This window comes from Rhinatrema bivittatum, chromosome 1, assembly GCF_901001135.1.
Source record: "Rhinatrema bivittatum chromosome 1, aRhiBiv1.1, whole genome shotgun sequence".
NCBI lineage: Eukaryota > Metazoa > Chordata > Amphibia > Gymnophiona > Rhinatrematidae > Rhinatrema > Rhinatrema bivittatum.
In genome coordinates this window covers 739,617,241-739,739,136 of record NC_042615.1, presented here as the reverse complement: position 1 = coordinate 739,739,136, position 121,896 = coordinate 739,617,241, and the positions used below count along the sequence as shown (strand labels likewise).

Sequence of the window (121,896 nt, the reverse complement as noted above, 5' to 3'; positions counted from 1 at the left end):
AAGAACTTATGTTATGTTTGATACCTGTTTCTCTAATTAAAGCTGTCTGTGACTTGAGCCTGTTTTGTCCATGCCCTGATATAACCCATTGGTTTATTAACCAATGATTTTGCAACATAAAATAATTCAAAGCTGATTCAATGGTTTTATTATTGTTTCAGTATAATGTTTTCTTAGCCACTTCTACCTTTTCCTCTAAATGTACCCAGTGCTGCCTTATAAGCTATCAAGTGCTCATCCTTTTTTCACTTTTGCCATCTTCATTCTTCTCCTAAAAATATTCTCTCTTTTTCTTTACTCTTCAGAGAGCCATTCGGGTAGATTTTATAAATTTGCGCACATGCGTACTTTTGTTCGCGTCCGGGGTTGGTCCGGAGGCCGCGGCCACTCCCCCGGAATGCCCCGATGATGCGCCGGCCGTGACACGCCCCCAACACCCCCCCCCCCCCCCGATGACATGCTGGTCGCGACACGCCGCCCGGAATGCCCCCCCCAGGAAAGCCCCAGGACTTGCGCGCGCCGCCGAGCCTACTCAACATAGGCTCGGCGCGCGCAGGGGGAGTTTCGGCCAGGTTTTCGGGGAGTACGCGCATATCTTATGCGCGTACCCCTTTGAAAATCTGGCCCATGGTGTTTTCAGTACTGATCATCTCTTTTTTAAACTCACTTAACTGGTGCTTCCTTATCATATACTTCCTTCAAGGAAGCAAATTACCCCTTTGTTAAAGGAGAGTAAAACAGACAGAGATAACTCATTAAGGGGTACATTTTAAAAGACAGCGCGCGAGCGTACTTTTGTTCACGCATCAGGCGCAAACAAAAGTACACTGGATTTTATAAGATACGCGCGTAGCCTCGCGTATCTTATAAAATCCGGGGTCGGCGCACGCAAGGGGGTGCACATTTGTGCAACTTGCGCGCGCCGAGCCCAGCGCGCGCTGCCCGTTCCCTTCCACCCCCCCCCCCCCCCCGCACCTTCCCCTTCCTTCCCTTACCTAACCCACCCCCCCGGCCCTATCTAGACCCCCCCCTACCTTTATCCGAAAAGTTACTATTGCCTCCAGGCAGTAGTAACTTATGCGCGCCGGCGCGGCAGGCCCCGACACAGGCCGCTGTGTCGGGGCACTCGGCCACTCCCCCGGACCGCCCACATGCCCCCGAACATGCCCCCGATCCGACACCACGCCCCCTGGCCATGCCCCCGACTGCCCCTTTTTGCAAGCCCCGGGGCTTGCACGCGCAGGGGGGGTTTAAAAGGGTTATGCGCGTACCTTATGCGTGTAACCCTTTTAAAATCTGGCCCTAAGTGCATCCCAAACTCCTTGCCTCTTATCACGATCCATCCTAGGACGAATCTCCCATTCCTGGTCTACCTTAATACTGCCATGTACACGATTTGTCAAAGTAAACAGAATCAAGAAATGATCAGTCCAACCTACTGGAAATTCTTGTGATATAGGTAAAGAATTCTCATCTTCTTGACAAAAGTAGCAAAACTAGTATATGTCCTAATTTATGGATTGGACCATAAATCACTTGCTTCAAATCAAACGCGGTCATGAATGAAATAAAAGATTGCTGATCTAGTCCAAAAATAGGAGAAATGACATTAGAATACAATTAAGTAACTCCTACTTGGACAGTCCTTAAATGTGTAACCTCTCTACATTTATACACAATGGGACTGATGAAATATTGGGCACTCAGTGCACCACTAAATACTCAATGCAATATCAGGATTAGCCCATCCAAAACGTGCATCCATACCGGCATGTAGCTAATAGTGCTCATCACATGCAAATGCCATATTGATGAGGCTATTAGCTAGTACTCCAATGTAAAAAAAAAGTGCTCCCAATGCCCACATTTTAACCCTCAAAAATTAACGCCAGCCCAGAGCTGGTGATTTGAGGCACCCCAAGTCATACCAGGAAAAGCAAAAAAATACACCTTTTCTGTGGTTACTCCTACTTAATATCGTTGCGATCCTAAACAGGAGAAACCACAGAAAGCTGCAACATGAAAAAAAAATCTTGACAGGGAAGCTCAATTTACCAGCGGCCATTTTCCTAACCCATGGCTTAGAAAATTGTCTGTTTCCTTACCTGTGCACAGCCATTTCTCCTGGGCGCTTGATGCATGGATGTGAAATTCATCCATTGCGCATCCTTTTTAGCGCACCAGCTCATTTGAATATTACATTTAAGTACCCAAGAGGGGGATGTACACGCGTTCAAAAAATGTGCATCCAGGTTGGACGTACTTTTGTGCGCATGATAGTGCATCAGCCCCAATATTATGCCCTGATCAACATACTCAAATATATATTGAAAGGATTGTCGTATTAGGGGCTTGCTGTATTGCAAATCGCTCACAATGCTCCCCAATATTCATTATTACAAACTGGCGTGTGCCCTATGGGCTATGGAGGATTAGCTGTTAGGAAAAGAGTCATTTGCAGATATTTGCATGAAAGCTGCTCCTGTCCATCCGTATAGCTTAAGTTTTTTGCTCCATGCTGGTGCTGACGTTGTGCCTGATTCCATTGCTAGTAATATGTTTATTCAATATATTATGCAATATGGTTGGCATACACTGCGTAAGATGCTGTCTCTGCCCTGGAAGGCTTTTCCTTGGTTGTCAATCTGTGGCAACCCGCGGTTCCCCGTCAGCGATTGCAATTCCTTTTTTACAAGTCTATCATGGGCCGGTTGGGATAATTTTCATGCCTTCACTGATTGTCGGACTAAGCAAGCATATTGCCCAGATCATTTTCATGCAAAAGATTTTTTTGAAATTACTTACAGCTTCATAGTTTTATATTCGTAATGCTTAAGCTGGATTCTTTGTCCCCTACTGTGGGCCCTTTTCAGAGGTTACTTGGCCTTTATCATGGAGGAACACATTCTTTAGCAGTGCTGTACGAGTACTAAATATCGTGTGTTGACCACACCAGCTTTGGTTTGGAATCAGGATCTGGAGGCAGACTTAGAGGACGATGACCTCTACAATAGCTTGGTTCTGCTAACCAATAATGTACTTTCCACCCTGATTAGAAAACATCTGCGAATTCTCCACAGAATTATTATATCTCCCAGAGAGCATTTAGGCTGAAGCTCATAGAGTTGTCAAAGTGCTCAGAACGCACTGCCACATTACAACCTAGCTCTTTGGGACTGTGCCCCCATACAGCAGTTTTGGGCACAGGTTTGGATGTTTTTTCCTGTTAAAGTGCAGTTAAGTATTCCAACCCGTGTCCCTCTGTATTTTGGGAGTAGTTCCAGATGAGGCACTGATTGCAAGATGATGTTGTTGATGAAAGGACTCTGCATAGCAAGGAGATGTAGCCTAGCTAGACGGGTCATGGGAGATGCTCCTACTTTTTCTTTTTGGCATGCAGAAATGCTAGAATCTATTATTATTAGATTTTAAAACATGGTGCATGGCAGTGGTGGTGGTAAGGGGACCAAAATATTTCCTAGCATATGGGGATCTTTCATTGCTCAGCTGAATCCATCCCTTCAGGCTAAGCTCCCCCTACCTGACAGGCCAACATCTATGTGAGCTTTTCTATAGTTTAGCTTCCAATATATATATCTTAAGAGTTGTGCCTGTTATCCCCCTCCCAGTTCGCTTCCCCTGTTAACATGTATTTTCAAGCCTTTTTTGTTCAAATGTAAACCGGTATGATGTCCCCACTAATACCGGTATATAAAAGTTTCTAAATAAGAGAGGGCAACTCTAGTTATTCTCTCTCATAGATGTTTGTGTGAATTGTCTCATCTATCTGGGATGGGGACAGGGATGTTAAGGCATATTGAATTGTTACGATTAGAATGTATTTTGCTTGTGTGTGCTGTTATTCATGTTTTAAACCAAACATCATTTAAAAAAAAGTTAACTGGTAAGTATAATCTTACCATTTTAGTCTTGAACCATTCCATTTAACATATTAACTCCCTTTCAACAGCAGGAGTCAGGCCCCAGAGGTCATGGCCCCTGACGCAGCTTTAACAGATCAGACAAGCCTCAATAGCTGCTGCTGCCTCTCTGCCTCACACTGTCACCTCACTATCAGGCTCAGGTTCCAACCCTGTACCTTTCCATCTCCTGCTTCTTCTTGCTAAAGGTTAAATGATTTAAAAATATCAGTTTAAGATAGTGAAATTATATTGAGTAAAATATTGGCATCCCTACTCCAGAACCAAATACACTGCTCATTAGGGATCCTCTCTAATAACATTACCTTTTTCTTGTTTGTATCCCTTATGCACTTACCCATACTGTTAGATTTCCCTGCTGTGTTATTACTTTACTGGTCAAAACAATTTGCATGGTTTCCAAAATGTCTCTCCCTATGTAATAGATTATTAGGCTTGATGCAATAAGTAGTACTAAAAAAACTGGGCACACACTGTTTTTAAATGAGAGTCATCACTATTCACTCAATATATCCCACATTAAAGGAAAGATCAAATAAAGTTAAAAAAAAAAAAATTAATTTTCTAAATACCAGCACTTCAGTTGTACATTTGGAGCCTTCATCAGAATTACAGTGACTGAAGAGAGCCCATTTTTATACACTCTAGCCTATGTTCCAGCAGGGGACTAATACAGGGCACTACAAGTCCCAAAATAAAAAAAAAAAAAAAAAAAAAAAAAAAAAAAAAAGCAAAGCTAAAGCTCTTGTAGTCTATAAATATAATGTGTTAAAAACTACATAAGTAGGCAAATCTTTATAGCATGGTGTCCCATAAATGCCAAAATAAAATGACAGACTGCTTCAAACTCACAATATAAGACTTTATAATTGCATTAAATGTTTATTGAAAAATAAATAAAAGCCAAGGGACATCGTACAGAACATAGTGTAGACAGAGCACATTTTTACAGCACTAATGTAACTGGACAAGAATTTGAGGGGGGGAGGGAAATCCTGTAGATGCTTTTCTTGAAATCTGAAATGTATATCCTATACAGGAGCACAAGAGGTGTAACTTTACTTTTAAATACCCAAGAAGCTTCATATACTTTTTGTTTTAATTTGCATTACTGTTGAAATTCAGTTAACTGGTTATCGCTGACCAATGTTGCAAGTAGCCCCTTAGGAAAAGTCACTGACAGCAGTTTCTGGATTCTGAGCACTCAGAGAGTTACACAATCTAAAGAAAGAATTCTTCAGTAATTGCTTTCACTCATGAAGAGATGCGATTTGTTTTTTTTATAGCTTCAAGAAGTGTCTTACACTACCACTCCTTTCACTTCAATTTAAGACTAGTGAGTAATGGGCAATCATTACATATTCTATGAGAGCAGCAGCTTCACAATATTAGCAACTCAGAGTAAAAAGGGAGTGAGTAACCAAGGGGAGAACTTCAAAATCTAGAATATATGCATCTCATAAGGATATTGTGAGATACTGGTTAGAGCATAGGATTGTCTCTATGGAGTCCCAACTCAGACGCTGCTCCTAGAACATCCCTTCTTTAACCCAAATATAATTGAGCAATATTGTTCTTTCCCTTTTCATACAGCTCAAGCATTACACAAATGTGCTAGGACATCCATGGAGCTCCTATACAAACTGAAGTACACCGGCATCCTGTTTACATGAAAGACAATATTGTAACTCAAACTAAAAGACAACATTGAGCTTGTGTAGAATCATTACAAATCACCACATCTGCAACTGAAGGTTTTCTACAACTTTATTTTATCAAAGTCAAGACAGGTTTGAGGGGATATGTTTGTCAGAGTTACTCAAGTGCTGCAAATATTCTCATGTACTCACTGTATTAATGACAATTTTACAGCTTAAATTATTCCTGTATTATACAATTTAATGAAATTAATATCAACTGTACAAAAAACAAAGTTACTAATCCCAGACATTTGCAATATTATACAAATACAATACTTGTAAACAAGAATACAATTACCTTGACTCTTAATACAACTGATGTGCTTTTAAAGTTTATAGTAAACAAAAAAAGCACATTGTTCAAGCTTACAACAATGGAATGAAACATTCTTTACATCAGTTCAGTTTTACAAACTACTAAGGCTCATACCTTAACGCAGCACCAGTCACTCACTCAGTTACACATACTGTCAGCACAAGGCTAATGTCCAGCTCAGCTCTTCCAGCGACAGATAACCTCAGCCATTATCACAATAGATATTAGACAGCCTATAATTTTATTCTGAATACAAATGCAACCAAAGGTCAGTATTTTCCCCAATTAAAAAAAGGTTTTGTGAAGGAAAACAAAAATATAGGACCTTGTGCTTTATTACAGTTCTATCTTAAGATAAGATTTTTGTTCACAAAAACCGTAAAAATTACAATTCATGCTTTTTAGTGTTACAAAAACACACAAAGTTTGTTGCCTCTGCTACACTGCAAACAGTATTTAATAAAGAGCCTTTCATGAACATTTCAATATGTAACAGGTTGATTAAGTTAGAGAAACAGAAGCAAGAAGTCATCATTAATCCCTTTTCTCATTTCATTTTGTTCTACACCTCGGAGGGTATTTTTAATGTTCTCCATTACTAATGACGACATCTGCTTCTGGGCCAGCTGTGGTAGGGATTCTTGGCATTTTCTTAGCAGGGCTCAGGATGTGCTGAGGGGAGAAGAAAAAAAATAAAAAACACACGTTAAACTGATAAGCACATGGGTTTGAAATTAGTTCAGTTTTTCTTCAGAAATGTAAAGGTTTTCAATATGTATCATAAAAGGAATACAACAATTGGTTAAGTTGGTTTATCAACAGAGCTCTTCTCTGCATGCCCAATAACAAAGGGCCTGTTAGCCCAGGGGAACATTCTCTCCTCCTTTCAATCTCCACCCCCACCCCATAAAGAATAACCCTCCCCCCTCCCATAATCAGCACACTAGTTTACTACAGCCTTGGGGGAAGAGCTAAATTACTAAAACTTAACTGGAGCCTTAGTGCATCTGTTTCTCTGTCTGGATGCGGGTTGTCTGCCTCTCCATGCCAGTATGTGTGAGCCTATTCCTTTTCAGGAACTTGATGAGAAATAAAATGGGGGCTTTGGATAGGAACTCCAACAAGATGCAGTCTGCTAGTCAACTGGATATTGTCTGTTTAGCAATGGCAGCACCCAACCTATTCCTATCAAAAGAAATAAAAAAGTTGGGTGGAGTTTCTATGGGCTTCTGACCACACCATATAGAAAGCTAAGGCTCACTTGCAGTCCAAACTATGCAGTGCTTATTCGCCTTGGTGCAAATGGGGCTTGGGAAAGAATGTTGGCAGGATATTGGACTGGTTAAGATGGAAGTACATCACCACCTTAGGCAGGATCCTGTCAGGATAAAAAACTTCGTGCAAGGTAAATAAATCACTAAGGCCCAGAGCTCGCTGGCTCTGCACACTCAGGTGAGCACCACCAAAAATATAACCTTCCAGGTCAGGTACTTCAGGTCATAGGTGCTCAATGGCTGAAAAGGAGCTTTCATCAGCTGAGCTACTACACTGAGGTCCCAGACACAAACGGGAGGCCTTAGAGGAGGCTTCAATTGAAGCAGACCCCGCATAAACTACTACAGGCCGTACAGAGATGGGCGTACCATCTACACCATGGTGGTATGCGCCAGTTTCACTCAGATGAACTCTAACAGAGTTGCTTTTCATGCCAGTTTCCAATAGGTGTAGAAGATAATCAAGCAGTTTTTGTGGGGGGCAGGAGAGTGATTCTAGGGCCTTCTGCTCACATCACACGGAAAACCTCCTCCACTTCAGTCCATAGGACTTTCTAGTGGAAGGCTTTCTAGAAGCCATGAGGGCCCGAGACACATCCTCTGAAAGCTCGAGTGGTTGCAGGATTAATCTCTCAACTTCCAGGCTGGGAGCAGCAGGGCCTGGAGGTTGGGGTGCCACAACCTGCCTTAATCTTGCGTGATGAGATGTGGGGAAGGCCCCAGACTGATTGGTCTCCAGATGGACAATTCCCATAGGAGTGGAAACCAGACCTGTCTTGGCCAATGAGAGGCTATGAGGATCATAGTCCGCTTGAAGCTTCAAGAGAGTCTTCGCAACTAAGGGACTTGGAGTATACATGTACAGAAGACTCTTGCCCCAATGATGGGCAAGAGCATCAGAGGCTGGTTTACAGTCTGACCTGTATAGGAAGCAGAACAGAGGCACCTTCCTGTTGCAAGGGGATGCAAACAGATCTACATCAGAGCTCCTCCAGAGGTGGAATATCTGATTCGCTAAACTTTGGTCCAGGGACCACTCGTAGGGTGTGAAGACCAAACTCAGCCTGTCTGCTACCACATTCTCAGTCCCGGCCAGGAACAAGGCTCTGAACAACATCTTGTGGGACAGGGCCCGTGACCAGATCTGGACCTCTTCCTGACATAGGAGGTACGATCCCGTGTCTCCCTGCTTGCCGATATTCCACATGGCTTCCTGGTTGTCTGTTTGGATCAGGACAGCTGATCTCTGAAAGCCCACAGCACGTACCTGATAGCCTGAAGCTCCAGGAATCTGATTTGACAAGTGTTTGTGAGCAAACATCTACATGAGCTCCCCACCCTAAGGTAGACGCATCCATGGTTAGGACAATTTGGGTAGGGGGACTTTGAAAAGAGATACCTCGTTCCAGATTTGAAAGTACCCGCCATCAGGACAATGAGTTCCAGAGAAACGGGATGACTCAGCTGCAATTCTGTAGGCTCTGAATGGCCTGGCACCACTGTGACTTCAGGATCCATTGGGCTCTGCGCAAGTGTAAACATGCCAAGGGAGTGACATGGACGATTGCGCCTTATGGCCCAGCACTCGCAACATGTGCCAGGCTGACACTTTCGGTTCTGCTGAATCTCTGCCGTGATGGTCGTCAAGGTGACAGCCCTCTGACAAGACAGGAAGGCCTTGGCTTGAGCCGGGTCTAGCAAGGCTCCTATGAAGTCCAACTGAGGTGACTGGCTGAAATGGGACTTCAGGTAGTTGAGAATGAACCCTAGTGAGCACAAGGTCAAGCACAAGGACATGGCTGCCCCTATCTGAGATGTGCTCTTGACCAGCCAATCATCCAGACAAGGGAAGACATGCACTTCCAGGCATTTTGAGAAGGCTCATGGGGCTGACGCTAATCCAAACTGCAACACCTGGTACTGGTAGTACTGTTTTCCCACCACAAATTGGAGATACTTCCTGTGACCAGAAAAGAGCTCTATGTGAGTATATGCGTCCTTTAGATCGAGGAAGCATAGCCAGTCCCCTTTTTTGTAAAAGGGGGATCAAGTTACCCAGGGAAACCATCTTGAACTTTTCTTTTTTAGAAACTTCAAATACTTTAGGTCTAGGATAGGATGGAATTTTCCTGTTCTCTTTAAAATCAGGAAGTACCTCGAGGAGAATCTCCACCCTTTGCACTGGTGATATGGGCTTAACCGCTCTGGCCATTAAGAGGGAGGAGAGCTCCGCTAGCAGTAACTCCCGATGTGCTACCGGACCCCAAAATGGGCCCGGAAGGCAATTTGGCAGGACACCTAATTTTATTTTATTTATTTAGATTTTTTTTTATATTCCGCTTTTCGGCACTTCACAGTGTACATCAAAGCAGATTACATTCAGGTACTATAGGTATTTCCCTATCCCCACAGAGGCTTAAAATGTAATTTTGTACCTGAGGCAACAGAGGATAAAGTGACTTGCCCAAGGTCACAAGGAGCAACAGTGGGATTTGAACCCTGGTTTCCTGGGTCATACCCTTGACAGACGATGGCAAGAACCCACCCGTTATATTAGGCCACTGGTTCGCAAAGAACCGCAGCCTGCACCTGACTGGAGGGTCCAAAGTCCCGGGTTCAGGCGACTTGCCTATGCTCCCTATGACCCAGTCAAAACCCTGTCCCTGGAGTTGATGAAGGTGCCAGCTGGGACTTGGAGGCTCTCTGCTGCCTAGGTCAGCCACTGGAGCCCTGATGGTGTTGAAGGGAGGGGGCGGAAGATAGTATTTCCTTTGGCAAAAGAGACTTCCTTGGTCCCTGTCTCACTGGCCTCCTAGAAGAGAACGGGGGGTATGGAGTGCTGGCAAGAGTTGTTGGATGGTTTTATGGTGGTCCCAAAGTTGGGCCACGGCGTCCCTCACCCTATCCCCGAAGAGATTCTCCCCAGTACACAGCATGTCAGCGTGTTGTACCTGTCCTTCTGGTTGGAGATAAGAGGCCCACAGCCATGCCATTCTGCGGGTACCATAGTCTCAATGCCATCTCAAACATCGTAGGTTGCTCGGACCTCACGTTTTCCGCACTCCAGGCCCTTATGCAACAGTGACATGAGGGTGTCCTGCTGCTGTTGAGGCAGCTGCTCAGTCACCTCCCACACCTGCTTTCAGATGTCCTGCGAGTACAGGCTCATGTAGATCTGGTAGGCAGCAATGCAGTTAATGAGAATGGCACCTTGAAATATCTATCTCCCAAGAATGTCCATCACTCCCTGGGTCCTTCCCTGGAGGTACCGAGTAATGAGTTTGAGAATGCTTAGCCCTTTTGAGGGCGGATTCGACCACTACAGACTGGTGAGGCAGCTGACGCTTATCAAATCTGGCAGCTTTCTGAATGAAGTAGACCCTGTCTGCCTTCTTATGAATGGGACACACGGAGGGGGTGTTCCCATTTCCTCAGCAGCATCTTCTTAAGGATCTTGTGCACTGGGACAGCTACAATCTTGCTAGGAGGCTCCATGAACTGGAGGATCTCGAGCATTTTGTGCCTGGCATCCTCCTCCATTAACAAATGAAATGGAACAGCTTCCGCCATCACCCACACAAATTCTGCAAAGGTCAAGTCCTCAGATGGAGACTTCGTTTGCTACTCTGGAGAAGACAGGTCTGATGGAAGACCCTCGGAGGACGACTCCAAAGAATCATCCCCCCAGGGGTCCTCATCCACACTGTAAACTACAGGGGATGGGTCCTTAGATGCTCAGCTTTCATCCAGAGTTGCAGGCACTGGTAAAACTGGATGGGGGACTTTAGCCTCTGCGTCTGCCAGACTAAGTGGAGCTTCCTCCTACTTGGAACTGGCAACGACCACGGGGGAGAATTCTGTGCCCCGCCAGGCACCGAAGCCGTCCCAGGAACAGATGCTGGCTGGGTCGGTAACAAACTGATGAGCACATTGAGCTTCTCCAGAAATGGTAAGAGGACAGATGGCACTGGGTCCAGTGCTGCCTGTGCCACAGGTCCAAAGCCCTGCAGTGCCCACTCCAGCTCCTCCTCAAATTTTGTTGATGCCAACACCAACTGCGATGAAGGAAGTGTAGTCAGATCTTCTTTGGACCCTCAAGGTGGATCAGTGACTGGCATCAGGACCCCTGGCAACAATGGAGGACTGGTTCTCCTTGCCGAGGGGTTGCTTTGTGGGCATTACGGCATGAGCTGGTGCAACCCCGTGCCCAGCACCGTGCACTGACAGGGACCTGTGCTGATGCTTCGTCGGCTTCCCTCGATGTTTGACTCAGTCCTTTCCTGGTGCAGAAACCGATTACGAGGAACCCAATGTCCTTGCCCTGGAGGAAACAGATGGTGGTCCGTCTCCGGTTCCCCTATCCGCCGACAGTTCCGCCAATGTCGATGACATGGTGTCTATCAGTGCAACTCCTTGGTCCTTCAATGCCAATGGCTTGGGCTTCTTTGACCTGAAGAGCTGTTCATAAGAAATTAAGAACATAAGAAATTGCCATGCTGGGTCAGACCAAGGGTCCATCAAGCCCAGCATCCTGTTTCCAAGAGGCCAAAAGCAGGCCACAAGAACCTGGCAATTACCCAAACACTAAGAAGATCCCATGATTCCCTAAGTAAACTTGATTAATAGCCATTAATGGACTTCTCCTCCAAGAACTTATCCAAACCTTTTTTGAACCCAGCTACACTAGCTGCAGTAACCACATCCTCTGGCAACAAATTCCAGAGCTTTGTGCGTTGAGTGAAAAAGAATTTTCTCCGATTAGTCTTAAACATGCTACTTGCTAACTTCATGGAATGCCCCCTAGTCCTTCTATTATTCGAAAGTGAAAATAACCGAGTCACATCTACTCGTTCAAGACCTCTCATGATTTTAAAGAACTCTATCATTTCCCCCCTCCATCTTGTTGAGTCTGTTTCAACGTCCTTTTGGGGTTATCTGGGCACATAAGAGAACCCCAAACGTCATGTGATTCCTCCAGGCAAAGGACACATCTCTCATGTGAATCATTGATGGACATGGTCCTCTGTACCGCGTGCATCACCAAAGACCGAATGTGGTCATGTCGGATAAAACAAAAGGGGTACAAACCAAAAACTATGGCAGCAGGTGCCAATGGCCAGTGTGCACAGAGGCACCGCTGTCATGAAGAATCAACTGTAAAAGGAAACTTACCAAAATCGTTGAAAAGCCTATCTAGAAACACTATATGACAAGACCAAGAGGGATCCAGCAATGGAATAACACGAAAGATCCGCAAAAAATGTGAGAAAAGGAAAGTTTTCCACAAGACCAAAAAAGGCCAAAAGTGAGCTCACTCACACCACGAGGTTTACAGCTCTGCGGAAAAAGAGACTGGAGAGAGATGCTGTGTGTTTGTGTGGTATAGGGCATACTGAGCATGCTCAGTGTGCCTAGTCAAAGTTCTCCATCTGATGTCACCCATGTGTGAGGACTACCATCCTGCTTGTCCTTGCAGAAAGTTGAACTCATGGGAGACTCATCCTAGGAGACAGGCAAGGTGCCGCAGCAGGGCATAGGAGCAAGGATTGGAGTAAGGAGGGGTCACCTATCTGTAATAGAAAGATGCCAAAAATATATCCAACTGGGAATGCTCTTTCACCAGATTGGCGATGATAGCTACAAAAGCAGAACCCGCACAGACATACACATTGTGGAAATATCTTGATATGTCATGCATGCATACATGAAGTATAAAGGCTTTGCATGGTTAAATTATGAGGAGGTCTTTAGGGAAAGGATGGCAGATACCCCAGAAATATGAGTGTCACATGACCTCTGGCCCCTCATCTGGGCAGGATGTGAACTGTTCCTTTTGGGATTCAGCCAGCAGCAATGTCCAGGCAAAAGGCAACCCTTCCATCTCTGATGCCTACTGGTGGTTCAATCAGGGTGGTTGCATAGCCTCAGAATGCAAATACAAGCACATTTGCATATCTTGATTAGAGATAAATTGTCCTCCGAGCTGACCTTGAGGCATACTGCAGCACATTTTCCCCCACTAGACCCTTCCGTCACATGGTATCACCTTTGCAGCAGTACCTAAAAAAGGAAAGGTCTGCCTGTTAATTTCATCCTGCAAGAGCAGTGCTCTGTACAATACACCTCATTCAACAGCACTGTGGACATGCTCAGGCAGAACAGAGATAGTTCCTGGATGACCAAGGCAGACAGAGTCTCCACATTTCAGCTACTTCTGTTCACCCGGAGAGCTTTCCCTTCCTCGTTCTTCAATTTGAAGGTGCATGCCTATGGGCTGCTCCATATCCTGTGCTTATTTCAAGTTTAGCACATTTCTGCATTGGGAAGCCATTGATCATACAGGGACACCAAACATTATCCATTACTTGGACAATTTCTTACTTGTAGGGCATGATGCATCTGTATTCCAGTTCCAGAGTTGGCCTCCTAACCTGGTGTTCTGCTTGGACAATTTAGAGGGCATGGCCAGATGCCTTACCTTCTCTTAGGCACAGAGCTCGACTCCACAGCTAAAATGTCTAGACTTCTACAGGACAAGCTGGCCAAGTTGGCTAGTTTATCAGTTCGACTCGTGAAGCCAGGAAGGTCACCTTTTGGCAATTAAGGTCTTTTATATGGTCTCTTGTTTTTGCCTGCAAGGTCATACCCATAGGACACTTTCTGTGCAGGTTGACTAGCAACAGTAGGAATCAGCAGGGACCATCACTGGATAAGAGAGAGTGTCCACGCAGATGCAGGATGACCTTGTCATTTGCAACGTCTTCCTGGCTAGGTTTAATGGAGTATCTATGTGGTTTCCACTTCTATCAGCAGTGAAGATTTACAATTCTATTGTGATAAAAAACGGATTCTCCCAGAAGTATTCTTTCCTGCTAGGGGTTTTGGTGCACTGCCACTGGAATGGGGACCATTGGGAGTCATGTGTAGTATCACCTTTCGGGAGCTCTTCCCAATTATGGTTGCCTTACATGTCTAGGGTGACCAACAGAAGGGTGTTATTTCACTGCAATAACATGGCAGTGGTGGACGTCATCAGCAGCCAATCTGTAGAGTGCCTGCTGGTTTCAGAGCTATTAAAAGAATATTTGTTATAATGTGCATGCCGTTTAACATCCCAGGCTGCAAAAATCAAATTGCTGACTCTCTTGTTTGTTGTCAGTGGTCCATTTTCAGGAAGCTGGTGCCAGGAGCAGAAATAACTGGAATCCCTATACCGGGTCATTTGTGGAACTTGGCGCTCGGAGGCATGGGAAATCCTGCACAGATCAGTGGCCTCTGGTACCTGAAGACCTACAGAGGTGGCTATGACCAGCTGAAGCAGACATCTAGTTTGATCCCTTAACATCTTGTGGTGGAGCACATTATTTCTGATAAGCGTTCAGGAGTCTATAGGGGAACAGTCTGTTCACACTTGGCAGGTTTTGCCTTTGCCAGAGCCCTGGACTGGCCAAACCCTACCTGGGGTTTTGTTGTTGAAAGAGTAATGGCTGGATAGGCGAGGGGAATGGGCTTAAGCCTGGATACTCATAACCATGTCGCTCATGAATGCTTGTTGGCCCTTTGGCATTCTTTGCCAATGGTAGCCCCTTCTGAATTTGAAACAGTCTTAGAGTTGGCTTTTCCTTAGCCTTTTTTGCTGGTTGGGGAACTGGTGGCAGCATCATGCAACAGGGACCACAAATGCTGCCTATTAGCATCAGGAACATTGTAACATAGTATTGATGGCAGAAAAAGACCAAAATGGTCCATCCAGTCTGCCCAGCAAGTTTCTTATGGTAGAAACTGCCACTCCTTGCAGGTTACCCCCATGTTTCTGTTATGAAACAAACTAGCACAGCTCATACAACGGTCAAAAATGGATCAGTTGGGTAAGGGGAAGTTTATCACATAGTCAGAAATATTAGGTCTTGTCACTAGCCCGGTATCCAATGTGAGGAATTTGCGTCCGCAAAGCAAGGGTCATTTCCTATCACATAAGGATGGTTCTCCCCTGAGCAGCTTTCAGTTCTCTACCATTCTTATGCAGGCCCTTCAGGTTGCTGGAATACAGACAAGGAGATATAGCATCCACTCTTCCAGTATTGCTGCAGCCTTCAGTGCAATCACCTCCAGTCTCCCAGCTGGGACCATTGAGAGGATAGGTCTGACGCTGTAATACCTACACCCCTTTCATTAGGATGGCTTACCAGGATTTTGCCTTAACTGAATTTTGTCCTATTCAGTATAGGAGTCAGGTGGTAGCAGACAACAATATGGATCATTCATACATCTTATGTTCAGACAGCCTTACTACCATGCGGTGGGCTATCCACATGGCCCAAATCTATGTATTAGTGCTACAATCCAACCTTTATTTGCTTAGTGTGGGCACAGGGTGGATTTCAGGGGTTGGGGGGAGGGAGTTCTCCTTTTCTTTACATAGGTTAGCAAAAGACCTGAGTTTATAGTTTAACCTATTATCAAGGTTTGAGAGAACAAAAACCCAAAAGAGTTAATGGTCTGAAAAATTCTACCTAAAATCTTTTAAGAACATAAGAACATAAGAAATTGCCATGCTGGGTCAGACCAAGGGTCCATCAAGCCCAGCATCCTGTTTCCAACAGAGGCCAAACCAGGCCACAATAACCTGGCAATTACCCAAACAATAAGAAGATCCCATGCTACTGATGCAATTAATAGCAGTGGCTATTCCCTAAGTAAACTTGATTAATAGCCGTTAATAGACTTCTCCTCCAAGAACTTATCCAAACCTTTTTTGAACCCAGCTACACTAACTGCACTAACCACATCCTCTGGCAACAAATTCCAGAGCTTTATTGTGCGTTGAGTGAAAAAGAATTTTCTCCGATTAGTCTTAAATGTGCTACTTGCTAACTTCATGGAATGCCCCCTAGTCCTTCTATTATTCGAAAGTGTAAATAACCGAGTCACATCTACTCGTTCAAGATCTCTCATGATCTTAAAGACCTCTATCATATCCCCCCTCAGCCGTCTCTTCTCCAAGCTGAACAGCCCTAACCTCTTCAGCCTTTCCTCATAGGGGAGCTGTTCCATCCCCTTTATCATTTTGGTTGCCCTTCTCTGTACCTTCTCCATCGCAACTATATCTTTTTTGAGATGCGGTGACCAGAATTGTACACAGTATTCAAAGTGCGGTCTCACCATGGAGCGATACAGAGGCATTATGACATTTTCCGTTCTATTAACCATTCCCTTCCTAATAATTCCTAACATTCTATTTGCTTTTTTGACTGCTGTAGCACACTGAGCCGACGATTTTAAAGTATTATCCACTATGATGCCTAGATCTTTTTCCTAGGTGGTAGCTCCTAATATGGAACCTAACATTGTGTAACTACAGCAAGGGTTATTTTTCCCTATATGCAACACCTTGCACTTGTCCACATTAAATTTCATCTGCCATTTGGATGCCCAATCTTCCAGTCTTGCAAGGTCCTCCTGTAATGTATCACAGTCTGCTTGTGATTTAACTACTCTGAATAATTTTGTATCATCCGCAAATTTGATAACCTCACTCATCGTATTCCTTTCCAGATCATTTATATATATATTGAAAAGCACCGGTCCAAGTACAGATCCCTGAGGCACTCCACTGTTTACCCTTTTCCACTGAGAAAATTGACCATTTAATCCTACTCTCTGTTTCCTGTCTTTTAACCAGTTTGTAATCCACGAAAGGACATCGCCTCCTATCTCATGACTTTTTAGTTTTTGTAGAAGCCTCTCATAGGGACTTTGTCAAACGCCTTCTGAAAATCCAAATACACTACATCTACCAGTTCACCTTTATCCACATGTTTATTAACCCAAAAAATGAAGCAGATTTGTTAGGCAAGATTTCCCTTGGGTAAATCCATGTTGACTGTGTCCCATTAAATCATGTCTTTCTATATGCTCTACGATTTTGATCTTGAGAATAGTTTCCACTATTTTTCCCAGCACTGAAGTCAGGCTCACTGGTCTATAGTTACCCGGATCGCCCTGGAGCCTTTTTTAAATATTGGGGTTACATTGGCCACCCTCCAGTCTTCAGGTACAATTGATGATTTTAATGATAAGTTACAAATTTTAACTAATAGATCAGAAATTTAATTTTGAGTTTCTTCAGAACCCTAGTAAAAGCTAGTCAGTCTTAGTAGCCCCTTTCTGAGTTGCCATCAACATGCCCCAGTTTAGAACACAGAGTGAATTTTCTAAACAGATGTGTGCAAGTAGCTTATACTGACATATATGCTATTTTCGATACATCAAAAGTTAGGGATGTGCACAATTTTTTTTTTGACAGGGGCTACTGGTGCCATTGGTCGGCCCCTGTCACATGGAAGGAGCAATGGATGGCCCGCGCCATTTTCTAAGATGGTGCCTGCTGTCCATTGCTCTTACCATGTGACAGGGGACGACCAATGGCACCAGTAGCCCCTGTCACATGGTAAGGGCAAAGGGCCACAGGTGCCATTTTGATTCCTGGCAGGCCTGACGGCCTGAAAGTGGAAGATCGCTCCCGGGACCCCCGCTGGACTACCAGGGCTTTCAGTAAGTCGGGGGAGAGGGGGGGGGGGTGTTGTCATTAAAGTAAATTTGAAGGGTTGTTTTTGGTTTTTTTTAAATAAATAAATGTGCCCCTCCCCCCTGCACTAACCTGAAAACGAATTTTTCACGAATTTTGGGAAAAATCCATTTCGCGAATTAGGCAATTTCGTTGAAATTGCATAATTCGTTCTAGACGAATGCACATCCCTATCAAAAGTACATGCGCACTTTCATTTTTGCATGCACATTTACATGTGCAAATAAGGGGTGATTTGGAGGCAAACTTGCGTAGGGCCAAGAGTTACGCACTTAAAGGTGAATTTTAAAAGCCTGACGTGCATAGAAATCAGGGAATGTGCGAATATATTGGGCTGGTGCGCACTGAGCAGATTTAAAAAGCATGCACAAACGAAAAATGTCCAAAAAGGGGAAGTCGTGGTCTAGGCAGGGCATGGGCGTTTGGAATTTTACCATGAAATTTGCATGTAAATACTTATGGTGCACTGGTGCGTGCCAGGGTGCCTGCTGTGGAATTGCTATGGACAACGTGTAAGTTAGAGAACAAAAAATCTAGACCAACCAATGGGGTTTTAAAGGGGGGGGGGGGGGAAGGGAGGCTAATAAACTAGTGGGTGGTTGGAAGTCCTATCCCTTAACTGGGCGAACTGGGAAAACTGCCAATTGCGTCAGCTCGCATGCCTTTTAAAAAATTCCCCTATTTATGCAATAGAAGCAGCATTTGCAGACACAGACGCATGTCCACTTAAAATTGAGCGCACATGTGCGTGCATATTATAAAATGGCCACAAGTTACCATCTTAGGAGGTAATTTTCAAAGGAGTTATGCGCGTAAATGTAACATGCTGACGTAGCAATTCTCAAAAGCCAGTTTTACGCAAGTAAATGCTTTTTAAAATCAGTCCCTCAATTGCTATTTTATTTGGCAGCTTGTGGGCACAATTTTATACCTGCTAATTATCTAGCACAACTGATACCAGACTTGTCAGTTGTCTGCTGTTGGTTGGGTGGGAGGTGTAGGTGAAATGGGGGCAGTTCAGGATGAAGAACTAGGAGGATCTCTATGACCTCGTGAAGGGAAGGGTTAACTGGTGGAGATATCAGCAAACTGGTGACTAATTACATATACGTTTTAAAATATACTGACATTATGCATGAAAACCAGGATTTTACACACAAATTATATTTACGCATGCATATGTTTATAAAATAGCTAGGAAAGGTACACTCTTTCAATGAATTGTATGTATTCATGCATAACCAAACTTATGCACATTATGTTCTGGGTAGACATATGCGCATTTTATAATCTGCATGTACAGGTTATAAAATACTGTAGTAGATCTATATGCAGCCATACATGCAAGTATATGGGTCCACGTGTAGATCTTTGAAAGTTATCCTCTATTTATTTATTTATTTATTTGATGAGTTTTATATACCGTTATTCGGTTGAGCCATCATAACGGTTTACAAAAGTGTACAGTATCTTGTAACAGAGCATTAGAAAGAACAGTACTTAACAGATGGGTAGCAGTACAGAACCATTTGAACTATTAAACAATATCATAGAAATAGATATCAAGTCCAGAAAGATTTAAAATAAGGATAGATGGGGAGGGAAGGCAGAAAAGGGAGGAAGGGGTGAAATTATGCGGTAAACAATTGGGAGTTTAGTTGGAGGTCGGGATCATTAGATGATTGAAAGTCAGTGAGGAATTTGCGGAAAATTATTGTTTTTAAGTCCTATGTTTAAAAATATAAATGTATATGTTTCTTAATCCAAGCCTACTGTATTTGAACACAAGTCTAACATTTGTCATCACCTGCTATAACTAACCGCCTCTATTCTATAAAATTCAGTGTTACTGGCAAAGCAATGAGGGACATTTAACCAGAAGACAGCTTGTGTCCTCCCAGCTAGGCTTTCCAAACTTCAGGTGGGCCTGCTTGGGAGTGACAAGAGGAGGGTTACAGCAATGTTTTAACTTCAGGCAGGTGGGAGAAAGATGTCGGTAAACCAGCTAAGTTTAAAGCCGTGCCTTGGGAACATCACCATGCTGGTTTTTTTTTTTTATCCGGAAAAGTTTTAGCCAGGTAAATTACTACCTGACTAAAAAATGTATCTGATCAGCAATGGGGGTGAGGTGGGCTGGGGCAGAGGGGTTAAAAAAAAACCATCTAAATCCTGAGATTTGTCTGGCCAAGTCCTGAACTTAGCTGGACAAACCTTCTGAATATGGACCTCTCTAGATTCATCTCAAGAGAAAAACTGAATATAATCTGAGAAAGGGTGGCAAGTTATTGTCGCCCGTAAATAATTATATTTAGATGTTCACCTTAATTATTTAAAATTCTACTTACTAAACATCAAGTTGTTAAAAATATTTTGTTGCAAGATAAACTGTAATCAACTTTGCACATTTCATAAATCTGTTTGTCTACCTTAATCTGTCTCATCCTAGATTTTGGAGAATGCATGCTTTACAGTGGTTAAGTTTTATTTTATTACTTCATTAACTGTACTTGAATGGACAGCATCCACCCCAGCTTCCAAAGGTCTGTCCTCCAGCAGGGAGCGACGTGCATACTGCCGCCTGTGCTTTTCATCCACTCGCACCAGGTACCAAGTGCCAGCAAAAAGATTCTCCACTGAACCTTGAGGAATATAATTGGCTGCAAAATCACACAGAATCAAGTATGTGAAAATGGTGTTCAATGCAGAAGAAAAAAAAATAAGAGCATAGATTATCTATTACTGGTCTTCATTCTGCCTCTCTTCCCAGATCTAAGCTAATGCATACAACAACAAAAGTAATTAACATATGCAGAATTCAAAACCTCCAGGTTTCCTGCAAATTCTCTAAAGTAATGCTAATGTACAATTTCTGTGTAGGTGATGCTTGAAATTTGCTATCTAGAATCCCATATTTTCTCCATATTTGTGCACTGGGAAACTAGATATGAAAAGCGGGCCAATTATGCTTTTGTGAGACTCCATAAGTGTTGACGGCATGAAATGCCAAACCTTGATTAATAAAATAAATAAAATCTTGACTGGTGTGTGGATCTGTTTACTGTTAAAGGGCTTCAGTGCTCAGTCTCTATTTATAATTGTAAACTAGCAGATACCTAAATGATGCGTGTCTTCTCGAAGCTTCATATTTTCAGCAAAGACACCTGGTGCAACACATTGTCTCGTGTCAAGTCGTGCTTTGAGGTCAGATAAGCTAGCTGTTAGCTTATCCAAAGAAGAACCTGAAAAGAAGTCACCCAGAAATGAAATGAAGGTGGTTTACAATACGTTTTCAGATTGGAGCATTGTTAGCCTCAAACACACTTCTGTTTTAATGCCCTCTCCACACCAACCCCGACAAAGGACAATAACAAAACGTGGCCTTTGGATGTGGACCAAGAGTAGAATTTACAGGTGTGTTGTAATACACACACACACACACACTTTTTTCAGCTATTTTAAAGCAAAAGAAAAATATATGATCATCAAGGAAGCAATATGGAGGGGCACCTATCGGTGCACAGGGTTGAAGCGAGAAGAGTTCCAGAGGGAGAATGCAGATTAAGGCACATACACGCAGGAGGCTGGTGTGGTGGCTTATTTTATATAGTGGCTAGAGAAAGTCTACACCCTCTTCCAAAATGATCACCTTTTGTTGCTTTTTGGCAAATAAAATGCATTGTTCAATGCACACATCCTACCCCACAACTGCCAAGTAAAAATATATGCTCCAGAATTCATTTTCTAAGGAAGTAGATGTAACATGGAATAACTTGGTTGGATAAGTGACCACCCCCTTGTATATCTGTAGCAAAGCTCTGGCATAAACAGCCACCTTCAAAAGCACACTCCAAATAAACTAAGCCCATATATGTAAAACTGTACTAATTCACATGACAGGATAGATTTAGCCTTGCCTATTGGTTCTCTCTGCTGGGTTGTGCATTTTAAAGCAAAGACCTATCCATAAGCACCAAGAAGCTGTCCAAAGAGCACTGGGATAAAAGCTACAAAAAGGCACAGATCTAAGGATGGGTATAAAAAAAATGCAAAGTCCTTGAATATCTCTGGGAGCATAATCAAGAAGTGGAAGGTATAGTGCACCACCAAGATCCTGCCTACACCAGGGCATCCCACCAAACTGGATGACTAATAAAGGAGGCAACTGGTCAGGGAGGCAACCAAGAAGCCAATGGCAACATTGAAAGAGCTACAAGCTGCCACTGCCAAAAACTGGTCAAAGTATACATGTGACAATATTCCAAGTACTCCACAAATATGGCCTGTATGGTAGGAGGCAAGAAAGAAACCATTACTCAAGAAAACCCACTTTCAATCTCATTTGAAGTCAGCAAAAGGAACACTCTGAATACTGTAGCCACATGGCAAAATGTTCAGTGATCTGATAAACTAAAAAAAGGAAAAAAAAAAATGTCTTACCTGTTAATTTCCTTTCCTTGAATCCTGCTACACCAGGCCAGATGCATGGGTTATTCCCCCCAATCTGCAGATGAAAATGGAGAACACAGCCTATATATCATCATAGGTGCCGCCCAGTGAAAGCCATTATTCTCATGACTAAACAATAGAAGCAGAAACAATCTCCACAAATCTCCCTAGAAAAAGAGAAACAAAGGGGTCAAGCACACAAATAAAAGTTAACCTCAGTTTTCCAAAAGAAGAATAAAGATTTTTTTTTGAGGGGGGGGGGGGAACGACATCTTAATATTTTGCAAGCCCAAAACTTCCTGGGTGGGTGCTGGACTGGTAGAACAGGATTCAAGGAAAGGAAATTATCAGGTAAGAGAAAAAATCTTTTTCCTTATCATCCTGTTCTACTAGTCTAGATGCATGGGAAGTGCCCAAGCTAATTAATCTGGGAGGTGAACAAGTTAGAGCCAATTTGGGAATGCCAGCTCCAAAACTGTGTTTTCCTGGACATGAATGACCAACCTATGATTTTGTAAAGGAATGCAAGGAAGACCAAGTGAATGCCTTACAAAATATCCCCCAGACCAAAGGCTGAAGATTCAGCCCAAGAAGATGCTTGACCTCTTATTGAATGTACATGAAGCTTGATGACATTTCAGAAGGTAAGCTGATACAACCATCTTCTTAATCCACCTAGCTAAATAAGCTTTAGAAGCTACATCACACCTATGCAGGGTCCTCCAAATAAGACAATCAGATTTGTGAGATGGATTAGTGGCTACTAAATATATCAGGAGAATCCACATGTCCAATATTCAGAGTTACTTCTTACCACAACATTCCTCCAGTCAAAGGCAGCAGACAAACTGGCTGATGCAAGTAGACTGGAGAAACCACCTTATGCAGAAAGGAAACGAAGAAAACAAAACCAAAAAGGTTTCCCTGCAAAACAAAGCTTGGAATTCAAAAATACATCTGGCTTTCAGGCTGTGTTAGAATAAAGGGACAGAGGATGTGAAGTCACTCTGGGGTAATGCATTAGGGAAAACCTAGCTCTCACACAACAGTATAATTGCATACATGAGATAACATTTCCTTGTATATAATGAAGAAAATGATAATTAGCCATAATGAAGCAGCTTTGCTTAGACACATAGTAAATGAGTCAATTATAATTACATATTTATAAAAAACCTGCTTTTGCTTAAAGACACAGTTAATTGAATTGCTCAAGCATAAGGGCCATGGAAGTGCTGAATATTATTGTGCCGAAAAAAAGTTAAGTGAGGCTGTCTTGCTTAGATAGATGAGGGGAGAGAGAGAGAGAGAATAGAAGATAGATAAAGTAAAGTCTTCTCGGCAAGCAGCAATGATGTAAATATAACAGAAAATTGCTTTTAACATATTTTAACATAAAACTTATGTATATGCCTTCTTACTGGTCCCTTGTTTCATAGCCCCTGCAGCCTAGAAATAAGAATATGCTTTGAATTCTCATAGTTAACTACTTTTTACAAAAAGACTGCTTTTACTAAAAAATAAGGAACTAGCAGAACTATATTTTGCTTTAGTAAAAGCAAAGACGTAGCACCTGGAGCGCATGTCCTTCTGGATATGGGTGTTGGCTAAGTTGTAATGGACAAGAAGAAAGGACTGCGCTTGTGCCAGTATCCCTAAAAAAAAAAAAAAAAAAAGAAGAAGTTAGCCAGCCAAGATGCAAGACCGAACAAATGGATGAGACCTTGAACTAATCTTATTCTTCAGCAAGAAGTCCTATTCATTCCGGGGGAGCTGATGCCCTACTCCCAAGCAGGGACAACCAGGTTGCCATACTCCCTCGAAGGAGACAGGAACTCATCTGACTGCTTGCAGAGGAACCACTGATGACAAATCCTTATAAATACATTCTTTGTTTTGTTCTCTCTTTGGGCCATTCTGATAAGTGGTCCTGTATTATCAATACCTTATCAGAATATTGCTTTTCCTTATATTACATTTATTATAACTATTGCTTTTTATTGTAATCATTGCTTTTACCAAAATACTTATATACACATATTATTGTGGATGTGCCTTATTTCCACTGAGCAACAACCACCAAAAGAATAAAGGTAAAAATATCATCACACAGGCCTTCAGTAGTGCTAAATATCCTCTTGTGTAACTTTGACCTCAAGGACCAAGCCGCAAGGTTAGATGGAATTGGGTCTTCCATTAGAACTGGACCTTGGTTTAGTAGATCCGGAGACCCTCAAAATCAGCTCAGGGAATCCACCATGTATCAGGGTCTTTTTATCTTTATCAAAGTCCTTCCTATTAGAGACTGGAAAAGAAACATGAACAATAACTCCTCTCTCTGGTCATGCTGAACTAGTCAATCTATTCTTTCAGAGCCGAATTCCTACTGTCAACTGAAGAAATCTGAGAGCCTCAGAAATCTTGCCAGTCACTATCAGATCCACACAAAGGATTCTCCAATGATTCAATATCTTCTGAAAGGCCTCCTGGCTGAGCTCTCATTTCCCCAAAATCTTGAGGGTAGACTGAATTGCTAGCTTTCTGCTGGGTGAAACGTATGGGGAGATCATGAAAACGGCAGAAATCAAAGTTGCGAATTCCAGAGCATAACATAACAAAATCTAGACTCTTCAGATATGATATTAAGTGGTCCATTTTTTTTTTAAGGTCTTGTTTCTCCAAGAGCTTTCACCTTCTTTCTAAATCTTTCCTTGAAAGGTAGTTTGTGCAGACAATCCTTGGAATATCCATCCATTGCCCACTGCCATAGCCATAAAAAGCCTGTGAGCCACCACAAGAGATGTCACTGACCTATAAGAAATTCTGATAAGAAGATACATAACTTCAGCAAAGATCACACCAGCCGATTCAAGATGAGACACCACCTGACCCTCTAGGAGGTACTGTATCCAGCACAAAAGAACCTGAGCCACATAACCCCGACAAATAGCAACCTGTGCTGATAAAGCTGTGGAAGTGAATGCATTCTTTGTAAGGACCTTGTAAGAACCTGGGGATCCTTTGGCCTCCTCCACTAGGAGAGTTGTCCTGCATCTAATTGCTGAAACCAAGGTATCTACCCATGGCTACTGAAAAAAAGGTGCCAAATAGCATTTAGGGGAAAGAGTACAACTGGATTAAAGCTTTGACACCCTATAGACCAATTTTAGCAGATCTCCATTCTGATAACATCATCTCTTCCAACTGTAGTGAGAAAGTTTTAGACTATTTGCAAATTCCCTGAACAACAGGGCCCATGCAAGAGACTCCAGCATCTTATCTGACATCCTGAGGAATTTAACCACCTGGGCATTCAGAGAAACAACATCATCCTTGAAAAACAGATGGATGAAAGTGTTCTCTTCCCCTTAAAAGGAAAGAATTCATTCACTCTTGCAGGGATCACCACTACATCTTTCTCCAGCTCAGAAACTGAAGGGATTCTTAAGGTATTCTCTAGGCTGACCAGCTTTGCTGCTAACTTAGCAGGCACCCAACCTGCGGTTGAAGTGTTTGGCACAGGGACCAGGCCCCTCCTTCACCAGGCCTCTGGGAAACACAGTAAGAATGATGGAAAAAAAATCATGGGTCCTAACTGAGCAGAAAGCATGCACTGACAGGAAGGAAGCAAAATGCAGCGGTTCCCACCGAATGCAGCTCCAAGTCTGATCCTGGCTCCTCATTGTGACTCTCCAATACCTCCACGCTATCCGAAAAAGACCCCACTGCCTCCATCTTGCCCATAGCATTGTGATCATTCCCCAGGAGTAATTTCATTCATTCTGCATTCTGTTAGGTTACATATTAGGAGTTACCACTCAGGAAAGATCTGGGCGTCAGTTGGTCTTATATTGAAATTGTTGGCTCAGAATGCTGTGGCGGTCAAAGAAGCAAAACAGAATGTTAAGAATTATTAGGAAGGGAATAGCAAAATGGAGGATGTCTCTGTATTGCTCCATGGAAAGACCACTCCTTGAATACTATGTGTAATTCTGGTCTCCGCATCTCAAACCAGATATAGTTGCACTGGAGAAAAGTACGCAGAAGAGCGACCAAAATGCTAAAGGACATGGAACAGCTCCCTTATTTATTTATTTATTTATTAACTTTTATCTACCGACATTCGTGAAGCACATCATGCCGGTTTACAATGAACTCAGGTGGGAGATACAGTATAACAATATGACAATAAAACAGTATGAAAAAACTAACGCAAGAGCAAAAAACAAACCAAAACCAAATACAACAAAATAAACAATAAATGGAACCAAGGAATAGAGATTTGAGGGGGGTAGGGGGGGGGAGAAAAGGGAAGGTGTAGGAGGTGGGTGGGAAAGGGGGATAAGGGGGGAAGGGGGGAGAGGTATAGTTAACAGAGGTAAAGGGAGGGAATAAAGCGGAAAAGAGGAATACTATGTACAGATGACTAATGTACAGGAAACATTTGATTAAATAGGAATATGGAACAATTGAAATAGGAGGTAATTGCTGGGAAGGGTTTCTTCAAGGGTATGTAGGGGGTGTGGAGGGCAGGGGAAAAAGGGGAAAAAAAAGGGGGGGGGAAGGGTGGTGGCTGGGTCTTATGTCTTATGAGGAAAGACTCTTTAGTCATAAGACTCTTTAGTCTTATGAGGAAAGACTAAAGAGTTTAGGGCTGTTCAGCTTGGAGAAGAGACAGCTGAGAGGGGGGGGGAGGGGGGGATATGATAGAGGTCTAAAAAATCATGAAAGGACTTGAACAGGTAAATATGAAATGGTTATTTACTCTTTTGGATAATACAAAGACTAGGGGGCACACCATGAAGTTAGAAAGGAGCACTTTTAAAACAAATCAGAGAAAATTCTCTCACTCAATGCACAGTTAAGCTCTGGAATCCGTTGCCAGAGCTTGTAGTTAAGGCAATTAGTGTAGCTGGATTTAAAAAAAGTGTGGATAAGTTCCTGGAGGAGAAGGCCATAAAACTGCTAATCAAGGACCAATTTTCCTTTCCCTGTCCATACCCAGATCAGGCCAGACTCCTGGGATGTACCAATGCTTACCTAAACTGGGTGGGGCTGCGAGAGTTCTGCTTGAAGTACAATCTCTCCAAAACTGCCACCCAGGCGCCTGGACATCCAGGCGATAATGTCTGGAGAAAGCGTGCAAAGACTTCCAAGTAGCTTCCCTGCAAATTTCTTGTGGCGACACTAGCTGACATTTGGCCCAGGATTCGCTTGCGACTGTCGAGTGAGCTCTCAGCCCCTGAGGCACCGAACGGCCCAAACAAATAGAGGCCAAAACTATGGCCTCTTTCAGCCATCACGCTATGGTCGCTTTCAAAGCTTTTTGCCCCTTCTTCACACCACTCCAGAGAACAGATGGTCAGAAACTCAGAAACTGTTAGTGACTTCCAGATACCACAACAGCACCTGCCTCACATCCAGACACCTCAACTCCTTTACCAAAGGGACTGTCCTATCCACATTTGGAAAAGCTGGTAACTCCACTATCTGGTTCAAATGAAAGGAGGAAACAACCTTTGGCACAAAAGAGGGCACTGTATGCAAAGAAACACCAGAGTCCGAAAACCTGAGAAAAGGATCTCTACATGATAGGCCCGAAGCTCAGAAATCCGCCTAGCCGAACAAATCACCACCTGAAAAAAATGACCTTTAGGGTAAGGTCTTTTATCATCGCTCTGTGCAGCGGTTTGAACAGCCCCCACTCAAAGCTTAAAGAACCAAGTTCGAGCCATGGGGGCCAAGCCTTCTAATCCGGAGATGCAAATGTTTGGCTCCTAGCAAAAAACGTACCACATCCGGGTCAGCAGCCAAAGACACACCATGCCTCCTGCCCCTAAGGCAACCCAAGGCAGCCACCTGGACTCTTAATGAATTGAAAGACAAACCCTTCATCAATCCCTGCTGCAAAAAGTGATTTAAAAAAACCGACATGTGCCACTGAAGCCCGAAAGGGATCTACACTATGCTCTCTGCACCAAATCTCAAACACCTTCCACAACCACACGTAAGCCAGGGAAGTGGATTTCTTCCTTGCTTGCAGCAGTATGGTAACCATGGATAACCCTTATCTCTTAGACACCTCCTCTCAAAAGCCAAGCCGGGAGAGAGAAGTGATCCACCTGATCCAAAAATATAGGCCCCTGGTGAAGCAGATTGGGAAGGTGAGCCAAATGAAGCAGGCCATCCATGGCAAGATTCGCGGATCTAGTCAATCATGACAGATATGGCCATTCCGGAGCCACCAGAATCACCTGTCCCAGATGAAGCTCTGCTCTTTGCAAGACCTTGTCCAGAGGCCATAGCGGAAACACATACAGAAGAATGTTTTGGCCGACCAAAGCATCGACCCTTTCTGCCCCATGCTCTCTTCTTCGGCTGAAGAATCTCGGAGCCTTGGCATTGTTGCACGATGCCATGAGGTCCATGCGCAGTACTCCCCCACCTGCGACAATTCAGGAGCATGGCCTCCTCAGACAACTTTCACTCTCTGGGATCCAGCTTTTGGCGACTGAGGAAATCTGCTTGAACATTGTCTAGTCCACAACGTGAAAAGCTGTCAGCATCTCCAAGTAGAGCTCCACCCAGTGGACTAACTCTTGTGCCTTCTGCACCACCGCCCGACTCTTGGTACCAACCTGTCGGTTGATGTACACCACCGTCTGACAACACTCACGGACTTGCCCCGAACAAGAGGAAGAAAGGCCTGTAATGCCAGACGCATGCCCTCGTCTCCAGATGGTTGATGGACCAATACATCTCCTCCAGAGACCACAGTCCCTAAGCCACTTGAGCCTGACATACAATCCCCCAACCGGAGAGACTGGTGTCGGTTGTGACCACTATCCAATCCGGAACCTCCAAAGGCATCCCGCAGGTCAAACTGTCCCGACACAGTCACCAATCCAGACTCGCCTGGGCGCCGAACATAAGAGGCAGCTTTCTACCTGGCGAGCAAGGCCGACTGAAGCAGACTCATATGAGCGAAGGCCCAAGGGACCAATTCCAAAGTGGAAGCCATTGACCCAAGAACCTGCAGATAATCCCAGACCTTGGGAGTCGAATTGTTGAGCAACTTGCCAATCTGTCCCTTGGTGAGAAAACCTTTTCCAAGCTTGGTGTCAAAGCGTGCCCCCAGAAACTCTAGAACTTGAGATGGCACCAGCTGGCTCTTGGGGAAGTTCACCACCCAGCCAAGGGACTGCAAGCTCTATAGAACCACCATCACTGACAGAGGGCCTCCAACGTCGCTCGAATTAACCAGTTGTTCAAATATGGGTGGACCAGAACACCCTCCTGCCACAGCAATGCCGCTACCACCATCACCTTTGCAAAAATCCTCAGCGCTGTCGCCAATCCGAATGGCAGGGCTTAAAACTGAAAGTGATCTCAGAGGATCATGAACCTGAGGAACCTTTGATGATCCGGACAAATGGGAATGTGAAGATAGGCCTTGGTCAAATCCAGAGAAGCCAAAAACTCCCCCTTGCGCACCATAGCAATCACCAACCTCAGCATTTCCATCTGAAAATGGGGCACTTTGAGCACCAGATTCACCTTCTTTAAGTTCAGAATCAGACAAAAGCTGCCGTGCTTCTTCAGGACCACAAAATAAATGGAATACCTTCCTAACCCTCTTTCTTCGACCTGCACTGGCACTATGGCTCCCAAGAGATGGAGACGATTGACAGTTTCTCAAACCACTCGCTGTTTCTGCTCGTACGTGCAAGGGGACTTCATGAAAAACGTTTTTAGTGGCTGAGCAAATTCTAAAGCGTAACCGTGTTTGATCATACTTAGGACCCATTGGTTAGATTTGATTTTGGCCCACTCCTCAAGAAATAATGTTAACCGACCTCTGATGCGTGGAGCTGAGGAGTGGGCCAGCTCTACTTCATTGGAAAGATTTCACACCAGAGGCCCCATGAGCAGAACCATTTCTGACCAGTCTCCAGCCTTGAAAGGATTGGTTCCAAGACTGTAGCCTCCTGGCACCCTGCCTCTGACTCCCAGCCGGAGGATGAGACTGACAGGAATGCCGGCTCGACCGGAAACGAGACCTGTATCGAGGAGAAACTTCTGCTGAGCCTCAGCTTGTCCTCTGGCAACTGGTTTCCTTTAGTCTCCCCAAGTAGCTTGACTAGCTGCTTTAAGTCCTCTCCAAAAAGCAACTTCCCCTTAAAAGGAAGCAACCCCAACTGGGACTTAGACCAAACATTTGCAGACCAGTTCCTTAACCAAAGAAGCCTTTGGGTGGTAACTGCAAACATCATTGACCGAGAAGAAGTGCGTATCAGGTCATACATGGCATCGGACCGTTAGGCCACGACGGCCTCTAGCTGTTCAGTCTGCTGCGCATCCTCCGTAAACAATGTTTTGTCGGACTGCAGGTTCTGCATAAAGCTGCTACACACAGCGGCACGAATGCCCAATGCTGAAACTTCAAAATTCTTCTTGAGATGTATCTCCAACTTCCTATCTTGCATATCCTTAAGCGCCGCAGAACCAGCTACAGGGATCGTCTTCTTCATCATGGCCGACACCGAAGCATCCACTTTGGGCATGCGCAGGAGTCCAACGTGTCCGCAGGCAGAGGATACAACTTCTAAGCCCATATCTGGAGTCTCTCACTCCTGTAGAACCAGGTTTTTCACCGTCTGGTGAAAAAGGAAAAGTTCTGGTCGGCCCTCTCAGCCCCGCAAGACCGGATCCACACCCTCGTGATCCGAATCCACTTGGGGCTTTTTAATGCTAGTTCACTAATGACACAGGGAATCAAGAGCCACAATTCCTCCCGGCGTTAAAAGGTGGACCACCTTCGGGTAATCCACCTCCACCAGAGGAGCTTGACCCCGAGCCTCATCTGGGTCCATACTGCCTGAACGGGGATCTACCCCTGACGGATCCATCACTGGGGTGTCTTCGACCTCAGAGCTCTCAGAGGTATCTCCCAGCTTTCCCTGGGGCAACTGGCAAGCCAGAACCCTTCTGACTCTGATTGCTCCACCAGGGGGAAAGGATCGGGATCTCTTATCCATCAGAGGATCCTGCCAGTCTGTTGGCTTAAGGTAGTGACGTCCAGCCACCCTTTTTGCCAAAAAAGCCTTGTGCATTATTAAAACAAAGTCTGGAGAAAAATTCCCTGCTCCAGGAGGTCTTCCTCCTCATCTTCACAGAGAGGATCCTTGGGCCACCAGGGCTCTGGAGGCCTTTGCTCAGCCAGTGAAAATGGTGGGGGCAGGGCAGTTTCCCTGCAGGCCCTATCAGAAGCAGTTGCGAAGGAAGACAAAATGGCCGCCGTTCCCACTGAAACAAGGAAGGCACCGCTGGACTGCTCAGACTCGCCCGTGCTCACTGCAGAGGATCGCTGCCTGCTTGTGTCACCCCCCCCCACCCCGCACTCCCCAAGCTGCCTTCACTACTGGCGATACAGCAGGAGGAAAAGCCAGTATGAGAGAGTCACGAGTGTGCCCCCATCATGCTGCACACTGCGCTGGGAAACTCTGTCCTGCTTTATTTTAATTAAAAAAAAAAAACCACGAGCCGCTGGTGCGCCAACAAAGAAAATGGGACAGCCAACGACCTGCAAGACGCTGAGAAGGAGAAGCCCTCAACCGGCAACAAAAAGGCAGAGGACTTTTTTTTTTTAAACAAAACTTTATACTTGCTGCAGGCTCTGGCAGTCCATCTGAGAGAGGGGGAGGGGGGGGAAGGAACTGGCCTCATCAGATATCTCCCCCCTCAGCAGGTAAGGCAACAGGCAGACTCAGGGGTTTCCAACCCCTCCCCCTACCTGAAGGGATGGCCCCACTAGGACCTACCAACCTTCAGGGAGGGCTAAAACAAACACCTCTAATCTTTTTCACTAACATTTTTCTTTTTATTTATTTGTTTTTAACACTCTTCAGACTGCAGGATTTGCACCACCTTCCATCTGCTGGAGACAGAGAAATACTGACGGACTGCAGGTGGTGCACCAGGTTATGTTACAGTGTTAGTAAAACTTTCTCTGTCTCCATCTGCTGGAAGGGAGGCAAAACCCAGGAGTCTAGACTGATCTGGGTATGTACAGGGAAAAAAGGGTATGCTTTCCTGCTGTTGGCCTTCAGACCTTTGGAGGAATGAGGGAGCCAGGATCCCTGGCTATCAAGGTCCTGGGATGGTGAGGGCAGAGCCAGTCCAGGGATCACCAACCCTCTGTTCTCCAAGCTCCACCTGAAGGATGGTCCATGAAGGCACCTAACACCTCAGGGAGCACTTCAAGCTGCTTCTGTCTTTGGAAAATCTCTTCCTTTTTTTTTTTTTTTATAGACTACTCTCACTCAGACTGCAGGTTTTCACCTCTACCATCTGCTGGAGACATTGAAATACTGAGGTTCTGCAGGTGGCACTCTCAGATATGTAGCAGTGCCATACAGTTTTTTGTTCTCTGCCTCCATCTGCTGGTAGGGATGCAAAACCCACTTGTCTGGACTGACCTGGGGTAAGACAGGAAAAAGCGTTTTCTGTAGTTGGTCCAATATTTTGGAACTCCTTTATCGAAGATCTGTGATCACTGGCTTATGCTAAGTCCTTTAAGAAGGCATTGAAAACTTATCTGTATTCACGAGGCTTTAGCAAAGGTTAATTTGTATGAATATAACGTAAATTGCAGGGAGCATACCATTATGCTTGTTGGTATGTACTTTTTTTTTTTATGTCTGACATTATTTAACATTTTAATTTGTTTTAATTATGTATGTTTTTATTATGTATCTCGTCTCAAAGCATGCTATGAGTGCAGGTTAGAAATTATTTTAAATAAATAAAATATGTCTGCTGGAGGCAGATGGTAGTTGAACAGCCCAGCAAAAGCCAGTAAATATACCTGATGATGTCACAGGAAAAGCTGTGTCTTCTGCCTCCATCTGCTGGTTGAAGGGTGGTGGAAGGAAGGAAGGAATAACCCACACATCTGGACTAATGTAGCAGCATAAGATTAGATCTTTTTGGCCTCAATGCATAACATTACTTGGTGCAAACCATACACAGTGCATCACCAGATAACACCATCCCTACTGTGAAGCATGGTGGTGCCAGATTATAGGAATGTTGCTCATCAGCAGGAATTGCGGCACTTGTCAGGATAGAAGAGAAAATGAATGGAGAAAATCACAGAAAAGTCTTGAAGCCCTATGTAAAGAAGGTGAAACTAGGATGGAAGTTCACCTTTCAGCATGACGACCCAAAGCACACACAAAAAGATAAATGTGCTAGAGTGGCCTAGTAAGAAACTCAACCACAATCCAATCAAAACCTTCTGGCATTACTTGAAGACTTTTGTCATCAATGCTCCCCAAGGAATCTAACAGAGCTTAAACAGGTCTGTAAAAAAGAATGGGCTATTATTGACAAACCTAGGTGGTACAAAGGTGGAGACCTTTTCCAACAGATTCACCGCTTCATTCCTACCTAAGGTGTTTCTACCAAGTAATGACAGAGGCTGCAGAGTTATCCAATTATTGGATTTCAGATTTCTTTTTTGGGATACGTTATGTTTTGTCCTCCAATACAACATTTTTCGCCCTGAGAGATGTGGCGTATGGTGTATTGAGAGGAAAAACTCATTTAAATGCATGCTAGTCTGATGGACTGATATGACATAAAACATGGAAAATGTTCAAGAATGGTGCAGACTTTCTATAGCCAAACTACATTAGTGGCATTTGTGCAGTCGGAACTATTCTACATGAAGGAACACCAGCTCAGTAAGTAACTCACCAGGTGTAGCATCCTGTGTCACTTTAAGTGAGTACAGTGTAGCTGCAAAACCAGACCCATAGGAGAACACACCAATCTTCTGCCCTGCCAACTGCTGAGGGGAACACCTAGAGAGCAAAAAAAACCAAAATCAAAAACCAACATTCCTTAACAGCCAAAGTGAACAAAAATAAAAGTGTTGAACCTTAGAGGTCAATGTAAGCCAGCTGGAGAAATAAAAGAAGAGGTTCTTTAAAATACACACCATACTGCTCTAGTGTAAATTACCGTACCATGTGGCATAAAGCAGAGTTACTTACCTTTAACTGGTGTTCTCTGAGGACAGCAAGATGTTAGTCCTCACACATGGGTGACATCATCAGATGGAGCCCCGACATGGAAAATTTATGTCAAAGTTTCTAGGTCTTTCACTTGCCACACTGGGCATGCCCAGCATGCCCTATACTAGGTGTTCACGTGGCTTCCCTCTTCAGTTTTAACACATAATTAGACATAAATCAAAAAACAAGAGAAATCCAACTCCGCAGGGTGGTGGGTGGGTTTCATGAACACTAACATCCTCCTGTCCTCTGAGAACACCTAGTACAGTTAAGCAACTCTGCTTTCCCCCCCCCCCCCCCCACCGAGGACAAGCAAGATCATAGTCCTCCCACATGGGTGAATCCCTAGCTACAGACTGCTCCCCAACCTGAAAGGGGACCAAAACACCCAAACCAGGTGCTAATGGCATAATAATAGTGCTGTTGGTAACAGAGGGGGAGACAGCACTCATCAGTACTAGCTAGTCTAGTGAGGCTAGGGAAATTCCCTTCCTTAGATGATCCGGCTGTAGCCACCACTGCAGTCAGGAGGAGATCTCCATTGGCAGGTGGAGTCAAATCGAATAGTCTAGAGACTTTGGGTTCCATCGAGACAACAGGGAGCGTTGAAGGGGACGTAAATGCGCTCTCGCCCACGGCACCACTTCCAACTTTGCCACCATTAAACCAAGTACCTGCAGGTAGGACCATACGATCAGGCTCAGTATGTTCATCAACAGAAGTACCTGTGCCATCAACTTCTGAATATGAGCTTCCGGCAGGAAAACCTTGCCCTGCTTCGTGTCGAACCAAAACCCGAGGTATTCCAATGACTGAGCAGGCTGAAGACTGCTCTTGGCCAGGTTCATCACTCAGCCGAGCTCGAGCAACAGGGAGACCACTTTGCGGGTTACTAGGTGGCTCTCTTCCAGCAACTTGGTTGCTGTGGGATTAGGAATGTGTCTAATTAGTGTCCTTTAAATGTATTAGTGAATTCACTATATGTTTGATAGTGACCTAGAGGGGAATGATCAAACTCTCAATAAGGTATGGGGAATTCTTGAAGTTAAAAGGCTGATATTTTTTTTTTGTGTGTGAAAGTGGCACCTGCCTATAAATTAAAGGATAAACTAAGGATAGGAGGGTTGGGAAATACAAACCCACTAACTTCTGTTTATTGGCTGCCTTACTGACTATTAAAAAGCACAAACACCCACCGAATGACGGTATATAAAAACTTGTAAATAAATAAACTCACTAAATAATATACCCTAATAGTTTACTTCTCCCCAATACTAAACCCCCCCCCAAAAAAAAAAAAAAAAAACAAAAAACAACTTACTGATTCCTTTCAGCCACCAGCAAGGTGATCCTCTCCTCTCCGTGCTCCCACTGGATCCCATCCTCTCTCAATTCTGCCGCAACTACTACCATTACGTTGGAAAAGGTCCTGAGAGCAGGGGCCAGACCAAAAGGCAGTACTGAAACAGATAATGGCATTCCAGAACTGCGAAACGCAGAAAGCGTTGATGCTCTAGACGAATGGGAGTGTGAAGATACACCCCAGACAGGTCCAAAGAGGTCAGAAATTCTGACTACACAGCCATTATCACTGAGCACAAGGTCTCCGTGTGAAAATGTGTCACCTGCAGATGACAGTTGACACCTTTGAAATCCTTGATGGGACGAAATGATCTCTTTCTTGGTCACAATGAAATAAATTGAATATCACCCCGTATTTTCTTGAGATGTGGTCACCATAATCACAGCCCTCGGACTGAGGAGTCTTGCCAATGAATTCCTTTCAGCCTGTCTGCTTCTTCTGCAGGGAAAGACCATGAACACGTCCCGAGGAACACTGCTCAATTCCAGTGCATACTTTTCTCATATCACCTCCAGGGCCCATTGATCCGATGTGATCTAGACCCACCTCCAATAGAAGAAAGACATCCCCCTATCTCCTGCTCCTGGGGGTGGGTCGGCAAACCTTCATTGGGAGGCTCGGGAAGTTCAAATACCCAAGCCCGCGTCCCACCTAGGCTGTCTGGGATGAAAGGACTGAGATATACCAAAAGGCAGAGTCCTCTGACAGGTCGCTCCTCTATAGGGTCGAAAATGCTTGGACCCCATAACACGACCTCTCATGCTAGAGGAGAGAGTGGCATCTGCTTCTCATCATCTGATAATCGAGGAAATGGTGATTTGCCCCACTTACTTGCCAGTTTCTCCAACTTGCTCCCAAACAAGACTGAGCCTTTAAAGGGCAATTTTATGAACTTAGCCTTGGAGATCGCATCAGCTGACCAATTTCTCAGCCATAACTGATGCCTGGCCGCTATTACCGAAGCTACCCCTTGGGCTGAGATGTGGATCAAATCGCTGCCTGCATCTGCCAAGAAGATGGCCACTAGCTCCATAACTGCCCTGGAATTCACCCCAGAGTTATCAACCCCTTGAGAGAGAAGTAAACAAGAGCGAGCCACCAGGAACAACAAGACGTTATTTGCAAAATCACTGCCACTGCTTCAAATGCCTGCTTAAGGATAGTTTCAACCCTCCTATCATGTACATCTTTCAAGGCCACTCCTCCTTCTATGGGGATAGTTGTCCGCTTGGAGACTGCACATACAAGTGCATCCAACTTCGGAAAACGTAAACATTCTCTCACCACTGGATCCAGAGGATACAGGTCTTCCAAAACCCAGCCTCCTTTGAAGTCAGCCTCTGGGGCACCCATACATTAGAACATAAGAAAATGCCATACTGGGTCAGACCAAGGGTCCATCAAGCCCAGCATCCTGTTTCCAACAGTGGCCAATCCAGGCCATAAGAACCTGGCAAGTACCCAAAAACTAAGTCTATTCTATGTTACCATTGCTAATGGCAGTGGCTATTCTCTAAGTGAACTTAATAGCAGGTAATGGACTTCTCCTCCAAGAACTTATCCAATCCTTTTTTGAACACAGCTATACTAACTGCACTAACCACATCCTCTGGCAACAAATTCCAGAGTTTAATTGTGCGTTGAGTAAAAAAGAACGTTCTCCGATTAGTTTTAAATGTGCCCCATGCTAACTTCATGGAGTGCCCCCTAGTCTTTCTATTATCCGAAAGAGTAAATAACCGATTCACAGCTACCCGTTCTAGACCTCTCATAATTTTAAACATCTCTATCATATCCCCCCCTCAGCCGTCTCTTCTCCAAGCTGAAAAGTCCTAACCTCTAGTCTTTCCTCATAGGGGAGCTGTTCCATTCCCCTTATCATTTTGGTAGCCCTTCTCTGTACCTTCTCCATCGCAATTATATCTTTTTTTTTTAATGTTTTATTTATGCAATTTTATTTATACAATCAAGAAACTGATCATGAAATTAAATACAGCAAATTTATAGTTCATAAAGAAATTGATATCTAGAAAAAAATAAAATCTGTATTTAAAACAGAGGTAATTTCCAGGAAAGAGAAAAGAATTATACTAGGCGGATAAAGGCAATATGAACAATTGAATTTAAAGAGAACACATGACTTTTTCAATACTATTGCTCTGATCCACTAGCTGAAGACATTTGGGTTTGGGAATCAAGAAAAGTTCGTAACTGTGAGATTTCAAAGAAAACATATTTCTGATCAAGATACGTTAATTCGCATCTGCATGGGAATTTAATGATCATTTTACCACCTTTACTCTCTACTTCTTTTTTAATCACCAAAATTTTTTTCCTTCTAATTTGCGTTGCTCTAGAGAGATCTGAATATATCCAGATTTTTTCTCCATGAAAAAGATCATGTCGATTCCTCATGTAAAGGTGAAATACTGTATCCCTTTTTGCAGCAAAAACAAGAGACACATGCAATGTAGCCCTCAAGGATATTTTATCCTCAGGTGTAGCTTCGATTAGAGCTGTTAAGTTTAATGGAGATTCTCCTGGTTTGCTATTTGCTGTATTTTCTTTAGTTGCAACATAATATATTTTAGAAAAGGCAGGCAAGGCCTGCTGTGGTATTTTCAATATATGACTCAAATATTCTTTAAACATATCTTGTGGTGTTACTAAAGTATGTCTAGGAAAATTTAAGATTCTGAGGTTCTGATATTTCAATGAATTTTCAATAAATTCTAACCTCTTGTCATAAAGAATTTCTGACTTAGTAAATTTCTGATGACAAATTTCTAATTTATCAATTCTAACTTTCATCTGTTCATTATCCTTATCCACATTAGAAATAGAAGTCTCAATATTCAAAACTTTCAATTTAGAGTCCATTGTAATTTTAGTTAAATTAAAAATAGCGAACTCTAAAGACATAATAGCCGCCCAGAGAGATTCCATGGTAATTTGGGCTGGATTTTCCAAATGTGGAGACATCCCCAGGTTCTCTCTTGTTTCCCCATTTCCCTCTTCAGCAAGGTCCTCTCCTCTCATATCCCCCTGCACTACAGCTGAACTTGACAAGTCCATAGAAGTAGACAGAGGTGGAGGAGGGGTACTCGGAAATCCGGGGTTCAATGATGTCTCAGCTGGAAGAGCAGACATCCGCTCTATGTCTGACTCCTCAATAGCCTTCAACCCGGATACAACATCATGTGTTGGAGTGAAGAAGTCTGAAATTTGTAATTGAGAAGGCTCAGTCAAGGGAGATGAAGCTATCATTTCCCTTATTTTAGCCTTCCTTTTTGTATGAGGCATTCGTATAAAGTCAACAGACCTCTTCAATCACTCTCTTACGTCAAATTTTCTTTCCTGGATGGAGGCTTAGGTACAGAGGATAGACTAATTAATAAAGTTACTCATGATTACTATTCCGGATCGCTTCACTCTTGATGTAATTTATTTGTTGAATATTCCCGCAAAGCCGTGCACCCCTTTGGAGCGCGCGGCTTTGGCGACGCGCCGGCAAGCACCGCAGGGGGCTGGCTTTTAACGTCTAGCCAGTCGCCCCTGAATGACGTCAGAAAGAAGGCGGGGAAGTAGTTGTTCCGTCGAGGGGGGCCAGAGAGCTCGTCTCCCCTCGTTCCTCACCACAGGTAAAAGTTCTCAGGTAATATAGGCGATAAAGGCGAGTCCTCCTCTCTTCTCCACCTCCCGCAATTATATCTTTTTTGAGATGTGGTCCCTGCTGAGGAATCAGTTAGGGGAGCTCCAATATCAGGCGCCCTACCTGATGCGTCTTTACCCAGACCTACATCTGGCTGGGAAGGACCAGGCTTAGTGAAATCAGAGGAAGATAATTCTCCTTGAGCTTCCAAACAGCTCTGGTACAAGTTAGTGGGCACTCCAGGCTGAGATGCCGGAACATGATAGGCAACGCAAAGGGAAAGGTGCTTAGACTTCTTAGGAATAGGAACCATTAGGCCGACAGCATGCTAAGCGGCAACTGAAGACTTACATCCAGCTGTTTGTTTTTTTTCTTTAGGCGTCCAATACGTAAACGCCCTCAAGGACAGGCGCTACAAAAAATTAAAGGCCGGATTTTCAAAAGGTTACACGTGTAACCGGCCTTACGTGCACCGGGCCTATTTTAAAAAGGCCCAGGACTTTACAAAAGGGGCAGGGAGGGGCGTGGCCAGAGGTCTCTGCATGGCTGCTGGGTCAGCGTGCGCAACTTACTTCAGCTCCAGGGCTGAAGTAAGTTTTGAAACAAAAACAAAAAAAAAAGGTCATCAAAGGTATGGGGGAAAGGGCGGGGGAGGTAGGGGAAGGGGACGGAGGGTGGGGTGGGTAGGAAAATTCCCTCCGAGGCCGTTCCGATTTCAGAGCAGTCTGGGAGGGAATGGGGGAAGGCAGCGCGGCTCGGAGCGGACTTGGCGCGTGCAAGGTGCACAATTGTGCACCCCCTTGTGCGCGCCGACCCCTGATTTTATAACTTGCGCGCGCAAGTTATAAAATCGGGTGTACATATGCGTGTGCTGGGTAGTGCGCGGATATGTAGGCTGCATGCGCTTCTTTTAAAATCTACCCCTAAGTGCACAGCAAACGCCCAAACTGTGAGCACAGGTAAGCAGGAAAGCCACTACGGTGCTGCTTAATTTGGACACACAACAGAAGCCCAACTAGGCATCCAAAAACTGGATGCCCAGCCTGGATGCACAAGCTGAACTGATGACCCTGAAGAGGGCAGCCTAACACAGAAAGCGTGCGAAAAGTCATTGATGCTTACCATGCGGCACACAGTGAAAAAACCTTAGAGTGGGGCCTAGCCTACAGAGGCTGCTCAATCTGCCAGGCTGTCCACGTCCCTTAACCTCCCACGGAGTGGGATGAACATCGGAACGGCACGCCGAGCACGGAGACCAGGGGAAGGAGGAGGCCCTACACAAAAAAAGTCTCTGCCTTTTTTTTTTTTAAACTTACCTAAAGCTCAGCATTAACTGGCTGAGTACAGAGACAGTCTCCGGCTGCGGGGGGAAAGGGCATATGCCATCACCGCCACTCTCGGCTTCCTGAACCTGCTGCCTTTCAGCTATTAAACAGTTAAGTCCTCGCTGGCTAAAATACCAGCTACCAGACCAAGGCACTCATCTGAGGGACCATGGAAATCATCTCAGGAATTCTGAACGGGGGGAGAGACCATTTGATATCACCACAGGAGAGCTGGCCAAAGAATCTTTTTTTTTTTTCTGTTTTTAAACTACAAACCAGGAAACAAAAAGGAAAGCTATCTGAGAGCTTATCTGAAGGGTGGAAGAGGCTTCTCTTCAGGCTCCTGAAAGTGAGGAAACTGGGCCACCAGTTGTTACCCCTGGCGTGGATCAGTGTGTATCTGTGAGCATTTAAGGGTCCCCAACCCCTGCTCGTCCTCCTCTAAAACCAGGACAGATGGTCCCACCAGGACCTGCCAACCTCCTGGGAGGGAATTTAAAAAAAAAAATAAAAATTTGGAGGAAACTATTTACTGCAGGTTTTGAACCTCCTCCATCTGCTGGAGACAGAAAAATACTGAGGAGCTGCAGGTAGCACACCGGGTTAAGAAGTGGTGACTGCAAAATTTTCTCTGTCTCCTTCTGCTGGAAGGGAGGCAAAACTCAGGAGTCTGGACTGATCTAGGTACGTACAAGGAATATGCAATTATTATACAATACGACAAGTGTGATCAACTCTGGTGCTCAAGGGCCAAAAACCAGTCTGGTCAGGGTTTGGCAGCAGGAGCCTATGGCAGGTTAAAAAAAATATAATAAATCATAAAACCTGTGGGAGGGAGAGATGTCTGGCAGCAGTAACTCATTACCATCAAGCTCAAGTCAGAGGAAGAGGAAAAGGAGAAGGATGTTTTATGGGTTGTGTTATTGGGATGATTTTATGGACAAGGTTGCAAATGAAAAAAAAAATTCTGCTCTAGAACTGGAAGTACAAAGTGTGTACTCTTCAGCTGAAGAACAATAAAATGTCCAGGTGGTAGTTTTGACTTTTTAGTTTGCAGTGGTCACTGGTTTGCCAGGACACTTGCTGTGATTTCTACCCTTCGTGTTACAGGAAAGACTTCTATTTCAGTAATAAACTTAGGTGCATTATTTAAGGAACCTAACCTGAAAGACTTACTGTGCAAGAAGAGAAGCCAGACAGCCGTACACAGAAGGTGTGTACATATTTCCATTCTGGTTGGAAATAAGCAAGGAAGCTTTGGTCTTCTGAGTAAAGAGCTCAGCGCTTGCCTTCATAAAGGCTTTTTCAACATCTCTATCAAAGTAGGTATTTTCCAGTTTCACGTCCCTATAACAAAATGCAAAAATAAAAAAAAGTTAACTTACTACGCTCCAAGAAAGGTGAAATGCTCTTATAGTTGCCATGTTGGGCAGCTCACTCCTTCCCACCTGGCATTCAGAGTCCATACAGATAACAGCTGGGCATGGTCTCAACAAAGTGAATTAGGGAACAATGAAGCAGAGCATTAAACTGAAACACGTGAAATATGCATGTAAATTGTGTACACATTACATCAGATAATTCAGACTTTAAGAGGAAGCCTATTATACAGAAAATAATCCATGTTTACATGTGTGACAAACGTTTAACAGATAAAAATGGCTATCCTTAACTCCCCCCCCCCCCCACCCCAACATGTGTTTCAGGCAAACAAGACCCTTTTTCACAGTACTTGATCAAAAGAACATTTGTTTCCAAGCAGAATATGCTACTGCTTGAAGAAGGAAGACAGATAAATTGTGGGGCCAGGAATGACTGAGCAAGCTATACGCTATGCGGTTCCTCTCTCTGTGTTACTTTGCTAACAATGCCTTACTGCTGCCAGACAAATAGATTCAACTCTTTAGCAGCTTCTCTGGACATACCAGCTTGTTGAGGAGATACCACTCTGCTCCTGAGAAGAGGCAGATAGTGCTCTTTAGTTTTCACTTAATGACAATTATGTACACAGAAGATTCTTTTGCATTTGACTATCAAGAATTGTAAACAGATCACTACAGTTGTCTTCAAAGTTTCATGCTGTGCTATTTTGTTCCACAAGTCACCTATTTGATCACATGCTTTCTTGAATTCAGATACTGTCCTGGTCTCCAATTCCATTCGGAGGCTGTTCCAAGCATTTATTACCCTCTGTGAAAAAATATTTCACTAGATTAATCCTAAGTCTACCCCTTCCACCCTCATCCCATGACCCCTCATTCTAGAGAGTCTCCTTTCTTTTGAAAGAGGCCCACCTCCTATGCACACAGAAACCATTGGAGATATTTAAATCTCTCTATCACTTCTTCTCTATCCTGCTTTCCTCTAGGGTGTTCCTGTTTAGAAATCAGAGTTATAATATTAGCCAGTAGCAAGGATTGTTTTCAAACTACTCATAATATGCTGGCTTTCAGAACAATCATGAGGTTTTGCTGATGGCATCCCTCTCCCCCTCTGCACAGCAACAGGCTGGGATTAGGCAGTTTATAAAGAAAGTTCACATTATAGATTACTTCTTTCTGTACTAATACACTGTGCTTTAAAGCAAAATGAAGAATTAAGCAAGTTAGCAAATTTGCTCTAACCTGAAAGCTTCCAAGCCGGCATATGTCCCACTCTCCGTGTTGGGACTTGGGTCACCAAGAAAGTCATTCAGCAGCAAACGGGCCAAAGATTTCTGTACCAGTTTACAGTATGGAGAATGAAAGATCATGAAGCCAAAGTCATTCAAGGTAAAATGGTTATCACCTCCCTCTGCAAAACAAAGTGTCCAAGTTATACAAGACCACAAAATGACTTCTACTTAGGAAGAAATCTGACTGACTACAGTGCAGTATCATGATCTGCTAAAGTATTAATCTGCGACAAAGTAGTGTTCACAAGGATTGATGACATCGTAGTAGTAATGCATAGTTCTTTAGTCTCCTACATTGCTCATAATGAAACTGAACTGCTATACAAAAAAATTCCTTAAGTAGAATTGTGCACACGTTCTCACCACTTACAAATATTGTAAAATCCTGGCAAGGTGATGTAAGAAAAATGACGGTATATAAAACTCGTTAAATAAATAAATCCATGCTTTCTGAAGCATGGCAAAGAGATGGGAGAATGGATCACCACTTTGTCCACACAGAATTCATCCATGTCAAAGCAGTCCAGTACTGCTCAAGACACTAAAAATGGTGCTACTGAATATAAGAATGCCATACTGGGTCAGACCAAGGGTCTATCAAGCCTAGCATCCTGCCTCCAAACAATGGCCAATCCAGGTTACAAATACTTGGCAAGTACCCGAACACCAAGCAGATAGGAAAATTGGTTCTTACCTGCTAATTTTCATTCCTGTAGTACCACGGATCAGTCCAGACAATGGGTTGAGCCTCCTGTCCAGCAGAGGGAGACAGAGAAAAACTGAAAAGGTATCCTATATCAGGACAGTGTTCAACCTGTGTCCCTTCAGTATAATCGATATCAAAGCAGCCAAAATAGCATAGAGAACCAGGATAAGATCAAGCAAGTAAACAACTGTAACTACCAAAATGAAACAAGAAATTCAAACATGTATGAAAAATGCTCTTACACAGTTATCAATATATAGCAGATACCTCCGGTGCCTTACAATTCAGATGAACTTCCAGTGTCTTAAAGCTCAAATAGGAAGTAGAGAATCCCAAAAAGAACCTGTGAAAGAGAAACTCCGAGCAGATGTAACAACGTAGATGTAGTCAGGGCGGGAGTCTGGACTGATCAGTGGTACTACAGGAATGAAAATGTGCAGGTAAGAACCAATTTTCCTTTCCCTGTACGTACCCGGATCAGTCCAGACAGTGAGATGTATCAAAGCTTCCCTAAACAGGGTGGGACCGAGACAGTCCTGCTCAAAGTACCTGTCTGCCGAAAGAGCCAAAGACTGGCGCCTGAACATCGACACGATAATGACGCGCAAAGTTATGTAGGGATTTCCAAGTAGCTGCCCTGCAGATTTCTTGCGGCGAGACTGACCGACTCTCCGCCCAAGAGGTAGCCTGTGAACGTAAAGAGTGAGCTTTTAAGCCCTCCGGAACCAACCGGCCCTGACAAATATACGCCGACGCAATCGCCTCTTTTACCCAGCGAGTGATAGTAGCTTTAGAAGCCTTATTCCCCTTACTCAGCCTGCTCCATAAGACAAAGAGATGATCAGGGACTCTAAAATCATTCGTCACCTGCAAATATTGCAGTAGGACCCTCTTCACATCAAGGCGCAGTAGATCTGCGCCAGGCGTGTTCGCAATGTCCTCTGGAGAAAAAGCAGGGAGCTCCACTGACTGATTTACATGAAAGGACAACCTTTGGCAGGAACATAAGAAAATGCCATACTGGGTCAGACCAAGGGTCCATCAAGCCCAGCATCCTCTTTCCAACAGTGGCCAATCCAGGCCATAAGAACCTGGCAGGTACCCAAAAAATAAGTCTATTCCATGTTACCATTGCTAATGGCAGTGGCTATTCTCTAAGTGAACTTAATAGCAGGTAATGGACTTCTCCTCCAAGAACTTATCCAATCCTTTTTTAAACACAGCTATACTAACTGCACTAACCACATCCTCTGGCAACAAATTCCAGAGTTTAATTATGCGTCGAGTAAAAAAGAACTTTCTCCGATTAGTTTTAAATGTGCCCCATGCTAACTTCATGGAGTGCCCCCTAGTCTTTCTACTATCCGAAAGAGTAAATAACCGATTCACATCTACCCGTTCTAGACCTCTCATGATTTTAAACACCTCTATCATATCCCCCCCTCAGTCGTCTCTTCTCCAAGCTGAAAAGTCCTAACCTCTTTAGTCTTTCCTCATAGGGGAGTTGTTCCATTCCCCTTATTTTGGTAGCCCTTCTCTGTACCTTCTCCATCGCAATTATATCTTTTTTGAGATGCAGCGACCAGAATTGTACACAGTATTCAAGGTGCGGTCTCACCATGGAGCGATACAGAGGCATTATGACATTTTCCGTTTTATTCACCGTTCCCTTTCTAATAATTCCCAACATTCTGTTTGCTTTTTTGACTGCCGCAGCACACTGAACCGACGATTTCAATGTGTTATCCACTATGACACCTAGATCTCTTTCTTGGGTTGTAGCACCTAAATATGGAATCCAACATTGTGTAATTATAGCATGGGTTATTTTTCCCTATATGCATCACCTTGCACTTATCCACATTAAATTTCATCTGCCATTTGGATGCCCAATTTTCCAGTCTCACAAGGTCTTCCTGCAATTTATCACAATCTGCTTGTGATTTAACTACTCTGAACAATTTTGTGTCATCTGCAAATTTGAATATCTCACTCGTCGTATTTCTTTCCAGATCATTTATAAAATATATTGAAAAGTAAGGGTCCCAATACAGATCCCTGAGGCACTCCACTGTCCACTCCCTTCCACTGAGAAAATTGTCCATTTAATCCTACTCTCTGTTTCCTGTCTTTTAGCCAGTTTGCAATCCATGAAAGGACATCGCCAGCTATGACTTTTTACTTTTCCTAGAAGCCTCTCATGAGGAACTTTGTCAAACACCTTCTGAAAATCCAAGAATACTATATCTACCGGTTCACCTTTATCCCCATGGATGGGACTGTTTGGAGGGAAACACTTGAATCAGAAAAGCGAAGAAAAGGCTTCCTACAAGACAGGGCTTGGAGCTCAGACACTCTCCTGGCTGAGGAAATAGAGACCAGAAAGACAGTCTTAAAGGTCAGATATTTAAGTGTGGCTTGCCGAAGGGGTTTGAAGGGCGCCTCACAAAGAACGTGGAGAACCAAATCAAGGCTCCACGACGGACAAATAGCCTGGACAGGCGGGTTCAAGTGCTTAGCCCCCCCTGAGGAACCGAATGACATCCGGATGGGTAGCCAACGCGTAACCATCGACCCACCCAAGGAGGGAACAGAGCGCCAAAACCTGTACCCACAAGGAATTGAAAGACAAACCTTTGGAAAGACCATTCTGCAGGAAGGAGAGAATCTGGGACACCGAAGCCTTATGTGCTGGAACTCCAGACTCAGCGCACATAGTCTCAAACACTCTCCATACCCGAATATAAGCCAGAGAGGTAGAAGTCTTATGGGCCCGCAACAGAGTGGAGATAACCTCCTTATAACCCTTCTTCCTTAGTCTCCACCACTCAAAAGCCAGGCCGCTAGACAAAAGCAATCCACCTGATCGAAAAATACTGAACCCTATCAGAGCAGGTTTGGCAGATGGCCAAGGCGGAGAGGACCGTCCGTAGTGAAGTTCACCAGATCCGCAAACCACGGTCTCAGAAGCCACTCCAGCGCCACGAGGACAACCGGCCCCCTGTGGAGTTCTATTCTTCTGAGTACCTTTCCCACCAGAGGCCAAGGTGGGAACACGTAAAGGAGGACATCGTGAGGCCAGGGTAGGACCAGTGCATCCACCACTCCTTCTGAACAGTGCTCCCTTCTGCGGCTGAAGAATCTGGGGGCCTTTGCAATGCTCAGAGTAGTCATCAGGTCTAAGTGAGGGACCCCCCCACTTGTGCACAATCAAATCCATCGCCTCTCCAGGCCACTCCCACTCTCCAGGGTCTAGATGCTGACGACTCAGGAAGTCGGCTGAATTGTTCTCCTTCCCCGCAATGTGGGAGGCCGCTAGCCGTTCCAGATGGCGCTCCACCCAGGCTAGCAGCTTGCTGGCTTCCAGGGCAACCGGACGACTCCTGGTGCCCCCCTGGCGATTGATGTAAGCTACCGTGTTGGATTTGTCGGAGAGGACTCGCACAGCTTTGCGATGGATCAAGGGCAGAAAAGTCTTGAGAGCCAGATGGACCGCTCGGGTCTCCAGGCGATTGATATGCCACTGAGACTGGATTGGGGTCCATCGTCCCTGGGTAGACTGATTCTGACACACCACTCCCTAGCTGGAGAGGCTGGCATCCGTTTTCACAACAATCCACTGAGGTGTCTGCAAGGGCATCCCCTTCAACAGGTGGGCGAGAGAGAGCCATCACTGCATGCTGTCGATGGTAACATCGGAAAGTGGTAAGGGTGTCAAACTCCTCCGAGACCGGCTTCCAGCGGGATAGCAAAGCTTTCTGCAAAGGACGCATATGCGCAAAGGCCCAGGGAACCAAATCTATAGTTGAAACCATAGTGCCCAGAACCTGGAGATAATCCCAGGCCGTGGGGACCGTGAGAGATAATAGATGTTGGACTTCACCCATGAGCTTGAGTGCACGGGCCTCGGGTAACAGAACTTTGCCCACATGAATGTCAAAAGCGTGCTCCCAAGAATTCGAGGACCTGAGAGGGCTTGAGGTTGCTCTTGGAGAAATTGACTATCCACCTGAGGGAGGTGAGAACCGACAAGACCCGGTTGAACGCTATAACGCACAGGTCCTCCAACTTTGCCGGAATGAGCCAGTCGTCCAGGTACGAGTGGACTAGGACTCCCTCCCACCGGAGGAAGGCCGCCACTACCACCATGATGTTGGTAAATGTGTGTGGCGCGGTGGCGAGACCAAATGGGTGTGCTCGAAACTGAAAATGTCGTCCCAGGATGTTGAGAAGAAGAAATCTAAGGTGCTCCTGGCGGATCGGGATGTGAAGGTAGGCCTCCGTCAAGTCGAGAGAGGCAAGGAACTCCCTTGTATGAACCGTCACTATGACCGCCCTCAGGGTCTCCATCCGAAAATGGGGAACCTTGAGGGCCTTGTTGACTCTCTTGAGGTCCAGGATCGGTCGAAAGGAGCCGTCCTTTTTGGGGACGACGAAGTAGATGGAATACTGGCCAGATCCCTTTTCCTGGAGGGGAACCGGGACTATGGCACAGAGCGCTTGAAGCCTGTCGAGAGTCTGGCACACCGCTGAGCACTTCCAAGTTCCGCAGGGAGAGATCAAGTAGAGGTCCGGGAGATCCTGAGCAAACTCTAACGCATAGCCTCTTTCGATTACTTCGAGGACCCACTGATCCGAAGTAATTTTGGCTCATTCCTCGAGAAATAGGGACAGCCGACCACCTAAGTCGAACGGAGGAATGGGCCGGCCGTATCTCATTGTGAGGACTTTGCGGCGGTGCTTTGATGAGTACCATCTCAGAAGGGCCGTCTGCCCCGAAAGGAGTGAGACCATGCTGGAGACCTAGTGGGGGTGTTTCGTTGAAAAGCTCCACATGGCTTGTTGTACCTGTGCTGCCCCCGGAAACGAGAGCGTGACGGAAAAAAAAAAAAAAGGGGATCTGGACTGCTTGGGGCGGTCCTCCGGTAGCTTATGAACCTTGTTGTTACCCAAGGATTTGATAAGCTGGTCCAGGTCCTCGCCAAAAAGTAACTTACCCTTGAAGGGTAGAGTGCCCAACTGTGATTTAGAAGAGGAGTCTGCAGCCCAATCGCCTGGCTGACACCACTGAGACCATATCTCTGGCTTGCACCCTGAGGAGATCATAGAGAGCATCAGCCCCATACGCAATCGCGCCTTCCAGCCTTTCTGCCTGTACCACCTCTGCAGACGGGAGGTCCTGGGTGCTGAGTAATTGTTGAACCCACCTGAGGCTTGCCCGCTGTATGAGACTGCTACAGACTGGAGATCGAACCCCGAGCTCCGCCAGGACTGCAGGAATGAGGGGTTCCAACTCCTCCCTCTGAACAGACGTACCACCTGAGGGACATCACCCTCCAAAGAAGCCTGTTTCCCTTGTTCTTCATCCATGCCCTGCGCCCCCCACCCCCCCCCCCCCCCGACAGGAGGGGGAGGAGAGGCTCCTGCACCTGCAGCCGCACTGCCTGGCACGTCCGGAGCGGCAGATCCTCCTGAAACCACTGCACCTTTTAACTTCGCAACCCTTAGAGACATGGGAACATCGGCATGCTTGGCTACCTTGGGGAGGGGGGGAGAGTCCCTGCGTAGGTCTGTCTGGCAAGGCACCACCTCGCAGAGACCTGGAAGCCAAAAAGGCTTTATGCATAAGTAGGACAAAATCTAAAGAAAAGGAATCAGAATCAACATCCTGATCTCCTGGAAAAGCAGGGTCCTCTTGTAAAAAAAAACCTGATCCTGATCTGCATTCTCATCAGGAGTTGCAGGGACTGGATACAATGTTGGAGGAAGCCCCCCCTCCCCCACAGCCCTTGCCTGAGCTGCAGCACTTGTGCTTAAGATGGCTGCCGCCCCTTTCTCCCTCAGTGCAGGATCAGCTCTGAGCTCCTGCGGAGCCTGATGTTTCTGAGCCCCACGAGGCTTGGCTGTTGCTGCACATCCTGAAAAAGAGCTGCCCACCCGCCCCCTGGAAGGCACCTCGAGAAAATCCCAGTCCTAGAAAGTCGCACAGCCGATTCTCCACATGCTATACACCAGGATGGCCGCAGCATGGTGGGAGGGGGGAGAAGCGGCTCAAAAAACATGAAGAAATCGGCCAAAAACACGGCAATTCAGGTGGGCAGGGGTCCTGGATTGCAGCTGACCAAAAAAGAAAAAATGTTCAAAAAAAACCTTTTTTTTTTTTTTTTTTACACAGTGCTCAGACACACACAGGTGAAGAGAGGGACTGGACCACCAGTAATCACTTCCCCGGCTGCTTACCTTGCTGGAGCCTGCAATGAAAAGCGTGGGTAAGCTGTGCCCCCGATGGTCTTTTTTTTTTCCAAAGAAATGAACAGAGGAATGGGAGCCTCTGTGTTAAAAACCTGAGGCAGGCGCAAAAAGGGGGAGTGACTGGACCACAAGTATCACCCCTTTAAGCCAGGCAAGTGGTCACCGGGAAGAGGGGTCCCAGGCTGAGTCCTCAAGGGGAAAATCCCCCCTGGGACCCTGTAAGAGCTGTGAGACAGAGCTGTCTCACATAGACAAGAAGTTTGATTTCCTTCAAATTCTTTTTTTTTTTTTTACATATAGAAATTAATCAATACTTGCTTGATCCTGGAAACAATCAGAAGGAAAAAGAAAGAAATCACCAAAGTGTGGAAAACAGAGAAAGCTAGGGAACCGCAGATTCAACTGCCTGCCTCTGAAGGGAGACAGAGAAATACTGAAGGGACACAGGTGAGCACTGTTCTGATATAGGATACCTTTTCAGTTTTTCCTCTGTCTCCCTCTGCTGGACAGGAGGCTCAACACACTGTCTGGACTGATCCGGGTACGTACAGGGAACCCATGCTACCAAACGCCAGCAACAGCAGCCATTCCCCAAGTCAACAGGTTTCTCCTCCAAGAACCTATCCAAACCCTCCTCAAACCCAGCTACACCAACCGTGCCATCCACATCCACTCACAACAAACCCCAGAGCTCAACTGTGCAGTGAGAGAAAAATAATTTTTCTAACTAGCTTTAAATGTGCTACTTGCCAACTTCATGGAGTGCCGCCCCCCCCCCCACCCCCAGTCCCTCCACCATCCGAAAGAGCAAGCAACCCATTCACATTCTAGACCTCCACCATATCCCCCCTCATCCGTCTCCTCTCCAAGTTGAACAGCCCTAACTTATTTAGCCTTTCCTCATAGGAGAGCCATTCCATCCTCTATCATTTTGGTTGCCCCTTTATGCACCCTCTCCAGCGCAAACATATCTTCCTTGAGATAAGGGAACCAGAACTGCACACAGTACTCAAAGTCCGGTTTCACCATGGAGCGATACAGAGGCACCGTGCCATCCTCCGATTCATTCACCATTCCCTTCTTAATAATCTCCAACACTCTGTCTGCTCCCCTGACTGCTACAGCACACAAAGCTGACGACTCCAATGGACTTTCCACTCCTAGATCCCCTTCTGGGAGTGGCAGCTCCCAACATGGAACCGAACATCGTGCAACTACAGCATGGGTCACTCTTCTCCACATGCATCACCTGGCCTGCACCCGTCAACATCAAATTCCATCTGCCACCTGATGCCTAATCCTCCAGTCTCGCAAAGTCCTCCCACAACTCACCATAATCCGCCTGTGATTTAACCACTCTGAACAATCATGTATAATCTGCAAACCTGCTCACCTCACTCGTAGTACTCCTTTCCAGATCATTAAATACATTGAAAAGCACGGGCTGAAAGACCAGTACAACATCAAGTAACTGTAAAAGATCTAAACTCCCTAAGCACATATGAAAGATGCAGCTTCTGTGGTAAAAGCATAGAAGGCAATTAGAGTAAAACGTATCACTGCAACCAGATGGCAAAAAAAAAAAAAAAAAAAAAAGTAAAATAAAATCCCACCAGATGCAAATCAGAGCTCTACTTCCGAACAAGTTAGAAACAGAAAGGTTACGTCTAGTTCTTGCCAACTGCAAAATGCCTTTAAATATATTCCTGTACTTCTAGATGATTAGGAGCACACACGGCAGCATGAAGGTGGTCCATCAAGTACATTTTAAGTTTATTACATGAATGTACTAATGTTGGTTTTTTTCAAACGTACATTAAAGAGCTGAAGAGGGCATTCATATAAGAACATGGTGCCAGATTCATTTTTTTTTTAACAGATGTTCTTATATCAAAAAAGATTTAACATACCTTTTTGCCACTGAGCATGGATTTTGTTGCGATAAATGGAATAGCAGCGATCTAATGCACTGAGGTAGCACTGTATAGACAGTTTCCCATCAACAACAGGATATTCGGAAGCCATGTTAGGCTTGTAAAAGTCATAGGCATGCTGCATGTGTGTGCCACGTAGTCCTAGAAATAAAGAAAATAGGGCATGAAGACGCTAGCACGTCATAAAACCATCCTATTTTATTTTCATGAGATCAACAAAGCAACAACTGTTATAAATTAGACAAGCACAGTCAATCCTCTCATTTTTAAAACGTTCTTGGCTATGTAACTATAGTTTGAAACTAACCTCTATCAAATATTAACGTTGCATTTGGACCAACTAACATAGCCACAGCACCAGCTCCACCTGTTGGTCGTGCGCTACCAGAAGCGTATACAGCTATATCTCCAGCAACGACTAGGGCATACCGTCCTGTAAAACAGAAGAATTAACAAAAAAAAAAGAGAGAGATTACAAGTTTCAGCGTAAGTATTTCTTCCAGTTTCGTTTCTGCTTTCCCTTTCTTGGGGGGGGGCTGGCCAATTTTCTGCTTCCTGAGGGATGATATACTGATGTGCATTAAAGAGGCGAGGGATCTTGGGATAATCATAATCAGATGATCAAAGTTGCAAAACAGTGCGATAAGGCACTGGCCAAAGCCAAAGAAATGCTAGGGTGCATAGCGAGAGGTATAACCAGAAATAACAAACAAGCCCCTTCCAACATAAAGCAATAATGCCTTTGTGCAAATCAATGGTGGGATCTCATCTGGAACAGTGTTTCCAGTTCTGGAGGCTGTATCTTCATAAGGAAGCAACACAGAGGAGGGCTACCAAAGCAGTAAAGAGCATGGCCCAGAAGCCTTACAGACTTTAAAGGGGAGAGATGAGCAGGACACCTGAAAGAGAGAAATAATTCACAAGAGACCAGTCTGAGGCTGAAAAAGGATATACACGAGAACAGTGGTGTGCAAACTACAGCCTGTGGGTCAAATCCAGCCCTTAGTTTTTAATGTGGCCCACCTATTGCCTGGACACTCTCCATTATGTGCAGCCTGCCGATACTCTGACCTGCCTGCCTGCCATCAAAGGCTAAGTTATTGTCCATAATGAGGCTTAAGCAGGGAGATCAGAACAAAGGTGCGTTTTAAGGCAAGGAGAGGCCCCATTCGTTGGCGCGCTGGCAGGGTTTCCACCCCGCCACCAGTGAGGAGAGGCCTGGTGCGTCTGCATTGGCGGGATTTCCACTCCCTGCCAGCAAGGAGGCAGCCCAGTTGTCAGTGTGCAAACAGACACCTGGCGCGTCTGCGCTAGCGGAGTTTCTCCGCCCCATCAGCAAAGAGAGGCTCTGTGCTGCTGTGAAGAGTGGTGAGTAATAGGGAGGTAAGGAAGGGACAGAGGGAAGGGAAAGTGGTGAGGTTGGTGAGCAAGTGAAATGGAAGAGACATGAATGAGTGAAAAGGAGAGGATGAGTGACAGAAGGAGGCGGTGTCAGGGAAGGGAATGAGTAGGTAGTTGGGAGGGAGGGGCTAATGAATGAGTGAGAATGAAAGGGAGGAATGAGAGAGGAGGGAAATGAAGGGAGTGAGTGGGAGGGAGTTACGGGTATGACAGAGGGAAGAGTAATAAAACAAGGAAAAAGTGAGTGGAAGTGAGGGGTGAGTGACAGAAGGAACAAGGATGAATGACTGAAGGTGAGAGGGAAGGGAAAAGGAGGAAGTAGAAGAGAGGAGTGAGAAGAAAGAATAGAAGAGTGCATGATTGTATGTGTATGAGAGAGAAAAAAAAAAGGAGGAAGTTTGTGTGTACCCTCCTCTCCTTCCCCCTACTAATCCAAGCCTACAATCTCAGGGTGAATGGAAAGGAAACGTTTCCAGGTATGGAGGAGGGGGGGGGGGATTTTATCCTCCTTATTAATTTTAATTATTGGGTGTTTGATATGTCTGCTGATTTGGGGGAAAATGTTTAAAGTAAAGTTTTTTTAAAATCCTTATTCTTAATTGTTAGGTGGTGCTCTATTTGTCATCTGTTTTGAAATTTGCTTTTTATTAGTGTGGCTTCCTCACTGTTGTGATTGATTTATATTTCTTGACTTCCTTTGAAGTATGAAGATATTTCTGTGTTTGATTTATTGCACTTCATATGAGTCTGGCTTTTAGTGGTTTCCAGTCTAGCTTTTTGTCTGCAGCTATTTATACTTACTTATGGCCTGCATTCGTAACAGCTGGGAAAACACCTTGTACCTATTGGGTTGAAGGATTTGCTGATTTTGGTAGAGGTTGGGATCCACAATTGAAGGGGCTCCTTGGGTGCTAAAAATGATGGCACTTAAGCCTGCTGGACATCGCCAACTATCCCATGACTTTTTACTTTTCCTAGAAGCCTCTCATGAGGAACTTTGTCAAACGCCTTCTGAAAATCCAAGTATACTACGGTATATCTACCGGTTCACCTTTATCCACATGTTTATTAACTCCTTCAAAAAAGTGAAGCAGATTTGTGAGGCAAGACTTGCCCTGGGTAAAGCCATGCTGACTTTGTTCCATTAAACCATGTCTTTCTATATGTTCTGTGATTTTGATGTTTAGAACACTTTCCACTATTTTTCCTGGCACTGAAGTCAGGCTAACCGGTCTGTAGTTTCCCGGATCGCCCCTGGAGCCCTTTTTAAATATTGGGGTTACATTTACTATCCTCCAGTCTTCAGGTACAATGGATGATTTTAATGATAAGTTACAAATTTTTACTAATAGGTCTGAAATTTCATTTTTTAGTTCCTTCAGAACTCTGGGGTGTATACCATCCGGTCCAGGTGATTTACTACTCTTCAGTTTGTCAATCAGGCCTACCACATCTTCCAGGTTCACCGTGATTTGACTCAGTCCATCTGAATCATTACCCATGAAAACCTTCTCCATTACGGGTACCTCCCCAACATCCTCTTCAGTAAACACCGAAGCAAAGAAATCATTTAATCTTTCCGCGATGGCCTTATCTTCTCTAAGTGCCCCTTTGACCCCTCGATCATCTAACGGTCCAACTGACTCCCTCACAGGCTTTCTGCTTCGGATATATTTTAAAAAGTCTTTACTGTGAGTTTTTGCCTCTACAGCCAACTTCTTTTCAAACTCTCTCTTAGCCTGTCTTATCAATGTCTTACATCTAACTTGCCAATGTCTATGCTTTATCCTATTTTCTTCTGTTGGATCCTTCTTCCAACTTTTGAATGAAGATCTTTTGGCTAAAATAGCTTCTTTCACCTCCCCTTTTAACCATGCCGGTAATCGTTTTGCCTTCTTTCCACCTTTCTTAATGTGTGGAATACATCTGGACTGTGCTTCTAGAATGGTATTTTTTTAACAATGACCACGCCTCTTGGACATTTTCTACTTCTAATGTACCCCCCAGCAAAAAAAAAAAAAAAAAAAGAAGTTTGTGTGTACCCTCCTCTCCTTCCCCCTACTAATCCAAGCCTACAAACTCAGGGTGACTGGAAAGGAAACGTTTCCAGGTATGGAGGGGGGGGGGGGGGGGGATTTTATCCTCCTTATTAATTTTAATTATTGGGTGTTTGATATGTCTGCTGATTTGGGGGAAAATGTTTAAAGTAAAGTTTTTTTTAAATCCTTATTCTTAATTGTTAGGTGGTGCTCTATTTGTCATCTGTTTTGAAATTTGCTTTTTATTAGTGTGGCTTCCTCACTGTTGTGATTGATTTATATTTCTTGACTTCCTTTGACGTATGAAGATATTTCTGTGTTTGATTTATTGCACTTCATATGAGTCTGGCTTTTAGTGGTTTCCAGTCTAGCTTTTTGTCTGCAGCTATTTATACTTACTTATGGCCTGCATTCGTAACAGCTGGGAAAACACCTTGTACCTATTGGGTTGAAGGATTTGCTGATTTTGGTGGAGGCTGGGATCCACAATTAAAGGGGCTCCTTGGGTGCTAAAAATGATGTCACTTAAGCCTGCTGGATACTGAAATGCCTGTAGCAAGTGGGGGAAATTTGATTGCTGCGTCGAGCACCCACCCCACCCTACCAGGCTTCATCCTCTAGCCCTCATTGCAATAACTTCTAATGTACCCCCCAGCAAAAAAAAAAAAAAAGAAAGAAGTTTGCCCATCCCTGCACAAGAAAATAATTCACAAAAAAGGGTGGTGGATACATGCACAGCTGCTGAGTGGGAGGCAAAAACCATATGGGGGTTTAACACATCATGGACTGCAGGAAAGTAAAGTAAAGGTAGTTTGTGGTAAACAAAAGGCAGGGAAGATGGGCAAATTCCATGTGCTATTTGGTCTTTACCTGCTGTCATATTCTGATTCAAAGGTTTGAATTTACAGTTTCCCAGAAGCAATACCCTCATGATGATTACATTCTCTCATATCTTACTGCAGACATGCTCCAGGGCAATCACTGCCTTCGGAGCATGTCTGGAGCAAACATAGCTGTACAAATTCTCAGAAATGTATTTTCAAATGACATCTAGAAGTCTAACCAGAATTAGTCCACATTTTAGAAACTTTCCTAGGAAGGAGAATCAAAGGCAATGAATGATTCTTACTAATTTTTTTTATTTTTAGCCCCTTCTAGTCATTAGAAAACAAGTGCTTCACCACATATATACAAACCTCATTCCCCCTTCTCTGAACCAGCACCTTCCCCTACCCTACGGATACTTAAATTCACTACTGTAGTCATAAAAACAGAACAAAAAATCCCACCAAACCCACAGAATTTGCTTTTTTTTTTTTTAAACTTCTATCAGCTCAAACCCCAGATTTAAGCATGAGATGAGGGAATAAAGGATTTTTTTTAAATAAAAGGAAAATTGCATTATACATGTTTATTAGAGATGCACATATGGTCAACAGCAGTGCTAGATGCATTTGCAACTGGTCCTATTGCTTACAAGTTTCAAACTTGGGCTAATTCAGCCATTTTTTCTTTCTGTATCCTGGTGGCAACAGTTATAGGACTGCAATTGGTTGTGACCTTTTAATCCTGTGAATAGGGTTGCCACAAGCTAATTTAGTGAAAGCTTCTATAATCTGAAAGTATTAGATTGGGCTGTGAATATTTATGCCATCTTCAGCTCTATTAAGAGCTATGAACTAAAAGAAATATCTCATGCAAGCCAGATGATGGCAATGAAATTCTGACCAAGGAAATAAAAGGCATTGTATCTAAATATCAGTCACTTTCAGAAAGTACAGCATTACAAGAGTGTTTTCTGGAACAATCCAAAAAGATAAATCTTTGACTGTGTATTTGCTTAACTGACAGTAAAGTTAGAAGTACAGCAGAGTTGCTCACGTGTAACGTGTTCTCCTAGGACAGCAGGATATTAGTCCTCATACAAGGGTGACATCAGATGGAGCCCTGCACAGAAAACTTATGTCAAAGTTTCTGGAACTTTGACTAGGCACACTGAGTATGCCCAGCATGCCCTAATCCATGCGGCCAAACGGGGTCTCTCTTCAGTCTCGTAACTTAGAATCATGATAAAAATAAAACAAACTATAGGAGAAACCCAACTCCGCAGGGTGGCAGGCGGGTTTTGTGGAAACTAACATCCCGCTGTCCTAGAACACCTGTTACAGGTAAGCAACTCTGCTTTCTCCTAGGACAAGCAGGATGGTAGTAGTCACACATGGGTGAATCCCTAGCTACAGGCTACTCCCCAACACAAAAGGGGACGAACAAGCATCAACCAGGTGCCAATGGGCACAACCACCACAGTGATGTTGGTTAACAGCCTAGGTAGGGAAAGTTGGGTTCTACATCTCAAACAGGTTCCGGAGGACCGAGGCAGAACGGTAGAGAGAAGGAGGGGGGGGGGGGGGGATGGAAGAGACTGTATTCAGCCCTGCCTGCAAGCCCCTAGACACTCCTCCCACCAGTATCACTGCAATTAGTTTTTTTTTTGTTTTTTTTTAAACAGCAAGCTTGATCCAGCCTAGAAAACACCAAGAAAGAAAAAAGAAGGAAAGATAGCCTTCAAGAAGGGGAAGCTCCAGGTTCCCCTACTCTCATCTGCTGGAGTCAGAGATATACTGAGCTCCTGTAGAGGGTGCACACGTACTTATGCCAGCACCCTCCGAAGCCTTGTCTGACTCCATCTGCTGGACGGGGGACATAACCCACTGTCTGGACTGATCCTGGTACGTACAGGGACCAGCAATTCCCAACCTATTCCTATCAAAAGAAATGAAAAGTTGGGTAGACTGTCTATGGGCTTCTGTCCGCTCCAGGTAGAAGGCTAAGGTTCTCTTGCAATCCAAACTGTGCAGTGCTCATTCACCTTTGTGCGAATGGGGCCTGGGAAAGAATGTTGGCAGGACGATTTACTGATTAAGATGGAAATCCTTCACCACCTTAGGCAGGAACTTAAGAGTGCATATGCAAGACTACCCTGTCATGATAAAACTTGATATAAGGTGGATAAGTCATTAAGGACTGGAGCTTGCTGACCCTGCACACTGAAGTGACCGCCACTAAAAATATGACCTTCCAGGTCAGGTACTTCAGGTCACAGGTGCCCATCAGCTCAAAAGGAGGAGTTTTCATCAGCTGAGCGAGCACCACGTTGAAGTCCCAAGATACAGTGGGAAGCCTTAGGAGAAGCTTCAATTGAAGCAGACCCCCTATGAAGCGTACAACTATGGGCTGTACAGAGATGGGCGCACCATCTACACCTTTGTGGTATGCTCCAATAGCACTCAAGTGAACCCTAATAGAGTTGGCTTTTAAGACAGCCTCTGATAGGTGCAGATGGTAGTCAAGCTATTTGTATGTGGAGCAGGAGAAAGGATCTAGGTTTGCTCACACCACACAGAAAACTTCCTCCACATTAGTCCGTAGGATATCCTAGTGGAAGGTTTTCGAGAAGCTACCAGGACCCAAGACACATATTCAGAAAGATCAAGCGGCTGCAGGATCAGCTTCTCAACATGCAGGCTGTGAATGACAGGGCCTGGAGGTTGGGGTGCCACAGCCTTCCCTGATCTTGAGTGATGAGATCTGGGGAAGTCCCCAGACTGATCGGTTCCTAGAAAGACAACTCCCATAGGAATGGGAACCAGACCTGTCTTGGTTAATGGGGGGCTATGAGGATTATGGTCCCCCGGTCCTCTCAGACCTTCAGGAGATTCTTTGTGACCAGAGGGAGAGGAGGATATGCATACAGAAGACCCTTTTCAAAATGGCTCACCTTCTGGGATTTGAATTTAGGGGCCGGAGGATAGTATTTCCTCTGGTGGCAGAAAGACTTCCTCGGGCTGTACCTCGCCAACCTCTTGGATGAAGAGGGTGCGTCTGTAGTGCTAGCAGAGAGTTGTTGGATGGTCGCATAGTGATCCCACAACTCGGCCACCGCATCCCTCACCTTACCTCTGAAGAGATTCTCTCCTGTACATGGCAGGTCAGCGAGTCTTTCCTGTATCTCCAGTTGGAGATTCAAGGCCTGCAGCCATGCCATTCTGCGGGCACTGATTCCCGCTGTAGACTCTCGCTGCCATCTCGAAAACATTGTAGGTGGCACGCACCTTATGTTTCCCACACTCCAGGCCCTGACGCACAAGCGACAGGAAGGTGTCTTGCTGCTGTTGAGGTAGCTGCTCGGCTGCCTCCTACACCTGCTTCCAGAGGTTGCAAGAGTACTGGCTCATGTAGAGCTGGTAGGCTGCAATGTGGGCATTGAGCATATAGCCTCCTGAAAAACCTTCCACCCAAGGGCGTCCAGCAATCTTTCCCTGGAAGCGCTGAGGCATGGGTCCGAGAATGCTTGGCCTTCTTGAGAGCGGATTCGACCACTACTGATTGGTATGCCAGCTAGCACTTGTTGAATCTGGTAGCCTGTTGGATGAGGTAAACTATGTCTGCCTTCCTGTCAACAGGAGGAACTGTAGGGGATGCTACCAAATCCTCAACAGCAACTCCTTAAAGATCTCATGCACTGGGACCGCCACGATCTCTTTAGGAGTCCTCCTCTGTCATTAACTGAAACTGGATGGCTTCTGCCATTGCCGCACAAAGCCTGTGAAGGTTAGGTCCTCAGAGAGAGACCTCCTTCGCTTCTCTGGAGGAGAAGGCTCTGAGGGGAGACCCTCCAAGTCCTTTGAGGAGGATTTGTGGTGTCATCCCACCACTATAATCCATAGGGAATGGGGCCCTAGGTGCTCAACCTTCATCCAGGGGTCTAGGCACCGATGGCACTGGTGCCAGACCTGGCAAAGCTGGATGGGGGACTACAGGCCGCAGGCTTCCACCTCGGAGCTACCGTGCTAACTGCCACATCAGTTGTGGGAGGCATTGGTGCCCCGCCAAGCATCGATAGTACCCCGGGAACTGGCACCAGCTGGGTCATGAACACCCCAATGAGTACATTGAGATTCTCCAGCAGAGAGAATCCAGACAACAATACAGTCTGTACTACTGGCTCAATGCCTCAGCTGGAATCGGTGCTCCAACTCCTCCGCGAAAATTGCCAATGCCAACACGGACTGGGAGGTAGGAGGTTGGGCCAAATCTTCCTCAGAATCTAGAGGTGGATCAGTGAGGGACACCTGGACCGGTGGAGAAAGCCTGGGAAGGCTCCACCCAGCATCGATAGAGGATAGACACTCCTCACTGTGAGGTCATTTCCGGGGCATCGCAGCAAGAGCCGGCGCCAACCCGAGCCTGGCAGATGCATCAAGGTCGACTGGTGCCGATGCTTGCTTGGCTTCCCTCTGTGCAAAGGTGAAAGACTGTGAACCCGATGTCCTTGACCTGGAAGAGACCGACGGGGCTGGTCCCTGGCGCCTCTATCCGCTGACAGCATCGACGGAGCGCATGGCCCCGCCAATGTAGATGGTTCGGTGTGTCTCCATGGTCCTTTGGCGTTGATGCCACTGATGCCGAAGCCAACGGCTCAGACTTCCATGCCCCGAAAAGCTTCTCCATTTTGTCGAGGTGAGCACAATGTCCTTTAGAAGTCATTTGGTCACACATGCAGCATCCTCCCGATCGTCATACAATGCAGGTAGGAGGATGCTCACCTTGTGAGGGTCCATGAAGGAAATGGTCCTCTGGCACTGGGGGCACAGAAGGAAATCTGAGGAGGCCATGGCAAAGTGAACTAAAGGGGTGAAAAACTACAGCAAAGGCAGTGGGCGACTGAAGCCAGTGGGCACCGAAGCACCACTGCCATGGGGGAATGAATCGAAAGAAAAAAAAAACCAAAAAACAAACTTACCAAACCAATGAAAACCCTACCTGTAAGCAAGGGGGAACCGAGAGGGACCCATGAGCAGGAAAAAAACCACAATACACAATGACAAAATGGTGAAAGTGTTCCAAAATGTTACAAGATTAACATGAGCACTGATACCGCAATGCAATAGCTCTGCAGAAAAAAGGGAGCCTGAAGAGGGACCCCCGCTTGGCTGCATGGATTAAGGCATGCTCAGTGAACCAAGACAAAGTTCCAGAAATTTTGACTTCAGTTTTCCCTGCTGGGCTCCATCCGATGTCACCCATATGTGAGGACTACCAGGAGAAAGTGAAGTTGCACTAGCAGAGAAGAAATGACGACTATGCTCAGAGGTAGAGTCACACCCCAGTATCAGCAGTGTCTGTGCACTCTATTACATAAAATTTCTGCATGCACATAGACCTTCAAACTAAAATCAGCTGAACACCACACTATTCATTTCTACATGTCAAAATTTTCTTGTCGGGGAGATGATGGTTAATTCAAAGAGTAAGAGTACAAAAATATACTTGTTTCAGCAAGCTGCTTCTTTTCACATTTCACTATAAAAGAAAAAGGAAAAAGAGTTACCATCCCAAGAGCTGGATTCAACCCAGTTAACAGCGTTAAAAAGAGCAGCAGTGCCTCCGTAACACGCATTGGTTGTATCGATTCCCTCCACATCTGTATTTCCAGACTCTTCGAAGAGCTGCATTAAGACTGACTTTACAGATTTTGATTTGTCAATGATGGTCTCAGTGCCAACCTCTAACCTCCCAATACAGTTATAGGAGAGTCCATTTCTCTCTATTAGTCTCTGGACAACAGTTAGGCACAGGGAATTGATATCTTCTCTGTCTGTGCAGAAGCCCATCTTCGACTGACCCAAACCAATGGTATATTTCCCAGCATCCACACCATCAAATTTCTCAAGCTCTGCTTGGTCAACATACTGTGATGGAAAGTAAACCTCCAGAGCAACAATTCCAACATCTTTAGGCCAGCTGGCTTCACAATTCACAGGTAAGGATCCAGGCATGGTGGAACAGCTTTAAAAATGAAAAAAAAGAGGAGACAATTAGCTATTTTGCAAAAATTGTCAGATCTGATAGATGCATGCACAGTCTTAAAAGAAATCTGTATAGTATGCATTTTTTCAGAGCAAGTTAAAAGGACTCACCCTGTGCCAACAAACTGTTACATCATAAAGCAATTTTTAAAAACCCTTTATGAAATTATCTTTAGATTCCCCTGAACCCCTGGGAGCAATCATGGCTGGAACAATGTCAAACTGCCTCACACACAACTGGAGCTGACTGCCCACACTTCAAGAGCTGTCATTTGTAATAGATCTATCCTGAAACTGGGATGTGAAAATTGTCACTCTTGCTGACAAATCTATGGGCAGGGTCAAGCTGAGTGGCTGGAAAGAGTAGGGTGGGATGACAAAAGAACTTCAAAAACATGATTAACTGTAATATGAGGCTAAAGAGTACATAGATGTGCATCTTTTCTATATTTTAGCCAAATTCAATTACATAGTGAAGTTTATGTTCTCTAAAGTCATACCAAAATACATCTTTAAATACTCTGTATAAAAAGTATCTATAAATGTATTATGTGGCAAAAAAAAAAAAGTGAAATACTGTGATGCAAGTGTGCAACCTAAATTTTACTCTTAAGCTAAGCAGTCTTCACTGGGAAAGATTATCAAATCTTCAGCACAAGAAACTATAAGCACTGGAAAACTGAGTAAAAAATCACCAAATCCTTAATCTTACTGGGGACGCAGGCATTGTCTCAAATGTCAAAGTGGTGTGGTATCTATTGTTAACTGGATGGCAAAAGTCCACATCCAGAAAACCACCCCAATATGTTTTCTGTTTCAAGTCCACCTCTATGAGGCTGTAAGCTTCATGGAACAGGACCTGTCCACTGCCTCTGTAAAGCGCTGACTGAGCCGGTCGCCCGGGGCGCTGGGACTGCCGTCGGCATGGCTGCTTAGTACCTCTTTGTTTTCCGAGCTGCGTATGCACCTGGGCACAACCTCCCGCTCCCGTCGCAGTAGTCGCACCTCGGGAGCTAACGTCAGCAGCCAGAGACTAGGGGAGGAGACCAGCTTAGCAACCAGGCGAAAGGAAATGACGTTACCGCGGGCAGTCCCAGAAGTCGGAAGAAGGAAGTGTGCCAGCTGCACACAAAATCACTCCAGCAGCAGAAGAGATACAAGCTAACCTGCGCTGCATGGTTTGGCTTTCCACCAGCACAGCATCTAAAGACAGGATTATTTGCTGCTTTTCTTAAAAGGAAAAGTGCACCACAGCTGCTGTAACGGAATAATTTAGTTAAAAAATAAAATTTCGCTTATAAAGCCACTGCTTATATTTGTGGGGTGGATGAGTTTGATAAAGGGAGGGGAAATAAATCAGCTGAGTGGGCTCTTGAGAGGGAGACCAACCGAGGGGTTAATACTGAGGCAGACAAACAGACTGGCTGATATGGGGGGGGGGGGGGTGCACAGATTTGCAGTTTATCTTTCCTCAAATCTAACCTCACTTACAGGAACATCAATGCCCAGTACATGGGCTATGGAAGCTGGGTACACTTTAGCTGCATTGGAAGAGGGTGATTTTTAGATAATTTCTTCCTATTTGGTTTCCCTTGCATAGTGCTCAAATGCTGCTTCCCTTGCTGTTTTCTTGCATGCTTAGTTTCCATAGACAATTCTGAAGCAGTGAGATATCTTTCTGTTGAGGCTAAGATAGGGACACCAATTTAGTCGGACTCCCTCCCTACCTCCTTCCTTTAAGCTAGAACTCTATTGTGGTACAGTTAATAGTGACATCACAAGCTGATTTGTGGCTCTGTAATCACTATGTACAGGAACACTATGTACAGGTAACAAAGACTCAAGAGATTAACTCATGCTTATGTAGAGATCTGCAATGTACTATAATTCTGAGTTTCCCATTTGATAATTGTATGTGTCAGATCTGGCAATACTGGTTCGTAGTAGTGCCCACATTTTAAAACTGGGTTTTATAAGGTGCATTTTTCAAACAATGGGGCCGATGCAATACAGTGCGCTCAGCCGAGTGCACTGTATAACATGCACTCCGACGTGGGTTAAATAGGCGCTAATCCACCTCCTAATGCAATAGGGGTTATTAGCGTCTATTTAACCCGTGGACGCGGATGAATGTAATAGCGGTCATCACATGCAAATGCATGTGAATGAGCCTATTACTGATTCACTCCGCATGCAAAAAAATAATGTGCGTCTCAGATGCAAATTTTTTGCTCAGCTATTAATGCCTGCCTGGAGCAGGCGTTAATAGCTGAGCGCTGGTAAAAAGTACAGAAAAAGCAGAAAAAACTGCTTTTCTATACTTTTTTTTAAGTAAAAAAAACCAAACCCCTCGGCAGACCGTCGAGTTATGAAGACCAACGTCAGTAAACTCAGCATCAGTTTTCATAACCGGCCATCTGCCAGTAATGAAGATGGCCGCCAAACTCTGCATCCATTTTCATTACTGGCAGACGAGTTTACCGGCATCTGTCTTCATAACCAGCAGCCGCGGCAGGGTCGCGTAGCAACCCTAGTGCTTCCTTGCTAGCGCGATCCTCTAATTTGAGTACTGCATGGTGCCCCACTTGCGGGCGCCATGTGCACGTTAGGAAAGCGGGCGCTGAAAAGTCAGCACCCGCTTTCCGTGCTTTAAATTGCATTAGCCCCAATGACTCCCAAAAAACTTTCTGGTGCACAACAGAAGAAACAAAACGCTTAACAAAAACAAAAAGATACTGGTGCTATGATAAAATTATTGCAGATTTTTCAAGTAAGAGAAAGGAAAGTGAAAATGTTGAATTAGATTTACCAACTCAAGATTGTACTGATGCAGATTCTCTTTCAATTCATGATTTAGTTGATGATAAAGATAACTCAGAAGAAACTTCAAGTGGAATGCTGAAAGATGGAAAAAAGTCCAGATATGCTACTTATCAGTATTTTAGATCCTGCATTATGGAGTAACCTGCACCGTGCATCAGTTACTACCCCCCCCCCCCCCCCCTTACAAAAAACAAACAAAAAAAACACACTCATTGGTAGCTAGGTGAACTATTTTGGTCTTAGCATGAGTAACATAATAAATGACAGGGATAAATATATTCTACATTTTTTAAACCAATTGTTTTCTACTGGACCAAATGAAATTGAAAATATGGATTTTCCACAGGATGAAAATAAATGTAATATTTCTCACACATGCTGAAAATTTTGGGAAAATGATGAGAAGTTGCAAAGGCACTGGCTTATCTGTTCTAAATGTGCTCACAAAATGTTTTGCTTTTGCTATTAACTATTCCATGCTTGTGCAGATTACTGGATAAAATGATTGGAAACATGTTATGAAAAGTTCATCCAACCATTGATGGAAATACAATCAAGATTAAAATTGTGCACTGATGAAGAGTATCAGCATGTTATAAATCGAGAAGTGCACCATTAGTGAGTCATGTTACAGCATTTGGTATCTACAACATTTGTCGAGTCATATCCTGCCTTTGAGGCTCTAGTGACAAGTTGCTTTCAGAAAACAATGGAAATTTTCTAGGATTTGTGGATGTTCTTAGAATATATTATGATGTTATGCTTCTTTTTTTTTTGGAAGGGGTTAATAAACATGTGGATAAAGGTGAACCGGTAGATGTAGTGTATTTGGATGTTCAGAAGGCATTTGACAAAGTCTCATGAAAGGCTTCTAAGAAAACTAAAAAGTCATGGGATAGGAGGCGATGTCCTTTCATGGATTACAAACTGGTTAAAAGATAGGAGGAAACAGAGAGTAGGTTTAAATGGTCAATTTTCTCAGTGGAAAAGGGTAAATAGTGGAGTGCCTCAGGGATCTGTACTAGGACCCGTGTTTTTCAATATATTTATAAATGATCTGGAAAGGAATACGAGTGAGGTAATCAAATTTGCAGATAATACAAAATTGTTCAGAGTAGTTAAATCACAGGTGAATTGTGATAAATTGCAGAAGGACCTTGTGAGACTGAAAGATTGGGCATCCAAATGGCAGATGAAATTTAATGTGGACAAGTGCAAGGGAAAATAACCCATGCTGTAGTTACACGATGTTAGGTTCTATAGTAGGAGTTACCACCCAGGGAAATGAGTGAGGTGTCTTAGTGGATAATACTTTGAAATGGTCAGCTCAGTGTGCTGCCGCAGTCAAAAAAGCAAACAAACAAACAATGTTAGGAATTATTAGGAAGGGAATGGTGAATAAAACAGAAAATATGTCTCTGTATTGCTCCCTGGTGAGACCACACCTTCAGTACTGTGTACAATTCTGTCGCTGCATCTCAAAAAACATATAGTTGCAATGGAGAAGGTACAGAGAAGGGTGACCAAAATGATAAAGGGGATGGAACAGCTCCCCTATGAGAAAAGGCTAAAGAGGTTAGGGCTGTTCAGCTTGGAGAAGAGATGGCGGGGGGGGGGGGGGGCAATAAGATAGAGGTCCTTAAAATCATGAGAGGTCTAGAATGGGTTATTTACTCTTTCAGATAATAGAAGGACTAGTGGGTACTCCCTGAAGATAGCAAGTAGCACATTTAAAACTATTCAAGAGAAAATTATTTTTCACACAATGCACAATTAAGCAGTGGAATTTGGTGCCAGAGGATGTGGTTGGTGCAGTTATGTTTAAAAAAGGTTTGGATAAGTTCTTGGAAGAGAAGTCCATTAACTGCTATTAATCAACTGACTTAGAGAATAGCCACTGCTATTACTGGCATCAGTAGCATGGGATCTACTTAGTGTTTGGGTACTTGCAGCCTGGATTGGCCACTGTTGGAAACACGATGCTGGGCTTGATGGACCCTTAGTCTGATCCATTATGGCAATTTCTTATGTTCTTATATGTGTCCTTGGGAAAAAAAAAAAAAAAGTGTACTAATTACCACTGCTGCAAAAATATATAGAATTTACTAAATCTCTAATGGGAAGTAAAGCATTAGAGAACATACAAAAAATCAGTTAAGAAGAGCAAGATATTTATCTGTGACACTGGATGCACATCTGATATGTCACTCTGTAAAAAAAGAGTTTTGTGAGATTCATAGACATAGAAATGACAGCAGAAAAGAACCAATGGTCCATCCAGCCTGCCCAGCAAGCTCTTGGAAGTTTCTGCTGCACCATACAAGTAACCCCCATACTTATCAGTTTCCCATACCCTCAAAAGTCAGGGCCCTTCTTGCTTTCTGTTTAAGTGCAATTCTCTGTTAGCTCTCTGCTTCTATGGCAGAAGGTATGTTAGATTTGCATCAAGAGTTTCAGGTTTACTGGTTAAGGGTAGTAACAACCGCATCAGCAAGTTATGCCTATGTTTGTTTTTCCATACCGGGAAATTCAATATCCTTGTTGCTTGCTGTCTGAATCTAAATTCCCCTTTTCCCCCTGCCATTGAAGCAGACAGCAATGATGGTGTTTCATCAACAGTATGAAGGCTTTCTGGTTAAGGGTTCTAACCGCACACTAGCAAGTCACCCCCATGCACTCATTTCTTCATTTCCATCCTCTAGCCTTTAGGGATCCAGTGTTTATCCTACGCCCCTTTGAAATCTTTCACTGTTTTTGTCTTCAACAGCTCCTCCGGAAGGGCATTCCAGGCACCCACCACCCTTTCTGTGAAGAAATATTTCCTGACATTGGTTCTGAGTCTTCCTTCCTGGAGTTTTATTTTGTGTCCCCTAGTTTTAATGGTTTCTTTCCCACGGAAAAAGTTGTTGATTGTACATCATTAAAACCTCTCAGGTATCTTAAGGTCTGTATCATATCTCCCCTGCACCTCCTCTTATCCAGGGTATACATATTTAGGCCTTCAACCTCTTCTCATTTGATAGATACCACCCACCATTTTGGTTGCTCTTCTCTGGACCGCCTCCATCCTGTCTCTGTCCCTTTTGAGATACGGTCTCCAGAACAGAACAGTACTCCAGGTGAGGCCTCACCAAGGACCTGTATAAAGGGATCACGTTTTTTTTTTTCCACACAGTAGTTATTCCTCTCTATACAGCTCAGCATTCTTCTGGCTTTAGCTATCGCCTTGTCACATTGCTTCGCCATCTTCAGATCCCCAGACACTATTACCCCAGGATCACTCTCTTGCTCCATGCACAACAGCCCTTCACCCCCCAACACGTCTCATTCTCTCTACTCCCTTCGGCATGTCCACTCTGTTGCAGATCTTAGTATCATCTGCAAATAGACAAAAACAAAAAAAACCCTTTACCTTCTATCCCTTCCGCAGTGTCACTCACAAAGATACTGAACAGAAATCGGTCCCAACACCAAACCTTGTGGCACTCCATTTAACACCTCTCTATCAGAGTAGGTTCCACTTACCACCACATGCTGTCTTCTGTCCATAAACCAGTTTGTAATCCAGGCCACCACCTTGGCGCTCACTCCCAAGCTCATTTTATTCACAAGCCTCCTATGCGGTACTGTATCAAAAGCTTTGCTGAAATCCAAGTAGATCACATTGAGCGCTCTTCCTCAATCCAATTCTTTAGTTACTCAAATCAAAAAAATCATATTTGTCTGACAGGAGCTTACCCTAGTGAATTCATGTTGTCTTGGGTTCAGCAATCCTCCTGACTATAGATCGTTAATTATCCTTTCCTTCAGCAGTCTCCATTAGTTTACCCACCACTGAGGCAAGGCTAACCGGACTGTAGTTTCCGACCTCTTCTCTGCTACCACTCTTGTGGAGTGGGACCACCACTGTTCTTCTCCAATCACTCAGCACCACTTCTGTTTCCAGGGATCTATCAAACAGGTCACGCAGGAGACCCACCAGCACATCTCTGAGCTCCCTCAGTATCCTGGGATGAACCTCATCTGGCCTCGTCCACTTTCAGTTTTCTTAGCCCTTCCCATACATTATCTTCCGTAAACGGAGTTTCATCTACCCCATTTCCACCAATGGTCTTGTTAATCAGCAAAAGGTCTTTCTCAAGGGTCTTTAGTGAACATAAAACTGAAGTACTTGTTTAATATTTGTCTTTTCTTCATCTCTCTCCACACATTGATCATTGTCCCCTTTTAGTTTCACTATACCATTTTGGACCTTTCGCCAATGTTTCTCAAAAATGTTTTGGTCACCTCTCTTTACTTCTTTGGAAATATTTTCTGCTGCCTGAATTTTAGCTTTAATTTCCTTCTTTGTCTCCCTCAGTTTCATCAGATATCACCTGTGTTCTTCCTTTTGGGATCCTGTATATTTCTTGAAAGCTGTTCTTTTTGCTTTTATCAGCCACCTCCTTTGAGAACCAGATCGGTTTCTTATTTGTCACATATACATTTGTTGCTATAAGAACATAAGAAATTGCCATGATGGGTCAGACCAAGGGTCCATCAAGCCCAGCATCCTGTTTCCAACAGAGGCCAAACCAGGCCACAAGAACCTGGCAATTATCCAAACACTAAGATCCCATGCTACTGATGCAATCAATAGCAGTGGCTATTCCCCAAGTAAAAACTTGATTAATAGCCTTTAATGGACTTTTAGTTTGGCCCACTGTTGTTCCACCACTCCCATTTTCTCCCAGTCTTCTAGTTCTCCCTCCAGGTCCTTCCCCATTTCAACAAAGTCCATATTTTTGAAATTCAAAACCTGGGTCTGACTTCTCCGCATCCTGTTTGCATTATCAAACCATACCGTTTGATGATCACTAGTGCTGAGGTGGGTAGACAAAGATAATTGAACTATCCTAGTAATAGACATTTCTTAGGATTTAAGACAACTGACATAATAACTGGAGAAGGTCTTGCAGAACTTTTATTGAATACCTTAAGAGAGAATATAAACTTCAAGGACTGCTGGTGTCAACGCTATTACAATGGTGTCAACATGAAGGACAAAAATAAAAGGGGTTCAGGCAAAAGTACTAACAATTAACTAATGAGCTTTGTTTGTACTCTGTGGCTATCATTCACTCAATTTAGTAGTTTCAGATGCAGCTTCTTCATCAAAGCAGAGTGTCACAATGCATTTTTATGTTATTTTCTGCCTCAGTTCAAAGGTGGAACATTTTGACAAAACATGTATCCAACTTACCTTTAAGTCTCCTAGTCAGATTGACAGTGTAAAGGACATTCAATATCAGATTAAAGAAGTCCATGATGCTCTGATAGAAGCAACAGAGGCACCAGGTGAATGCAGATCTTTCCTATGAAGCACAATGTCTAGCAAAGCAACCACTGGACTTCAAGTTTTTACTATCAATTGCAGTTTGCTATGACATTATTTCAGATTAATATAACATATAAAACTATGCAAAGCCGTGATATGGATAAAGTAAATGCTACCACACTCATAAAAAGATTCTTTGAATTCATTACCTCCTACTGAGACAGTTTTAAGGATGTAATTAATTATCACAGGCAAGGAGATGGCAGAATTTCTTGATGCCAAAACAACTTTCAGGGAGTCTCCATGCAAATGTTGCAGGAAATGAGAGTTGTGACAAGGACTTAAGGCAGTGCAGAAGAAATATTCAAATGTGATTTCTTCTATACTCTTGTCGACATTACTCATGTATCAGCTGAAAAATGACTTGAACAGCTTGAAGCTCAGAAATACTTGGGGATTTTTGTACAATTTAGAGAAACTACCAGGAAAAAGAAGTGTCCTCACACTATATGGATCTTCATAGAACCCTCTCTGATGGTGAACACTGATGTTAATGACCTAGAACTTTGTGATGAGCTGTTTCATTTACGTAATGTTACCCCATGGGAAAGATTCCCCATGAGTTTTCAGTATTTACATGATATGAATGTAAGCAATGCTTTCTCAAATATTTAGGTAACACTGTGAATCATCCTGATACTTTGTTTGCTAGCAGTGAGCAAAGCTTCTCAAGATTAACTAATCAAATGTACCTACGGCCTATGATAGTAGATGAAAGGCTCACCTCATGTACACTATCTATAGAGAATGATATTGCTAAAAATCTTGCTCTGTCAGTCGCTGTGAGGCATTTTGCTGAGATAAAAGCTTGTAAAGTCATTTTAAAATGTGTTTGGTATAACTAAACATTTAAAGGTAAATTTTTTTAAGAACTGCGCGGGCGTCTATATGCCCGCGGTTCCCGGCACTCACACATGGATGCGACGATTTTATAACAATGCTATTGGGGGGAGGTGCTGTTTATAATACTTATTGTATGCTATGGAGGGGGTTATGGATAATTTCTATTAACACTAAGGGACTGAATTCCCCCGGCAAGAGGAAACTTGTTTCAAGAGGCTCGGGATTTTACAGGCTAATGTTATTTTCTGTCAGGAAACTCACCTACTTAAAAAGCACAGAACGCTTATTGTGGGATAGGTTCTTTCCCCAACAATATCTAGCATCTGCCATGATTAAAAAGAAATACTCTGGAGTGGGGTTATTATTTTCCCATTCCCTTGTAATAGATGTTAAGTCTGTTAAGTGAGATACAGAGGGCTGGTATATTATTCTCAAAGCTATGTTAGATAATAAAAAGGTACATGTTTTTTAATTTGTACACAGTTCGAATGTGAATCAGGGTTCCTTTTTTGCATGCATTTCCACGTTTCTGGAGGAGTGGTCTGAGGGCCACGTTATAGTAGGGGGAGATTTCAACCTCAGAAGGTACCCATATCTGATTATACAGGCTTTGGCTCAGTGGGATCCAAAGGTCACAGACAGGCCCTTAAAAGTTTTGATATCCAAGCGTGGTCTAGTAGATATATGGCACTTATGGAACCCAACTCATCATAATTACACATATTTCTCCCAATCCCACCAGTCATATTCCCACATTGATCTCATTGTAAAATCAACAAATCCCTGGTTGACATGACTACTGGGGCTGAACCGAGTACCATAACCTGGTCCGATCACCGGTTTAGCTAGCATTAAGGCTGAAAAGCAGAGGTGTCTGTCGACATTACTGGCGATTAAATAGCTTGCTATATGATACATCCTTTACAGATTCTCTTATGGGTGAAATAAGGGAATATTTAGATCTTAATAGGACTGGAGAGGTAGCCCCAGGCACAATTTGGGACTGCTTGAAGGCAGTGTGGGGCAAATTAATTTCACAGGCCGCACACGTTAAATAGGAATGCCAAAAGGTTACATATTATGCAACGTATAGCTAAATTGGCTTTAAGCCATAAACGAACCTCTGATCCCAGAAGATTCGTGGAATTAGAGGCAGCTAGGAATGACTTGCATGTGCTGGAACTTGCTTGGTTACAGTTTCAATTAGATCTGCTAAAACAAAGGCAATTTGGAGCTTAACAACAAGGCTGGTAGGCTGCTTGTGAGGAAATTGAAGGAGAGAGCTGCTCAATCCCTTATTACTAAGATTAAGGATAATACGGGAATGGTTTTATATGAGTCAGTGGATATATGTAATTGATTTCTAAGATTCTATGAGGAGCTTTATGCCTCAGTGAAAGAGCATGATGATAAATACCTGCAGAGTACAGAATTACCTGGGGGTTATTCTGTGCCCTTTGAGATAAAAAGGAGGTACCAGATAACAATGGCGAGAGGGGGCATCCCTATTTGCCCTATCCTTGGAACCGCTGGCAGAAAGGGTAAGCCGTAATTCTCAAATTCAGGGGCTGTCTGTGGGCCCATATCAGTATAAGCTATCCATGTTTACAGGCGATCTCTTATTCACAGTGGCAGACCCACAATATTACTGCAGGATATGAGATTGATTGGAGGGTCTCGGTTTTTAAAGTTAGTGAGGATAAATCCGAGTTAATGAATATCTCAGTACCAGCTGATCAGTTTGCACATAAGACCGAGCTCCTGTTTTGGGAAGCAAAGGGTTGGGTAAAATACCTGGGGGGTGAAAATCGGACTCAATGTGGCTGAGTTATTTGGGCTTAACTAAAAACTCTTATTCTCTAGCACAGTGGTTCTCAACCGGTGTGTCGCGGCACACCAGTGTCCCACTGCCCCACTTGTGCTTCCCTTCTCCCCAGGGGCGGCGGGGCTGAAGAGTGGAGAGATGATTCGCATCACCGCCAGAGGCCAGGCTGCTGGCTGAAGAGTGGAGAGACCTGTGCGCTGCCGGAGCCGAAGAATGGAGAGACACTGTGTGCAGCCACTGGCGGCTGAAGAGTGGAGAGACCTGTGCAGGAGGCCAGGCCGGTGGCGGCTGGAGGGACGTTGCATGCCACCGAAGGTCAGGCCAGCAGCAGCTGATAAGCGGAGGCCAGGCCTATTGGGCCAATGAGAAGAGGCTCCATTTGAGCTTGTATGTGTGGTAGAATGGGTGCCTGGGTGCGTGAGTGGCAGCTTTGTGTGTGTGTACGGTAGAATGGATGCCTCTGTGCATGAGTGAGAGCTTGTATGTAAGTGACAGAGCATGTGTGTGATTGAGAGACAGACTGGTCATGAAGATGACTGGTGTGTGTGTGTGAGAGTGAGAGAGAGATTGGTCAGGGAGGTGACCTGTGTGTGTGTGAGCTTGCATGTAAGTGACAGAGCATGTGTGTGATTGAGAGACAGACTGGTCAGGAAGATGACTGGTGTGTGTGTGTGTGTGTGAGAGAGACAGAGATTGGTCAGGGAGGTGACCTATGTGTGTGTGTGTGAGGAAGAGATACTAGTTAGGGAGGTTACTGGTCTGTGTGAGACAGAGACTGGTTATGACTGGTTGTGGGCCCTAAGGAAGAGGACTGTGAGGACAGAGCTGCAGCAGCCACTGCTGCTTCTGGTGAGTGCTATTGACCTGCAAGGGAAAGGAGTAGGGAGAGTTGCTGGAGAGAGTAAATAAAGGCGGCTTTTTAAGTTTATTTTTCTTGATTGACTGCCATTTTAATTATTGGGTATTATGTGATGTGTCTGCTGTTTTGAAATATTTTATTGATATTTGGACAATTTTTTAATAATTTTATGAGTTTTTAATTGTTGGATGTTATTCTGTTCGTCAGCTGTTTTGTAACATTTATTAGTATAGTTTTACAATTATTTCTAAGTGGATATCTATCTATAGCAGCTTGGCTTGCTCTGTTTGCCTAATAGGAGGTGTATTAGTGTTTAGGGCTTGGTTAAATATTTGTAGTGGTAAATTACTGTCTTTTCATAAGGAGGGGTATTGTGCCTGCCAGTAAAGAGAGTTTGTTTTGCTTTTACTGAGTTGTCATCAGAACCAGAATATCTTTTTTTGTATGGTGAGTTGTACGGGTAATGCCCTAGTTCTGCTCTGTACTCATTTTTGGGGGTCGAAGGGGTTCCTGAGGATGCAGAATGTATATTTACATTTTGCCCCGTCACATGTTCAGTGTGTCACGCATGTGAGAACCATCTGTCAGGTGTGTCCCGTCCGAAAAAAGGTTAAGAACCTCTGCTCTAGCATACAAAAAGACTTGGATAGATGGGACAGGCTGAACTTCTCTTGGTTGGGGAGGGTGGCTTTTGTTAAAATTAATGTATTACCTCGTTTCTACTATATCTTTCAAATTCTTCCTGTACATGTGCCTGACTCGTTCCTGACCCTTTGGCAGCATAAGCTACTTAGATTTCATATGGAAATGTCGACTTCCCAGGGTATTTAAGAAAGCTCTTTTTTGAGATAAACTAAAGGGGGGGGAGGTTTCAGGTCCCCATTTAGCTTGATATTTTTCTGCGTCATTGGCACTCGAGTGGGCAGTTGAAGCACTGGGCATGGATAGCCATGTTGGGAGCAGGTGGCCCACCACTGCATATTAGGGCTTGGCAACAAGGTAAGACATCTCTAACTGGGCTTTCCCCTTTTAACAGTTTAATTTTCAAAGTGGGGGAGAAATGGAGATCTAGACTAGTGGGTGATAAATAGAAATACCACCTTATTTTTCTTTTTGTCAAAGGTTTTACACCGGGGACGGACCTGACGGAGATAGGCCATTCCTTCTCCAACGCCCTGTTTAAATGGGAGCAGGTATGGGATAGGCAGAAACTTCTATCATAGCACCAATTATACCCAGTCTCTGCAGTAGACAGATTTGCCTACAATCAGCTCATACATTTTTTCGTTTCGACAATGGTAGGTCAGGAGCATAGAAAGGGTAAATCTCTTTTTGAAAGTTATTGTGTTCAAGCTGAGAAGCTTTCCAAGCCCATATCCAAGATCTATTGTTCTATTTAATAAAGATCCCCACAGGAAACTGGCGTTCTAGATTGAGTGGGAGAAAAATCTGGGAAGGGCGCACTTGGAGATATAAAATGGGACCAATGTTTTTCAGCTATTAGCAGGAGTTTGGTCTCATCCTTAAAGAGAATGGATATAAGGGATTATATAGGTGGTATTTGACGCTGTTAGGTTGAGCCAGATGTTCAATGGATCCAATGATAGGTGCTGGAAAGGTTGTGGGGCCCATGGTACATTCATCCACTTGTGGTGGGACTGACCGGAAGTTATGGGAGGCTCTTCTTAACTTTATTCATACCTTGACTGGTATTACAGTTTGCAGAGATCCCAAACTCTGCTTATTGTGTATTCCAAGTGCTGTGGGGAATGAGTTCTTTCAACATTGGGTACAACAAGTAGTCACTACTACTAGATGTGAGCTCAACTTCTGGGGGCACAAATCCACGGTTCCATTACTGACAGATGTATGTTCTAGAATTGATAGGGTTTGTTATATAGGGAAATTAACGGCACGAGAAATGATAGACTGGTTAGTTTTGAGAAGATATGGTCTCCCTCCCTGCAGTAGAAATCTAGTATAACTATGGGTGTCAGGGAGTGAGAGGACATGTATGCCTTGTGAACCTGTTTGCTAGGAATGTGTACTTTCATTTATAGTTGCCTGCATGGTTTGCTCGCACCCAATTCCTTGTGTTCTCTCTGTGCTTACCTTGCCTCTGGTTTAATGTCATTGCCTGTTCCTTTCACCCAGTATGGCTGGGGGGGCGGTAATGGGATTTGGAGTTAAGAGTAAAGTCACTCATTCTTTGTTGTAAAAATCTTAGTTTTTTGCTATGACCAAAATATACTGTATTTCAGGAACATTATCTTACAGTTTTTGCGCAAGTGATAATGTTACTGTATCCTATTCAATAAACAGTTATAAAAAGAATCACAACACTAAGTATATAAAACACGCTAGAATGGGGCACCTGTCTATTTTAAATGTACCACCAATCAATCATTCATTCTCATTGCCAGGACTGTCCAGAAGATTTTTCAGGATAAGGCAAAGCTCATCTTTATGGCACCAGCATGGCCATTGCAAATGTGGTATCCATCTCTCAAATCGGTCTATCCATTCAGTCTCCTTTTCGCTTGGATGTTGTGACTCGTCACACAAGAAGACAACAGACCGCCATCCCAACTTGCCATTCCTCATGGCATGGATGTTGAGCGTACAGAGGTCTCTGCCTCCCTAAGGAGGAGGAGGATGTGATGATTTCTGCCAGAAAGCCTTTTATCGGAAACTCTAACAGCTTCAAATAGAAGAGCTTTTCAATATGGTGTGGTACCAATCTGATGGCTCCTTTCTCCCATGGCATGAGGGACTTGTTTCATTATTTATTTTTCCTTTTCTCATTGGGCATTGGCACATCTTCAGTTGAAATTCATCTTAATGCCAATGTGGCATATCAGCAGGTAAAGTGCTCTGCTCTCCTCTCGTTCCACCCTTTAGTATCAAAATTCATGAAAGGTCTAGGACATTACAACCCCCCAATAAGTATACATTCAGTGTTTTGGGTCCTCAATATAATCCTTGTTGAACTCATGAAACCTCACTAGAAGCTCTCAAGTTGATGGTGTTGAAGTATCTCACTTAGAAAAGTTTCTGGTTGCACTCACTTTGGCATGAAGCATAAACAAATTGCAGGCTCTGGTTTTTTCAAATCAGGATTTTTAAAATTTTTTTTTTTTTTTATGAACTTGTCCTAAGTTTCTTCCACCTTTAATGAAGCCATTGTGCTACCTACATTCTTTCCAAGATTGCATGCATACACAAGAGAGTGTGGGCTCTTCAATCCTTGGACTTAAATCTCACTGACTAGTTTCTCAACTGTTCATTCCTTACATTCCAATACATTAGGTTGGCATCTGCATTTCCCAATAGGCTAGTGGACTATTACATCTAGCTGGTATACAGATTACAGACGTTCTTAAGGCTCAAGTGAGAGCCACGTTGACTTCCTTGGCTCTTTAGATTTTTTTTTTTTAATTTCAAATGTGCTATAAGAATTTATCTTTATTTATGAAATTTTAACAGCTCTACAACAAAGTATTGTAGTTACAAGAAATGTTATGACATCTACAGAAATAAATTGAAGAAACACGGAGTACTTTTGATTAATTCTTTAGGCTTTTAGACTGTCCATTTTATACACGCTTTGAACATGTACACAGGAAGAAAATGAGGCCTGTGACAGATCCATAGCAATATGCTTGCTTGCTTTTTTTTTTTTTTTTTTTGTGATTTTAGCCTCAGACCCCAAGGACAGCATCCCAGCTACTTAAAATAAAATAAATATTCCACTCCCAGCCCAATCACATCCAACCACAAACCTGTTTCACTATTGATATTTCAATTTCTCACTGAAAATCCTTCAAAGTTGAAGCCTGAATGTCCAGGTCTTTCCGATACACATGAGGGAGATATCAGAGGTTTTTACTGCTGTATGCAACCAAATATGAATACTAACCCCACAAGAGGGACGCAAACAGAAATGGATGCTGATGTGGTTTCAATAGAAAAATAAGGAAGTTTTGACCAAAATGACAATATGTACCCAGGTTATCTATCTGCCCTGTTTAACTAAGGGCTATAGCTTTTTTGCACAAACATGAACCTCGACTGCCTGGGACAGGACAGGTCACACAAAACAACCCAAATTTGCCTGGAGTTGAAAAAACAGCCTAAATGGCAGTTTATGAGACAGGTCAGCTCACAGAAAAGCACCAACACCACAAGACAGCTCACGAGTCCAGATCAGATCAGGATCCAAAGTCACCACACAGCAAGGACCCCCCCACCCCCAAAAAAAAAAAAATTTTTGGAAAGGGGGCCAGCAGTCTGAAATGGAGAAACGACCCTGTCCTTCCCGCTGTGTGACCATGCATGAGCTTTTTCCATATTCATGCTTTTGCCTGTTAAAAGCAGCTGGGGAGAGGGCTCAGGAAGCCAGTGAAAGAAGAACCATCAACATCTGAAGATGACGCCCGAGCCTATACCCCCCCCCCCCCCCCCAAGTGATTAAGCAGAAGGGCTCTGGTGTCCTGTGCGTGTAAAGCCCTTCTGTTACCTGGTTGTTCATCTCAAACTTGTCTTTCTTCTCCAGGAGCTTAGATCAGCCTTAGCCAGCAAGTGACTTTGGCCAAGAACGCCTGCTCCCTTCGGCAGAAACTGCCTCCTCAAAGACTGCTTCAGGGTAAAATGGAAGGTGATCTTCTAAAGTTATTGGGTTAGTTAGCTAGTTATATTTATTCATATACACTGAGCAAATCAAGGTCTCTGATATGTTAAGTTTACTAATGATGCAGAGCTGTATTCTCTATAAACAGCAAGGACTGTAGAGAAATATATTGTTTATTGTATTCTAACTGCTAAACCTGAAAAGTCTGACAAATAAAACTCTGATTCTGTGGAAACCCCCGTAGTTTTCTGAGCTATTTGGAATACATGGATTGGTTAGTGCTATAGACAATTACCTCTAACACCTTCTATATCTAACAAGTGTAGAGGAGGGCAAAGGAAGTGCACTATAATCAGACAGGATACAGAACACCCTTATATTGCTTATACAAGCATGAGATAAGTAAATATGAGAGAGACTCCATTTTAGATTTTTTTTTATTTAAAGATAACAGATTATGAATGTATATTAAAAAAAATATGCAAATAAGAAATTACCATACTGGGTCAGACCAAGGTCCATCAAGCCCAGCATCCTGTTTCCAACAGTGGCCAATCCATTCTACAAACACATGGCAAGTACCCAAACACTAAGCAGATCCCATGCTACTGATGCCAGTAATAGCAGTGGCTATTCCCTAAGTCAGCTTGATTATTAGCAGTTAATGGACTTCTCCAAGATCCTATTCCAAACCTTGTTTAAACCCAGCTACATTAACTGCACTAACCACATCTTCTGGCAACAAATTCTGAAGCTTAATTGTGCATTGAGTGAAAAAGAATTTCTCTGATTAGTTTTAAATGTGCTACTTGCTAACTTCATGGAGTGCCCCATAGTCTATTATCCGGAAGAGTAAATAACTGATTCAAAGTCAGACATTCTAGACCTCTCAAGTATTTAAAAACCTCCATCATATCCCCCCCCCCCCCTTTCTCCAAGTTGAACAGCCCTAATCTCTTTAGCCTTTTTTCATAGGGGAGCTGTTCCATTCCCTTTATCATTTTGATTGCCCTTCTCTGTACCTTCTCCAGTGCAATTATATCTTTTTGAGATGCGGTGACCAGAAATGTTCACAGTACTCAATGTGCAGTCTCACCATGGAGCAAAAGAGAGGCATTATGACATTTTCCATTTTATTCACCATTCACTTTCTAATAATTCCTAACATTGTTTGCTTTTTTGATTGTCCGCTCAGTGTGCTACGGCAATTTCAATATATCATCCACTATAACGCCTAGATCTCTTTTCTGAGTGATAACTCCTAATCTGGAGCTTAATATTGTTTAACCACAGCAAGGGTTATTTGTCCCTATATGCATCACCTTGCATTTGTCCACATTAAATTTCATTTGCCATTTGGATGCCCAATCTACCAGTCTCACAAGGTCCTCCTGCAATTTATCACAATCTGCTTGTGATTTAACTACTCTGAATAATTTTGTATCTGCAAATTTAATGACCTCACTCGTCACATTCCTTTCCAGGTCATTTATAAAATATTCTGAAAACCACCAGTCCAAGTACAGATCCCTGAGGCACTCCACTGTTTACCCTTTTCCACTGACCATTTAACCCCCCACTCTGTTTCCTGTCTTTTAACCAGTTTGCAATCCACGAAAGGACATTGTCTCCTATCCCATGACTTTTTAGTTTTCTTAGAAGCCTCTCATGAGGGACTTTGTCAAACGCCTTCTGAAAATCCAAATACACTACATCTACATGTTCACATTTATCCATGTTTATTAACACCTTCAAATAAATGAAACATATTTGTAAGGTAAGACTTCCCTTGAGTAAATCCATACTGACAGTGTTCCAGTAAACCACGTCTTTCTATATGCTCTGTGATTTTGATCTTTAGAATTGTTTCCACTATTCTTCCTGGCACTGAAGTCAGGTTCACTGGGCTATAGTTTCCCAGATCCCCCCCTAGAACACTTATTGGGGTTACCTTGGCCACTTTCCAGTCTTCAGGCACAATGGATGATTTTAAAAATAGGTTACAAATTTTAATTGATAGATCTGAAATTTCATTTTTCAGTTCATTCAGAACCCTGGGGTGCATACCATCCAGTCCAGGTGATTTGCTACTCTTTAGTTTGTCAGTCTAGCCCATTATATCTTCCAGGTTCAGTTCATCTGACTCATCACCCTTGAAAACCATCTCCACAACCGGTATCTCCTCAACATCCTCATTAGTAAACACAGAAGCAAATAATTCAATTAGTCTTTCTGCAATTGCCTTATCTTCTCTAAGAGCCTCTTTAACCACTCAGTCATCCAACGGTCCAACAGACTCTCACACGGGTTTTCTTGCTGCAGACATATTTTAAAACATTTTTATTATGAGTTTTTGCTTCTATGGCCAACTTCATTTCAAATTCTCTCTTCGCCTATCAATGTTTTACATTTACTTGACAATGCTTATGCTTTTTCCTATTTTCTTCAGATGGATCCTTCTTCCAATTTTTGAAGGATTTTTTTTGGCTAAAATAACCTCTTTCACATCACCTTTGTATGCCGGTAATAGTATTGCCTTCCTTCTACCTTTCTTAATGTGTGGAATACATCTGGACTGCACTTCTAAGATTGTTTAAAAAGACAATGTCCATGCCTGTTGTACACTTTTAACCTTTGCAGCTGCACCTTTCATTTTTTTCTATTTTCCTCATTTTATCAAAGTTTCCCTTATTAATATTTAGTGTTAGAACTGTAGATTTACATACTGTCCCCCTTCCAGTCATTAGTTCAAATTTGATCATGGTTATGATCACTTTTGCCAAGTGGCCCCCACCACCATTATATCTCTCACCAAACTCTGTGTTCCACTAAGAATTAAATCTAAAATAACTCCCTCTCTCGTTGGTGCCTGAACCAATTGCTCCATGAAGCAGTTGTTTATTCTATCCAGGAACGTTTGTGTCTCTAGCATGTCTTGATGTTACATTTACCCAGTCAGTCAATGTTGGGGTAACTGAAATCTCCCATTATTACTGCACTGCCTAATTGGTTAGCTTCCCTGATTTCTCTTAGCATTTCATCATCTGTCTGATCATTTTGGCCAGGTGGACGGTAGTATACTCCTATCACTATACTCCTACCCAATACACATGGAACTTCTACCCATATAGATTCTACCGAGCATTTAATGTCTTGTATAATCTTTATCCTGTTGGATTCTATACCCTCCCAGAGAGAAAGTGCCAATCCCCCTCCCAAATTGATCCTCCCTATCGTGATATAATTTGTACCCCGATATAGCACTGTCCCATTGGTTATCCTCCTTCCACTAGTTCTCTGAGATGCCAATTATGTCTATCGCATCATTCACTGCTATACACTAACTCTCCCATCTTACTTTTTAGACTTCTGCCATACAGACATTTTAAAGTGTGTTTTTTGTTTGTATTAACAACCTGCTTTTCAGTTGATAGGGATACTTTGGAATTCTTTAGCTTAGGTGATTTCTTTTAGGTACATGGACTACGTTTGCTTTTACTGGAACCTCTTTGTTGGGATGCCCTAATTCTCCTGTTTCATTAGTATCCTTCAAAGATACATTCCTCCGAACCATGCACTGCTGAGTGACTGTCGGCTTTCCCCCTTGTTCTAGTTTAAAAGCTGCACCAGCAGCCTGGTTCTACTCTGGTTAAGGTGGAGCCCATCCTTTTTGGAAAAGTCTCCCCCTTCCCCAAAGGTTGTCCAGTTCCTTACAAAATTAAATCCCTCTTCCCTGCACTATTGTCTCATCCACACATTAAGACTCCAGAGCTCTGCCTGCCTATGGTCCTGCACATGGAACAGGGAGCATTTCAGAGAATGTCACCAGGGAGGTTCTGGATTTCAGATTTCTACTAAAATCCTAAATTTGGCTTCCAGACCCTCCCTCCCACATTTTCCTATATCGTCAGTTCCCACATGTACCACGACAGCCAGCTCCTCCCCAGCACTGTCTATAATCATATCCAAGTGGCACATGAGTTCCGCCACCTTCGCACCAGGCAGTCAAGTTACCAGGAGGTCCTCACATCCACCAGCCACCCAGCTATCTACGTTTCTAATGATCGTATCACCAACTATGATGGCTGATCTAACCCTTCCCTCCTTGACATTAGCCCTGGAAAATTTGTTCTCAGTTCAAAAGGACCATGCTTCATCTGAAGAGCAGGTCCTTGCTACAGGATCACTTCCTTTTACATCAGGGTGATGCTTTTCAACCAGGAGACCTCTCTGATCCAAGGCAACACCAGGACTGCCAGACTGGATTTAGGACTTGGCTAGTATGTCCCTGAAGGTCTCATCTATACACCTCTGTCTGCCTTGGCTCCTCCAGATCTGCTACTCTAGCCTCCAGAGATTGGACTCGTTCTCTGAAAGCCAGGAGCTCTTTGCACCGGGTGCACCCATACAATCTCTCACCGGTGGGTTAAAAAAATCATACATGTGACACTTGATGCAAAAAAAGACTGCATAGACCCCCCCACCCCTCTTGCTGCTGGACTGCTGCCTTCATCTTAAACTTAACTAGGAACTCAACAAAATTAAGTTGCCAAGGGAGTTGGAAATAGAGTACTTTAAATTTACAGGTGTATTCACCAATTAATCTGCTTGGGCTGGTGCAATATTCTGATTTAGAGAAGAGCCTGGAGAATAGCCAGGATTGAAGCCTTGATGAATGATTATACTGCTTACGAGTTTCAAACTTCTGCTAAGTCAGTTCCTTTTGTGTTTATTGGAATTGTAGAAAACATGAAGAATCCAAGGACTTAAAAAATACCTACTGTATCTGAATGTAATTTGACTTCAGCCACCAAGAAAGGGCATGAGCTAAATACCAATCTATAAATGTAAATGACTTCCTTGGATCAGGCTATGATGTTACATTACTACATATCCAAGGCTGGGGAGGATGCTCTATAGGAAAAGTGTTTTTTATACAGCATATCACCACCTTCAGTAATCGACCCATAATACCAGTGATTATCTGTCAGTTCTTTATTTGGGGGGGGGGCCTCTTCCTTGTTCTGTTCCATACAATTTAAGGAGCAGCTCCCATAACTGGGTAAGAACAAAACAGTACTTGAAAGCTAAATCGGACTCAAATGCTACTACAATTAGCATGAAGTTACTTAATTAAAAATGGATTTTAAACAGCCTTTGGCACTATAGTTAGGAATAAGTAAAAAGACTGCGTGTTGATGGATTTAGTGTTGGGGCTTTTGTGTGGCTCTGGTAATAATTTAGTAAATGGCAATTAAAATATATTGGCGTTCACACTTTCTTTAGGTGTGAAAGGGCGTTAACTTATTTTGATTGTAAGGTAAAACTTGACTCAGGGAGCCACTGGCTTAAGTGCATATTTACTTACTGTGAGAAAAAGGCCATTTCCCTTTAAGCAGGTCAGCTCTGGTGAAGAGGTTCACTTCAGGACAATGGGGCAGTAAAAAGGAAAAGGAGACATTTTTACCTGTTCATTTCCTTTCCATAGCTCATGCTATACCAGTTTGGCTGAGTGCATACAGGTGGATTATGTCCCTCTACCAGCAGTGAATTTCCACTGTAACATTATCAGCACTACAAGGAGGTGCTGAAGCACTGTAAGAAATCAGTATTCTTTTGACAAAGCACTGAAACACAAAAGTAACTGGATTAAACAACCACCAACTTCAGGGGGAAATTCCTCGTATGTAAAGACTGTCAAAAAAGCAGTAAATTTAACAAGAGTGAAGAGAAAGAACTTCAAGGACTGCAAGAAAGCCTACTTTAGAAATATACATTCATCCAAATATCACTGTAGCCTGCATAAACTGCCCAACTACCTGGGAAGGTTCTGGACTGGTGTAGCAGGGCTTATGAAAAGGAAGTTAGCAAGTAAAGACTTCTCCTTCCATGCCATCCTACTATACTTATCCTGCTGAATCCATACAGGTGCAATGTACCAAAGCTCCACAAGTCAGGGAGAGAGGAAATAAGGCCCACATTGAGATCCTGGGCCCTATTAGCTGAGTCCTCTATGGTAAGTACATCCATTCTGTAATATTTTGAATACAAAAGATGACCAAGTAGCCATCTTGAAAATGTCCAGAGACACCACAACTATTTCATGGAAGAAATCGTGCCCTTGATCCATCCAGCTAGGTTACCATTTAAAACCACTTTGCTCTTTCATGGACCACCAAACTAACTAGTCCATCTTACAAAACGAATTTGAGATCTCTAAGTACCTGATGAACCCACAATAACCTGTTACTGCCCTGGCACTTGTTTGAAAAGCCAGAAGTGAAGCAGACACATTAGATGAAAGACATTAGCTTGAACAAAAAGGATGGAACAGGACAAGACAACACAGTCAGGAGCTATGATCAAAAATGGGTCCTGACAAGACAAAGTCCACAATTCCAAAATATGGTGGTCTGAGCAGATCACAACTAGAAAAAGAGTCTGCGGTAAGGGAAACCAAAAGTATGCAAAACCAAAGATCTTAAGAACCAAGGTGAGGTTCCACTGAGGGTCCAAATGTATAAAGGGAGGTCACAACCTATTCACCCATGAAGAAAACTAGATTCGGTAGCAGCCCATCTGGACGTAACACCATGGAGTCGGTCTCTGTAACAAGAAATAGCCGCGTCTTCCAACACAGACTGGCAAACCTACAGAGGAGGGCTTTAAACTAGGATCAGTGGATATGGGTGAACAAAACATTAAATACTTGTATATAAGTTTGGAAAAAAAAAAGGGCAACATCTGTAAAGCTTTGTACACTAAAGCTCATAGTATAGGAAATAAAGTCCTGGATCTGGAGGCAGTTGAGACAGGTTAGGGCCTTTTATCCACAATACAGTTCTCTTTCATAGGCCTGGATTTATCAAAATGCGGTAAGTCCCCATAGGTAGGTATTTGGACTCTCTACCTGGGTAACATCAAGCTAGGTGGAGAGAACATTGCCCAAATCTCATCTTGGAGTGCGTTTCCTCACTCCGAAGGTAATCAAATCTTCACAAGAGACCACTGTTCTGTTCGTACGTGTCACGTAGAATGTCAAAGTGGCCCCTACACTCATACCTAAACCCCACCTCGAGTTACTAGGTGGGCCTACCATAAGCATACAACTACCCACCTATGGGGATGACATTATGGCCAGTCTCTCTCTCTCTCCGTCAATTTGCCTTACAGGAGACATCGCAAAAGGCGATGAAACCTTACTGCACGGCCACGGCAGCTATCGCACAGCCTAACGCAATTCAAAGAGGTATTGTTAAAATCGGCGTTACAGCTGTGCGATAGCTCTTCGCAGACAGGCTTACCCAGCCCACTCTCCACCCCTATTTTCTGAATTTGCATCGCATCATACGATATGGTGCTATCGCATGCGTTAAACATGTTTTCGCATGCGGTAAGGGCCTATTGCATGCGATAAGCCCTTAACGCATGCGAAAACACCTTATCGCATTTTGATAAATGACCCCCATAATTAGGTGCAAGGATTTTTATTCACACAACACAGGTTCATTTACAATTAGTACTGTACTCAGTTCAATATAATCCACTACTCACTGTGAATGGTTTGTACAAGAATAATCTAGTAAGAATAAACATGCGTAATCACAATTACAAAACGTAAAACAAAAGGTATAAATAAGTTAGCAAAACTAAATTTAAAACTAGCAAAAACATAGCATAAAACAGAAAAAAATTAAAGAGGCAAAATATATCAAAATGAAAAAATAAAACCAAAAGTCAGGTCAATATACATAAGAAAAAATAAAAATGAGTAAAAATACAAAAGAATAAAATATAACCAGAAAAGCAGGAAATCAGATTAGGTGTAAACCAAGTGTGGGAAGGCATGTATATGCAAGTTCAGGTATTATTCAGATGTAGAAAAGCTTGTACAAACAAGATAGGTAAGGACATAAGAATTTGCCATACTGGGTCACATCAAGGGTCTATCAAGCCCAGCATCCTGTTTCTAACAGTGGCCAATCCATGCTACAAGTACCTGGCAAGTACCCAAAACATTAAGTAGCTCCCATGCTAATAATACCAGAAATAGCAGTGGCTATTCCCTAAATTTTAGGAACTCTTTCTCCCAGATTATTTATTTTAAGTATTTTTATATACCGACAGTCGTTGTGAACATCTCATCTGTTTACATATAACAAAATGCAGCAAACAGGCTTTACAATAAACTAGTAACTGGAGTATAAACAGGCTTTGCAATAAACTAGGAACTGGAGTATAAGATTAAGAGATATCAGAGCAAAATGGGGTAACCATGTACAGAGAACATTATTTAACAGGCAAGAGAATGACCTGAGTACCTATTTACATTAGAAGCATAATCCTTGGAAACATCATTTACATTATAAGCCTGGGCATTAGTAACAATTTCACAGGCAAGAGAATGACTTGAGGTAAGTTAATATTAGCAGAGAATCACTAACAGGCTAATACAGTACATTGCGCTCCGGTGGAGCGCACTGTTAGCCCTGGTTTGGATGCGCGTTTGACGCGCTAGCTTTACCCCTTACATAGTAAGGGGTAATAGCGCATTGAAAACGCGCATCCAACCCCCCCCCCCCCGAAACTAATAGCGCTCATAAATGCATGTTGATGGCCATATTAGTTATTCCCGCGCGATACAGAAAGTAAAATGTGCAGCCAAGCCGCACATTTTACTTTCAGAAATGAACACCTGCTCAAATGCTGGCGTTAATTTCTGCTGGCGCCAGGGAAGTGCACAGAAAAGCAGTAAAAAAAAAACAAAAACAGACTGCTTTTCTGTGCACCCTCTGACTTAATATCATAGCGATATTAAGTTGGAGGCCCCAAAAGTAAAAAAAAAAAAAAAAAGTAAAAAAATCAGCCCGCGGGTCGGAAGACGGGCGCTCATTTATGCCGGCGTCCGTTTTCCGAACCCGTGGCTGTCAGCGGGTTTGAGAACCAATGCCGGCAAAGGCTCATCTGCATACTGCTCCCAGCATCCCTCGGGAGAGGAGTCCAGAAGCCACTGTAAGCGATCCAGGGATTGACATCCATAGCTCCAGCTTCCAGAGACCCCGCCCCTTTTGCAGTAGAGGAGGACCGGAAGCGCGCGCCGTCAACCCTTCCATTAATTGAGTGAAGATTAATTTAATGGTGCTTAAAGAGGATTGGTAAATATAGCTTTCAGAAATTTTTGGGCTTATAAAAGTTTGGTGAAAGGTGAAATTAAGGGATATATTATTTAGAGTTTGTGTGTGTCTGAGGTAATAAGCAAGCCAGAGATAGTTAATTCTAGTGTCTGTCTTTCCCACCCACTCAACCCTTGATTTTTAGGCACAAGACACTTTCTCATTAAAAATCAATCAAGGTCTTATCTAAGTCATACTATTGTACCAGCCCTTATTGAAAGTTTAATCATCCCCTTATAGGACTCCAGCTGATTAATTAGTAAATTCACCTGTAAATTTAAAGTACTCTCATTCCAACTCCCTTAGTATCCTAAACGTAACTAGGAACGCAATAAAACTAAGATGAAGGCAGCAGTCCAGCAGCAAGAGGGGGGCTTTCCAGTCTTTTGCATTGAGTGTCACATGTATGATTTTTTACCCACCGGTGAGAGATTGTATGTGTGCACTCAGTGCAAAGAGCTCCTGATTCTCAGGGAACGAGTCCGATCTCTGGAGGCTAGAGTAGCAGACTTGGTTGAGCTGAGGGAGACAGAGAGGTACATTGATGAGACCTTCAGGGACATAGTAGCCAAGTCCCAAATCCAGTCTGGCAGCCCTAGTGCTGCCTTGGATCAGAAAGGTCTCCCAGTAGGAGAACATCACCCTGGTGTAGCAGGAAGTGATCCTGTAGCAAGGACCTGCTCTCCAGGTGATGTATTGTCCTCTCGCACTGAAGACAAGTCTCCCAGGGCTACTGCCCAGGAGGGAAGGGTTAGGCCGGCCATCATAGTTGGTGATTCTATTATTAGAAATGTAGATAGCAGGGTGGCTGGTGGACGTGAGGACCGCCGGGTAACTTGCCTGCCTGGTACGAAGGTGGCAGACCTCACGCGTCACCTAGATAGGATTATAGATAGTGCTGGGGAGGAGCCGGCTGTCGTGGTACATGTGGGCACCAACGACATAGGAAAATGTGGGAGAGAGGTTCTGGAAGCCAAATTTAGGATTTTAGGTAGGAAGCTAAAATCCAGATCCTCCAGGGTGGCATTTTCTGAAATGCTTCCTGTTCCACGTGCAGGTCCCCAGAGGCAGGCAGAATTCCAGAGTTTCAATGCATGGATGAGACGATGGTGCAGGGAAGAGGGATTCAGCTTTGTAAGGAATTGGGGAAACTTTTGGCGAAAGGAGAGACTTTTCCGAAAGGATGGGCTCCACCTTAACCAGAGTGGAACCAAGCTGCTGGCACCAACTTTCAAAAAGGAAATAGAGCAGCTTTTAAACTAAAACAAGGGGGAAAGCCGACAGTCACTCAGCAGTGCATGGTTCAGAGAAATGTATCCTTGAAGGATATCCTAGTTCCCCTAGTGCTTCCACCAGTCCTGGATATAGGGTATTCCATGCAATCATCAGCACAGTTTAACACTGCTAAGGTAGAGTCAGCCTTGAACAGTCTATCACTGCTTATTGTTACCATAGCAGTGTTTCAAGCTTGCTGTACCGTTCAATGCCCTGCAAAGTAAGAAGGTGAGCGTAAGGATCCAGCCATTAGCAAAAACGCTTCAAAGTTACTGAATTTACTGAGAAAATGCTGGTCCACTCCCTCCTATTTATGTTCTGAAATTGGAGATTTGGCACATGACAAGTCTCAGTACAGCAGGATTTAGGAGGAGGAGATGCTGGTTAGCATTTTCTAAGAAGCTAGTAATTTAAAAAAAAAAAGGATTCGGAATCTTTTTTCAACCTTTTTATGCGTCTCTCCACTTAACACACACAGCCATAATATTCACCTCTAAAGACATGGATATCATCAACCTTTTAAATATCAGAAAAATGAAAAGTTTCCTTTGTCAATTCTACAGTAAATAGGCCACAGGTGCTAAATCAAGTCCTCAGGAACACCTTAGCTAGTTCGTTACACGTCTTCATATATATAGATACATATATGGGTCTAAGAACCAGGCTGATGTATACAAAATCTCTCATGCCAGTTTACTATAACTAGCCTGAAAACCAGACCAGCAAGGATCTATTTATTTATTTTGTTTATATATTTTTACTCCCAAAGACCTGGTTAACAACTACTGAAAGGCAGCACGTTTGCTATGCATTTGACAAATAGTCTGCAGCTGACTGGTGACAAATTCCAGAGCCTTATCTGCACAGCCCAACAGCATATGGGGAGATAAGCAGCGCAGGTCTAACAAGAGGCACCACCTCCCATCAATGCCTCTGCCATTCACCCTTCACCTATTTCCACCCTTTTCTAGGAAAGACACAAGGCAGATTACAAAGAAAGATGTGAACTGAAGTATATATGTTGAGGGGAGGGAGGGTTGAGGAAAAGAAGAACAGAAGAAACATGTAAACTAGTAACTGAACAGTGCAATAATGCGTAGATGGCAATATATAGTGTACACTTTCATAGTATAGTAAGAATAGCCAGAACATAAGGATTGCCATGCTGGGTCACACCAAGGTCCATCGAGCCCAGCATCCTGTCTCCAGCAGTGGCCAGTCTAGGTCACAAGTACCTGGAAGATCCCATAAAGTAGATGCAATTCCTCTCACTCGCTCCCAGGATAGTCTAGATGGCTAAGAACATATTTTGGACTTTTCCTCCAGGAAGTTGCACAAACCTCTTTTAGACCCTGCTATACTAGTCACCTCGATTGCGTCCTCTGGCAATAGATTTCACAGCTTGCTAGTGAGCCGAGTGAAAAAGTGCTTCCTAGGATGTGTTTTGAACTTTCCCCTTGTTTTAGTCTTATTTGAAAGGATAAATAGCTATCCTCGATTTATCCGTTCCACCCCCCTCAGGATTTTATAAACTTCTATCATGTCCCCTCTCAGCCATCTCTTTGCCAAGCTGAAGAGCGCTAGCCTGAGTAGCCCTTCATCAATAGGAGAGATGTTCCATCCCCTTTATCATTTTGTTACCCTCCTCTGCACCTTTTCTAGTTGTTTCTTTCTTGAGATGGGGGCGACCAGAACGTCACACAATATTCAAAGTTCAATTGCACCACAGTTCAATACGTAAGCAATATAATATTTTCTGTTTTACTCTCCAATCCTAAGTTTCTAATTTGCTTTCTTGACCGCCGTCGCACACTGAGCAGAGGATTTCAACATCCTGTCCACAAGGATTCCAAAGGTTCTCTTCCTGCGTAGCGACTCCCCGTAGAGAGCCCAGCATTGTGCACCCATGGTTGGGATTATTTTTCCCTAGGTGCATCACTTTGCACTTATCCGCATTACATTTCATCTGCCAATAAGCTGCCCAGTCTCCTAGTCTTACAAGGTCCTTCTGCAGTTCCTCGCAATCTGCTTTATTTTTAATAACCTTGAATAGTTTTGTGTCATCTGCAAATTTGACCACCTCACTCATTCCTTTTTTCCAGATCATTTATGAATATGTTAAACAGCACAGGTCCCCATATTAATCCCTTGGGTACTCCAATGAACAACTTCTCTCTGTCAAGAAAACTGACCATTTAATCATTTCCCACCTTTTAACCAGTTACCAATCCAGAATAGAGCACTGCCTGCTATCTTATGTGAGGAGTCTCTCATATGGAGATAAGTCACAAACAGAACATTATATTTATAGTTAAGGAAAGTTACTTATGAGTAAACTGGGCAGAGGATAAATTCAGGGGGGAACACTTGTCTGGGTAGCTAGGTTTTCACTTTATAAGCCTTTTGTTTGAAAACCCCCCTAAAATCAGAATGGAAGTATTTTCAGTCTGAAAATGTAACTTTCCTTCTTTAATTGAATCTGTGTCGTATTAACTTTGACAGTAAAATACATAACTTTGCACCCAGATTTGAAAACAGTGGTGTTTTTAATATGCAAAGCTTTATATCACAAAAGAAGCCCCAGACGTAGCACATATTTTGATATAAATGGAATATAAAAGCTTTTAAATAGATATGACATTTTGATATGTAATTTTGATTTTGTAGTGTTGTGTGTTTATTGTATTATGAATTTTTATTTTTGATGTTTTAATATACTGTTTTATGTCAATTTTGTGATCCATTTAGCACATATTTTGATATAAATGGAATATAAAAGCCTTTAAATAAATAGACGCCCAAAAGATTCCCAGCTCGCAGGATCTGGCTTTCAGGAGATCTGAGATTACATTCTAGGAACCTGCTTAATCCATAGTGTCCAGGTGTAACTCAGACCACTTTTGGGTTACTAATAGGTCTTGCACAGTCTAGTGCAGGTAGGGAAATAATTAAGGGGATTATCCATTCATGGACAGCCCTCCCACTGGCAGAACTGTAGTGCATTCCCTTGGTCCTGAGGTTTTAAAGCAGAGCTCTACAATAGGCTCTGGGGGCAGTATTATTTGGAAGACAGAGAGGTATTCTCCTAAATTGGATTTTGGGCCTACCTGGAGCCTCCGAGACCCCCTCCTGGATAAGCCAAAAGGGTTCCACTGCTATACTCTCCCCACAAGGTGCAGAGTGGCAGCTCTGGGACTGATTTTGGGGATTTTGAACTTTTATTTAGAGGAGCCCTGCGCCTTTCCATAGCCAGGGATTGGGGGAACTCTCGAGCTGAAGGTGCCCAGTTTTAGGGAAGACCTGCCCAACAAAGGTGGTGACCCATTGCAGAGGATTTCCTAGTTAAGTTGGGGAAGAAGATTTGTTTTCCAACATCTGGGAGGAAGTGTTTTCTGCCTCTCAAGGGGACTGACAAGAACTGCAGTCCACAAGGATTCCTACCTACCACCAGGGATCCCACCAGAAGATTAAGCTACTAACTGTGAGTAAAGATCTACATTCAAGGGAGGATACCCATCTGGCATCCACAAAGAGCCCTGAGGGATAGAGATATTAACTGTGCCAAGATAAATTTGTGTGCCATTAGCAGGCGTTTCCTAACCATCCAGGGGGCCTGGCTCATAATCTAACCCAGAAGGGTGGGTGGATTCCTGGCTTAATAAAGAGTAATAATGCACAGATAGAGGAGAAAAGATCTGAATTCAAAGAGAAACCGTAGAGACTGTGATGTGTGATTTACAATATTTAATTGTGCCATTCAACAAAACTGTATCAGTAACGCATTATTTTGGACCCTGCCTACATAATGCAAGTGTGTTTTGTTTGGCAGAATAAGGGAGCTTCATCACAGCTCACTAGTCACCCCGTACTGAGACCGGAGACGACTCCATTCCGCCCTTAGTCCGAAGGACCTAAGCCTTGGGATGGGAGGAGAGGTAAAAGCTAGCCAGGGTCCATGCCCCAAAGAACTTACACATAACCTTATGCTCCCCTCCGTACTCGACGTGTACAATAAAAAGAGGGGTTACAGGAAACCCAGAAACAGTGGTGCCCGTCTTGCTTACCTGAATGCGCTGCTGTCAGAGGAGTACTGAGGAGCTCTGGCACCTGGGGGGGGGGGGGGGGGCAATGCATTTGTGCTGCTCCTCTACGCTCACTGTGACAGGGATCTCTTGCGCTACTTGAGTGAAGCAGACTTCACCCCAGAGGACCCTGGTTGGTCACCTGTAGGGGTCCACATTAAAATAAATTCCCACCCTATAGGCGGTTAACGATATGGAAAATCCTATTCAGCTGGGGAGAAAAGACTGAAATTTGGGGGGGAAAAACACTGGAGAAAAAAGGTAAAGGAGAGTGATCCCCTTGAAATAAAGGGAGAAAGGCAAGCCATGAAGTTCAGCCTGAGGGAACACACAGAGACCATTATTAAACTGGTCACCGCTAGGTAGTACTAGGTACGTCACATTGACTTTATACCAATAAATTATCTAACCGTACTCAGACAAGGAAGGTTTTTTTTTCCAGTACAGGTCTATGCCACTGAAAATAGAAGAAGTGATTTATTTTCAAAAACAAGGAATGCTCATTTTTATCTAATAAGGATTACACCCTGACTTGCACATGCTACAACCAATGAAATTTGGGGGGGTTTTTTTAGTACAATACAAAAACACTATCAAGTTACATCAACAGAAACCCCCTTCTGCTCCAAAGTCTTAAATCCCTGGGGAAATGCTTTGTTTGTATTAAGTTTCCTGCCTTAATAGCAGCCTCTGGTAAGGATTCAATGCTGCTCCCTGGCTCTCATTCAGGCTGATACAGTACAGTGCACTCCGTGGAGCGTACTGTTAACCGGCATTTGGACGCGCGTTTTCGATGCACTAGCTTTACCCCTTATCCAACCCCCCCCCCCCCCCCCCCCCCCCCGAACCTAATAACGCCCGCAACATGCAAATACATGTTGATGGCCCTATTAGTCATTCCCGCGCGATACAGTAAGTAAAATGTGCAGCCAAGCCGCACATTTTACTTTAAGAAATTAGCGCCTACCAAAGGTAGGCGTTAATTTATGCCGGCGCCGGGGAAGTGCACAGAAAAGCAGTAAAAACTGCTTTTCTGTGCACCCTCCAACTTGATATCATGGTGATATTAAGTCGGAGGTCCCAAAAGTTAAAAAAAGTAAAAAATAAAAAAATGTAAAAATCAGCCCACGGCTTGCGGGTTGAAAACCAGACGCTCAATTTTGCTGTTTCCGAACCCGTGGCTGTCAGCGGGCTCGAGAACCAACGTCGGCAAAATTGAGCATCAGCTGTCAAACCCACTGACAGCCGCCGCTCCTGTCCAAAAAGAGGTGCTAGTGACGCGCTAGTGTCCCTAGTGCCTCTTTTTACCACGGGCCCTAATTTAAATATTTTGGTTTACTGAATCGTGCGCACAGGACACTGGCCTGTGTGTTCGCCCACTCTCGCGCAAACTTTACTGTATCGGCCTGTTAGTAAATATTTTAATGAAAACATTCTTCAGTATGAATGTCCTGCCCTATTTATCTCATGGCAATGATCACACTATGGCCCCCAAAGCTGCAGGGCTCTGCTGATGAGGTGCTCACAGCCCTGTAATACCCATTCCTTTTTTGGTTTCTCCACCCTCAGCAACAGCTGAACAGCAGTTTGTTGTTGCTACTTTGTAACTCAGCAGCTCAGCTTTAAAAGGGGAGCCACATCTCCCCACAAAACAGGTATGGAAATATATATTACCATAGACTGCATTGCTTGCAGAGGAGGGTAACAAAATGGTCAATAAATGGAATGGCTCCCCTGTGATAAGAGGCTACAAGGGTTAAATCTGTTAAGCCTTGAAAAAGACAGCTGAGAGAGATAAGAACATAACATAAGAACATAAGAAAATGCCATACTGGGACAGACCAAGGGTCCATCAAGCCCAGCATCCTACTCCCAACAGTGGCCAATCCAGGCCACAAGAACCTGGCAAGTACCCAAAAACTAAGTCTATTCCATGTTACCATTGCTAATGGCAGTGGCTATTCTCTAGGTGAACTTAATAGCAGGTAATGGACTTCTCCTCCAAGAACTTATCCAATCCTTTTTTTAAACACAGCTACACTAACTGCACTAACCACCTCCTCTGGCAACAAATTCCAGAGTTTAATTGTGCGTTGAGTAAAAAAGAACTTTCTCCGATTAGTTTTAAATGTGCCCCATGCTAACTTCATGGAGTGCCCCCTAGTCTTTCTACTATCCGAAAGAGTAAATAACCGATTCACACCTACCCGTTCTAGACCTCTCATAATTTTAAACACCTCTATCATATCCCCCCCTCAGTGGTCTCTTCTCCAAGCTAAAAAGTCCTAACCTCTTTAGTCTTTCCTCATAGGGGAGTTGATCTGACTGAAGTTTATACAATCATGATTGAGATGAAACAGGTAAATAAAGAACGATTATTTACTCTTTCAAATAATACTAAACCAAGACACAATATAAAACTAACAACCAATAGATTTAAAACAAATTGTAGAAAGTACTTTTTCCACTCAGAACAAAATCAAGCTGTGGAATCTGTTGCCAGAGGACATGGTCATGGCGACTAGCATAGCGGGGTTTAAAAGAGGTTTGCACAAGTTCCTGGAAGAAAAGTGTATAAACCATTATTAGCCAGGAAGACTACAGAAACCATGGATATCGCTAGGAGTGAAAAGAATTAGATCTAGTTTAGGGGTCTGCTAGGTACTTGTGACAGGGCCTTGCTGCTGTTGGCGAGTCGAATATTAACCCCCTCTTGCACCACTCACCCTCAAGCATTCAACCGCTCTCTACCTCCTTTTTCGGCTTTTACCACCTCTCCCTGTCGAGCGCTCCTGTGTTTTCTTCTTCCTCTCCCGCGAATGTGTCTGCTGCAGCCCCTCCCCACCTGCCTGGGAGGGAAGGCGCTAGAGGAAAGAAACCCCAAGAAGCCAGACTGCATGTAATGCAATACAGGAGAAACAGCAAGAGAAATACATTTTCTCCTATAATGTGCAAAGTTCACCGATATGGGAGACATCTTTCTCAAAAATTAACAGAGAAAATTAAAGACTTTCCACACAAAAAAGAATGAGCAAAAAACGCCTTGTGTAATCCTGGGGGGAACAGTAGAAAGAGCAACTATAGCAGCAAAATGTGTGGTGTCCTGCCACCCGATCAGAACGTTAATGACCAGAGATAACAGATCAGCACCGATCTACCCTGGCTCCGATCACCCCTCTCCCCCTGCCGCTCAGCATCAGTTTGCCCAGGCCCCGAACACCCCGTTCTCTCTTTTTCCACTGCAGCCCAGCACCAGTTTTCCCTGCTTTGGAACCTGGGACTCGCTCTCACTGCTCAGCACTATTTACCACATCCTACTCCCAATAGCTCTCAGCTGCAGCAGCTTCCTTTTCCTCTGGGCTCCAAGAGACACAAAAGCTACTCACACTGCAAGCGTGTCCAGGCCGGCAGCAGCAGTGTCTTGTGACTTCCCTCCTCCTTAGCCGTGGCTGCGCTCGAGGGGAAGGCTCGCTGATTCCCTCTGCGAACAGGCTCGCTGATTTGGGCTTAGCTTGCCTCCTGCTCCCTACTAAGCAGTCAGCAACGGCATTCAAAGGGACAACGTGCACGCATGAACCAACATTTAAAGTCCTGTGCAATGCTCCTGGGCACCTCTGCAGCTAACTTTCCGCGCCTGCTCAGGCATTTGTTGCCCCACCTGCTTCCTGCCCTCTGTTATCGGCTAAGGTCAGCAACCAAAGAGACCAATCTAAAACGTAGCCATACAGTAGGGTGGAGGGAGGACGAGGGGGACTCACAACCAACATACCAGAGCTCCTTGATCCCTTCAGATATGTACAGATCGGCCGTCAGCACCTCCCTACAGCCTGGAAACCTGTGGTTCTTGGTCTCCGCCTCCTGCCTCTGGGGCTGTGTGCCTGGGCTGTTGCAATGCTCGGATGGTCGAGTAGGCTCCAATTTATTACCTTTATATGATGCTTCCCCAGGTACAGTCCCAGCCTGCACACTGCCGATACCCCATCGAGCAGCACCACCCCCGGCCAATGAGAGCCTGCAGAGTACCCTTCCCACTCCCCCATGAGGTTCCACCCACTAGCTCTACTCTTGGTCAATCACCAAGCAGATAGGGCGGTTCATAAGAATGGTAGAAAGGAGGCAAATGGTGTGAGATACTGACGTTATGTGGCCAGAGAGGGACTGCCAATCGCCAGGCAGCAAGCGGAAGCGCCAGCCAATGACGGCACGAGTCCGATTCCTGGCGCGGTAGCGCGAAGGATTCGTTCTCGAATCCTAGACTGAAGAGTGAGGAGGTTGCTAGGTGACGGGGGGTTCCCAGCTTATCGTCTCAGGCTGCGGCTACACGCGGGAGTCTCGTGTTTTCATGGGGGGGGGGGGGGGGGTGGAAGACGTCCGTATGGTTTCTTTTTCCAAGGAGGCAGTCCTGAGGCTGTGTCCTTCGTGATGATCCTCAGCCGGTCTGCTGCTATTTCATCGTCCTGCTTTAGGCTGATAGTAGTGGCTTTAATAGAGATGTGAAAGGATTTGGTAACGAGTGGGAAGAAGAGGATGCATGACAGACTGGCCTCCCTTATTTCGATTTTAGTAAAATTTGTGTTGAGAAACCACTCCTTTCATTTAGTTATAGTTATTTTTTTTTCTCATTTATTTAGAGTTTTTTATGCTTGTTTTAGGGAAAGGAAGCTCTACAGCCTCTCTTCCCTTCCCCCATATTAGTTAAATCTTTTATTTCTAATCACTTCCCTCCCCCTCACACACACAAACGTTTTTACAGGGTTATTCAACAAAATGCGATAGGGCGTTAATAATGCAAGTGATAAAGCATGTGATAATTATTGCATGGTGTGAATGCACATTTTTTGAAGGGTGGGATTAAGTAAAATGAGGGGCAATATTGCACTGTGCAATAGCATAATGCATGGTATTGCAGGCCTTTACAGTATTCAGCTATTTATATAACTATCAGATCAATACAGTAAAGTGCGGCCGTGGTTACCCTGTTTCTAACCCGCCTTTTACTCACAATTTAGCCGCGTTAGCCCAACCCGCGATCCCCTATCCCCTTTAACCCATTCTTACCGCCTCTTTAAATCAACAAGTAACTCTTTCCGCCCGCGGCATGTATATGAGATGTAAACGATCGGATTAGCTATTCCCCCCCATTCAGTAACGCGTGCCCCGACTATCACCTTTTTAACCTGCAGTTTAGCCGCGCGTTTAACCTGCTAACTTACCGCCTACCCTTACCCCTGCGTTAGAGGCAGGGGTAAGGGTAGGCAGCAAACTTTCCCCCAGCCCTCGCTCACCTGTCCTGGCCGGTGAGCGAAAAAGGGGCAGCCCAGTCCTCTCTATCCTCCTCCCGAAGCAACGAAAGCGAAAAAGGAGGCAAGGCGCAGGGCAAAAGTTAAAACAAAAGTGAATAAAGAGTAATAAAAGTAAACACTGGCGGGAGCCGGCAGGCGCGCATTCATCGAGGGAGGTGGGAGCCGGCGGGCGTGCGTTCATCGAGCCGGAGGGAGCCGGCGGCGAAAGCGGCCTCCAACAGCCCCCTGTGCAGTTTGGGCGCCCAAATTGCACAGGCGTATACAGGCGTGCATTCATTCGCCGCCGGTGGGGGCTGTTGGAGGCCGCTTTCGCTGCCGGCTCCCCCTCCCTCGATGAACGCGCGCCCGCCGGCTCCCACCAGTAAGTTTACTTTTATTACTCTTTATTCACTTTTGTTTTAACTTTTGCCCTGCGCCTTGCTTCGGGAGGGAGGGAGAGAGGACCATCCACTTCCTGGTACCTGTCATTTCAAATGTCATTTGAAATAAAACGCCTATACAGTAAAATGGGTTGCGCGGGCCTAACGCTTCACGGGCGCTTCTTGGACGCGGCTTGCATTTGCAAGCTATTTAAATACAGTATTGAGCGAGCCGGACTGTGCATACGGCAAAAGCACTAACGCAGCTCTTCCTACCACTCCTTACTATATCGGCCCGTATAGGACGTGATGGTTTAGGGGCCAGTTTTACATGCAGAATGAGATCTACAGCCAATGGCCCTTTGCCCTTACTATGTCACAGGGGTTACTGCTGCCATTGGGCAGACGACGGCCCAAGTCCAGGAGATTGCTCCCAGAACCCTGCTGGACCACCAGGGACTTTTGGCAGGTCTGGGGGAGGGGGGGGGGGGTCAGGAGGGTGGAGGGTTGTAGTAAATTAATTTGGCAGGTCTTGGGGGGGTTTTGTTAGATTTTTAGTTTTTTTTTTATTTTCGCTCCATAAGACGCACAGACATTTTCCCCCCACTTTTGTGGGAAAAAAGTGTGTCTTATGGAGCGAAAAATATGGTAAATAGTTGACTACTATGAAAGCATTATAAATAGTCTTTCTTTCTGCTTGCTCAGGCTGAGTTTTATTTTAGTCAGAGACAGTTCTTTATAGGACTTTTTTTTCACTTTATTTCTGATTAGATTCACAGGTTTTCAGGGCTTTAGTTTAAGGGTGAGGTTTTTTTGTTTTTTTTTAATACAAAGTCAGTTTTTAGGGCACATTTTTCTTATTTGCTTATTTTACACAAGCCGTTAGGCCTGTTCAAATGGGCGAGATTCCGTCGGTCTGAGCCGCTCTCTTCTCCTCTCTTTTCCACAACTTCTTACCCTTCCCACTTACTCACTCATATCCTCTTCCCTTTTCCTTCCATCCCCTCTCATCTTCCCTTCCCTTCCCCTCATTCACAACCCCTGCCCTCTCCCTCAGCCCTCCTCCACTCCCTCTTTTTCTCTTCTCTAGAACTTCTTACCCTTCCCACTTACTAACTCATATCCTCTTCCCTTTGCCTTCCATCCCTTCTCATCTTCCCTGTCCTTTCCCTCTCACTTCATCCACAATCCCTTCCTTGTCCCTCAGCCCTCCTCCACTTCCTGGTGTTCCTGCAAGCCCATTCACAGGTGAGAGCAGCTGAAACTTCCAGCCAGAGGTGAGAGGCGGCCCAGCGGGTTGACGAGGCTTCTCATGCGTGTTGTCATCGATGCTCGTTGGCATCCGGTTTTCCCTTCCACGTTCGCGTGCCCTACCAGTTCTCTTCCCCTCCCTACTCTATAGTCTAATTGTCCACTACGGTTCTTGTCTCCAGGGAGAGGGAGTCGCCGCCACCGCCACCCGGGATCTGCGAGTGAGAGGTGTCTTGTGCACGTTGGGAAGTCTCCATGTTCTCGCTCAGTTTCTGACTCGCACGACACGTCGCTCACAGCTGTCTGTTCCGTGCATGTGCAGTAGAGCTGCTCTCTACTGCGCATTTGCGGCACGTCGGTCAAGCCTCATTTATCTAGATAGATTTTGTATTCTTTTATTCTCTCTTCAGCTTCCCATTGGAGCAGAAGGGAGAGCTCTGTCTCTGTTTTGTTTGATTTATTTAATTTCACCCTTCCACCATAATTGCCTTTTTTATTTTAGTTTAGTTTTATAATTTAAGTGAACAGTCACTTACCATTTATTTCCTCTAAGTACTGAGGTCCCTGGAGCTCTGGGAGGGGTCTCAATCACTCAGCCAGGTCACAAGCTCTGAAGCCCCAGCTGAGGTAATCAGACACCCACAGCCTTTTCCAGTTCAACCAAGAAGCCAAGCACGTTTTTTTAAAAGTGAGTTTTATTTCAGTTTTTTAACACTTGCATCCCTGTGCACCCTCTCTTTAATTTGTTTTTTGGATTACAGGTTCACCTTTTGAATTGTGTTCACATATTTTATTTATTGTTATATATTTAAAACATTTTTTACAAATTCACACTTTAAAGGAGCCCCTCACTTGCCTTTTTAGTTTAGAGACTGCTTCAACCCAAGTCCGTAGGGCTTATAAGCATTTCAATAAAGCTAGAACTTGAGAATATCATTCACAAAGAATGGCTCTTAGCATAGGCACACTCAACATCACTGGAAGTAAGGATGGGCTGTGGAGGCTCCAGGTACTCAATTTCCTGCAAAGGGAGAGGTACATTGTGAGCTTTCTCTAAGAGACCCACACCACTCTAACAGATGAGGCCAACTGGCTGTTAGAGTGGTGTGGCACAGTCTTCTTTAATCACCTCACTTCTTCATCTTGTGATCTTGTGGGTTAATGACACTATTTCAGCCTGAGGTGCTCTATGTGACGATCACAATGCCAGGAAGACTGCTGCACGTCAGGGCCCAGCTCAAGAATGGAATCATTAATTTCTTGAACGTGTGTGCTTCAAGTACTGGATTTAGTAGACAGCAGTTCTTCAAACAGATGTTAATCTACTTTGACAGCTTGGAGGTCAGTGAGGGTATGTTGCTCGGGAGGTGATTTTAGCAGAACCTTCAAGGCCCTGGACAGGAACAACCAGGAGCCACAACTCACCGTGTCAGTTACCCTGAGAGAGTTGGTCTGCTGCTTCTTCCTATTTGACATCTGGTGGGAACACCACCCTAAAACACCTGACATCTTAACCTTCATAAGGGTGAGAGAGGGTAGGATGTCCCAATCCCAAATCAATCAACTCCATATATCAAGCCATATCATGAGGCTGACACTATCCACAGATCACAACACTGTGACCGTGATGGTAGGGCTGGAGTCAACAGAGCCTCAAGCCACCTATTGGCATTGTAACAATTCCTTTCTGGAGGATCTAGGCTCTATAAAATCAATTCAGAAATTTTTGGATGATTGGCATGGCTATGAGGCAGACTTCTCTTCACTGAGTCAATGGTAGGGATGTGCACTTGTTTAAAACGAAACTGCAAAATGTGACGTATAAGGCTAATTTGTTTCATTTGGGGGGGGGGGGCCTGAAACAAACTGGAGGCCTCCCGAATGAAACAAATTTTATTAATTCATTTTGTTTTAAACTAGTGATTTGGGCCTATGTCTAGACCTGAAACCGAGGCCTCACCTAGGGCATAGGCTGAGGCCCAAAGCAAGGCCTGTGGCCTAGGCCTGAGCCTGACACTGAGATCTGGCGGAGACACGGGCCAATGCCGAGGTCGCGGACGAGACCCCTAAAAATTAAACAACAAAAAACTTTAACTTATCTGTGGGTATCCAACGAATGCTGGGTCCCGACACTGGGGCCTAGGCTGGGGCCCGGACCCAGGCCTGATGCTGTGACCCAATCAGGAGGCCAGGTGCTGATGCCAGGGCTTTGGCCTGGACCAAGGCCTGATACTGCAACCTGGCATGAGCCTAGGATCCGGTGTTCGGACTCGGCCTCCAGGTCAGGCCGAAGCCTTCTGCGCCCTTAGCCTACACAAGGCCCAGGCTTCGGCCTGGGACTAGGCCAATGCTGGTGGATCCCCACTGGACCGGTTAAGTGGGGGCTGGGGAGATCCTGGCCACGGCATTTTTTTGGGTGGAGGGCTGGAGGCCTTGTTTTCGTTTTTTGCGGTTTTTTTTACTTGTTTGATTTATTTTTTCTAAGAACACAAATCAAACAATCCACAAACCAACATTTTTGTAAAAAAAACCTCCCAAAAACAAACAAAACAAAAACAAATTTTTTTCTCCTCATATCCCTTGTCAGTGGTGCTATAAACAGGGGTTAAAAAAATAAAACATGGAAATAAAGTTTAATTACCTGGGAAGATGATCCTTGGTATCCTGGGGTGGTGGCTAGTGATTTATTTATTTATTTAAATGTTTTATATACCGTCTTTCCATGTGAGAATCACTAATTCTTAACGGTGGTCCCATGGGACTGTGGTCCTATGGAAAGGCAGTAGAGACAGGGTGATAGTGATTGCTCAGTGTTGATTTTTATTTTGTTTTGTTTGGTGAGTCTTGTTTGGGTCCAAAACTGTTTACAGTTTATTAGAAATTAATCTGCACTCATCACAAAAAGTTTTGAGGTGGTTGACAAATCAAATATAAATAATAAAATAAAACATAGAGAACCGTGGGACAATTCAACCAAGCGATATCTGCCATACTACAGGAATTATTAAATAGACATTTAAGACTTTTAATGCCTTATTAAATAAAATAATTTTAAGGCCTTCTTAAAAGACAATTTACAATTCAAGGATCTAATGAAGTCAGGCAAAGAGTTCCAGAACATAGGACATGCTGCTATGAACACTCTATCCCTCATAATGTTCAAATGCGCCATCTAAAAAATTCTTTCCTTCAGATCTCAAGGAATGAGAAGGCCTGCAAATTCTCAGGATCAAATTCACCCAAAAGTCAAAACCACCATAGGTTAGTTTGAAGATGATGGAGGCGAGTCTATATAAGATTTGCCATTTGATAGGAAGCTAGCGAAGCTCAAATTACATGGGAGTTATGTATTCCCACATCTGCATAGCCATCATAATACGAGCAGCAGCATTCTGTACTAATTGAAGGGACTGTAGCGCACTTGCAGGTAACTCTATATATAAGAAGTTATAATCCAGTCTGTCCAGGATCAGGGCTTGGAGGATGAAAGTCCTGAGGTTCCAATAATGGATGCCATTTTTTTAACCATCTGTAGCTTGAAGAACAAGGATTTAACAACAATCTTAATCTAGGTTTTAGAGATAAACTTGAATCAATAATTACTCCTAGACTATGTACATGATGGCTCACTGGAATGTTGTAATTGAAAACCGGGAAAGTGATAGGAACAATAAGAAGGGGAAATTTGTTTAAAATGATATCAGTCTTCATGATGTTTAATAATAGCTTATTATAAAAAAAAGAAGTGATTAATGCACTCCAGACATAAAGATATGTATTTTCTATACTATTTATTTAAGAATGTAACAATACAAAAAGAAAAAGAACATGCAAGTAAACAAACCATTATGTCAACAGTGTCAGCCACCAGGGTGATTGAAAAGCAAATCATTCAGTACATTGCCTCCGTTGCCAGTACGTCCTCCAGACGGTGTTGTACAACCCATGTTTCTTCGATAAAGAGACAGTGATCTTTTTCATTATAGCAATATCAGCCACCACCAACTTCCAATGAACTATAGAAGGTGTCAGCTTCTAGTAGAAAGCGATAGTGATACAAGTGGCATGCAACAGCTGAACAGTCAGGAGTTTCACAGATTTGGACAAAACAAGATCAACCCATTTTCGCAGCAGACATGGGGGCTGTAAGCTGTAGCGCAGGGGTCAGGAACCTTTTTGGCTGAGAGAGCCATAAACGCCACATATTTTAAAATGTAATTCCATGAGAGCCATACAATATGTTTAAAACTAAATACAAGTAAATGTGTGCATTTTATGTAAGATCACACTTTTAAAGTACAATAAGTCTCTGAAAATATTACACCAGGCCTTAAGACACCAATACATCTCCTATTAGGAAAACGGACCAAGTCAGGCTGCTATAGAGTCCTACACAGAAACTACATGCCAGCAGAAAACCTCACCTGAATCATGTGCTGTCCCTCACCTAACATAGAATAAAGAGACCAAAACGCACAACAAGAAGCATGCAGAAAAAACTGAATTGGAAACTGCAACAAGCCAGAGTCTCTGTATGCAGTGTAACAAAGGAAAAAAGAAACATCACCCATCCTTATAAAACAAATCAAGAAATATAAAATCATCAGCTGTAAAACTGTACTAACAAAAAGAACATATTTCGAAACAGCTGATGAGTGGAATATCCAATAATTAAAAACTCATATAAAACATTTCCAGATACCAACAAAATATTTCAAAATAGCAGACACAAAGACCCAGTAATGAAAAATAATAAGGATACAAAAATTTTTTTGCTCTGCATACCTGGGAACGTTTGATATCCAGGTGTCCTGAGATTGTTCTGAATTAGCAGGAGGTGGGGTGGTTTACTTGGAACTTTTTCCTCTCTCAGTCACATACCAGCGCTCTCTCTCACACTGGCTCTCAATGACACACCTATACACACATGCTCTCAGTACTCACATATACACATGTTTTTTCTCTCTCACTTATATAGGCTCTTAATTACACATTTACACACATGCTGTCTATCTTTTCATGCTTACACACACACACAGGCTTTCAATCACATAAATACATGCTGTCTTTTTCTCTCACACACAGACTCTCATTCACATGCTTACAAACATGTCCTCTCTTTCTATCATTTACACACAGGCTTTCAATCACATACTCACATGCTCCCTCACCTAAATCAACTCTCAATCACACACAGACACACATGGTCTCTCTCTCTCATTTAAACACAGGCTCTCAATCACATACTCACATGCTCCCTCACCTAAACCAGCTCTCAATCACACACAGACACACATGATCTCTCTCTTACTTATACACACAGGCTCTTAATCATACATACACATGATTTCTCTCACACACAAAGGATCTCAATCATACACACATACTCTTTCACACAAACAGGTTCTCAATCACAAACTTACACATACAGGTTCCCAATGGTAAACTTACATTCATGCTCTCTCTCTCACAGGCAGGCTCTCAATCACAGACATACTCTCTTTCACATGTACAGGCTCTCAATCATTCACATACATGCGATCTCTCACACACACACAGGCCCGGCCCCCCCCCCCCCCCCGCGGCCCGGAAGAGGAAGTGGAGAGTATCGGGTGCCTGCGCGGCAAGAAGAGGCCACGCTAGTGCGCTCGGCATCGGCCCGAAGAAAAGAAGACTGCAGCGCGGCTCGGAGGAAAATGAAGAGCTTCAACCGCGGCCGATGGGACTCCGCCTCCGCGAGGGCTGAAAATGAAGGAGGTTAGCGTTGGGAGGAGGCTGCTGCTGCCGTGAGTTCCCGGGATGGGGGAGAGAGAGAGTGCTCCCCGGGAACTCGCAGCAGCAGCAGCCTCCTCCGAACGCTAACCTCCTTCATTTTCAGCCCTCGCGGAGGCAGAGTCCCATCGGCGCGGTTGAAGCTCTTCATTTTCCTCTGAGCCGCGCTGCAGTCTTCTTTTCTTCGGGCGCCGCGCACGCACCCGATACTCTCCACTTCCTCTTCCGGGCCGCGGGGGGGGGGGGGGGGAAGAAGAGAGCACGCCGGCGCCGCTGACTCCAGCTGTCCTGCCGCGTTCCGCCCGGGCTGACCACATTTTAAGCCCTGGCGGAGGAGGACCGGGGAGCAGCTGGGTCAGCGGGAAAGTGTGGCGACACTTGTCTGCGAGCCAGATGTAGCCCTCAAAAGAGCCATATCTGGCTCGCGAGCCATGGGTTCCCGACCCCTGCTGTAGCGACTGGCCCAAGATTTCAGCAATCAAGGTTCCAACCGGCTGCCAAAAGTTCTTTCAATAATGTTAGGATATGACTCAGGATCGAAAATATCAAAAAAATACATGTACATTCTAGAAATCAAACGCCTAGGAGTGGGTGAGATAAGGGAAGACTCCAGACTAGAACGAAGTCGCAATTGGCCAGCACTATTCATGTGACACTCTACTGAATTTTGCAGTTGTGAAAAATATATCGTCTATGTTCTGCAATGTGATGTTCAGCTTGGAGATCTTGAAAACTCTTAAAGTGACACCCCACCCATATCTGGTCCAAAAATTGTAAACCCTCCACACCCCAATCCTTCAGATCTGGAGACAAAGTAAGAGGGGACAAAACCAGGTTTCCTTGGAGGCAGGAAATAGGAGACAACCCCTCATATTTAAATCCTAATAATTTATTAGCTGTTCGCCAAACTTTCAATGAATGTGAGAGAATAGGACTCAAGCATCCCAATAGCGCATAATGAGGAGATGTAGGAGGTGGAGTAAGACGTGACATCAGTGTAAATTCACCCAATTGTGTATATTCAAGTGAAACCCAACTAGGAGGATGAAGGTGAATTAGCCAATCTCTAATACCCACCAATCTGGAAGCCAAGTAGTAAAGGAACAAATTTAGAACATCCAACCCCCAACAATTCCTGGGATATTGAAAAGTCAAAAACTTTATATGAGGCAGCTTCCAGGGCCATAAAAAGGAAGAGATAGCCCCATTAAGGTCTTTAAATGCTTTCTGGGTAGCGTTATATGGGAGATGCTGAAAGAGATACAAAAGACATGGAAGGACATCCATTTTAACCAAATAAGCTCTACCCAAGAGTAATAAAGGAAAATTAGTCCATCGATGTAAATCTGCCTGCAATTTTACAAATGCCCCTGGATAATTTATCTTATATAATTCCCCGAGACTTTTAGGAACCTTGATCCCCAGATATTTAATAATTTTCTCTGCCATTGAGAAATTACCCCGTATAGATTGGTGAGAATTCCCAGATCTCAAGTATAACAAAAGACAAGACACCAGGAGGGATATAATGGCTGGAATTGATCTCTCAGGACATTTAATATAAAGTAAAATAGCATCTGCGTATAATGATATTTTATGGAATGTGTTCCTGAAGTGGAATCCTTCTATGTCCCTGGATTCTCTAATTTTCTGTACCAATGGCTCAAGGGCCAAGTTGAACAAGAGGGGGAGAGAGGGCATCCCTGACTAGCAACCCTAGCAATAAAAAATAATCTGAAAGAAATCTATTAACTAATATCTGAGCTTTGGGCTGTTTATATAATGCTAATATCCAATTTATAAATTGCACAGGGAAACCAAAATGTCCCAGAACTATGAACAGATATTGCCAAGAGATCCGATCAAATGCCTTGTTGGCATATAAGGAGAGAACTCTCCAGGAATTTTCAACAGAAGTTCTGCCTTTTATGAAGCCAGTCTGATCGGGATCAATCAAAACCGGCAATAAATGCTCTAGCCGGAACTGCAGCACCTTAGCTAAGATTTTAATGTCAGAATTTATCAATGAAATTGGCCTATATGAACCACAAAGAAAGGATCTTTACCTAGTTTAGGAATCAATGTATTATGTTTGTCTAATAAAGTCCCTGAGGAAAAGGTAGGGGTACCCATAAAGTTAAAGAGTTCCTGTAAAAGGGGGACTAACACCCCCTGAAAATAGTGAAGGTATTCCAGTGGGAACTCATTAGGACCTGGGCACTTCCCTGCTGCCAAAGATCGTAAAGCTTGCTCAATTTCAAAAGATGTAATTGGCCCTGCCACCTTGGCTTTGGATTTGTCAGGAATTCGAGATAGTTGTACAGAATTTAGGAGGTTTGCAATATCCTGAGCTGTGGACACTTCAGATTCACTGTACAACTGCTGATAAAACACCTTAAATTCCTGTGCTAGTTGCAGATTGGAAGGCAAGAGACTACTTGAAGCTCCATGTAAGGCACTAATGGTAGAGGAGGAGCATTTAAGATTAACTAACCTCGCCAATAAAGAGCTTGGCTTGTTGCCCTGCTCATAATAATTTTCCCTGGTAAATTGAAATTTTCTTTCCATTAAGGATGCCTGAATTTTAAGGAGCTTATCCCTGGCAAGTTGCAAAGCTTTGTATGTCTTAAGCGAACAATCTGATTTATGCTGATGCTCTAGAGTGTTAATCAACTGGGTCGGCTCCCTTTGTTTAGCTAAGTGTTGCTTCTGTTTGTAGCTATTGAAGGATATAATTTGTTCCCTCACTACCGCCTTTAGTGTTTCCCAATGTAACTTAGGATCATAGGTCTCCACTGGATGATGAAATTGAAAATCAGATATGGCCTCTTTTACCACATCAACAAATTCACGATTCTGGAGAAGAGATAAATTCAGGCGTCATCGACTCCGGGAACCAGATTCCTTAACAAAATCCATAGAAAGCATAATAGGGTGATTATCGGACAAGTGAGATGGCAAAACATCACTGTCAGTAACAAAAGGCACGATCAACGATCTACAAAGGAAAAAGTCTATCCTACTGTAGGTATGATGTCTAGGAGAATCAAAAGTATTATCATGGCTGCTAAGAAAATGCACTCTCCAAACATCACTAAGATTACAAAACTGTATAATATTTTGCAAAGCAGCTGGGATTGATAAGGAAGAATCGGTAGAGTGAGATCTATCTAATTTAGCATTCAGGCACAGATTTCAGTCCACCCATGATGACTTTATCGGTAGGATAAGCTTTGAGAACATCAAATAATTCCACAAAAAAACTTCTCAAGAGTACTGATTGGGGCCAAGGATGTTGACCAATAAGAGAGTCACTCCACATAAATTACCTTCAACAATTACATAAGAACATAAGAAATTGCCATGCTGGGTCAGACCAAGGGTCCATCAAGCCCAGCATCCTGTTTCCAACAGAGGCCAAAACCAGGCCACAAGAACCTGGCAATTACCCAAACACTAAAAGATCCCATGCTACTGATGCAATTAATAGCAGTGGCTATTCCCTAAGTAAAATTGATTAATAGCCATTAATGGACTTCTCCTCCAAGAACTTATCCAAACCTTTTTTGAACCCAGCTACACTAACTGCACTAACCATATCCTCTGGCAACAAATTCCAGAGCTTTATTGTGCGTTGAGTGAAAAAGAATTTTCTCCGATTAGCCTTAAATGTGCTACTTGCTAACTTCATGGAATGCCCCCTAGTCCTTCTATTATTCGAAAGTGAAAATAACCGAGTCACATCTACTCGTTCAAGACCTCTCATGATCTTACAAACCTTCCCTCAGGATCACGAGAGGTTCTAGTAATAGAAATAGGCACGGTTTTGTGAATTAAGATAGACGTACCTCTACTGGTGGCATAGGAAGCAGCCAGCATCTTTCCCACCCAACACTGTTCCAACTTTAGATGTTCTGATTGTATCATCTGTGTTTCTTGAAGGAACACTATGTTGGCACCTAGTTTTTTGAGATGCCATAACATTCTAGTTCTCTTGATGGGATTAGAAAGACTTCTGACACTAATGGAGACAATTTTAATGTTAGAAAGAGAAATCACCCTCAACAGAGAAAAATATGAAGGATAAAATGAGCATCATGGTCAAACCATGCGAACCCAAATAGGCAGCCAAAAAAATAAAATTAGTTTAACTATATGTGCAAAATTTAACAAAGTGTCATACTTCCCATTTTCAATAGAAAACTTAATACCCCTATATAGATATAATGAATGGAACATTATTAATGATAACTGAGACAATGTTTTCAGAAAGGGAGAAACACAAACATTCCCTCCCGATTGCAACTTATCTCCCAACAGTTAAATAACCTTCTGAAACTGCTTACCAATAACCCAAACCAAAAGAGTATGTCCATCTTAGTGTGATCTGGCAACAGACTCAGAGTTTCCACATAAAGAACCCACCCCAAACATCCAAAAGGTCACTCCCAATATATGTGACCCATCCCTTGGTAAGCTCATCCCAGCAAACGTAAACCCAACACTTGTATTGTTAGAGCCGCCAGCCGTGGCAGCCCACAGCCAGGACCGGGTATCATGGCCGCTGGCCGCAGCGGGCCGCAACCAGGGTTGGGCCGGCGGCCGCGGCGAAAATAGACCTACCCGAGGCATTGGGCTTCGTCGAGGGCTCCTGCGGTGGCAGGCAGCCCTCTCTGGTTCCCTTCTTGCGGCCGCTGCCACTGCCTGGCCCGGCCGCATGGTTTCCTCTCGGCCGGGCTGGCTCCTCCCCCTCTGCCTCTACTAGAGCCGCGCACACGGCTGATGAGATTTCTTAAAGGAGCCATGACAGTAAATAGTCATGGCTCCTCCTGAGTCTCCTCCCTTGACTCCTATATTTAAGGCAAGGTCTGATCCTCAGACCTTGCCTTGGTATCAAGGTTCCTGGCTAGGTTTCGTCCTGAGCTCCGTGTTCCTGGTTTGGTTCTTCGTCCCACTCTGCTTCCCTACTCCGTTGGATTGACTCTTGGCTTCTGACCTTTGGACCGGCGTTCGTGTTTCCGTGGCTTGATCCTGGTACGGCTTGCAACCCTTCTCCTGATTTCTCCTGGACTGGCTTCGGACCTTTCTCCTGATTTGATCCTGGACTGGCTGTCGACCCTTCTTGTGTACCGAACCCTCGGACCGACTCTGGGCTACTCCGCGACTCCTTCTTCAAGACTACTATGACCTGCTAGAGAAGCCAGCCATCTGGAATCCACGACCTGAAGGAGGCGCCTGCATCCAGACCTTTCTTCAGTCTTCAGGAGAGTCTCCTAAGTCCCAGCGGCCGGGTCCCTACGGGCTCCTCCTGGGGGGACCACAAGCTTCCAGGGTGAAGTCTTCTTTCATCAGCTACAGCATTCAGCCTCGCCCTTCGATGGTAGTGATCTAAGGGGTTTGTTTCCTTTTAGGTAGCGCTGACTCTACCTCAAAACAGAGGTCCACCTTCTGATTCATAACAGAATACCAAGGCCATGGACCCGGCAGAGGCCTCAGCTCGTCAAGCCATTCCAGGACTAGCCCAGAAGGTCATGGAGCAGCAATGCATACTGGAGTCCATGGCATGTTCCCTGGAATGACTCAACGCACGTCTTGATTCTATAGCGCTGCTCAGGCAGTTCCTCCACCAGTACCATTGGTAATGCCGAGCAATACCCGGCCTACGATTCCATTACCTATTCCTCCACGTTATGCAGGTGATCCTCGCCTGTGCCAGGGATTCCTCGACCAGTACAGCATGCGCTTTCATCTTCAAGCCTCTTTATTCCCGGATGACCTTATAAAGACTACATATATCCTGTCTCTGTTAGAGGGTAAAGCCCTGGCTTGGGCTTCTCCCTTTTGGCGATGGTCAGATCCAGTCCTACAAGACCTTCTGAAGTTTTTGGAATTATTTCAAGTGGTATTTGACGACCCAGGGAAACAGGTGGTCGCTGGCTCCAAGCTTCTACAACTTCGGCAAGGAAGTCGACCACTGGCAGACTATACCATTGAATTTAGAACGCTGGCCTCTGAACTCCACTAGGAGGAGAATTGTCTGTGATCTATATATTTGGAGGGCCTGTCATCCAGAATAAAGGACGAGATGGCAGCCCGAGAGTTACCTCAATCATTGGACTCTATTGTGGACTTGGTAACCCGGATCGATTGCAGACTACAAGAAAGAGCTTGCGAGAGATCTAACACAAGAGGGCCCATGACGGTTACCACCTCCTCTCGCCCGGTTGCCTCTGTTCCATGAACTACGTCCACTACTGAAGGGACTGTCGAAGAACCTATGCAATTAGGGTGTGGTCCCTCTCTCCGGAGGAACGGCAAAGACGCCATTGGGCAGGACTCTGTCTGTATTGTGGAGGAGCGGGCCATCTCATAGCTCGTTGCCCAACACGTCCGGGAAACTCCCAAGCCTAGGCATCACTTCTCCGGCTCCCTCACTCACTCTACAGGTCTCCCTGGTTCTCGGAGGTCTTCGATTTTCTACACTGGCTTTAGTAGATTCAGGGGCCAGAGGGAGCTTCATCCTCCAAGATGTAGTGGAACAACCACAAATTCCTCTTCGTCCTTGCCCAATTCCATTGATTCTATCTTCCATCCATGGGAGATCCCCTGCCGGGGAGAATAACTCATCAAACTGTTCCACTGGTTTGTCACATTGCACCCAATCATTCTGAACGGAACTCATTTTATGTCATCCAGAGAACCATACATCCCATGGTTTTGGGCATCCCCTGGTTACAACGTCATAACCCTCAGTTCGACTGGGGTTCAGCATGCCAAGAAACCTGCCTTAAAAGAACTACTTCAGCTGACAGTTATATCTACTCTTCTTGAGGGTTTGCCATCTCAGTATGGTCAGTTTGCTGATGTTTTCTCCAAAACAGCCGCTGATACCTTGCCTCCACATCGGGAATTTAATTGTGCCATTAATCTGGTTCCGGGAGCGACTCCACCTCGGGGTAGGGTCTACCCATTATCCGCCTCGGAGACCCACGCCATGACCAAATACATTCAAGAGAATCTACAGAAGGGGTTCATTCGATGATCTACATCTCCGGCTTGTGGGGAAAAAAGATGGGACTCTGCGTCCATTTATCGATTTCCATGGGCTCAATGCCATCACTTAAAAGACTGCTACCCATCACCTCTAATTGCTGAACTCTTTGATCATTTACAAGGAGCCCGGGTATTTTCCAAATTAGATCTCCAAGGAGCATATAACCTGATCAGGATTTGTGAAGGTGATGAATGGAAAACGGCTTTTAATACTAGAGATGGCCATTATGAATATCTAGTTATGCATTCAGATTGACCAATGCTCCTGTAGTGTTTCAACTCTTCATTAATGAAATATTTCGAGATCTACTTTATGTCTGCGTAGTGGTCTATTTAGACGACATTCTAATATTTTCTCCCAGTCTACAGTCACACCGGTAACATGTCGTTCAAGTTTTGCAATGCCAAGATTGAAAAATGCATTTTTGAATGAGAATCACTACCCTTCCTGGGGTATATTATCTCTAAACAGGGTTTTCAGATGGATCCCTCCAAGTTGAAATGCATCCAAGAATGGCCCCAGCCTAATGGATTACGTGCACTTCAACGCTTTCTTGGATTTGTGAACTACTATCGTAGTTTTATTCAGAACTTTTCTAAACTAGCTGCATCTCTCACTGCTTTGGCTTGTAAGGAGGCAAACATCAAGGCTTGGCCGATAGAGGCTGAAGAAGCTTTCCAGGCACTCAAGAACTCCTTCCTGCAACAACCGTGTCTTCGACATCCTGATCCCAGACTTCCATTTATTGTAGAAGTGGATACATTAGCAGAGGGAGTTGGAGCTGTCTTAAGTCAGACCAACACATTGGGAACATCTCATCCTTGCTTGTATTTCTCCAAGAAATTTTCTCTGGCAGATAACAATTACTCCATTGGGGATAAGGAGCTTCTTGCCATTAAGCTGGCCTTCGAGGAGTGGCGGCAGTGGTTGGAGGGAGAGCAACACCGCATAACAGTCTTCAAGGACCATAAAAACTTGATATATCTTCAGCAAGCTCAACGTTTGAACCCACATCAGGCTCGTTGGGCACTCTTTTTCACATGTTTTAATTTTGAACTATGCTACCGACCAGCAGATAAGAACATTAAAGCTGATGCCTTATCCCAATCCTTCTCCACTGACGATACTGAAGAGGCCATACAACATATTATTGACCCGGCTCGCATTATTCTCTCTGCGACATTCACCGTTCCACCGGCTAAAACAGTGGTACCTAAAAGACTCCGTAATAAAGTATTGGCTTGGGGTCATGATTCCCAATTAGCCGGACATCCTGGACGAGTTTGAACTCAAACACTCCTGCAACAATACTATTGGTGGCCTGAGATGCGTAAGGATATACGAGCTTATGTGGACTCATGTCCAACTTGCGCTCAGCATAAAATTCCTACATGAAAAACTTGGGGCCTTTTACAACTGCTGCCAATTCCCATGAAACCATGGACACATATCTCCACAGACTTCATTGTGGAACTTCCACCATCTGAAGGCAACACTGTGATATGGGTAGTAGTGGATCGCTTTTCTAAAATGGCCCACTTTATCCCACTGCCCTCCCTCCCGTCTGCTCCTCGGCTGGCTCAATTATTCATGCTTCACATTTTCCGCCTCCACGGATTGCCACAGCACATCACCTCAGACCGTGGCCCTCAGTTCACGGCTCGATACTGGCTCAACCTCTGCAAGAAGTTTTGTATTTCTCTGGACTTTACCACAGCGTTCCACCCTCAGGTCAATGGTCAGGCAGAACGTACAAATCGAATGTTAAAACAATTTCTACAGCTCTATGTCAACTCTCGACAGGATGATTGGGCGTCACTTCTTTCCTGGGCCGAATTCTCCTACAATTCGCATGCTGGTACCTCGATGGGGGCATCCCCTTTTCAGATTGTCTTTGGTCGTCAGCCCAGGCCACCCTTGCCTATACCACTGCCTGTTCCTTCGCTGGCGGCCCAGCTAACTGTGGCACAATTGAAACAACTTTGGGTTCATACTCAACAGATGTTACGCGACGCAGCTCACTCCGCAAAGAGATTTGCCGACCAACATCGATGACGGGCTCCCCAGTTTCATCCAGAGAAAAAGGTGTAGCTTAGCACTGGACACATCCGTTTGAGAGTTCCTTCTATGCGATTAGCCCCTCGCTACATTGGACCTTTTCCGGTGCTGCGACAATTAGGTCCTGTAACCTACCAGCTTCGACTGCCCGCCATGTTGAGAATCCACAACTCCTTCAATGTGTCCCTTCTGAAGCCATTGGTCCTCACTTGGCCTACCCGGAAAATTCCCGAAGTTGCGTAACATAGAGCAGTGGACGAAACCATATACCAAGTACGTGACGTTCTGAATGTCCAGAGACGGGGCAACACCTGGGAATACCTCCTAGCGTGGGAAGGATTCGGACCTGAGGAGAATTCCTGAGAGCCTGCTAAGAATATACTGGATAAGTCTCTTCTCAAGGACCTTCACGCCAAACACCCTGGTAAACCCAAGCCTTCTAGGGGGAGGCCTAAAGGAGGGGGTACTGTTAGAGCCACCGGCCGCAGCGGGCCACAACGAAAATAGACCTACCCGAGGCATCGGGTTTCGTCGAGGGCTCCTGCGGCGGCAGGCAGCCCTCTCTGATTTCCTTCTTGCGGCCGCTGCTGCTGCCTGGCCCGGCCGCATTGTTTCCTCTCGGCCGGTCTAGCTCCTCCCCCTCTGCCTCTACTAGAGCCGCACACGCGGCTGATGAGATTTCTTAAAGGAGCCATGACAAGAAATAGTCATGGCTCCTCCTGAGACTCCTCCCTTGACTTCCTGTATTTAAGGCAAGGTCTGAGGATCAGATCTTGCCTTGGTATCAAGGTTCCTGACTGGGTTTCATCCTGAGCTCTGTGTTCCTGGTTTGGCTTTTCGTCCCACTCTGCTTCCCCGCTCCGTTGGATTGACTCTTGGCTTCTGACCTTTGGACCGGCGTTCGTGTTTCCGTGGCTTGATCCTGGTACAGCTTGCAACCCTTCTCCTGATTTCTCCTGGACTGGCTTCGGACCCTTCTCCTGATTTGATCCTGGACTGGATGTCGACCCTTCTTGTGTACCGAACCCTCGGACCGACTCTGGACTACTCTGCGACTCCTTCTTCAAGACTACTATGACCTGCTGGAGGCGCCAGCTGTCTGGAATCCACGACCTGCAGGAGGCGCCTGCATCCAGACCTTTCTTCAGTCTTCAGGGGAGTCTCCTAAGTCCCAGCGGCCGGGTCCCTACGGGCTTCTCCTGGGGGGATCACGAGCTTCCAGGGTGAAGTCTTCTTTCATCAGCTACAGCATTCGGCATCGCCCTTCGACGGTAGTGACCTAAGGGGATTGTTTCCTTTTAGGTAGTGCTGACTCTACCTCGAAACAGGGGTCCACCTTCTGATTCATAACATGCATCCCACCCACCAACATCTGAGGAAGTTAACCCCAGCACAAGCAAGAAGCATCCTCACAAATGAATACCCCATATGCATGAGTACATGATAGAGAATTTATATACTAAAGGAACCAAGGAAATAAAAGTACGGACTATGAGCCACAAAGTTATGCACCATAAAATCTATTCCAAAGAAAACAAAGTAGACAAAAGAAGTTTCATTTTTGTTGAAAAACTGTCCAAAACAGTCATAATGAGAATACAGTAGTATATTAAGCCAGAAACACAATGTCCACTGAAATACGCAAAATCCTGTAAGAGACGGAGAAAACTGAGGAGATAATGAATTGTGCAACGGTCCCAAAGTATACCAAATCAAACCAGAAAAATTAAAAGAGAAGTCTGGACAAAAATCAAAAACAAAAGAGGTAATAAAAAATTGTAAATTCTGAGGAGGTAACAAGGAGCCATGGCTTGGAGTGTGACCACAGTTTCCTACGAGCAGATATTCCCGCGCGTCCCAGGGCTTGTGCGCGCCGCCGAGCCTATGCAGATTTTCTCAGGTTACGCACGTATGTTACGTGGTAAGCCTTTGAAAATCTGCCCCTGAGGTTTTTTAAAAATTTGCCTTTGATAGTTAGATGCGATGAGGGACAAGAGTGCTTTTTTTAGCCTACAATATGGGACCTCCACTACCACCACTTCTGGAGATCCTGCTGAATCCACTAGAAACTCAGAGGGCAGAACTGCTAGGCACCCAGCAGCAAGTCTGTTACATGCACCCATGTACACTCTGGCCAGTACACTTCAGTGATTGAGTTCAATTATAGATTTGGTGGAGCAAACTGATGGGGTGTATTTGGATGAGAGAAATCACTCCACCTCCAGGCCTTATTAAAAGAAGGAATATTACACCACTAGAGTATGTTTCTATCTGATAATTCTTTGACTTTGCAGAGAGACTCCTGGAAAGACACATCAGCGTACAAGGATCCAGGTTTTGGAACTGACTTGCATAGCACAAAGAATTTACAAACGAGAAATTCTGCTTAGAGTTGCAATTCAAGTTTATTGCTATTACAGAAGTTCTTATCACTGAGGCAGGTTCCATCTTGAATGGTTGGAGAGAGGCCTGGCCATAACAGAATCACACATAGAGGGGTGAATTTTCAAAACTTTGCGTGCATAGAAATTAGCATATATATGTGTAAGTAACCTCTACTCGCATATTCCGTAGTTTAAAAAAGTTGAAAATATATGTGTATTTTCATTTTTGTGCCTACATATACACATGTAAAAAAGGAGCAATCTAGAGATATTCTGAGGCAGGGCCAACATTTCCATGTGTAAATTGCTATTTTTAAAGATATACACACAAATTTGCCAATTTACTCGCATATTTTATCACCTTCTAATTATCTAGCGGAAGTGATTTTAAAAATGTTTATTATGTAATACTAGAGGAGGTCTAGAGGGAGTTCAGGCTGAAGAACCAGGAAGATCTTGATGACCTGGTGAAGGACTGGATGAACTGGTGAATTAATTGGGAAACCTGTTCATTTCATTTAGGCACTCATGTTTTAAAATTGGCTGATTTACATGGATAAATTTGGACTTACACAAGAATGTCCTACTTTAATTATGCATGTAAAATATAAGCACACATATTTTTAAAAGAGATAGGAAAAGTATGCACGTTCAATGCATTGATATATGTGGTTTCAATGCATTGCATGTGTTCATGCGTAAGCCCACATACACGTATGCAACGCCCCCTTGACCACTTACCTCATGGGGCATTCCTGGCCCGACCTGGCGGGAGCCCCCTTAGGGCAGACTCTGTTGGTCCTGACGTTCTTGGTGTCTGGTGCCTCCACCTGGGAAAGAAGTGTTAGTTGGTGGGATTTCCCTCCCTTCACCCCAGGAAAACAAATGGGACTGTGAACAAGGCTGGCAGCATGTACAAATATATACAGGTTTATTAGACTATGCAAGTACATACATTTCTACATGACTATGTACATTGCTAATAGGATGTCAAGCAGCACACTTATATACTGATGGTTAGTAGTTTCAGTCTACACAAATATATACATTTCTACAAAGTAGCAAGAACATTTAATATTTGGCAACTTGGGGTTGTTGTCCCCCATAGTATACCGCCCTATAAAATAGAAGGGACCTCTTGCATTCCCGCTTACTCAAACATTATTATTATCCTCCCCATTTTATCCCAAGTCTCACCCATGTGAACAGATGCAACTGGACTGGTGGGCAGTGTTGGCCTTGGGGGGATCTGCTGTATCTAAACCATTTCCTTCTGCTCTGCTGAAAGGTCTGTGCCAATGCTGGGGGTCCATGCCCTCCTTGGGGACCTGACTCCACCTCCCGGTCTGCCACTGAGGTCCATGCCCTCCTGGGGGACCCGATTCTGCCTCCCGGTCTGCCACTGAGGTCCATGCCCTCCTGGGGGACCTGATTCTGCCACTGAGGTCAACGCCCTCCTTGGGAACCTGACTGACTCCTGGACTGTCGCTGGGGTCCCTTTGCTCAAAAGGAACCACTCCACCTCCAGATCTGCTGCTGGGGTTCATGACCTAGGGAACCCGAATCCACCTCCCAGACTGCCGCTGTGGTCCCCTTGCTCAAGGGGGACTGCTTGATCTCCAGATCTACCACTGGGGTCCCCTCACTCAATAGAGAAACCACTCTACCTCCAGGAAGGTTTTTCCTTGCTTGGGTTTACAGCTTCAGTAGGCTCTTAGCTGTTTCAGTATTCAGTGGTTCTGGTCCTACACTGGCTTTCAATGATTTTAGCTCTGCTAAGCTCATAGCCAATCATGTGCTGTTACTCAGCCTGAATAAATTACTTTCTCTTAGCCTGGCTTTTGTTTTATCTGTTGTCTAACCCAGTATGGATCACTTCCTCTTAGCCAAAAGGCCAAGACCCAGGCAGGACCACAGAGAAAGAACATATGCACATTCCTCCATCCTGCCTGGCTATCCCCACTATTCTGGGGGCTCGGTACCCAAGTGTCTGAATACCCTTGTTAGTCATTTCTCTCATATATCCCTTTTTCAGGGATATATGAGAGAAATGTATATTTAGGAGTTTAAATCCTTTTGAGTTTTAGTGATATTTCCTACAAAATTACCAGCAGAAGTCCAGGGGGCTGTGACATGCAAATCCCCTACCTGAATCTCTGACTAATCTAGTCAATGGCCATTTAAGTACCTTCACAGTAAGGGAGCAGCTCATCTTTTCAATTTCCTGAGCTGGAGGCTCAAGTTACATACGGGCCGATACAGTAAAGTGCACTGCCTGCATTTGGCCACTCGTTTTCAACACGCTATTTTTACCCCTTATACAGTAAGGGGTAATAGCGCGTCGAAAATGCGCAGCCAACACCCCCGAAACTAATAGCGCCCGCAACATACAAATGCATGTTGATGGGCCTATTAGACATTCCCGCGTGATACAGAAAGCAAAATGTGCAGCCAAGCCACACATTTTACTTTCAGAAATTAACGCCTGCCGCCGCTTCTGTCAAAAAGGAGGAGCTAGAGATACGCTAGTGTCCCTAGCGCCTCCTTTTACCACGCTTCTCATTTACATATTTTTCCTTACTGAGTCGCGCACCCAGGAGAGTGGCCTGGGCGTGCGTTGGGAGAGCGGGCGCTCGCTGGTTCTCCCGCGGATTTTTCTGTATCGGCCCGATAGTTGCATTGTCCTCCTCCTTTTTTTCTCTGCTACAGTTCACCTAAATGGTAGCAAACTCACCCCCCCCCCCATCTCTTGTGAGGGGGGTTTCATGTGTATGTTGTGGGGTACTTTATAAAATATCATATCATACGCGCAGGGTATAAAATACTTGTATAGATCTACTTGCAGCCATATACCTGTGTTTATTCGGCTGTGTGCATTTGTTTAAAGTTATCCTCCCTATGTGATAACTTATCAAAGTTGGCTGTTACTGTGAATGTTGTGAAATTTGATTGCGACTTATGATGTTGCATTGCTAAAATGTAGTTTGTTTGTTTTAACTCTGACTTTTCAATATCTCCAATACCCCACAAATCTTAATAAAACTGATTTAAATATTCGTTTATTCTAGTTATTGCCTTCCTCTCCTCATCTACAGAAAAATATTTTTATATTATTATTGTTTTGCTTTTATAGCACCCCTGTCTTTGAGGAAACATTATGTGGTTATTCCTAGTTAAACCATGGAGGGGTGGTGGGGTTTTTTTTGTGCCTCTCCATGTGGGAGGGTTAGACTCCAGCGGGCCTGGTTTGGCATTGTTGGTGCAAGGTGAGCCCAAATGACCAAACCTGCCTGTGCAGCAGCAGCAGTGGTAGTGAATGTCAGTGTGAGTTTTCTGAGCTATCATATGTTGACAGGTCTTGCAGCAGCCCTGCCTTCACATGAGTTTGTGTAGTGACAGGAAGCCCTGTGTGAGGAGGAATCAAGGTTGTTTTGGGGCCTGTGAATTTGCATTGGCTCACAGGCCCCCATGCTGTCTTACTTACTAATGCCACTTATGCTTGTAGATTATCATCAGGCTCAAGACTGGTCAAGAGAGGAGAGGAATAGAAGGGAGGGCCGAGTGTGCAAGGTGCTTGTGGAGATTGTCACTGCTTCTCTCTCCTTACCTACCACTGAACCTACCCAAGTGAAAAATATTGCCCCTGTCATTAGCCTGCTCTCGCTTTTCCACAGTGCCCAAAGAATAATGTTGTCAATTACCCTGGCCAAGGGAATATTTGGAGGAACGGGGTATTTGAAGGGAGAGATCAGGTGCAGGAGAGGTTTGAGGATTGGATCAGCTGGCAGGGAGGTTTCAAAAGGGGGATCATCTGGAGGGAGAAGTTTGAGGAGGGATCAGCTGGAGAGAGTTTGGCAGTGGGAATGTTGGTAGGATTGGTTGTGGAGGGTGAGAGAAGAGGAATGACAAGATTGACTGAGTGATGTACGAGGAGCTGGGCAGTGAGAGGGAATCAACTGGGGAGGGATGTGAGAGAAGGGTTAAGAGAAGGTAGTGGGGCTGGAAGGTGAGAGAGAGGAGATGGGAATGATAGTAAGGTGTGTATTTCAGAGGATCAGTTAGGTGTTATAAGAAGGACTTGGGACTGAGAGAAGATCAGCTGGGTGATGCAAAAAAGGCTGAAGGGGTTGAGAGAGAAGGATAGGCTGGAGAGGTAAAAGAAGCTGGAAATAAGAGGGGATCAGCCATAAGGGTAGAAGTTGAGAGAGGGGGTGGAAGTTGAGAGAAAGGATTGGCTGGAGAGGATGAATGTTAAGAGGGGAATCATC

General features: G+C 44.2%; 1 protein-coding gene across 7 annotated transcripts; it reads right to left on the bottom strand.

The window, feature by feature from the left end:
- Positions 1-4,800: 4,800 nt before the first annotated feature.
- HMGCS1 (3-hydroxy-3-methylglutaryl-CoA synthase 1) lies at positions 4,801-97,469 on the bottom strand. Of its 7 annotated transcripts, none has more exons than XM_029577890.1 (10): positions 97,374-97,469; positions 62,083-62,540; positions 52,559-52,684; positions 52,228-52,392; positions 43,310-43,478; positions 41,862-42,032; positions 34,026-34,132; positions 20,933-21,058; positions 20,313-20,476; positions 4,801-6,629 (listed from the first exon to the last, which is right to left on the bottom strand). In XM_029577890.1, exons 2-10 carry the CDS (start codon positions 62,528-62,530, stop codon positions 6,540-6,542), a joined length of 1,566 nt encoding a protein of 521 aa, XP_029433750.1. In that variant the 5' UTR covers positions 62,531-62,540; positions 97,374-97,469; the 3' UTR covers positions 4,801-6,539. The 7 variants fall into 7 exon arrangements, with proteins under 7 accessions (XP_029433750.1, XP_029433711.1, XP_029433732.1 ...); XM_029577851.1 differs by lacking the exon at positions 97,374-97,469 and adding an exon at positions 97,217-97,367; XM_029577872.1 differs by lacking the exon at positions 97,374-97,469 and adding an exon at positions 96,834-97,118.
- Positions 97,470-121,896: the final 24,427 nt, after the last annotated feature.

What these genes read in the sequence shown, in the direction of transcription:
- HMGCS1 (XM_029577890.1), bottom strand. Translation starts at nt 62,530, where the DNA reads ATGCCTGGATCCTTACCTGTGAATTGTGAAGCCAGCTGGCCTAAAGAT. An exon ending in GCCGGCTTGGAAGCTTTCAG is followed by an intron (nt 42,033 to 43,309) that starts GTTAGAGCAAAT and finishes ATTTTGTTATAG; the next exon opens with GGACGTGAAACTGGAAAATA. An exon ending in GACACAGGATGCTACACCTG is followed by an intron (nt 21,059 to 34,025) that starts GTGAGTTACTTA and finishes ACTTCTTTTCAG; the next exon opens with GTTCTTCTTTGGATAAGCTA.